This window comes from Mytilus californianus, unplaced genomic scaffold, assembly GCF_021869535.1.
Source record: "Mytilus californianus isolate M0D057914Y unplaced genomic scaffold, xbMytCali1.0.p SCAF_4, whole genome shotgun sequence".
Classification (NCBI taxonomy): Eukaryota; Metazoa; Mollusca; class Bivalvia; order Mytilida; family Mytilidae; genus Mytilus; species Mytilus californianus.
In genome coordinates this window covers 42,726,901-42,871,079 of record NW_026262690.1, presented here as the reverse complement: position 1 = coordinate 42,871,079, position 144,179 = coordinate 42,726,901, and the positions used below count along the sequence as shown (strand labels likewise).

General features: G+C 33.7%; 4 protein-coding genes across 6 annotated transcripts; 1 reads left to right on the top strand and 3 right to left on the bottom strand.

Annotated features, from left to right (window-relative positions):
* Positions 1 to 7,886: 7,886 nt before the first annotated feature.
* Positions 7,887 to 34,639, bottom strand: LOC127736930 (lysosomal cobalamin transporter ABCD4-like). The gene is given in 13 exon segments (XM_052247494.1): positions 7,887 to 9,748; positions 10,469 to 10,545; positions 10,800 to 10,899; positions 11,556 to 11,592; positions 21,313 to 21,394; positions 22,011 to 22,106; positions 23,075 to 23,192; positions 23,681 to 23,826; positions 24,832 to 24,957; positions 29,821 to 29,937; positions 30,665 to 30,801; positions 33,424 to 33,551; positions 34,519 to 34,639. Coding segments are annotated over 13 exon segments (1,491 nt in total). The 3' UTR covers positions 7,887 to 9,542.
* Positions 34,640 to 44,282: 9,643 nt separating this feature from the next.
* LOC127698337 (lysosomal cobalamin transporter ABCD4-like) lies at positions 44,283 to 75,033 on the bottom strand. Of its 2 annotated transcripts, none has more exons than XM_052201744.1 (17): positions 74,926 to 75,033; positions 70,188 to 70,306; positions 68,102 to 68,229; positions 67,341 to 67,477; positions 66,878 to 66,994; positions 65,960 to 66,085; positions 64,662 to 64,807; positions 63,709 to 63,830; positions 63,205 to 63,296; positions 58,164 to 58,253; positions 55,141 to 55,295; positions 52,345 to 52,455; positions 50,908 to 50,999; positions 50,362 to 50,398; positions 50,039 to 50,138; positions 49,710 to 49,786; positions 44,283 to 48,281 (listed from the first exon to the last, which is right to left on the bottom strand). In XM_052201744.1, the coding sequence occupies exons 1-17, from the start codon at positions 74,967 to 74,969 to the stop codon at positions 48,076 to 48,078; spliced, it is 1,899 nt and encodes a 632-aa protein (XP_052057704.1). In that variant the 5' UTR covers positions 74,970 to 75,033; the 3' UTR covers positions 44,283 to 48,075. The 2 variants fall into 2 exon arrangements, with proteins under 2 accessions (XP_052057704.1, XP_052057705.1); XM_052201745.1 differs by having other exon boundaries at positions 55,141 to 55,256.
* LOC127698348 (adipocyte plasma membrane-associated protein-like) lies at positions 74,863 to 95,516 on the top strand. 2 transcript variants are annotated; one of them, XM_052201759.1, is made up of 10 exons: positions 74,863 to 74,904; positions 76,974 to 77,066; positions 78,748 to 78,846; positions 79,701 to 79,816; positions 80,548 to 80,640; positions 83,969 to 84,085; positions 84,684 to 84,855; positions 87,881 to 88,015; positions 88,810 to 88,990; positions 90,445 to 95,516. In XM_052201759.1, exons 2-10 carry the CDS (start codon positions 76,975 to 76,977, stop codon positions 90,658 to 90,660), a joined length of 1,221 nt encoding a protein of 406 aa, XP_052057719.1. In that variant the 5' UTR covers positions 74,863 to 74,904; position 76,974; the 3' UTR covers positions 90,661 to 95,516. The 2 variants fall into 2 exon arrangements, with proteins under 2 accessions (XP_052057719.1, XP_052057720.1); XM_052201760.1 differs by lacking the exon at positions 74,863 to 74,904 and adding an exon at positions 75,026 to 75,125.
* Positions 95,517 to 99,654: 4,138 nt separating this feature from the next.
* LOC127698344 (2-oxoisovalerate dehydrogenase subunit alpha, mitochondrial-like) lies at positions 99,655 to 113,989 on the bottom strand. Its single transcript, XM_052201756.1, has 9 exons — positions 113,821 to 113,989; positions 112,086 to 112,226; positions 111,430 to 111,625; positions 108,158 to 108,319; positions 105,985 to 106,129; positions 105,207 to 105,268; positions 103,552 to 103,693; positions 101,065 to 101,233; positions 99,655 to 100,518 (listed from the first exon to the last, which is right to left on the bottom strand). The coding sequence occupies exons 1-9, from the start codon at positions 113,914 to 113,916 to the stop codon at positions 100,342 to 100,344; spliced, it is 1,290 nt and encodes a 429-aa protein (XP_052057716.1). The 5' UTR covers positions 113,917 to 113,989; the 3' UTR covers positions 99,655 to 100,341.
* Between the last annotated feature and the right edge of the window lie 30,190 nt (positions 113,990 to 144,179).

Below are 144,179 nucleotides of genomic sequence, written 5' to 3'. Positions count from 1 at the left end.
CAAATGCATGGAGAGATATACCAAGTTATGGACTATATTCTCTCTCTTATGAGTCTTTACGTCAGACCATGATACAGTATGGATGGACAGATTCTAAAGGAATTATAGCAGAGTTAATTGCTGGTGGGTGTGCTGGAACAGTGACTTGGTTTTCTATCATGCCTTTTGATGTTATTAAAAGCAGATACCAGGCGGACTTAAAAAGGGAATACAAAGGGATATTGGACTGTGTATACAAGAGTTACAAACAGGAGGGAATAACAGTATTTTATAGAGGATGTTTAGTTACATGCCTAAGGGCTTTTCCTGTAAATGCTGTAATTTTTCTTGTCTATTCTAAAACTTTAAACTATTTGGAAACAAATTTTTAGAATTAAATTGATGAGTATATTCATATACAGTATCTGAGAAACGAATAATATCACGAAATGGACCATGAAATTGAGGTCAATTTGGGATAAACCTTGCAAGACGGACATGTGAACACATTTCAAGAATTTTATTCACCAAATATAGTTATCCTATTGCTTATAATCTCTGAGAAACGAACTTGACCCAAAAAATTACAAATAATTTCGTGAGAAATTTACGTATTTAAGCAGTCACTTAACCATGACAATGAGGTCAAAGACAACGGACATATGACAGACAAAATATCAGAACATTAGCCAGCTGTTAACAAGATATGAAGTATTCTCACTAAAATCCTTATATAAACGATATATAGCCAGGTCGTCAAGATGTCAACTAAACATCTTTCAAAAGTTGTAACAACCATTCTTTTAACAGTAAAAGACAGGCTTCATAAATATTTGGATGATGTATTAGTTCAGTGGTTGTCGTTGGTTCATGTCTGTCATATTTGTTTTTCGTAAATTGTTTTGTTATAAATTAGGCCGTTAGTTTTCTCTATTGCATTGTTTCATATTTTTCATTTCGTGGCATTTTATAGCCGACTATACGGTATGGGTTTTTCTCATTGTTGAAGGCCGTACGGTTGCCTAAAATTGCTAACATCCACTTCATTTGAACTTTGGTGGTTAGTTGTCTCATTGGCAATCATAGCACATCTCCTTTTTTTTTTTAGATATTCAACCAACAATTTCAATCAGATGTGGATTCTAAAAAAACAAAAATTTAAAGGTCTCTAAAACCTTCTATCACAATCTTTACAATTTTGATTTTTGTTCTACCCTTTCCACTACTATTCCCCATGCTCACTTGAACGATGGATTACATCGTCTCATTAAACAGAGCTTTTTCTTAAAAAAAAGGGGATTTTATATGCAAATTCCTTTATTTAAGTCATGAATGATCTTACTTTGCGAAGAACCAACAAATACACCGAAGGTGATATCATTAAAATGAATTTTATTTATCGACAAGATTTTGTTGAGTTTGGTGGATTTTTGTCGAGCCTTCGACTTTAGTCGAAAAAGCGAGACATAGCGATCCTACATTCCTTCGGCGTCGTCGTCGTCGGCGGCGTCCACAAATATTCACTCTGTGGTTAAAGTTTTTGAAATTTTAATAACTTTCTTAAACTATCCTGGATTTCTACCAAACTTGGACAGAAGCTTGTTTATGATCATAAGATAGTACCCAGAAGTTAATATTGTAAAAATAAAATTCCATTTTTTCCGTATTTTACTTATAAATGGACTTAGTTTTTCTGCCGGGAAATATTACATTCACTCTGTGGTTAAAGTTTTTAAAATTTTAATAACTTTCTTAAACTATCCTGGGTTTGTACCAAACTTGGACAGAAGCTTGTTTATGATCATAAGATATTATTCAGAAGTAAATTTTGTAAAAAATAAATCCATTTTTTCCTTATTTTACTTTTAAATGGACTTAGATTTTCTGCCAGGAAACAACACATTCACTCTGTGGTTAAAGTTTTTAAAATTTTAATAACTTTCTTATACTATTTTGGATTTGTATCAAACTTGGACAAAAGCTTGTTCATGATCAAATGCTAGTATCTAGAAGGAAATTTTGTTTTCTTCCAGATAAAATTACATTCAGTCTGCAGTTAAAGTTTTTAAACATTTATTAGATTCATAAACTATCCTGGATTTTTACCAAACTTGGACTGAAGCTTCTTACAATCAAAAGATAGTATTAAGTGGAATATTTTTATTGATTTACTTCCTCATTTTTGTAGAGCCTACGATTAACAGAAAAAGTAGGCGAGACACTGGGTTCCGCGGAACCCTTACGAATTTTTATTTCAACAGACCGTCGGTATTTCAATGTGTACTAAGTGTGCATCCCTACTGGGCAAATTAATTTTTGTACTCATATAAAGTAGAACTTAAACAGAACTTACTTAAAGACAAAAAGAAAACAGCATCTTGCAAAATTCTTTAATTTCACTTTCAGATATATTGATGATGTCCAGTCACTTAATAACCCAAATTTCAGAGAATGCTGGAATCTCATATATCCCAGTGATCTTGAGATTAATGATACTAACGAAACTATGCCTGCTCCATATCTACCTAGATGGATTACTGCAAACTACAACTTATGGCAAACGTGATGATTTCAACTTTCCAATTGTCAACCAAGATTTTTTAGCAGTAAAATGAAAATAATGATTTGCTTCCGACGCCCTTTTCTGAATTGACCTTCACCAGGAGCGCTCATAATAAAAAAAAATCAAAGCCATAATGAATTACTACCTAGAAACGTGAAGAACTATATGAAAAAATTCGTAAGGGTTCCGCGGAACCCAGTGTCTCGCCTACTTTTCTGTTAATCGCAGGCTCAACAAAAATGAGGTCGCAAATCAATAAAAATATTCCTCTTGATACTATCTTCTGATTGTAAGAAGCTTCTGTCCAAGTTTGGTGAAAATCCAGGAGAGTTTATGAATCTAATAATGTTTAAAAACTTTAACTGCAGACTGAATGTAATGTTAACTGGAAGAAAACAAAATTTCCTTCTAGATACTAGCATTTGATCATTAACAAGCTTCTGTAAAAGTTAGGTTCAAATCCAAAATAGTATAAGAAAGTTATTAAAATTTTAAAAACTTTAACCACAGAGTGAATATGTTGTTTCCTGGCAGAAAATCTAAGTCCATTTAAAAGTAAAATATGGAAAAAATGGATTTATTTTTTTACAAAATTTCCTTCTAGATACTAGCTTTTGATCATAAGCAAGCTTCTGTCCAAGTTTGGTACAAATCCAAAATAGTATAAGAAAGTTATTAAAATTTTAAAAACTTTAACCACAGAGTAAATATGTTGTTTCCTGGCAGAAAATCTAAGTCCATTTAAAAGTAAAATAAGGAAAAAATGGATTTATTTTTTTACAAAATTTACTTCTAGATACTATCTTATGATCATAAACAAGCTTCTGTCCAAGTTTGGTACAAACCCAGGATAGTTTAAGAAAGCTATTAAAATTTTAAAAACTTTAACCACAGAGTGAATGTAAATTCCCAGCAGAAAAACTAAGTCCATTTATAAGTAAAATATGGAAAAAATGGAATTTTATTTTTACAAAATTTACTTCTGGATACTATCTTATGATCATAAACAAGCTTCTGTCCAAGTTTGGTAAAAATCCAGGATAGTTTAAGAAAGTTATTAAAATTTCAAAAACTTTAACCACAGAGTGAATATTTGTGGACGCCGCCGACGACAACGACGACGACGACGACGACGACGCCGACGGAATGTAGGATCGCTATGTCTCGCTTTTTCGACTAAAGTCGAAGGCTCGACAAAAATGAGCATAAAAGAATAACCAAATCCATATAAGGTCAACATTGCCTGAGGGAGTTCATCTTCGCTAGCCAAGGGTTACGATCCACTTCCCTCCTCTCCGCCCTTGGCGGATTGAGATAGAATTTCTGAGACACAAGGTAATGATTTTCATTGGTTGCAGTCGAAACTCGCTGCATCCAATCAAAAAACGCCTATAACATGATCACGTGTAAATGTAGAAAGTGTATGTAAACAATGGCCACGTGCTTATTGTGCAACAAGTCTTTACATTCCTAAACATACGACTATATTTAGTGACAATTTGAATGTTATTAATCAATTAATAGAAGTTCCTGTGTATGTTTCTTGCACAAATGCGTGAATGTCGACGTATATTTTCGTCATGTTTTACCAAGTGTGTAGAATCTAGACGCTACCGTGTTTTTACCTCCAAATCGAAGAGTTCAAGTGCTACCATTGGTCAAGAATAATGTATTCGGAATGGGCGTGACTTTAATCTACCGATAGATGGCGCAACATTGTTATCACAAATGTTGGCTTAATCTGCCAAGGGTGGAGAGGAGGGAAGTGGATCGTAACCCTTGGCTAGCGAAGATGGAGGGAGTTGAAACCTTAGTTTTTTTGATAATTTCTCAACTTATCAATGGAGAATTTAATTGCAAAAATATGGTATTTATATGTCAGCACCAACCACTAAGCTGGTGATACCATCGGGAACTAACAGTCCATTCTCAGTGATATCGACCTAGTGCTAGAAAAAATGATAATATTTGGTTTTTTTTTATATAAACGCGTGGCGTCTGGACCGCTTTTCTTATTTTTCTTCCATTAGGAACGCTCATAATCAGTAATACAAGCTCGTGCATGTTCATACTATACAAACTTCATTAACAGGGTTGTGCTGTTTACACAAACACTGCTCCAACAAAATTATTAGGAAGAACGACTGAAATGGAAACTACTCAAGTTTTACAGTCACCATCACACATTGGTTGACCAATACAATGTGTATGTGTCTCAAATCACTAGCGACACATTTTTCGATTGTCTCCTATTCCAAATTGTAACATTTTGACTGAGTGTGGATTTTTTATTGCGGGTGATCGATGCATAGCAGGAGACGCTTACCCTGTCGACACATCTGGTCATGCTCCTTTTCGAGTTCATTCATCTCCTCAGTTTTTGTTTACCTTGATTTGTATCTTCTAAATCGATTTATGAGATTTGAACAGCGGAAAAGTACTGTTGCCTAAATATTCTTCCTTCTGAAACATTTTAGTCTCCGGCGAGACAAAAATCAAAGATGTCTAAAACATATGACGAGCTACATAACAGACACATGTTCAATGTCATACATCAAAAACTGAAATGCTATGTACCCAAAAGTTGAGAAGATAATAATATAAGAAAATTTCGAAAAGGTTTATGCCCAGAGAATTACAGACACAAATACTTCCAGATGAAATGATATACAAATTCTGCACTTTGATAGCCATACCAAAACACAGACATTTATCAGATTTTATCATAATAAGCCAATTTAACCCTATATTCCCAGTATCATTATCATTCATACACAGCAAATATTATGTAAGTAATTATTGTACACTGGCATGACATTCTGGTCAAACAAAAACTGAAATCACAACATAACACTTCTGTTGATTAAACAAGTACTAGTACTGCCACTTACAAGCATGTGCAGGTATACATAAAGTAAGAAAACTATGGTTTTTTTCAACCAATAGGCTCGTGTATCTATTCATACTAACATAATATGACAAAATCTGCTAGGGAATTTCCAGAACTTGTAAAAAAAATGATATCTTGGTAGACTGAAAGAATATGAGAGGCTTATAAAATAAACTAAATGCAAGAAGTGCTACATATTTAAACCTATTATCTAGATTACGTTAAAGCCATTCTACAAGTAAAAGTAGAATAAGGGTCAATACCTTATATTTAAAAGGGCATTAACTGTCAAGTTCATGTTCACCGAACTGACCCAATTTTCGTAATTGATTTAATGCATACTAAAACGTATATCCAAATTACAAAAAGTCCATAAGAAACAAATAACGAAGCATGGACTCACTATAATATATCAGCATTTAGTGCGTATTTTAGATTAGAAACCATCTTATCATCCATCTAGATGACCTCCGGAGACTGCCGACGGTATAACCTGGTATAAACATAAATGTAAATATAAATAGACAGACAGGCACGTTAACTCCTACAATAATGATTTTTCTAGGTCTGTTTGATTTCTTGCTAAAGATTAAAAATATATGTAAATCATCCTTTTACCTGTATAAGAATGATTTTTGTGGACCGGATCAAACAACGAAAGTGTCATTCCTTGTTGCTTCTTTGTTTCACTTTGTATGTTGACTTTCTTTTCTTTATTATGAATGAACATGCTGACCACATGATGTCCGAACACATGCGCAACCCATCTCTACAAAAGGTCAAATAAAGGTTGCATGCATACGAATTCAAATGAGTTGAATTATTGACTTGCAAGCGATGTTTTTTTTTAATCTTATTTTGACGAAATTGAACCAAACTAATTGTTAATATCAGAATACTATTTCTTTATTCCGCTTATACAAATGTTGTAAACAAAACAACATCATATTTTAATTTTTTGTCTAATTCGTTAATAATGCCCCTTTAAAGGCTCAAATGCATTTGTACAAGAGATATATATTTACGGCCCTGTAATTGATCATAGGTGTTGCATGATAGAACTATGATCCCATGCATTCTTTCATATGGTAAAAATCTCAATTTGTGAACAATTATTAGGCACAGGTCATCTTTGATTTCTAAGTTTGCATCATTCTGCACAACGGAGTTAAATGCTTTAATGTCAGAAAGCATTGACTTGAGGTAATAGTGACCTTAATGCTGCGCTACACCCCAAGATACATCTCTGCATCAGTTTAGATGCTTATCTCACATAATAGTACTAAAATATGACTTAAACAAGGTCAATAAAGCATGAAATTGAAGCCACAGTGACACAATTATGCCCTAATTCTAACCTAAAATACATCTCTGTACAGGTTTAGATGATACTATTACATTAAAGTTAAAGAGATTAACCTAGACATAAAACTCAAATTAAGTCAATGAAGCAATGAAGCATGATTTGTAGGTCACAAGAATAGAGCACATTACTTATCTGTTTCCAAGATAGGATTTTGAAATAAACTAAAACATCATCTAGGATGTAAAACTTATTCAAAGTCATTGAACCAAGAAAAATCGCAACATAAAAGACAATTAGATGTACCTACAAAGAAAGTCATAACATTTTTAGCCTCCTAGTTACAGGTTGTTGACAAAGAGGCAGACTCGGAAGTGCACACACACAAACACCCCCCCCCCCACACACACACATACATACGATTTAAATATATGATGCGTACTGATTGATATTTTAGGCTTAGATGCATGATGTTTTTATTAGTTGTTATTGGCTTTGAACTAGCTGTCAGTAACTGCGAGTACTCTAAGATCTGTACTTAGTGTATTTTTGTTGTGGGGATGTATAAGTACCCCTCCACGTCCGGTCTGTGTTTTAATTAGATGTATGTCTGCTTTGTATCTATCTGATGAGTTAAGCCCTTTTCAACTGATTTTTATAGTTTGTTCTTATATTGTACCGTTACACCATGTCCCAGTTGGGGTAGGGTTGGTGCCTTCAAACTAATTTAACTCCGCCACATTCTGTAAGTACCCATCCCAAGTCAGGAGCCTGTAAATCAGTGGTTGTCGTTTATTGATGTATATCATATTTGTATTTCGTTCATCATTTTGTACATATATCAGACCGTTAGTTTTCTCGTTTGAATTGTTTTACATTTGTTATTTCGGGGCCTTTTATAGCGTGACTATGCGGTATGGGTTTTACTCATTGTTGAATGCCATACGGTGACCTATAGTTGTTAATTTCGGTGTCATTTGGTCTTTTGTGGAGAGTTGTCTCATTGAAATTATACCACATCTTATTATTTTTATATTAATTAATCTATAAAATCAATACCAAAATGTCTATTCAGAGTATTTAATTCTATGGACTTCCAATATTTTTATTGTAATTCTTATTATTATTGTCACAAATTACATTGTTATTTAACAAATTTGTATATTGTTTATATTTTCAATACATTGTTTACCTAAATAGTCGATTTGTCTTTAAATATAATGTCAGTATAATGCACAACTTTGTTTAGGACAATTCTTGGCAGGACAGTGCGTTTTAGTAAACTGATATGAAATATACCTTCGATGTAAAGTCTGAATGAATAATTTTTGGCACCTACATTATATATATCAAAATGCATAACACAGTAGAACATCATTTAGAAACAATGACATACAATATAAGGGTTCAGAAACCTTAGGAATGCTCATAATGTTAAAAAACCTCTTGTTCATATTGTAGGCTCATGAACTGTTGATTTAAATAAGTATCTTGCATGCACATAACACCATAGAAATATAAATACTACCATTGCATTGAGTAAGATACTTTATTTTCTTATACAGTTAAAAATCCATGTAGTTGGTACCGCAAGAATAAAAGTATTTCCTCATTATAGTAACAAAATAGCATCTGTTAGAATTTCCTGCAGCTTTCAAAAAGTGCAGGAAAGTGTTTACTCAGAGAGGACTCAGCGTGATTGACAACATTTTTACGGCTCCCTTAGTTTGGAGGACTACACTTTAAGGGCACTCTTACTTCCTTACTTAATAAAGATATATGTTTTGAATAGGCATTTAAACAAAACATACCATTATTGACTCATATTTAATATTTGAAAATATATTAGATTACTAATGTCATATCTTTTTGTAATAGAATGAGTTGGCCCAAGGGCCTCCGCTCCATTATATCCCAGGAATTGACAGTTATTTGGACTTTATCTATAACAGAACATAGGCTTGTTTTTAAGTTGCACAATTGTATCAGTGTCAAAAACTTTTTGGGTCTTTAATGTTTACCAATCAAAGCTACTTGTACATTGGCTTATAACTTTGCAAAATTTATTAGGTCAGTAATTTTGTTCCAGTTAATTTTGTGTTTTTGATTGAAACTGTGTGTGTTGTTGATACAAGTAAACTAATGAGTTAACCTATAAATAGCTAAATATCTTTCCGACGATCTGACAGCTGATTAAGCGTTGCAATTAAACTATCTGTCAGCGGTTCAATACCTTTAATCAAAACTTATATAAGAACAGAAAGAAAGCCGTCGTCAGATCTCACCCAATCCCTCGATCAACCAAATAGAAAAATAGTTAAATGTAAATAAAAGGAAACAGCAGGGAACCAAACATTTCTACAAAGAAACATTGTGTCATGAAAATTGGTCAGGACGCTGTGCCCTCCCATTTCCTCCAGAATGAAACGCTAATCTGTAGACGATCCAATCATATCACACGTTTTCGTGTTTCTCTTACAGAGATTGGGTTGTTATAAGAAGAAAAATTAGTTTATGCAGAGCATAAGGAAATATAAACTTTTAACAAAAAACAAAATTTCAAGTGTGGAGACACCTAAGTGAGGGGACACTTCTAACAACAGTTTTTTATGATCATGGTTTGTTTCAGTGACTGCATGGCTTTGCCAAATCTACATAATGTAATTGAGAGATTAAAGATATCGAAAATTAGAAAAAAATAGTTGACTAAAAAATTGTTGCACGGAATCAAAAACAGTTAAAGAATATCTGCAATTGACTGATCTATTACATAAAATAGCATACAATAATCATTAAATGTCATGATCTTACACATTACTTTGTGTAAATATATTATCTGTGATGGGTTGTAATGTCCAACCACCTTTGCCATCTAAGTGTAATTCTATATGATGGAATTGTCTTAGACTTTCTCTGTGGCCCACACTAATAAGCGTTATTCCTAATTCTTTACATTTTAGATACATCTTCTTTTCAGCTTCTAAACCTATTTGACTGGTTGATTCATCTAAAGCTGAAAAATAAAATCATCTTGTTAGATAACCCTTTACAGTTTTGGTTTGTATAATACCATTGGCAGCAGTTTCATTATGCAAAGAAAACCTGTTTTAATATTGTATTAAATAACACTAATACCAAAACATTCTGGTTTTCATTTCCAAAGTTCCTGATTGATTAAAACGTGCAAATTAAATTGCGTATATTATATTATTGTAATTACTTATTATCTCTATAACTATGACACGAGTTTATCAAATTATGAGCTTAAGATAATTTTTTCACAAGTTTTTATCATTTATTGATGGTAATACTTGTCAAAAACTATGATTTTCAATTTATACTAAAAAAGTTTGACAACTCACAGTATTTTTACATAAACCCAATCAAGCTAACATTTAATCTAGCTCTGCATGCTATCTTGACTAAGATGCTACAATAAGCCTTTTCCCCTTTCATACCTTTATCCGATTTCTCGGTTTAAATATAGTTAAACATATTTAACATTCGTAATTGATTATACAAATTACAACTGACAGAACAAGGTTATTCATATATACCCCAAATTTCAAGCTAATATTTGTGTTTTTTTTTGGGGGGGATTGAGTTATGATAAAACTAATAATTTGACTTGCTAAATTTCTCTATAGCTATTTGGCTTTAGTTTTTTGATTAAAGTCAATTCAATGTTCAAGGTATCAAGGTAAGTTTAATGCAGTATATTTAACATTGTTACCTGCTACTTTTGGTTGGTGATAGAATAATCGAACAAAAGATAACCTCTTCATTTCTCCTGGAGACAATTCATCATACCTACACACAAAAAATATTGAAAAAAGTTAAATAATAACATATTTATTTTCATACTGTTTAATCAATTTTTTGGGGGGGATGTTAAATATTCTTGGCTGTCTACTTTTTTGAACGAATAAATATGAGGTTATGAAGATGTAGGGTATTTGTCAATAAGTAACCAAATGTAACAATTTAAGACATTAACGATGACAAAAGTAGACCCTAAGATGATGCGTTTTGACCAAAAGTTTGTTTTGTTTTTTCATCCTCACCAATTCCAGTCTGTTTCTATATCCATGCCAACCCTATCCAAAATGTTAGTTAGTCCTACAAACTCTAGATATTGGTGAATCCTATCATCATATATAGAAACTAAAAAACAAAGATAATACAATTCAAAGAAATCTAGATTAATTCTTATCGTTGCTGGGCTTCCAAAATGTCGTATATGACTTTTTTTGCTAAATCTACTATTTCACACAGACCGGCTTGGCGAGAGTAAATCTCTGATATTCCAAAATGTCACACATTTAGGCCAATCAAATCATTTGAAATGATACATGTGACAAAATTGACAATCTCAATTTGTTTTTAAAGTTTGCTTTCCATAATGTTGTATGCAAACTTGAAAATTGTTGTATAATGGCTTTGGGAATCAAACACTTTTACATTTCTTTATTTCTGTGAAAATAAGGTAGATTTTGTGTTATCCAGAGATGTCCAAGTTTTTTTCACAGCTATTCACATATGACGTTTGGACGCAAACATTTCAACCAAATTTTCGAAGCCTGTTTGTGAGAATTTTTTGTTGTTGAAAAATTAGTAATTTCTTCACTTTGGCAGCCCAGCGACGTTATCTTATGTAAACATTTTAACTAGACGTATAAATCGGGCAAATAAATGTTTTGTAAATATTCAAATCCATAAGAAAAATGTTTTCTCAACAAAGCTTTTTTGCCATAATGATAAGAAATTTATAGTTCAAATGGACCACAAATAAATAACATCCAGTAATAGTATATAGCTACCAACAGAAGGTTCTTTATCTTCTACTGGAAACATTATCTGAAAAGTACACATGAATTATTTTTAGCATTCTATAGGTTGCAATTCTGTAAATATAGACAATGCAATTTCCCATAGGAACTCCCTTTGCAGCTAAAACTGTGACACTTTTACTATGAGGTTTCGTGAAAAATAATATCCTAGAACGGAAAGTTTATATGCACTACTATTTTATTCAAAGGTCAAAATATAGGGCTGTGCGGCATATTTTCAACATTTATATGCCCTGAACTTCTAAGAGTTTAAACTTATACTAAAATTCTATACTACCCTTACCTACATTATTGGACCTCCTAAGAATTAAAATTTAGGCGCTACCATGTTTTTCTATACTGGTTACATTCCCAAGTGATGTCTCTATGAAATGAAACACAGAGATCATAAATGGGAACCAGTACGTTAACAAATTAACATATCTATGAATATTATATATCTCCCCAAAAGAGGCGTGGTTTGAAAAACAGCTGTATTTACAAAGTGCAACCTATACAAACATTTATTCAAATAGAAAACACTCTAAAAACACTTTTTCTCGCAACAATACTTATTTATCAGAATTATAGCCTTAAAGAAATCACTGCATATACTCTAAGTTTCCCTTTACAGTACATTTTATACCCCTACCCCTGTTTCAATTTTTTAAAGAATTTGAAAACAAGACTTTAATTATTGCCAGCTTACCCTATGTGCATGTTTTCTGACATAAACTGTCTAAAACCTGTTTGAAAATATTCTGATAACAAATTGAAAGCATTTCAAAATACTATAAATGTAATGTTTACTAGTTAATCATTCCAACATTCAAGATTATACAAAGTATCCAATCCTGCCTGTGTCTCCAGTCCACATCTTACTGTATGCCTATTTGTCAATGAAAGTTCACAATTTCTGCCTCAAATGGTCAGTTTAGAATTCATGTTACAACAGTATCATCCCTAACCATATATCTAACATAAGTTAGTTAATATATGAACTAGAAGTGTTTAAACAAAGACATATTTGCAAAAGGTGTATTTATGAAGATATCAGTCTGGTGCATAAATTCACTAAAAGTTTGATAGAAATGACTGCTTACATCTGATTTTTGCATAACTTCCTAGCACAGTTATTGTTTTCTTTACAAAAGACCTTTAAAATAATAAAATCATAGCATTTAGAAGTTAAATTATCTGTTTTATGACCCAGGGGGAGGCATTTTTCTCTGTTTTTTGCCCCTGGGGCCTCACATTTGCTTAATTTTTTCCCTGTTTCTAGCAATGTGGAATATTTGGTACATATTTAGGATAGAACACACTATTTAAGTTTTATTGAGGTCTTTTTGTAATTCTAGCTTGTACTTTTTATGCCGCAGTCACAAAAAAGTACATTTAGGTGTTACGGCTTACTTTTGGTTTATCGACAGGACAAAAGTACCCCACCAAAAATATTTAAGAAGGATCAATGAGTTGCAATGACTGCGAAGAGTAAATATAAGCACTTCTAAACAATTTAAATTACAAATAGGCATATATTATGAATTTATTTTTAATTCAGGGCTTTAAGTAAACAATGCATACTGTAAACTGTGAATTTATGCTGACTCATCATAGTTTAGACCCAGGATTTTCTCAATCTTCATGAAATATTTATAAAACTTCATATTTGAGTTAAATTCTTCAAAATCTCTGAGATAAACAAGATTTTGTGAAATTCTGTATGTTCTAATTTTTAACCCTATATAGGTTGCAATTCTGTAAATATAGACAATGCAATTTCCCATAGGAACTCCCTTTGCGGCTAAAACTGTGACACTTTTACTATGAAGTTTCGTGAAAAATAATATCCTAGAACGGAAAGTTTATATGCACTACTATTTTATTCAAAGGTCAAAATATAGGGCTGTGCGGCATATTTTCAACATTTATATGCCCTGAACTTCTAAGAGTTTAAACTTATACTAAAATTCTATACTACCCTTACCTCCATTTTTGGACCTCCTAAGAATTAAAATTTAGGCGCTACCATGTTTTTCTATACTGGTTACATTCCCAAGTGATGTCTCTATGAAATGAAACACAGAGATCATAAATGGGAACCAGTACGTTAACAAATTAACATATCTATGAATATTATATATCTCCCCAAAAGAGGCGTGGTTTGAAAAACAGCTGTATTTACAAAGTGCAACCTATAGTAAGATTTATAAGAGTTTTCATGTATGGTTGATTTTGTTATATTAACTTCGTTTTTTTAGGAGGGGGGGAGTTATGTTTTTCTTGACGACAGCAAAAAGTTGCATGCAAGTACACCCCAAAGAATCATCACCATTGATAAAAATAATCCTTGCTCAGTTACATAATGAAACACAAAATATCATAAAACAGATCTGAATTGCACTTACACGATACAAACATCAATATTAAAGTTCAATTAAATAATTTTTTAGTAGTCAGTACTTCGGTACTGACATGATTAATAACAAACCTTTCTAAATTTGCCTGTTTATAAATTTTGAAATTATAAAGAAACTAAGGTTTCAATACCCCCAGCCAAAGTTGGCCTTAGAAGGATTTGGCTATTATTTAAGGTCATTTTTTATTATATAGCTCTTAAACTGTTTCGGTTTTCTACATCCTTGGCTTTCAAATATTCGGCTTTGAACGATCCTGATGAAGGTAAATCCATTAAATTTATAACGTGTTGTCTTCATTTTTTAGTACAAACGAATAGTAATATATAATGAAAATAATAGACGGAGGGATTAAAGAATGAACAGACAGATAAGGTCAACGTCATTGCAGAATACTATCCATTCCTTAGTTTGGGATATAATAATATCATTAAAGAATCATGAATTGTCTGAATGAAAAGGTTGTTTAGAGAAACTTATAATCAAGATCCAATTGAAGTCTAGTTTTCACTGGCTTGACATGAAATGTTAATGTTATTAAGGGGCAGGTGTTTGAGGTTTGCAGACTAAAAAGCATGATCATATAATGAAAGCTCTATTTTTTTTTTAAATATGAAGCTATTTCTTCAATTATTCAGACTTCAGTAAGAATGATAGGGAAAATACAAGATATTTAAGAAATATATGGGGTTCAGTTTGTTTGTATAACATATATTTGTTAGATCCAGATCACTGGAAATGCTTCTTTGACTAAACATGATGTACAAACACACATGCTCATTAGCATAGGTAATTAAACTATATGTATAAAATATGCAATAACATCATAAGAGGGCAATGTCAAAAAACAGTAGTATCTAAAACGAGCAAAATAAAATACATTTCAAAAGTAAAGATAATTATTATTTCACTTCGACTATAAAACTGCAATATGAATTACCCAAACTGTAGAAATGAATTGAAATCATTACAAAGGGCTCTAGCAAACATTCTGTTTTTTTGCAATTGAAAATAGTATTCAATAGACAATTTTAAGGCAATCGTTATGTAACAACTTTTTCACTGGCTAAAATTTACCGTCAAATCCACAATTGACATGTCTTGGGACGCCATTTTGAATTACTGGAACTCACAACTGTTTGATTAATACCATAATTATATAATCGAAAGTAAAAAATAACCTACCTCAAAAAAATTCAATAAGATTTTTATCCAAGTCTAAATTGTACAAGTTATGAAATAAGCTTCGGGTTGAAAGTTTTCATTTTGTATGACCTCATATTTTGCCATGATGTTTATGCATTAAAATCATTCATGAAGTTACATGGAATTTTACACTATCATAAATTTATTCGTTTTTACAAGTTTAAATGTACAATATCTTTTTGTCATGCATTAAAATGTGAATAAAAGTAGTCGCCACCGTCAATTGAAATTCAAATCACCAATTGACGGCGGCAACTCTTTCACTACAATACTATTATTCCTTAATTAACATTTTCATATGAAGTAAACAATGAAGTAAAGGGAAATGAATCAATAAGACAACAGAAATAAAAAAAAGACATCTGGAGATCACATGCAGAAGCACTCGACGCTCCCCCTGAATCAGCTATTGCAAAAGTTAATGGCCTGGATCAACTTGTGCATCTTAACATACAATATTTAGTCTTCAAATAAATATGATATTTCGACCTAAATAAATACATATACATATTAATTGAAAAACACTGATTGATAGTAATAATAAACTGTTGACACAAGAGATTATGTCTCCACTATATCTAATTTTGATAATACAATACAGATGTTGAAATTTAAATGGAAGTACTTTGACATGTAAACTATGCAAAAAATTGAAAATCAATGAACCATAACTGAATGTGCAGGGCCAAATAATATCAGTTCAGTGGAAATGAGCACTGTCATGCTTATACAACTACTGCCACATACCATTGACTTATCATAAGTGTTTCCCTTTAAAATGGCCTTAACACAAACAGGTAAACTATGCAAAGGTTTCAAAGTCAATGAATCATGCCAGAGGGATGGGCCATATATTCTAAATTTAAAAGACACGTGTAAATGCATACCAAATATTATTGACTTACCAATCGTGAATCATCTTAAACTGACATAAGCAAAACCTTTAACATGTAAAACTAACAAATGCTTCACGACAATTGACCATGACCAATTACATTCTATGGAAATGAAATGTTCCATTAAAAATACAACTACATAGCAAATATCATTGCCTTAACATTAATAGATTAATAATAAACTAACATAATTACAAACATTAACAAGCTTCTGGACACAGCAGGTCTAAGAAGAAGTCTTCGCAACTTCGTCGAGTCTAGACGACAAATGATACAAGTGTCCACTTAAAATTCCATTTAGTTATAAGACAGAGATGAGTGAGGAGGTATTTTGTCAGAAATGCATTTATAGATATGAAAATATAAATTGGCTAATAATTAGATAGTAATTTAAATTGTATTGCTCATTGTTCATATAACTACTGAAAACATATTTTCATATCTTTCAAGCTAATATTACCTGTTGCCTAAGTGATCCATCAGTAAAATATGGTTTTTGAGGCAAGAATAAAATATGACGTGGTATCTCTGGTGTATGGTACTTCACTTTACCTGCAATCATAACATCAAATCTCTAATTTAATAATAAACCTGACTATATTTAATTTAATATATTATAATTTTTTGTGCTAACAATTCAAGGAGAAAAAGAACACATGTTTGTCGAAAATATCCAGATGACTCAATCTTTTCAACAGTTGACGAACGATTTTTTATTTATAAACAATGAAAAAAAAATCTGCCTAAAACTGACACGAAAAATTATTGTTTTGGGTATTAGCCTAATTTTTACTTCACGTACAACGTCACAGCAAGGCAAAATATCTCTATGCAGTAAAATATGAACAAATAGACTAAACGGGCCCCCTACAAAAAGAGAAATTTCCTGAAAATCATGAAAAATCTAAAACAAAACATACATACCGACAGAAAATATGAAGATTAACACAAATGGGAAGTTATACAAACATGAATATTTAATAAATGTAAAATATGACAGCAAACATCTCAAATACAGGGAAACTTTCCACCGTTTCCACAAAGCACACGAGATGATGTTGATGGATGGCTGATTTACATACAGTGGCACATTAAATACAAATTAAGGAAAATAATATGTTATTGAGATGTGAATAGGAACCCTGCTTTGTACTGCATCGACACATTGCGCTGGACTTGTAACATGCTAGTTCACATAATAACTGTCTGCAGGAAAACATGGCATGCTAACCGAACACATTACTCTGACTTTTGGCAAACCAGTCTTTGCTTAACTCTTGAATGCAGCATGCTTAGAGGAGAAGCAGCAAATCCAAATTTTCAAGTCTTTGGTTTGACTCGGACATGGATTTAACCCACTACCTCTCCCACTCGAGACATGAACACTACCATATGACCACTGAGGCTGTCAACACAAGACAGGCTGTTTTCTATCTTAATATAATTAAGGTAGTCCAGATTAGTTTTGTTCTATCTATGCAGTATCATCCGTGTTAAAATACATTATCTGAAATTACAAAAGAGCTCTATACTAGATTCCAAAATATAATTTCCAATAACAAACAACACTAATATCGGTCTTGACCTGCGACGCTGTGTATTTGATTGAAATTTCAATCTATCGGTGAACATGTAAAAAGTGTACACCATATCTAAAAATAACTCACGCGCTTCAATTAAAAAAATATCAAGATCTTTCGAAAGGTGGATAACGGATGGAATCGAGCGGTTACTAGTCCTGCTTTCCCCGTTTGTGACTTACATAAAAAAAACCTTTTAAATAACTTCAACAAACCTGTAACTGATGGCTATAAGTTTGCAAGAACTCTTAAAAGAGAACTTTTACCACAACCACTGTTTCCAGTTATAAGTATGTTGGTATTCAATTCTACATTAAACTTCAAATCTGAAAAAAACCCATCAAGGATTCTATTTTACTTTGAATTTAAACATACAAGACATTTGGAGCTTTATTCCATAAAGCCATAGGATTTAAGTGTTTTTTCTGAACTGTTTTAACTGTAAAGTTCTTCCATTTACCTTTAGTTACTAGTATTCCATTCATCAAAATTTACAGAAAAGAGTTGAGTGCTGAAAAATCTTGTTTAACCCCATGGTGTGTTAGAAACCTCATCAGTTTTTGTCTTGCATCTTATTTTTTGTTGTTATTTTAAATACTTGGTGTTGGAAGTCAGATATTTGACACTTTCTGCTTAATTAAAACAACTTTTAAGACTTGGAAAATGCATGGAAGACTTCTTTGCTGTACTAAAAATTAGCTTAAAAATCATGATCATTTATATGGCTTTCCAGTAAGTACATAAACTGGACCATTTGAGTCTTGAACCCTTTTTTATGTTAGGGGAAATATATTCTGCTAATGGCCTACCATTAATATACTTACTCCAGAGAATATCTCTACATTGTTAGGTTATTTAGTATCTACCTTACTATTAAATTGACAGATACTCACTCTTACAAAGATATCTCTACATTGTTGGGATCCATAAGTTATGTTACCTGCTTACTACCTTACAATTATGTTGACAAATACTTACTCCTACATTGAATATCTTTACACTGTGGGGGTCCATAAGTTAGGTTATCTACAGTGACAGCTATCTTCCCTCTTGTCTCATTGACAGCATTCTGATGATCACTGTAATTGTCTTCGCTATAACAAGAAGAAATGTATTGTCCCAGTTTGAGTGAAAAACAGATTATACTAGGGAGTGAAAAAAACATGCAACGACGCCTGATTAACTGATTTTTATAAAAAGGTAAAAAAGATGCAAAGCTCTGGCATACAGTATGGTATATAAGAATGAAGTGCCAGGTACTAAAAAGATATTCATGATGTGTCCTAACTATTCTTTTACAGAGAGGATTTTTTTTTAAATATATCCTTTTTATAGAAAAGTTGTTGCCAAACAACGGGCTTTCTGACTTTAAGTTTGAATCACCCTATGTAGCAAAATTTCAAATAATTGCTAAAAATTATCATTTGACCAGAGCATTAATGGTACATTTTGCTATTGCTATTGCTATTGCTTCTCAAATTAACTATAGTATACATCGTAATTTTGTCAAAAACTCTAATATGGCGCTCTTCTTTCGCTTTGTAAACAAATCTGTCTTGTAATTTCAATAAAACATGGGGTGCACGTGCTTGACATCACAATTAAAATTACGTCAGTTGTATTTGAATGACGCCTTAGATCAAAATGGACATCATCATTCTAAAATTGTGTCTACATGTATCTGTACATTTTAAAATCGAAAATCTGTTGGTTGTCTTGAACATTTTGCTTCAGTTAATAAAAATCTGCCTTATGTGCATATAGTAAGACCTGAAAAAGTTATTTCAGTTCTAGAAGGAAAATTCACCAATTATTCGTTTCTGAATCTGAATTTGTAACAGAATGCATGCCACATTGAAGTCTACAAAATTGCACTGTGTTTTTTTTTAAAAGGAGAATACAGTTTTATTCCGAAATTTATATACGTAATGCAATACTTTCATCTATAAATCAATATTCTTTAGCAAGATTGAGATTTGTATTATAGAGAAAGTTTGTCCTTTAAGGTATCAGTGTCAAGGGCATATCTTTTAAATTGCTTCACAAAATATCTCGACTTTGGATAAATTAGAGCTTGAAATATAGTATACGTCTGTCGAGTATCATCAATTAAATTGGCCTCTAGAAGTCTTCTCTAGTTTTGTTTTAAGGTTTTTGTATTTGTACAAGCCACATCTATTCATATTAATACAACATAAGGCTTTGGATGAGGACGTTTAGTTTCGTCAATGAATACAGGGAGGATGTTCAGTTGTTGCATGCTTATCTTCCAACAACGTTTAAAAAAAGAAAGCTAGACATTTTCCCTGAATAAATTCAAACAAAACTGTCCTTATAAATCACAAAAAACATTTATCTGCGGGTTACATCAATATGTCCTTTTTAGTTGGTGTTTACTTCATTTAAATTGATCTGCTAAGCAACTTCAAAAATATGACACATTTTTGTTAGAGTTCATTAAATCCTCAGACTAAAATTTTATTTCATTACAGGACATGATGATGCATTTAATAAACTGAAAGATCTAAAGAAATCTGGTTTATAATTTGCTTGTAATATCAATATAAAACACAAACATTCATGTTATTTTTTATCTTTTATACACATGTAGTAGTAAACAGTTGGGGCAGATTAAAATATACAACCTTAATTTCCGATGACTTTATTTGAACGCCCTACCTTATAGTGGAAATGAATAATGCGCTGTAAAACCTGGTAAAAACCACCAATTAGCCATTTATTCCATTATTTGATACAAGTAAGTAATGGTGATACACCCATTTTTGATAGTATTTTGGCTTTGAAATTGGATAACACCCCGCAGTTAACTACGTGTTTATATTCTATTTTTTTTCTAATAAATCTGGAAATTGTCTGATATGAATTATAGCATCTGGCTTTCCCTTTAAGAAAGAATATATTTGTTTGAATATTATTAAACGTTTGTTCTGATAACAATTATACTGAAGTTTTTGCATGAAATTGAAAACTCATTTGACCAACATGGATGTGTTTTTATAATTTACATGTCATATGTTCATATGTTTCATAAGGTTACTTTTGCATAAAATACCTGTATGAAAAATGTCTGTAAATTTAAAACAGGTCAAAAAATAATGTGCTGGGAAGGAAATGTTGAGGTTAGTATTGTACCTGTTGGTGACCTTCTGCTGTTGTCTGTTCTATGGTCGGGTTGTTGTCTCTTTGACACATTCCCCATTTCCATTCTCAATTTTATTATTAGGTACTGTACCAAAAAATTATGCCATCAAATAGGAAATATCCTAAAATATAGTATAGATATAATTAATACATTTTTCATATAATATAAAAAAAAAAGATAACAACTACAGGCTTCATATATATGTCCTAATATATAACACTGACATAATAAATAGCATCACATAGCATAACAAGCAAAACGTGTTATGATGTTATTTATAATGAAGCTATGAAATATTGTACTCAGCGAGCTTAAAGCATAATTCAGTATGTAGGATAAGTAGATTTAAGTTAATTTGATTTACTTGTTAAATTTTATAAATCTGAACTGTTCATTTCAGGATTATTTCATTGTTTTCTTTCTTTTATATAAAAAGAAATGCTAGAATTATTTAAATATGTAAAGCGTTAAAACTTATTTTATAACTATAGATTCGTTCTCTATGAAATGATGAGTTGCTTCTTTTTCTTTTTGAATTTTTCCAAGTTCTTCCATAACTTCACCTATTCTAAAATCAAATTAATAATTATGCTGAAACTATACATCTCTATTAGGGTAAATAATCAAATATTTTTTAAATTAATTGAGTGTTAAAACCACCAGAATCACGTAATTTCAAAAATATCTTTGATCAGTCATAAATTTATAGAAATCTTGTTGGATATCATGTTGGAAATTATACAAAACTGCTTTTAACAGAATTTTCATTTTGAATGATACACAAAGAAAAGAAGAAGTTTTACATATCGTCAATAACAGCAATACAATCTTGACAACTAGAACTTGAATGTATAACTATAAGTAAATATTTTATAGATAAAAAAAACAAATTTAGTTTTTAATGATTAATCTTATGATGTCATATCTATTGCTGATATAATTAGTAGCTTACTTTAATCTAGTTCGTTGATTTGATTTAACTCAGTTTTTGACTTTTTAAGACTGACTGCATATTCTGACATAACTTTTCAATTGAACCAGATGATTTAGTAACAGGACTGTTGAACTGGTAAATGACAGGATAAAAGTCTGCAGTACTGAAGAATATTCCAGGTGACCAATATAATATGATATTTCTCAATAATAAATTACTTTTGATTGAAGAATGGATATTCTGTATTTACCTGTGTGCATTTCCAGCCATTCTAGCTACTTTCACAGCTAAAAGTATCAGATTGGTAAAACATGTGCTTAAGTACACGATTACAAAGGATGTCTGAAAGTAAACATTAATAAGATAATAGAAAAATGATATGTAAATACTATTCAGGTGGAGTTTTTGCCATATTACATCACCTATGAAAGAGAGGCGAAAGATACCAAAGGGATGTTCAAATTAATAAGTCGCAAATAAACTGACAATGCCAAGTAAAAAACAAAAAAACGAAGAAACGACAAACAGCAATACACAAAACACAACATAGAAAACTATAGACTGAACAAAACGAACCCCACCTATGGCACTTAAAACATGGGGTGATCTCAGGCGAGAAGGTAAAAATAGTAGCCTAATTGTACCATATGATTTAACACTGTAAGTAGATACTCGATGTATCAAACAAGCAGAAAAAAATTGATAAATCTAAAATTGGTATGTCCACAATGCTATTGAATGTCCCTACACACACATACACATATATATTGTTTATATTATAACATATATATATATAAACAATTTTTTTTTTTTGTTATATTTGAGAGCAATAATAAAAGCTACATCCAACACCAAACCATATATAATTATAAATCACGCAAGAAGTAATTTTGTTTTGTTCAATGATAAGGAGTTTCCAAGAAAACCACTTTATTTTTTTGCCTAAGTGGATCACATTGTAGGCCATTTCAGGTATGCACTTGCATTCTTTTCACAGAAAATTGATAATAAATTTATTTGAAATAACATATGTAAAAAAAAACAACATGTAGTCTTCACGCTTGGCCACAGCTCCACAAGCTCAGGCATGTAAAATTTTATGGGCCCTGTTAAAATTTCTACTACAGGCCAATAGTATCTATTTAAAAATTTTCTGCAAAAAAGAGCACCAGGCCTGCACTGAAAAAGTTTATTGTAAATACTTCAACATAAAGTTGTAACAGGATTTAACAAGTTTGTTAACTATTTAAATATTTAAAGAAAACAAACCAACTGAAATCTAAGATAAGAAAGAAGAACCTTCTACTCCCCCTTCTGATCTTAGCTGACAAATCAACTGATGACATGCTATCATATAATCCACCAAATATTGGAATGGCAAAGAGGAGGTAACTCAGTATTCTTCCAAAGTAATCAGACAAGTTAATAAAGACTGAAAACAAGACAATTTGGCAGATGAATATGCAATAAAATGTATAAATCAAACACTATGGTAGTAAACATAAAAAATGCTATCTAGTTATATAAAATGTTTTACAGATTTTGCCAAAAGCTGTATCTTTTGTTTAACAAGGGAACCATTCAAAACATTTAACTGTCAATCGTGGCATTATCATATCACATGAGATACAATTGTGGAATCAGTTTCTCTAATGACCATAAGTTGATATGTATGTAAATTTAAATGTTCTTTTTAATGATATGCCAAAAAAAACTGCGTTCTAATAGTGAGACGTCATCATGCACGGTTCCTTTTGATATCGTAATACCAAAATCGTATGCATCATAATCTAATTCTAACAAATGAAGAAATAAGAACAAGCACACCATACTTAGAATATGAAAACAAATAACAACATGTAGGAGTGAGTTACAATTGGATAATAATTAAAGGTTATTGGATCAAATAAATAAACTAACAATTAAGAGGATATTCCCTGAGAACAAGTTTCTGTGTAATCTTGAGTAAACTGAGTAGTTGATTATTAGTTTTATTCTTTTCTATATCTCCTGATTTATAAAATGCTGCCGATTCTGAATACATCCTGATTTGCATATGTTTAAATCTGAAATGAAGTATGTGCAGTAAATTAGGATACAATCATTTGAGAATGTAGGAACATGCCAATCACTTTCATAAATAATTCAAAGAAGCTGAAATCAAATGAAAAGATGAACCACGCAAATCAAATAAAATTTCTAAGTAAAAGAACTTTTAAAACATGCACCGTGGTCTATAAACAATATTTGTAAAACATATGTACAACTCTCTACTTTCTATTTATCAAATAGAGAATTAAGAGAATGAAAAATAATGAATGAATTGGTTTGTGTATTGTGTGCTTAATTTCCAGTGGCAGTTATTTCATGAATATTCAGGATAAGAAATATCAAAATATTTGCTGTAATTTCTTTTATTTGAAAAAAACAGGACCAGAAATAACATCCACGAGGAAGTTCTTAATAAGACAATATCATTATAGAATTTGTTATAGAATATTGTTATAATTCTCTGTTTACAAAGGAATGAAGTAACTTATCATGTTGTTGCTGGTCCTTTATTTTAACTTAAAGTAAAAAAACTGTTCAAAATTGTACAAAACCACTGAAATCACAACAGATATTTCAATTTCAGTAGTTTAGACCATTTTCTTTATTTGAATTTGGCTTTATCTACAAAACATAATGTAACTTTGCATTTCAGAAGAAATATCAAGAAGAAAATTATGTGCAAAAGATCCTTTATTTTTTTCATATGACTAATGAATGAAAAGTACATTTATATACATTTATCAAAAGTCATAGGATTTAGTAAAGATATTTTCAGAAAAACTAATAGTTCTGCAACTAATCAAAATTTTGGGTCATCTCTTTGGTTCAATGATCAATACCCTTTGCCTATATGAATGTTGAACATGCCTAAATGAATGATGAACATGTTTTTTTTCAATTCTGAGATAACTCATACAAAATAAAAGATAAAAAAATAAAACACAACATTTTACACATTTAACTTAATAGTTCTGACTCACGGAAACATGACTTGTTTAACTGATAAGTTCCTACTTTACCTAAAGTTTCCTTCCATTTGTTTATTCTTGAAGACAAGGTTTACAACTGGAGACATGAGTATTTTATTAATTATAGTGGATACGATGAAGAAAGAAATTACTCCTCCTGGTCCTAAATAAGTTGTACTGAAAATGAAAATAAAACAAACGAGAAAACTAAATAGTAATGATAACATGAAATGGGATATACAAACTAAAATGTTGGAATATTAGGCTATTGACTTTCTCTATTAAATTGTTTGACATGTTATTACCTTGGGGACATTTATAGCTCACTATACGGTTTGGGTTTAAGTGAAACTGTAATTGTTTACATGCCTATTCTTTGATATTTGAATAACAGTTGTTATATTATCAATCATACCACATCACTTGTAAAATATGTTTATGTTCTATGTTCCTTCATCATTTGAGCTAATTTAAATTAATCAATTTGAAGGTAAATGATTTATTGTATATTATAAAATGGACTAATTCAGAAATGTGTTGCTCTATAGGAACGTTGCTATTTTTATGCTCTGATTGGTCCAAATACGAAAAAAGTAAAATTGCAAAAAATACCGATCTCCAAGGAAAATTCAAAACGGAAAGTCCTTTATCAAATGGCAAAATCAAAAGTTCAAACACCTCAAACAAATGGAAAACAATTGTCATATTCCTGGATTGGTATAGGCATTTCCTCATGTAAAAAATGGTGGATTAAACCTGGTTTTATAGCTAGCTAAACCTCTCAGTTGTATGACAGTCGCTTAAAATTCCATTATATTGACAAAAAAGTGTGAGCAAAACAAACAGACATAATAAGTTAAATTGTAAAAAAAAATGGATACAGCAGTCAACATTGTGTTATAATCTTAATCGCTTTGAAAACAAATAACTATTTCAACAAAGAAAAACAAAATGGCATATAGACACTTTATATACAAAGTACATACGCAAATTTTAAAGACAACAATACAAAAAAAAACCAACCATAGCACAATAACACAATGGCGGGATGTATAAATACCGAGTCACTCCAAAGTAGATTACCAAAAATGGACTAAACAGTAAAAATAAACAAAGACAAGTAAAACACTATTTATACAAAGTACATACGCAAATTTTAAAGACAACAATACAAAAAAAACCATAGCACAATAACACAATGGCGGGATGTATAAATACCGAGTCACTCCAAAGTAGATTACCAAAAAAGACTAAACAGTAAAAATAAACAAAAAAAAATATAACACTATAACACGTACTCAAGATGATAAACAACGTCAGTACCTAGAATCTATACGTCAAGACCGTCATGTATTATTTGTGAAGTTGACACGGAATATTTATCAAAAAGGTCTTGTTATCTTCCAATGAAATTTTTTTTAGAAAAAAGACGAGACGTTCTTTGACATAACGTTGATTCATCAACTTTCTGCTCAGACACTGATGACGTTTTATAAAGTCTGAGTAGCAGCTGCAAGCACTTGCATACCGAATGAGTGGGAAATGTATATCCTATATGCAAGTTAAGTTTGTATATTGCTGCTAAGGGAGGGGAAATTTATAATTTCAAAACTAAAATCGTCTTGTTTGTCATAGATTCTGGAACTAAGATGACCACTTATGTAAAATTCGAGGTATAAGTCTAAAGATGAGGCGGGGGAAGCCGTATCTGTTGTTTCTTTAATTTCTAGTTCTGAATGATATATTAACGGAACCCAATCAGAAAAGTTTGCATTGTTAAAGGAAACAACATCATCAATATATCTGAATTTGAAATTAAATGATCTGGCTTCTTTGATCTCCTTGTTTTTGACAAGTGTCTGAAGGAACTCCTACTCATATGAAAATGAGAAGTGGTCGCCAAGGAGAGGCGCACAGTTGCTCTATTGGAACGTTGCTATTTTTTATGCTCTGATTGTCCAAATACGAATTTAGAGGACATAGAGACTGTTCAATGTAATATACAAGGATAATATTTCAACTATTAAATTAGTTCTTTAAGTTGTTTATGCAATTTCAATCGGCAAGTTTGGTTTTTGAAATGAATACCTAAATGCAAAACAATTTTCAACACCACTCTACTCTTACATACATGATATATAATTTATATACCTTAATTGCAATAAATTGAATACCCTGAAAGCTGCTTCTTTTTTTAATCAATTATTAAGAATGCACCAAGGTCTAATGTTTACATGTTGATATGGTCATAATCATAAATTAACGAAACTTAGAATTCTTCGAAATACTAAGAATTTTCTATCCCAGGAAAACACTACCTATGATTTATTTGGCAAAACCGTACGGAATTTTGGGTCTTCTATGCTCTAGAACTTGGTACTTTATTTGGGGTTTGAACTTTTTTGATTGGAGCGTCACACATGAGTCTTTTGTAGACGAAACGTGCGTCTGGCGTATAAAATTTTAACCCTGGTATCTATGATGTGTTTATTTACAACCATTGGGTCGATGCCTCTGATGGTGGGGGTTTCCTTTCCGAGGGTATCACCAGCCCAGTATTCAGCACTTATGTGTTAACAGGAAATATATTTGATATGGTCATAATTATACACTTTCTGTTTACACCACTTTGAATTTTTCTGATGGTGGGGATTTCCTTTCCGAGGGTATCACAAGCCCAGTATTCAGCACTTATGTGTTAACAGGAAATATATTTGATATGGTCCTAATTATACACTTTCTGTTTACAACACTTTGAAGGACTTTCAACCCCAGGAAAAGACTACCTTAAATTTATTTGGCAAAACATCTCGGAATTTTTGGACTTTTATGCACTTCAACTTTGTACTTCATTTGGCCTTTTTAAACTTCTTTGATTCTAGCGTCACTGATAAGTCTTTTGACAAAATTTTAATCCGGATACTATGATTTCTCATATGATTTGCATATCGACAAATACTTGAATTGGATTGGTCCATTAGATCTTTTTCCCTTGGTTTACACTTCGATAAACCATGTTGCCGAAACTACTTTTACTTTGATCTATTCATGCGCTATAAACATGCATGTGATCCAGGGCCCGGGTACTAGGCAAAAGTTGAGATCGAAAAACAAATTACATAGTTTGTTTATGCATAGAAAAAAGAAATAATGCATTCAAGCTTGATAAATGTCTGAAATTTGAATAAAATAAAATTCCGCGAAATATCATGAATGATCTTATTGCGTTAACGTAATATCAAATATGACGTCATACGAATGAAAACTCTCAATCTGAAGATTATTCCGTAACTTGTACGCTACAAATTCGGATAATATCTCAATAAAAGAACGTATTTGAGGTATTTGACATTTTATTTTAGATCCTGTACCATAAATCGCATATTTGTGGATTTCAGAAAGTCAATATGGCGGCTAACTTCTTAGTTACGACATGTTTATTGTGCATTTCTATACTACTAAAGGAAGAAACCGATTTCATTGAGCCGCAACTCCTCTGAAACCATACAAAGTCGGAAATATTTGTGATATGACGTATAAATGTAGTGTTTTGTACTTCCTAAATTTTTCTTTGAAACAATCTTTTTTCCTCAGAAAACGCCAATTTTTGAGAAAATATCCAAATTCGGAGACCGTTATCGATCCGTGTCTTTTACGCTTTCGTGCATGCTCAGTCGACGTACTCGATTTTTTTTATCGATCATGCATGCCGATGAGAGCGGACGTGTAAACTTTTGCAAAGAGAATCCTTCAACATCATTGAAATTGTTTTGTCAAATTGGTTTCATGGATAAAATATTATTATCCTTACATCGTATATTTTGTATTTTGGATTATATTTTTTTTTGAGGAAAATTTCTGAAGATATTTTCAGGTTTGTTTGAGACATGTGGTCAGATGAGATCCATTAGTAGTTTCCATGTGGGAAACTATCAGACCAATCTATTTTAGCTGTTTCCCTAATGGGTCGGCAGTTTCTTTCCGAGATCCTTTATCGTAGGATTTTCGGCTTTCCTCTACCAGGAAAACAGCTGGGCATTTAGCGGTATAGGTTTGGAATCCAAGTATGTCCTTACCGGTTTCCCGTTCGTTGCCTTGGCATTTGTGCGGCATCCGGGGTGACCTTATCCTTTATTTTGTATATAATTGTTTTTATATTTTGCATTTTTTATATTTTTGAGAATGAGCGAATCAGGTGAGTGGGTGTCTTCGTATGTTTTATTGCATTGTACTTATTGTTTTTGGGGAAGGTTAACTTTCTGGTAGTATGACTCGTCACGGCCTGGCTGGGAAACTGGGTAGGCAAATGCTCCCATTAAATCTGTACCGATACAGTGTGTTAAATGTCCTCCTTCACACCATAACCCATGGTGGTGCTCCTACTAAAGGAGGAAGATACAGAACATACATACTGCCCGCGAAATCCAAGTGAAAATAAGAAGGAAGGATAGAAAATAGGACAGTTAGGCCTATAAGGATCCTGTATTGTATTGTAAGTGCATCATTTTGCTGAATTAAACATCCACCCTTTTTACTCAGGTGCAGAACTTTCCAAAAATGAAATGGGCGTTGAACGTGTCGAAGTGATCCTCCCCCTTTTATGTGTAAACACAGGCACCCTTGACACTCTTTGTTTCAACACTTGCCCAATTGCACCGCGATTTCGCGGGCATCTCAAGTGATGGTAAATTGAAGCTAATGAATAAAAAAAAAAGTTAATTAATAATTGCGAATGTTCTGCTAAGAATTATAAGGATTAAACACATTTTTTCTAGAGGTTATTGATGTGTAAACTGGGGCGATTAACTCACAAACTGAACAAGAGTCCGAAGGACTTTCATGTAAAGTTTGTGAGTAAGCGACCCAGTTTACTGGGTAATAGTACGTATCATTAGTCTCTTCGGAAGGTAATTAATTTTGTGTTCGTAAAACAGCCAGTATCGTTTCCCTCTGATGAATAATATTCCAATCAGATGGCAAAATGATATACATATTCTTTATGTGATTGATATAGAGAAATTAAATAATGAGCATTATTACCTTTGAACACTTTTATAAAGATAGTATCCTATAGTAAATGGTGCTATGATCATTGGAGCAAATACGGTACTTAGGATATTACAAACTCTCTCTACATCTTGTGTGATTCTTTGATTTCTATAAAAATTAAAAATACATTGATTTATCACCTTGACAATGACTGCAACAAATTCTTTCTTAAACCAAAGTCTGTTTATCACACTAATGTTTCCATAAACAAATATTTTCTAAAAAGAAGCACTACTATTCATTTACCCAAGTTTAACGTTACTTTTGGATGTAAATATGAAATAACAAATGGTTCATTTACATTTTAGTCAGTTGAAATATCTCCTGGTCAGTACCTGAACCATTTCTTTAGTATTTTAGTGCAGTCACAATCAAATCAATAAATTCAGATCGTTTCAACAAATATCTTAAAAATTTATACATAGATATAAGAAGATGTGGTATGAGTGCCAATGAGACAACTCTCCATCCGAGGCACAGTTTGTAAAAGTAATCCATTATAGGTCAAAGTAAGGCCTTCAACACGGAGCCTTGGCTCACACCGAACAGCAAGCTATAAAGGGCCCCAAAAACGCCTAGTGTAAAACCCTTCAAACAGGAAAACCAACGGTCTAATCTATATAAAAAACGAGAAACGAGAAACACTTATGAACCACATCAACAAACGACAACCACTGAACAACAGGTTCCTGACTTAGGACAGGTGCAAACAAATGCAGCGGGTTTAAACGTTTAAACAGGCGCCAACCTTCACCCTAACATGAAACAGTGGTATAATATTACAACATAAAAAGACACACAATAAAATATGTTAAAAATTTCAATTCATATTGACGGATTGTCTACCTCTCCAAATCAGTTGATGTTGTAATACACTGCATCTTTAAAATACAACCGATGCAGAGAATATGTGATATTTGCTCTTTATATAATCTGTAATAATGATGTTATATATAAAGCAGTACTTTTTATCTGAAATAAAGTAAAACCAAAGTTATTTTTGATAAAACATAATATGAAATTTAAGACTGTATCAAATGACAGATGATCTCAAATGAAAAAAAAGAAAAGAAAATATATACTAACTTGATGATTTAAAAAAGTGATAATAACATGAATAATGTTACAACAAATTCATTAATAATTGCTCTGACAAAACTTTCTAACTGCCTTTGAAATAAAATTTGAAAAAGTATTAAAATTCACCAAAAATGTATACATTCAAAATGTTACACACAATGTTGCGACAGTCATACCTTTTTCATATTTCAAAGTAATGGAAAACCAAAAAGTAAAGACTGAATGATCTGAAAAACGCTCATACACCACTATCAAGCTGCACACTTCACTTTAAAGGTGTGCACATCACTATAAAGATGCACATCTCACTATAAAGCTGCATACATCACTATCAAGCTGCACTCTTCACTATAAAGGTGTATTCATCACTATCAAGCTGCACACTTCACTATATACACCACTATCAAGCTGCACACCCCACTATAAAGCTGCATACATCACTATCAAGCTGCACCCATCTATCAAGCAGCACACATCACTATCAAGCTGTACACATCACTATCAAGCTGTACACATCACTATCAAGATGTCACATTACTATCAAGCTCACATATCACTATCAAGCTGCACACATCACTATCAATCTGTACACATCACTATCAAGCGCTGGACACATCACTATCAAAATCACACGTCACTATAAAGCTGCACACATTACCAACAAGTTGCAGACCAGATATGCATTCATTCTGCCCAGTAGTACTTGATTAATGTGCGATGAAAATATTAATTTCATTGAACATATTGAAGAGGTCAAAATATCTGCAAACAAAAAGTATGTGTCTGACAGATGAAAAAAGCTCACAAATAACAATTCATTACTGTCAATCTGCTGACCAAATATAAAGTCATTATGTACAATAATATCAGCGAAGAGTGTGATGGAAGTATTTGTTGGACAAACGGTTGGATGAACATACAGAAATTGTGATTGCAATAAAGCCACCTATCGGAGTCCAAGTTAGTGGTATGATTACAAGTATTTAGAAGTTTTACCTATGTAAGTTAATGAACATCTATATCCCATGTATTCGATCTGTCTCCAATGACACTGCTTCTAAAAATGTCCAATAAATGATATAATTTCAATTTGTATGCTTGTTCTTATTTGTTTTGGGAGCTTCATGGAAGCCAAAAACGTATATGCATGTATAAACCCATTGGATGATGTCACAAGTATTAATCCCTACACAGGCAAAATAGTTATTCAAGTGTTGATAAAAAATCTATGTGGACATAATTCATTATTCGGACTACCAAGATTAATTAATGTTTGCTCTAATAGTTTCTTATCAATGCTGCATTCTTAGTGTACATAATGTAGAAGCCGCAAAAACCAATTTTCACGTCTTAGGGGCATACTGTACATCTACAGGGAGGTTTTGACGTTGCTAAAGTAACATTTTATTTTTCGAGACGTCAGACTGTGACATATCCGGAAAAGATGCATTTTACGACTGATTTTAAGCATTAGCTAGAAGACTAGTACATTCACGCCTCTTTTTAAAAATGACATTTGTCTTTATTATGTATGAAGACTATGTATACAAATTTATATGAACAATTTTTTTTTTAAATTAGATAAATATACCGCAAAAAATGCCGGTTAGTTTTCTAAAATCATGACAATTTAATGAAAATGAATTATACCTGAATGATTGTTACAGAAATTTAGAGCATTCTTATGTAAAGAAAATAATCCCATTTTTTTTTAACAAAAATCCGCTTGTGTTTCTCTTTTCAAACAAAAAAGTTATGTCTGTCCAAAGGATAGAAGTTTCCAAGAAACCGAATGCCTTAAATTTTGATCCCATTTTAAAAGTAATATATGGAGGTATATTTTTTGTTAGATATATGAACTGACTTGGTGAAAAATAGCTTGTATTCAAATTTTCGTCAAACATTTACCGTGGGATAAAATCTGTATCGTTTGCCCTTAAGTGTGTCCAGGCTCAGTAAAGAACTTAACCTTATGCACTCTAAAGTAGCTTGTGAGAGCTAATTGCCACCACATGACCACTTGAGCTGAAGATATTTTATAAAGAGAGCACACATGTATAACCTGTTCATAACGAATCCTATAAGTATATTTGAAAATATTGCAAAGACTAAAGGTGCAATGTTTAAAAAAAAATATATTACAGTTAATATATATATAGTTTGGAGCCTGTTAAAACGTTTAAACCCGCTGCATTTGTTTGTACCTGTCCTAAGTCAGGAACCTGTTGTTCAGTGGTTGTCGTTTGTTGATGTGGTTTATAAGTGTTTCTCGTTTCTCGTTTTTTATATAGATTAGAGCGTTGGTTTTCCTTTTTGAATTGTTTTACACTAGTCATTTTGGGGTCCTTTATAGCTTGCTATTCGGTGTGAGCCAAGGATCCGTGTTGAAGGCCGTACTTTGACCTATAATTGTTTGCTTTTTACAAATTGTGACTTGGATGGAGAGTTGTCTTATTGGCACTCATACCACATCTTCTTATTTCTATTTATTAAATATTGTGAGATACCACTTACAAATGATATAGACAGAATGATTATTGCTGCCATAAATGTCACTTCTTTAAAACCATTACTATCTTTTGTTCCAAATACTTTGTAATACTTGGATGGAATATATCCTATATTGAATATCACAACTTCTTCTAAAAAATAGTCATAATAATCAGTGCATAGATTTAATTTCAACTTCACAATTTACAGAACAGATACTTTCTTTTGAGAATATCGCACTGCCAAATTACTTCAAAGAATTGAAATAATTGCTTGAAATACTGCCAGTCATCACACTTATTATAGATATTTATCTGTTCCCTGTTACAATGAAAGAAAGTGGAAAATGATACACACAGATTATAGACATGTTATGACAAGATAAGCTGTACTTGATATGGATATCCAGATCAATTTACTGTAACGAAATAAGCAGACATTTTATTGATACCAGCCAAACTTTCCACTAACAGAACTCGAAACATTTGTATAAAGGACCAGGCATGATGAAGTATGTTTATTTCAGGTAATTTCACATTGGACATGTGTTTTTCAAAAATAAATATATGCTTTAACTAACATCAAAAATGATGATTTAAAATGAGAATATGACAAAAAACACATTAGACAATATCAGAAGAGTTGCAATAAAAATCTGAAATAAGTTTACAAAAAACAGAAGAAATTATCTGGAGATTTGTGAGGAAAACATAAGTCATGACTTTGGCCTATTGTTACCATTAGCTAAATATAAATAACAGTAGCTCCTTTACAATAAAAATCAGACTATTTATTAACATTAACTTTAATATTAAAAAGATTTATAATCTGCTAAATTTGTCATTTAATCTGTAGTCGATACATGCCATTAACATAAAAAATAATAATTAACCAAAACATATACCTATGTATTTAACATAAGAATAGGTTAGAAATCTTTCTTGGACAATGTTTCCTCAAATCAATCTTTGATAGAATCTCCTAAAACAAAGAGATGTAGAATTAAATGGCCTTTCTTGTGCAGAATGCATGAAAACAATTTTCTGTACACAATAAATCTTATTATGAAAAGTTGATGAAAAATTGTAAATTGTCAGCTGAAAGCTCCTGTCATCTTACCTAGGAGTCCAAGACAAAGTAGAGAAATACAAAGTTAAACATTTCCACTGTACAATTTGGGGAACATAACTGTTGCTAACTTCAAAAATCTTTTGAAGAACACGAAGTCAAATTCTAACATACAATATACAAACAAGGTGTCTAAGAGGAATTTATTCACAACTTATTATAACTCAGGTTTGTAGATGTTGATGTTTTACTACTTTAATGTTACGAAATTGTCTCATAGTAAAACAGTTCACTTTTTGAGGTTGAACTAATTGTATACAATTCAAGCTGAAGAATGTTGTCTGTTTATTTCGTTTGTGGTTTGAATTCTGTATTTTCGGTACATTTCACATATGTCTTATTTAATTGTCAGTATAGTCGAGTTACTCGTGGTTCGTCTTCAGGGTTTTTGTTTTATGTTGTTTGTTTTTATGTGTGTTTACTGTTTGGTCTTACATGATCTTGCCTCATATTACAATTATTTTATTTTTATTTTCTATGTGTATGTAAAAGTTAAGATAAAAAATCAGCTACTTCATTTTTATTAATTATAGTTTAAAGCAACTATATTCACAGAATTTTTCTTCTATGGTTAGAAAATACAAATAATAACACCATTACAAACCAATTCCATTTTAATATTCTTGTCATGATTAGAAAATACATAAAATAACACCATTACAAACTCAATCCCAATTTAATATTCTTGTACGTGTCGATAGATAACACAAATCTATTTTATCTAAAGGAATTTACCGGTGATAATATAAACGTCACAAAAAAAACGTCACTTTTTTGTGACGTTGATCCATTCATGTGACGCGCAGTTTATATTTCGTTTGTGGTGTCCTGGTGTGCTGTCGTAAATTCATGGGAGGTGACCGTTGTTATTTCGCGGTTTACATGTTGTAATGTACTATTTTATTATTTATTTATGTTTTTCTCTGTGCTGAGTATTCTTGCGTTTGTTTGCACTGTATTCCTGTCACGTAGTGTTGTCATTTTAGCGGTATGTTTAACATTGCCATATAAGCGGGAGGTTTGGCTAGCCATAAAGCCAGGTTCAACCCACCATTTTTCTTAAAATGTCTTGTACCAAGTCAGGAATATGGCAGTGGTTATCAGACAGTCCGTTTCTATGTATGTTGGCGTTTGCTTTTGTTGCAGTTCAGTGTTTCTGTTGTTCCATTGTTTTCCTCTTGTAGTTGATGTGTTTCCCTCGGTTTTAGTTTGTTACCCGGATTTGTTTTTGCTTAATCCAATTATGGCTATTAAAAAATATCTGGACAATCATTGAGCATATTGAAATAAGGACTAACACATGTATGTTAGCAGAAAATGCATTAATAAATCATAAAAATAATGTCAAAGTATTGTAACTCATGTGTAGATCCTATCAACCAATTAAATTTAGTTGACCAATGGTTAGCAACTGAGAGACTGGCCTCTACACGAAAACCTAACCTTCATTTTTGAAACATGAACACAATGTTATGATCAGGTGATCCTTGCTCTTCAACTTCGTACTTTAAACGCGCGATGGTATCTATGATGAGTTTATTCATATGGGCAACAAAGTGATTATATAAACTAAATATAATTAAGTATATTATGGTAAGCCATAAAGCTACAAGATTATAACATGTTAAAACAAGAGTGCACACGCTGAAATGTCTCGCCTTTTTAACTAACCTTTGATTTTATGTTGATAGTCCTAAATATAAAGCTTTACTACAAGTAACACATAAACTTAACACGATCCAAGAAAACGAGGTCAAGGTCAGATAAACCAAACAAGAAATACATGTACACCTTACAATCATTCAATAAACCAAACATAGTTGACCTATTGCTTATAGTTTCTAAGAAACAGTCTTAACCAAGAAAACTTAACATTGACCAATGAACCATGAAAATGAGGTCAAGGTCAGATGAACCATGCCAGACAGACATGTACATCTTACATCAATGTATGCATTAAATATAGTTGACCTATTGCTTATAGTTTCTAAGAAACAAACTTAACCATGAAAACTTAACATTGACCAATGAACCATGAAAATGAGGTCAAGGTCAGATGATACCTGCCAGACAGACATATACCCCTTACAGTTCTTCCATACAACAAATATAGTTGATCTATTGCTTATAGTTGAAGAAAAACAGACCAGAATACAAAAACTTAACACTGAGAAAAGAACCGTGAAAATGAGGTCAAGGTCAAATAAAACCTGCGCGACTGACATGTACATCATAAAATATTTCCATACACCAAATATAGTTGACCTATTGCATATAATATTAGAAAAAAATACCAAAACTCAAAAACTTAACTTTGACCACTGAACCATGAAAATGAGGACATATGTACACCTTACAATCATTCCATATACCAACTATAGTAGCCCTATTGCTTATAGTATCTGATATATGGACTTGACCACGAAAACTTAACCTTGTTCACTTATCCATGAAATGAGGTCGAGGTCAAATGAAAATTGTCAGACGGGCATGAGGACCTTGCAAGGTACGCACATACTAAATATAGTTATCCTATTACTCATAATAAGAAAGAAATTAACATTACAAAAAATGTTGACTTTTTTTTTCAAGTTGTCACTGAACCATGAAACGAGGTCAAGGACAATGGACATATGACGGACGGAAACTTCGTAACATAAGGCATCTATATACAAAGTATGAAGCATCCAGGTCTTCTAGCTTCTAGAATATAAAGCTTTGAAGTTAGCTAACGCCGCCGCCGCCGCCGCCGCCGGATCACTATCCCTATGTCGAGCTTTCTGCGACAAAAGTCGCAGGCTCGACAAAAAACCGAATCATCCCTTAATTAATATAGCCCTTGACGTTGGTTTCTGGCAAATACCAATTGAAATCATAGGATAACATTAGGGTCAATAGAAAAACTAACATGTTAAAATTATTTTCCAGGTTTATCCCTTGATTTCTGAGCCTTATATTTGAATCCTTAAATAAGATTAGGGTCGACAGGAAATATAACATGTTAAAATCATTATTTTCCAGGTTCTACACAAAACGTCAATGGGGGCTATAGAAATTGTAGAGAACACAGCTTGAGAATATTTGAGTATAGTTTTGGCTTAATTAAATTCTTTATTTAATTATGTTTAGAGGCAAAAATTTAGTTCTCTTTTAAAAAATCGTTATTTGGATACATCAGTTCTTGTCATCTGATCAGAAGACTGTACTAATATAATAAGTTTTCGAAGCTTTTATTTGGTTTTGTTCTTGTGTCTAAATGTGCTCATTTCTGGTGATATATATGTTATATCAAATGTTTGACTCGTTCACAAGGTCATGCCTGTTTGTTCTACAACAAAATACCGGAAAGGGATAAATAACTTTGAATTATCTACCCTTGGGTAAAGTAGTAAGCTATGTTGTGCATGATTTCCTGAACTACTAAGGGTGCATTTGTTACCTCTAAACTGGTTCTGGGTTTTGATAGGTTTATAAATCTACTTTTTATTTTAAACTGATAGAACATAGTTTTACATTTATTTTTGAAAACCAAACCGGTTTCTTAAACTTATCAAGATCAATTCCCTCGTTTACTTTGAACAGTTTTAATAACAAACCATTATGATTCCAAACTTATAGACCAAAACCGGTTCTAAACAAACCCATAAAAAAAACGAAACCGTAAACTAAAACTATTTTGACTGCAACAAAAACGCCCAAAGTAATGCAAGTGAATATCTGTCATACATAAAATTAGTAAGATGTGTTTATTAAGCAAAGACATGCTTATAGGTCATTAGCTGTGAAATTCATGTTCACCGATTTGACCTAAATTCTCAAATTTGATTTATGACATACTAAACGTATATACAAATTACAAAAAGTCCAAAAGAAACAATGAACTATGCATGGACACGTTATTATGTGTATTTTACTGAAGAGACATTAATTGTCGAAATACGCATCTGGTGCATAAAAATTGGTACCGTTTATGTTTTTAGACCGGACGCCATCTTCTTATACATCGAGATGACCTCTGAAGACTGTCGATGGTCATATAATCCGATTAAAGAGTACACATGATTTTTTTTATATGTAATAATATTTGATGCATATTCGTTAATTTACTTATTACTATTATTTTTATTTATTATTTTCATTAAAAAAAAACCAACTTTCTGGCGAATGATTTAATCAACCTTCAAATGTACTGACATTGGAAATTGTTCAATTCGTTGGAAAAGGTATATCATGTTAGTTTCCTATAATATCTCTGTTTATTGTAACACATATACAACTATTTTACCTGCAAAATCTATTAGTTTTATTTAACAAATTCTGTAGATTTACAGATGACAGTAAATTTCGAAGCTGAGTTTCGAACTAGCAACGGCAATTTTAAAGTTCGATGGAAAAGGTACATTATGTGAATTATCAATATTGTCTCGGTATATTGTAGCAAATATGCAACTATTTTACCTGTAATAAAATGCTTCTCTGAGCGCAGCCTGATACGACCGCAGAGATCGAACCCTGAACAGTTGGGGCAAATTTGGACAAAATATTCAAGCTTGATACTGTCTGAATTTGGATTGTGATCAAATTTTTGATACAATATAGGTTTCTGACACAAAATAAATGTGGTCAAAGATCTTACAAATCTGTTGCACAATACTGTGCAATTTAAGGTTTCTTCTTCCTTCTTGAAACTTTTCAAAAATTTGAAATTTGTAAAAATTTTGAAAACAAAATATGAAGCCCTTAAAAAAATTGGAACCCCCCCACCATTTTTGAATCCCTCCTTGGAGCAATTACTTCCAAACTCAATCTCAGCCTTTCATTTGTAGTATGGAACCTTGTAGTACAATTTCAGAGAGATCCATTCACTTAAACACAAGTTATTGTCTGGAAACTAGAAAAATGCTTGTTTTTGGCCCCTTATTCCTGCATGAATGGGGCAATTACCCCCAAACTCAATCCCAGACTTTCCTTTGTGATATGGAATCTTGTGGTACAATGTCAGAGAGATCCATACACTCACACACAAGTTATTGTCTTGAAACTACAAAAATGCTTGTTTTTGGCCCCTTTTTGGCCCTTAATTCCTAAACTGTTGGCACCATAACCCCCAAAATGAATCCCAACCTTCTACTTGTGGTATTAAACATTGTGGTACAATTTCAGAGCAATCAAAATACTTATACACAAGTTATTATCCTGAAACTAGAAAAATGCTTGTTTTGGGCCCTTTTGGGCCCCTAATTCCTAAACGGTTGGGACCATCATCCCCAAAATCAATCCCAACCTCCCTATTATGGTATTGAACCTTCTTAAAAAATTTCATAGAGATCCATTCACTTAAACAAAAATTATTATTCGTAAACCAAATGTGTCTTTGGACAACGACGCAGACGACGCAAAAGACGCAGACGACGACGACGACACCATACCATTATACGATCCCAAAACAATTTTTGCGGTCGTATAGAAACAGATTCTTTTATCTTACAAACACATATGGGACTTATTGATAACAGTTATTTTCGCAGCTCGGTGGCCAGCTGACAGGTACATCAAGGTTCCATTTGTATATTTTTTTATTAACATATATCCAAACAAGAGGCTGTCAGAGTGACAGCAAACCGGATTTTCCGGCAGAGGTCAAACCTTGAACAGTTGAGCAAGTATGGACACTTCATTTAAGCTTAAAACTGCTCTGAATTTGGATTGTGGTTGAATATTTGACACAGCATAGGTTTGTGACACAAAATGAATGTGGTCAAAGAACTGAAATATTTGAAATTGGACATTTATTTAATTACCTACTATGGTCTAATATCCAAAATCTAAGTACATTGTCAGAATCAGCATATCAAAGAACTCCAAAAATTCATTTTTCAATGAAATCAAACAAAAGTTTAATTTAGGACCCTTTGGACCACAGTGTAGACCAATTTGATAAAGGAGCTCACAATCCAAAATCTCTCAATACATGGTAAGATTCAGCATTTCAAGGAACCACATAAATTTAATTTTTGTGAATCAAACAAAGTTTAATTTTGGACCCTGATTTGGACCAACTTGAAAACTGGGCCCAAAAATCTAATTTTTGAATACAGGTTTAGATTCAGCATTTGAAAGAACCCTATATATATTTAATTTAAGTTGAAATGAAACACAATTTAATTTTATCCATATATTTTCTGTGCAAAGGGAAATAACTCAAACTTGATAAATAGATATGATTATAATGAATAAAGTGATGACTAAGTTCTATAAAATTTGATATGATGTAATTTTTCAAATTATAATCAATAGTATAATAAAAACAACCAGTGATGACTAAGTTCTCTTAAATTAGATATGATTTAACACTCAAACATTGTTAAAATCAGCATATCAAAGAACCCAAGAATTCAATTGTTGATTAAACAAAAGTTTAATTTAGGACCCTTAGTACCTCGATGTGGTATTATCTAACTAATAATGAAAATAAATACAGGTTTTTTTAGATTCAGCATTTCAAAGAACCCTTTATATATTCAATTTGTGTTGAAATCAAACACAGTTTAATTTTGGACCCTAATTTGGACCAACTTGAAAACTGGGCCCAAAATCAGAAATCTAAATATATGTTTATTAATAGGCAATCTAAGCTAAGTTTGAAAAGGAGTTCACCTTATCCAAAAAATATATATAGCATTCAGAAAATTAGTTTTTACAGAATTCAAACAATTTACAATTTACCAAAGTAAAGAAAAATAATCAAAAATTTTATTTATCATTAATACAATGTCTTTTAAAAATCTATAAAACTTATCTGTAATTATCTTCAAAATGTCTAATAATGAACAGTAAATTTCTAACTATATTTACTACTATATAGCTTTTAATCATCAACACTTAGAAAACAGAAAATTTTCAAATAAATCTGTCACTCAAGATAAGACATTAACCATATGTTTAGTAAACTGATTACAGGACTTATAAACAGGTGAAAATTTTCTATAAAGGCTTAGTGTTATCAAACTTAATGCATATAATTAACAATTTCTGTTCAAAGGAAAATAACTCAATCACGAAAAAGACCCCAGGGGACTCGACTTTTATTTCATTTGATTTGTTTTATTGTAATATACAAGAAGAAAAATGGTTTCAGGGAGGAGATCTTGACTGTTTAAGTTTTCAAAAAAAGGGGTGGGGGTTACCCCAGGGGACTCACCTTTTATTTCATTTGATTTGTTTTATTGTCCAATAAAAGATTATATATGGTTTAGGGGTGGGGATCTCAACCGTTAACAAGTTTTCAAAAAGAAGGGGGTGGGGTTTACCCTCGTGGACTTCCCCTAAATTCAATTGATTTGTTTAATTGTCCCATACAAGAATATACATGGTTTAGGGGTGGGGATCTCAACCGTTTACAATTTCTCAAGCAGAAGGGGGTGGGGGTTACCCCAATGGACTTCCCCTATATTTCATTTGATTTGTTTTATTGTCCCATTCAAGAATATATATGGTTTAGGGGTGGGGATCTAGACCGTTTACAAGTTATCATAAAGAAGGGGGTGGGGGTGATCCCCATGGACTTCCCCTATATTTCATTTGATTTGTTTTATTGCATACAAGAATATATATGGTTTAGGGGTGGGGATCTCAACCGTTTACAAGTTCTCAAACAGGAGGGGGTGGGGGTGACCCAAGGGGGCTCACCTTTTATTTTTTATTTGATTTGTTTTATTGTCCCATACAAGAATATATATAGTTTCAGGGTGTGGATCTTGACCGTTTACAAGTTTTCAAAAAGAAAGGGGGTGGGGGTGAACCCCATGGACTTCCCCTATATTTCATTTGATTTGTGTTATTGTCCCATACAAGAATAAATATGGTTTAGGGTTGAGGATCTCGACCGTTTACAAGTTCTTAAACAGGAGGGGGTGGGGGTGACCCCAGGGGACTCACCTTGTATTTCATTTGATTTGTTTTATTGTCCCATACAAGAATATATATGGTTTCAGGGTGGAGATTTTGACCGTTGACAAGTTTTCAAAAAAAAGGGGGACGGGGGTGACCCTAGGGGACTTCCCCTATATTTCATTTGATTTGTGTTATTGTCCCATTCAAGAATATATATGGTTTAGGGGTAGGGATCTCAACTGTTTACAAGTTATCAAAAAGAAGGGGGGTTGGGGGTGACCCCAATAGACTTCCCCTATATATCATTTGATTTGTTTTATTGTCCCATTCAAGAATATATATGGTTTAGGGGTGGGGATCTCAATGGTTTACAAGTTCTTAAACAGGATGGGGTGGGGTGACCCCAGGGGACTCGCCTTTTATTTCATTAGATTTGTTTTATTGTCCCATACAACAATATATATGGTTTAGGGGTGGGGATCTTGACCGTTTACAAGTTTTCAAAAAGAAGGGGGGTGGGGATGACCCCCATGGACTTCCCCTATATTTCATTTGATTTGTTTTATTGTCCCATAGAGAACGAAAACCAATTTTGGGACCTACAGCATACATACTTACAGACAGACAAGTGTAAAACTTAATGCCCCCTCAACTACAGCGCAGGCATAAAAGTGTGGCAAACTGATTTACCAAACTGAAGGACAAACAGACAGAGAAACAGACAGACAGACAGACACACACACAGCCTATCATTTATACAGTAATACTAGTAAGTTTCAAACTGTATATATACAGTCCTACAGATCTTATCAGAAAACAGAAAATTTTAAAATAAATCTGTCACTCCAATGATTATCATATGCTAAAATATTTCAAAGATCTAATTAATAATGAAAATAAATCATTATCATATGCTGAAATATTTATAATATCTAATTGAACAGAACTATGGTTGTTTAACATAGTACTCTAACATAATTAATAATGTAATAATCTTCAAAATGTCTAGTGATATAGCTTATAATCATTACCACTTAGGAAATAGATAATTTTCAAATAAATCTGTCACTCCAATTTTTATTCTGAGATAAGACAAATCATAAAAAGATAACAACAGTAAAATATTTAAAAATTCTACTTTTGGATATTAAAAATGATAACTCACAAAGGAGATATACTAAAATCTTGAAAATTAATAGAGACCTTCATCAAGTCCAAGGAAACAACATATTTAAATTTGAAAAAAAATTGTTAAAGCGTTTTCATGTTATTGTGCGGACGCTGTTTGGCAGCCGCCAGAGCCGCCCAGCTGCCCGCCGTATATAACCATTTTAATAACCGATATTTCCTTCGAAAATCCGGTTAGATATTGTTTAAATGATACTATGCGTCTCTGTCTCTGTCTCAACTCGGTAGCGAAATTGTGACATATTGTGACATTTTGACTGAGTGTGGATTCGCATGGCGGGTGATGCTTGCATAGCAGGAGACGCTTACTTTGTCGACCCACCCAGTCATGCCCCTTTTGGAGTTCATGCAATTCCCTTCCTTTGTTTGTTACCTTGATTAGTATCTTCTTCATTGATTTATTAGATTTGAAAAATCAGTAAACTACGGTTGCCTACATCTTTTACCTTCTTACACATTCTGGTATCATGCAAGACAAAAACCAAAGGTGTCTACATGTTTAAGGTCATACCTCAAAAACTGAAAGGCATGTACTCAATATGTCAAGGGACAATAATATAGGAGGCAAAGCAAACTTCGAAATGTTTTATGCCCAGAGAAATACAAACAAACAATGCTTCTAGATGGAAGGATATACAAATTCTGATTTATGATAGCAATAACAAACACAGACAATTTTTTAAATTTTATTATAATTAACCAATTCACACTATAATCCAGAACAATTAATACAGTTAATCTATTTCAGCATTTATTGTATACAGACTAGACATCTTGGTCAAACAAAACCTGACATCACAACATGAATATTTTTATTAATTAAACAATAAAAAAAACATGGATGTAAGTATTTATAAATAAAGAAAAACTATGCTTTTTCAAAAAATATGCTTATTTACCTGTTCGTTCAAATACTAAAATAATATATCCCAATCTATTTGAGAATTTCCAGAACTTGTTAAAATGGATATCTTAAAAAATAAGCGAGGCTTATAAAATTTAAAGCAAGAAGGTTTACATATTCATCCCTACTTTTAGTAAAATTTGTTGGTTAAAATCTCAACTTGTAAACAATCATTAAGCATGTCATTTTTGATTTCAAAAATTGCTTCATTCTGCACAATACATTTGAATGATATTATGTCAGAAAGGATGGAATATAGGTCATAGTTACCTAAATGCTGAGATTTTCCACAAGATACAACTCTTCATCAGTTTAGATGATTATCTTACTTAAAGGTACTAAAGTATGACTTAACAAAGGTCAATGAAGCATGAAATTGAGACCACAGTTATTGTACCAAGAAACATTAGTTACATGACCTTATTCTTGCAACATAAAGGAGCATCAGATATACCTACAAAGAAAGTCATAGGATTATTAGCCTACTACTTACTTAGGCCAGGTTGTTGACACAGAGACAGACTCAGAAGTGCACACACACACACGCACGCACGCACACACACACGCAAGCACACATAGACGCAATTGTTCTTCACTAGTTTTTCCTCAACTTTGTTGAGGTCAATCAAATACAAACCAAAAAATAAATATGTGTTTAATTACCCTATAAAAATCAATATCAAAATGCCCATTAAGAGTATTTAATACTATGGACTTTCATAATTTAGAGTACAACTATAATTGTTATCAACAATTGCATCGTTATTTAACAAACTGCCATATTGTGTATATTTTCAATACATTGTTTACCTTCACAGTCTGTTTGTCTTTAAATGGAATGTCAGTACAATGCAAATTTTTTTTTATAGGCAATCATTGACAGTACAGTGCTTTTTAGAAAATTGAAAAAAAAATAATATTTAAAAAATTCAAACTTGATTTGAGTTTTGTGGTAATAAGCATTGTGTATAAGATTCATAACATTTGGTTGAGGCAAACTTAAGTTAGAGAACGGAAACAAATAATTTAGCAATTTTTCCTTTAGTAAAGGGGCATAACTCTAGAACGGTAAAAGTGACACCACCAAAATTTATATTTGATCTGAGTTTTGTGGTAATAAGCATTGTGTATAAGTTTCATAACATTTGGTTGAGGCAAACTAAAGTTAAAGAAGGGAAACAAACAATTTAGCAATTTTTCCATTTGTAAAGGGGCATAACTCTAGAACGGTAAAAGTGACGCCACCAAAATTCAAACTTGATCTGTGTTTTTTTGGTAATAAGCATTGTGTATAAGTTTCATTACATTTGGTTAAGGCAAACTAAAGTTAGAGAACGGAAACCAATTTTGGGACGTACATATGTACGTACAAGGGTAAAACTTAATGCCCCCTCCGCTACGGCGGGGGCATAAAAAAAAGTTGTATCTACATACTTTTTGCAAGGACCCAGGCAAAAATGAAATCTCTTTTGGTACCTGTATATCACAAAGCATAATAATACTGGGCACATTTACAATAATAACATACAATACAAGGGTATAGAAACCTGAGGAATGCTCATAATGTCATACAACCACTTGTTCATATTGTAAGCTCATAAACTCATTAAAATTAGTATCTTACATGTATATAACACTAAAGTAATATAACTTTTATCATAACTTGAGTGGAATTCCATTTTCTTAAACACTTGTAAATCCATGAAAATGGCAACACAAGAATAAATGAATTTTCATAGTATGGTCCGAGGACACAGTTGTCTTATTTTGATTTTCGTTGTCTACAAATATAGTCCTTGTTGTCGACATGGTCTAACAAGCAAATTTTTGTCATACACTTTCCAATTTTATTTCTTTATATTTTATGCATAAAATGTTAGTAGGGGGATGAAATTACATGTTAAAAAAATTTGGGTGATGAATTTTTTTTATGCTAAGTAGTGATTTGGTCCAGATAAAAAAAGGGTCAAAAATTAGTATGTCTGAAGCAGTCAAACTGAATTAAAGACCCCTTAACATAGAATCGTCCATATTTTGAGTTACAGCTGGTAGACTTTTCTATGATTTGATATTATATGTCCCAAAAGTAGTACACTACACTGTAAAAATCTTTTTAACATAGAGCAGGTGCAATTTTTTTTAATTCAAATTTATTGTCTTATAGAAATGCACAAGGAAATGACTGTGTTCTCATGCCATATAGTGAAAAAAATAACATCCACAACTCTTAGTGTTTCCTGCAGCTTTCATAAAGGGAAGATAAATTTTTACTCAGAGGGGACTCATCTCAAATGACGACACTTTTAAGGCAACTTTAGCATGGTGGACTACTCGATTTACTAAATGAAAATATGAGCAATCAGCTGAGTGATTACCAAACATCCCATTCATTGTAAAATAATATATGGCACGATCTCCAGGTTCCTCTTTAAATTGTATACATTTTAAAATTCAGGAAGGTACAAAGGCACTGTTGTCTTAATTTCATTCAATAATTAACAGTATTTGTAATCTGCTGCTTCAAAAATTGTGACAATTCAATTATTAAATTCGATAAAAAGGCGGTCATTAAAATTTTGTGTTCAAAGGGAAATGGTCTTACTAGAAGATGAAACACAGCACTGATCATCAACTATGACAGGTGGTTATAAAATACCAAAGAAGATGGTAGGGCGCCAAAATGTCTACAAAAAAGGGCAGGAAGTAATAAAAATAGGACAGGGTGTCATGCTCTCCCATTTCCTCCAGCAGGAAACCATAATCTGTAGACTATCCAATCATATTGCTTCATGTTTCTCTTACAAAGATGTAATTTTCATTATAAAAAAAATCAGTATATGCAGAGTATAAAGAAATAGAAACTTTAAAAAAAAAAACTTAAAGTGAGATGACACATCTAGTGACAGTTTTATATGATCATGGATTGCTTCAGTGACTGACTTTCCTAAATCTACAAAAAGTAATTGAGAGATAAAAGACACAGAAAACTAAAAAAAAAAATAGTTGGCTAAAAAGATTGTCATAGCAAACAAAAACAAACAAAGAATATCTGCAATAAACTTATCTATAAGGTCAAAATAAAATATATGTCTGTTTACCATTACCAGACCGACCCTACTTTTGAGTGCCGACCATAAGTCATTTTATTTCCATCTTAAAGTGAAAAATAAACTGAACTCATGTCAAAAGCGAAGTTAGTGTTGCAAATAATATAAATCAATTGCCTGATACATCCCAATGTTCACAATCATGAATATGACAGCTGTTTTTAGGAAATTCGCAACTGGTGTGATGAAATAAACACTTTGCCGCCATTTTTTTACAACCAATTACCAAGGGAAATAATCCAATCATTAAAAATACGGGTAAACTCGGTCCATGATCAACTCTGACCACGACAAGACGAAACGGCATGACTCAAAATCATGTCACAAAAAATAAAATAAAATGGAAATACCCACCTACCTTCCCTATTTTTTTTAAAGTATGTAACCTTAAACAGACATATATTTTTTTTTGGCCTATCATAAAATAGCATACAATAATCACTAAATATCATAATTTTACACATCACTTTGAGTAAATATATTATCTGTGATGGGTTGTAATGTCCAACCACCCTTGCCATCTAAGTGTAATTCTATATGATGGAATTGTCTTAGACTTTCTCTGTGGCCCACACTAACAAGAGTTATCCCTAATTCTTTACATTTTAGATACATCTTCTGTTCCGCTTCTAGACCTATTTGACTAGTGGCTTCATCTAAAGCTGAAAAATACCAAAATTATCTTGTTAGATACCCCTGAATAGCCTTGGTTTGTAGATAACCACTGACAGCTGTTTTGTTATGTAAAGAAACCATTTTTGTGGTACTATATAACACAAATACCAAGAGACTAACATATTGATAAAAACATGCTTATCAAGCTATGTACATGATATTTTTGTAAAAAAGAGGAAATAGATACAACAGGGACATTAATACTCATAAGTCAAAAATAAACTGACAACGCCTTGGCTAATAAAAGAACAGAGTTCCAATGTCCCCCGCATTGCACATATTTTATCTATCCAAGATACAAGGGCAATAACTAAAAAAAAACACTATTTTTATTTATAAAAAGTTGTAAAGAACAAAAAATAGTGTTTTATAATGATATAAGTTTGATAAAATTCTGGCAAGAATCGTACACATGAGAGTGCTAACAATTTTCCATATAATCAATATGTCCATGGGGTATAACTCATTTAAAAATAATTCATCTGCACTGATTTTCAAATTTGCCCAAGACATTGATAAAAACCTATAATATAAATTTCATAAAAATCTGGCAAGAGTTGTACACATGAGAGCGCTAACAATGCAGTTTTCCATATTAACAATATTTCCAAGAGGCATAACTCTTTTAAAAATAATTGATCAGCACTGATTTTCCAACTTGTCCGAGACATTGATGATGTAAACCTATAATATAAATTTCCTTAAAAATCTGGCAAGAATTGTACACATGAGAGTGCTCACAAGGCAATTTTTCATATAACTTATATTTCCAAGGGGCATAACTCTTTTAAAAATAATTGATCGGCACTGATTTTCCAACTTGTCCAAGATATTGCTGATATAAAGCTATGATATAAGTTTCAAAAAAATCTGCCAGAATTGTACAAATGAGAGCGCTTATGATGCAATTGTAATAATTGTCAAAACCTATGATTATCACTTCATACTAAAAAAGTATGACATCTAACAGTCTTTCTACATAACCCCAATCAAGCTAAAATTTCATCTAGCTCTGCATGCTATCTTGACACAGATGCTGCAATAAGCACTTTTCCCCTTTCAAACCTGTATACAAGGTTCTAGTTTTAATAATAATAAAAGTGAATATTTGCAATTACTGATAATTATTCATACTACAAATGGAAGAACAAGGTTATTCATGTATTAGACAGTTGGTTTTCCTGTTTGAATTGTTTTACACTAGTCATTTTGGGGCCCTTTATAGCTTGCTGTTTGGTGTGAGCCAAGGCTCCGTGTTGTAGGCCGCACTTTTTTGGATAACGTGATCATGAGGTATGATAAAACTAATAATTTGACTTGTAAAATTTCCTTGTAACTATATAATTAAAAAGCTTTTGATTTAAGTCAATAAAATGTGCAAGGTAAGTTTAATGCATTATATTTAACATAATTACCTGCTACTTTTGGTTGGTGATAGAACAATCTAACAAAAGATAACCTCTGCATTTCTCCTGGTGACAATTCATCATACCTAAACACAAAAAAAATATGGAGAATAGTTTGATAAATCTTTTATTTTCATACTATTAAATCTATTCTTTCAGGAGAAATGTTAAAAGTTCTGGGCTGTCTATTTTTTGGAAAAAATATGAATTAAATGAGTTGTAGGGTACATGTCTATAAGTAACCCAATGAAACAATTAAAGACATTTGCTATGATAAAAGCAGACCCATTGATAATGCATTCTGGTAAAAACTACTTATTTTGCCATTTTTTCCTCACCAATTCCAGTCTGTTTCTGTATCCATGCCAACCCTATCCAAAATGTTAGTTAGTCCTACAAACTCAAGATATTGGTGAATCCTATCTTCATCTATCGAAACTGAAAAGAAACACAAAATTCTAAGAAATCTTAATACTAATCTTATATAAACTTTTTAACCAGAATTAGTGTCTTAATTGGGCAAATAAATGTTTATAAAGCGATTTGTAAATTATCAAAGCGGTAGGAAAAATGTTTTCTCAATAAATTTTTTAGTCATAATAATTAGAAATTTATATTTCAAATGGACTACAAATAAATCTCATCACATCCATATACCTACCAATGGGAGGTTCTACATCTTCTACTGGAAATATTATCTAAAAAATACACACATAATTTTTATGCATTTTTTTGTTGAAAGATCATATGATTTTTCTTGTATGCTTAATTTTGTAATATCAACAGCATTTACCTGGGAGTTTTTAAAAACAAAAAGAAATTTCATGCAAGTATACCCCCAAAAAATCCATCCATGCTCAGTGGTATAATGATAAAACAAAGTGCCAATGCTTATAGCAATATAATAATGCAACTGCATAGCAAATATCAATGGCTTACAATTAGTGGTACCCATTAAACTGACCAAATCCAAACTTTAACAAGCCACCAGAAACAGCACGACTAAGAATTTTCTTCTCAAATTGACCAAAGTGAATGTTACTCATATATTATAAGACAGAGATAATTGAGGCTGACATCTTGTCAGAAATGCACTTACATGTAAAAATTAAAATTGACTAAGAATTAGATAAAGTAATAAATTGTATTGCTTATTTTTCCCTTACTATTGAAAAATATCTCTTAGTATTTCCAATGCAAATACTACCTGTTGTCTAAGTGATCCATCAGTAAAATAAGGTTTTTGAGGCAAGAATAACATATGATGTGGTCTCTCTGGTATATGGTACTGCACTTTACCTGCAATCATAAAATAAATCGTAATTCAATCATCAATCTGATTAAAATACAGATCTTGTGTCCAAGCTTTGTTTACAAGGACATGACAACACTTGTTCTACTCTCTGTTCTGGTAATTATAACATCAACCAATGAAAGGTCAGCTTTCAAATTTTTGAAGGTGTTTAACATTACAACAAAACTAGAGGATCCTAAATGGTCTATAAAACAGAAAGTAGAATGGAGCATTGTCAGATCCTTGTAAGCAAAGCGTAGACACGGGATCTGTATTTTAATCAGATTGATCCAATGATGAACCTGACTATTTTAAAATATTCTGATTTTTTTTGTCCAAATGATTTTGGTAAAAACTTTTCAACATATATCTATAGCTTTTTTTATAAGTCTAGATATGACATTAAACATTCTTGTTTTGGGCATCAGCCATTTTTTTTACTTCTTTACATTACTTATCTATATAACCATAAGAAATAGGATGCTGACAACAAAATCTAAGATTACTTTGTCTTGTCTTCACAAATTTATTTCAGGTGAGAAAAAAATTCAGCTATGACCACCCTAAGTACAAATTGTCTTCATACAGGCCATAGTATGATTACAACAGATATTAACCATAATTTGACTGCATTTTTTACAATCTTACTGAAAATTCAAAATTGGAAAACATCGATCATGAATACATTTGTTGTTTGAAAGTTTTAAACAAAATTGACAGAAATGCTAATTTTTCTTTGTCACAAAGTTTATTTACTTTTTTTTCAAACTTGGAGAAGATTAATACATCTAACTCTGAAAATCAACATTATCTTCCATATAAACTTTAGGATGGAAATGAAAAAATATGGTGTACTTATTCATGAAACAAGATTCCTTCACACACTTGAAAAATCTAAAATAAAGTAACAGTGGTCTTATTGGTGTTTTCATCTCAAAGTCACAGTGAGACAAATCTCTCACCAAGTTCAATAAGACACCGGAAAATTACTTAATCTGGCTTGATGGTAATAAGTTATGCGTTCAACATGTTCAATGTGCCAAATATCACACATGGCATACAATACAAACATGGATTTGAATGTCAACACCTCTATTTTCCCTATGACATCAGTATAAGAAAGCATCTTTCTCATATCATGTTATTTTTGATGGATGATTTTGAGCTTAGATGGCTGTGATCACATTATTTTTTCTCACCAATTTCATCCTCTTACTTTAAGTTTAAATATGAAAATAATAGGCTTTTCTGACAAAAAGTTCAAATACCCTCGTGCCACATTAATGCTCTATAATAGACCCCAAAATATGAAATGTAATAATAAACAACTTTTTGATAACTCCAACAAACCTGTAACTGGTGGCCATAAATTAGCTAAAACTCTTAAAAGAGAACTTTTACCACAACCACTGTCTCCAGTTATGAGTATATTGGTATTTAGTTCTACATTAAACTTCAAATCTGAAAAAAAGAATATCCAGGATTATATTTTAGGTTTTAAGATAAACATTACAGAAATTTGTAGCTTAATCTCACAAAAGCACAATAGAATTAAACTGCTATTCTGGACTGTTTTTAAGTGTATGTTCTTCTATTATCCTTTTGTTATTCCATTAATAAAAAAAACAACAGAAGTGTTGGGGGCTAAAAAAATCTATAACACCACAAATTCGTTCATGTATCTGTCCAAATTTTGGAAACTAATGAGGCTGTCTTGTATTATATTTTAATGTGTTTGTGTTATTTGGAAAATTTGGTTTTGATGTCATATATCTGATAGTTTCTGTTTAATGTGTATAATTTTTTTAAACTTAGAACATGCAAAGCAGAATTTTTGTAGAATAAAAATTAGTGTTAAACATCATTATCATTTGTATAGCCTTTCAAATAACAAACCATAATTACTGCAACTGGGCCATTTGAGTCTCGAGGTTGCACTTTGTAAATACAGCTGTGTCACAAACCACGCCTCTTTTGGGGATATATATAATATTCATAGATATTTTGTTTTGTTTACGTACTGGTTCCCAGATATGATCTCTACGTTTCATTTCATAGAGACATAACTTGGGAATGTTACCAGTATAAATACACATAGGTAGCGGCGAAATTAAATTCAAAGTAGGACCAAAAGTGAAGGCAGGGGGAATACAAAACTTTAGTATAAGTTTAAACTCTTAGAAGTTCGGGCATATAAATGTTGAAAATATGCCGCACAGCCCTATATTTTGACCTTTGAAAAAAATTGTAGCACATATGAACTTTCCATTCTAGGATATAATTTTTTACGAAACTTCATAGTAAAAGTGGCACAGTTTTAGCCATAAAAGGAGTTCCTATGGGAAATTGCATTGTCTATATTTACAGAAGTGCATCCTATATTGGGTAAATAAAGAGAACATGAAGAATTTCACCAAATCTGGTTTATCTTCAGAGATTTTAATGAAATTAACTTAAATATAAAGTTTTATAAATATTTCATGAAGATTGAGAAAATCCTGGGCCTTAACTATGATGACTCAGCATAAATTAACAGTTTACAGCACATATAGTTTACCTAAAGACCTGTATGCAAAGTAAATTCATAATATTTGCATATTTGTAATTTAAATTGTTAAGAAGTGCTTATGTTAACTCTTCGCAGTCATTGAAACTCATAGATCCTTGATGAATATTGTTGTTGGGGTGTTTTTGTCCTGTCGAAAACCCATAAGTAAGCCGTAACACCTGAATATGCTTTCTTGTGAAAGCGGCATAAAAAAATACAAGCTAGAGATACAAAAATTCCTCAATAAAAGTAACAATAGTGTGTTCTATCCTAAAAATGTACTAAATATTCCATATTCACAGAAACAGCAGAATTATTTAGCAAATTTGAGGTCCCAGAGGCAAAAAAAATAGAAAAATCCCTGACCCCTGGGTCATAAAATATATAATTTAACCTATAAAGGCTATGATTTTATTATTATAAAGGTCTTGTGTATAGAAAACAATAACTGTGCTTTGAAGTTATGCAAAAAAACAGATTTTAGCAGTCAGTTCTACAAACTTTTAGTGAATTCATATATCAGACTGGTAACTTCATATATACAAATTTTGCAAATATGACTTTGTTTAAACACTTCTAGTTCATATATTAGCCAAACTATGTTAGATATATGGTTAGAGATGTTATTATTGTGACAATATTTCTAAACTGACCATTTGAGGCAGAAATTGTAAACTTTTATAAATAAATAGGCATAAAGTAAGATGTGGACTGGAGACAGAGGCAGGATTGGATACTTTATATAATCTTGAATGTTAAAATGATTAACTACGAAACTTAACATTTATAGCATTCTGAATTTTATTTCAATTTGTTATCAGAATAGTTTCATACAGTTTATAAGCAATTCTTGTCAGAAAACATGAACATAGGGTAAGCTGACAATAATTAAAGTCTTGTTTTCAAATTCTTCAAAAATTGAAACAGGGGTGGGGGTATAAAATATACTGTAAAAGAAAAGTTAGAGTATATGCAGTGATTTCTTTTAGGCTATGATTCTGACAAATAAGTATTGTTGTGAGAAAAGATGTTTTTCAAATTTTTCTATTAGAATAAATGTTAGTATAGGTTGCACTTTGTAAATACAGCTGTGTCACAAACCACGCCTCTTTTGGGGAGATATATAATATTCATAGATACTTTGTTTTGTTTACATACTGGTTCCCAGATATGATCTCTATGTTTCATCTCATAGAGACATAACTTGGGAATGTTACCAGTATAAATACACATGGATAGCGGCGAAATTGAATTCTGAGGAGGACCAAAAGTGAAGGCAGGGGCAGTACAGAATTTTAGTATAAGTTTAAGCTCTTAGAAGTTTGGGGCATATAAATGTTGAAAATATGCCGCACAGCCCTATATTTTGACCTTTGAAAAAAATTGTAGCACCTATGAACTTTCCATTCTAGGATATAATTTTTCACGAAACTTCATAGTAAAAGTGGCACAGTTTTAGCCGTAAAAGGAGTTCCTCTGGGAAATTTTATTGTCTATATTTACAGAAGTGCAACCTGGAGCCTTGTTTTCAGGTTAGGAAAATGTAAGGGGAAAATAGATAATGATTATGCCTTACCATGAGGTTGACATATACTTACTCCTACAGAGAATATCTCTACACTGTGGCGGTCCATAAGTAAGGTTATCTACGGTAACTGCTTTCTGTCTTCTTGTCTCATTGATAGCAATCTGACAATCAGGGTCATTGTCCCCGCTATTAACAAGAAGTGTGTTCAGATGAAATGTATTGTCCCTGTGTGGGTGAAAAGTAGACTATACTACGCAGTGAAGAACATGCACTAACACCTGATCAAATCCTTTTTTTTTATTTTCTGGCATGCATAATAAAAAAGGAAACTGAAACAAAGCTCTGGATAGTTTTGGATATAAAAATACTAGTCAAGTGTAAGTTACTTAAAAGTATGCAAAATGTTCCCTTATATTTGTTTACAATATTTTTCAGGAAATATTACTTTTACAGAAAGAGTTTACCAAAAAATAGGGATCCCCCTATGTAGCAAAGTATCATTACAGCTTAACATCACGTATGAATTCATCAACTTAATACAGAAAATTATCACTTTATTAGAGTATTAACAGCACATTTAGCTATTGTGTTGAAAGAAAAGAACACAACTTTTCAAAGAAACTCAAAATATCCAGATTCTGTTCAAAAATATTGTTGACATCATGTCTTCTCTGAATCTGAATGCATAAGAATGCATGCCACTTAGAGTCAACAAAATGAACTCTGCTTAAAAGGAGCATAAAGTTTAAATTTGAAATATATATACTTAATTCAATTCTTTCTAAAGAAATTTATTTTCTAATATTGGTACTTAATCCAATTTTATCTAAAGAAGTTTATATTCTAAACCAAGTTTGAGATTTATATTGTAAAGCAAGATTGTCCTAAAATGATTTAGTGTTGATGGCATATATATGTGGTAGTTTCTATTAAATTCTTGCACTACTAGTCTTGACTTTGGACAACTTAAATTTGAAATATAATATAGACGCCTCATTATGGGCTCGCTTGACCAAAATATATGTTTTTTTATAATTAATATTTCATACTTGTTACTAAAAAAATACTGGATCCGCCCCTGCTAAGGCATGAAATACATGTATGATCAATATATGTAGATTTAAAACAAATCATTACATTATGTGCTGGGAAGGAAATGTTGAGGTTAGTATTGTAGGGTGCTGTGAACAAAAATTATGTCAACAAATTAGAGATATCCTAAAAAGTATCATTCATACATTTTTTCATATTTTATCAATCATGAAACAAGAGTGCACACACTGAAATTTCTCACCTGCTTTACTTATCATTGATTTTATGTTGATATAAATATGAAGTTTTATTACAAGTTTCATATAAACTTAACATGATCCAAGAAAAGGAGGTCAGGTCAGATAAACCAAGTCAGAAATACATTATTATACACCTTCCAATCATTCCATACACTGAATATAGTTGACCTATTGCTTATAGTATACAAGAAACAGACAAAACCATGAAAATGAGGTCAAGGTCAGATGAACCCTGCCAGACAGACATGTACACCTTACAATCATCCATGCATCAAATATAGTTGACCTATTGCATATAGTATCTAAGAAACAAACTTAACCAGGAAAACTTATCATTTACCGATTAACCATGAAAATGAGGTCAAGGTCAGATGATACCTGCCAGACAGACATGTACACCTTACAATCATTCCATACACCAAATATAGTTTACCTATTGCTTACAGTTTAAGAAAAACAAACCAAAACACAACAAGAGGCTGTCAGAGTGACAGCAAACCGGATTTTCCTGCAGAGGTCGAACCCTGAACAGTTGAGCAAGCATGGACACAACATTTAAGCTTAAAACAGCTCTGAATTTGGATTGTGATTAAATATTTAAAATAGATTATTATCTAATTAATAATGAAAATGATATTTGCAAATCTGAATCGTGAAAATTGAACTTGACCTTCATTTAGTCACAGGAAACAACATATCTAAATTTGAAAAAATTTTGTCAAAGGGTTTTCATGTTAATGAACGGACACTGTTTGGTAGCCGCCCGCCTGCCTGCCTGCCCGCCGTACATCCCCAAATCAATAACCGATTTTTACTTCGAAAATCCGGTTAAAAACTTAACATTGAGCAATGAACCGTGAAAATGAGGTCAAGGTCAAATAAAACCTGTCAGACTGATATGTACATCCTAAAATTTTTTCATACACCAAATATAGTTGACCTGTTGCAGACAATATAAGAAAAACAACAAAACACAAAAACTAAACATTGACAAATGGACCATGAAAACGAGGTCAAGGTCAGATGACACCTGCCAGTTGGACATGTACACCGTGCAATCATTCCATACAAATATAGTAGACCTATTGCCTATTGTATCTGAGATATGGACTTGACCACAAAAACTTAACCTTGTTCACTGATCCATGAAATGAGGTTGAGGTCAAGTGAAAACTGTCTGACAGGCATGAGGACCTTGCAAGGTACGCACATACCAAATATAGTTATCCTAAGAGAGAAATTAACATTACAAAAAATCTGAACTTGTTTTTCAAGTAGTCACTGACCCATGAAAATGAGGTCAAGGACAATGGACATATGACAGATAGAAACTTCATAACATAAGGCATCTATATACAAAGTATGAAGCATCCAGGTCTTTTACATTCTGAAATATAAAGCTTTTAAGTATTGTTATTTAACGCCGCCGCCGGCCATCCCTATGTCTCACTTTCTGCAGCAGAAGTTGCAAGCTTGACAAAAAACCATTGGACAAAGAAAAAGATAACAACTACTAGCACCATATATATGTCCTAATATATATTACCGACAGAATGAATAACATCAAATATATTTTCACAAGCAAGACATATTATGGTATTACATATTACTTCTTATAAAATGTCCAAAGAAACAAACATTTAGCTGAACATAAGCATTTACATTTGTATCCATTGAGCTTAAAGCATAATTCAGTATATAGGATTAGTTTATTTGCACTTCTCATGATTAAAGCAGCACTTCATTTTTTTAAAGATAAGTTAAAATTAGCCATGCAAATATTTATACCATTATAACTTACTCTCTTGTTATAGATTCATTCTCTATGAAATGATAAGTTGTTTCTTTTTCTGCTTTGATTTTCCCTAGCTCTTCCATAATTTCACCTATTCTAAAATCAGATAAATAATTATACATTTAGACCTATACATCTTTATGAGAGTTAATAATTAAAGATTGCTGAAAATCTTCCAAGTTTTATTGGCATACTGCCTCAATACTAGTCTCCTTAAGCACCATCTTTAGGTAATGATAATGTGAAAAAAATAAAAATTATAAAGACGGATACATGTTCTTCTGATTTAACTTTTGATAGGACTTGACTTGGTAGTTTAATGCAACTGAAACAAGAATGAAAAATGATTTTAAAAGAAACCACAGAAATCAAATAAATAAGTAAAAACAATTATAGTGCAAGAACATAAGTATTTGCCAACTGCAACTATTTTCTAATTCATTTTTTTTTTATATTTACAAACCAACTGATGAAACTTGCAGAATTGTCTGAATTCTATTTACTTAAGAATATTTCCATACAAAAAATAAGTCTAGTATCTTAAAAACTCATAAAAAAATGAAAACCCTCCATAATAAAATTTTAACTTTCTAGTGGTACCAAGATGATTCAAATCTAACCAGAAATGACCCCACGGTAATTTGTTGAAAAAATATGATTTTATATGAAAAATGTTGCAAAAAAATATAAAATGGGAATAGTTATATCTATGTTCTGCTTCAATGCTGATAAATCTATAGAAATGTTGAAGGAAATAATGCAAAATAACTGTTAACAGATATATTGTTTTATGATAAACAAAGAAAAGCAGTCTACTTAATCTAGACAAATAGAACTTTCCGTTATCTGCCTTATATAATACATGACCCCTTTTCAGCCCCCCAAAATCGTGAAAAAAAGTCTAGTTCACTGTAAAAAGCCTTTGATAGGGAACTAATAAACCATGTTTTTTATCTTCATTTAAGTCTGTTGAAAGATAAAAATGATATATAAGATTGTTTGTTCATTCAAATCTTTTTTGTAATAATTTTTGTTTAATCAATTAATTGAAAGTCATAAACAAAGAAATGGTACAGCTTTTATGATTTAATTAACATTTACTCATTTTATAAAAGTAAAGTTATTGATCAAAGATCCCTTTTAAAATCAACATTTGTCTAAGCTTGTCCAAGCTGATGCACTGTACAGATCACTACCTGTACATATTTAACAGAACAAAACAAAATTACATGTTTAATGATGTTGCTTATGGTTTCATATTTATGCCAAAAAGCATATTAAATAGCTTACTTTAAACTATTTTATTAAATACAGTTTTTTTATACTGGCTGCATGTTCCGACCAATATATAACTAATACAACCAGATAAGTTTGAATAATCCAGTCATTCAAATAGGTCAGTAATAAGATAAGCTAGATAGTATAGTAGATACAGATTGTGCCATCTATTCAGCTTATGAATCAATGGATTCTTAATTGAAACTAAAGATTTAGTTACTGGACCATTAAACTGGTTATTGCGTAAACCCCTGAGGGTTTACGCAGTATATATTGGACGATGTCCGTAGTCTTTCGGAACACCGGATGTTATTCGGAATACATCTGTTCTTTCTATGACCACCTTTCATATACATGCGCAATAGCTTTTTAATTGACCTGTTGAATAAGCATTAGCATCTTAAAGTTGCTATAGAGATATGTTACATATGATGCAAAATTTATTATGGTGCAAGCTACTTTAATAAGCATTTGAATACTTCCTTGCACGCAATTACAAGCTGCTAATATTTACCTACATATATGCGTACTTATTTTAATTAGAGTCGAACGCTGAAACCAGCTGTGTTTAGATATGAGATAAGATTTCATGTAAACAATGCGATTTATATTCGGAACGAGAATCGTTAAAACTAAAATCTATAAAAGAAGTATATTACTAGCATTTCATTTAAGATTTTGAGTCTAGGGAAGATGTACTTGATGTACAAAGCAGGCTAATTCATTTTTTTATACTGAAATTAAAAAGAAGTCTTTCTTGCACTTTATTAAAATTTTACGTCTAGAATAGACCAAGGACGTATATAATCTATTATACGTCCTTGAATGGATGTAAAAAACGAGAATTTTCGAAAAAAATATCGCGTTTATTAAAAATAACGTTTAAATTAATTATGAAAGTACATTGCAAATTGAAATACAGTTATTTTCTTTGTTTAAATATTGCAACATTATTTCCTTTTTAAAAAACAAGGAGGTCATATAACCTCCTTGATTAAAATAACAAATCAGATTGTTATAGGTATATCTGGATCCTTTTTCGTTATTAGAATGTGAATAAATAGATATGGGGGGGGGGGGGTAGGACCTTTATCGGGACTCCGGGATCGGGTGTTTTTAAGCTCGGGATTTCTGGATTGATCCTTTCGGGATCCGGGAATTCTTTTTTCGAATTTTGGGTTGTCGGGATTAAAATTTTTTTAAATTCGGGACCTCGGGATTCCATGTTTTTAAGCCCGGGATTTCGGGATCAGGACTCCTCCTACCCCCCCTCAGATATTGAATATGAAAAAAAACTAAAACTGAAATCTAAATCTAAAATTATATTAAAAACAAAATACATTTGACCATGCAGATGAAAGAAATAATACTTCAAGCAATGAAATAATGAATTAAATGTGCCGCTTTAATTACGATCAATAACCTTAAAATTAATCATGCATGCAATTTCAGCAGACTTAACAGTGTCAGCGATAAGATATCAAATGTCTATTTATAGACACCGAGTGATGACAGATGCAGGCAGAGATAAGAAAAAATAATTTCTATTTATAGTTATCTGGGCCAGGGAACAGATTATCTAACCTGTAGTAATTAATTTATAAGGCTCTTCAAAATGTTCGTCAGAATAAAAAAAAATAATTATTATTTCTTGAAAACGATCAGATGATGAATTTTCAGTTTTAATATATTAAATACGAAAATGTAAAATAGTGCAAGGAGATTTTGAAAGACGACAGGATAATTGATACTTAGGTTTTATGCATGTAAAATAGTTTTTAGGAAATTTTGAAGTTTGTTTTATTTATGTTACATTTTTATAATTTTGACCACAAGTAGCAGAGCTTTGTGTGACCATTGTGATAATGTACCAATGTAAACGCGTTATCTAATTAATTAAAAGCTCCTGGTCAATTGTTCTCATAACTGTGTAAACTAAACTTTCTCTGATGTCTTATATAACAGCTACGGTGTATGGGTTGTAAGTGTTTCTTTGTGATGTTAAAGTTGCGTTACAAAATCAAATCGGTTGTTGTACTAATTAATTAGATTACAAGACAGTAAGTGAGTATAAAATTATTTATAATTGATACTGAGAGAATCTTAATTATATAGAGCGACGCCTGTTGTTACCATATGTTGACATAATGGATACATTGAAAGTCCATTCAGGTGGAGAGTGAGATGTAGACTTTACGAATGAGACATTGGTATTAAATTGCTTTGTTGTTTGCATATACGATTTCTTTCACTTAAACATAGAAGCAGCAAGAAACATGACATTGTATGACATATATAATTGAGGAATTAGTTTCTTTAGTATCGACTAATTTGAGTTACATTTTTTCTTTCAATACAAGCCATCTCAGTGATCAGCAGGCTATACAGTGCCCCCAAATGACTAGTATAAAACTATCCAGCACGAGAGAAAAAGGATAGGTCAATATAAGAAACCTACAAGGCAACTTCAGTTCCATTTCAATATTTAGATTATTCTAATGGATTTGTCAAATGTCAGAGGGAATATCTGTTTTAAATGTGGTAGGAATACCAATGAGACAACTCTCCATTAAGACACAGTGTAGTCAAAGTAAGCAATTATAGGTTATAGTACAGCCTTCAACACAAAGGCTTGGCTCACATTGAACTGCATCCTACTAGGGGCCCCAAGACACTGTTATAAAACAATTCAAACAGGAAAAATCAAATCTAATTTAACTTCAAACCAGAAACAAAAAGCAAATATGAACTGCACCAAAAAAAAAAAAAAACCCACTAAACAACATGCTTCTGACTTGGGACATGTGCTTATGAATACACCTGTTTTAAAAGAATTTACATACATACCATAAGACAGTAGTGTAACTTTACCATGTAAAAGACACCCTTTAAAAGTTAATGAAAAAACGTGTTCAAATAAAAAAGGAACACCTTACAACAGTTCATAAATGTGGCCTTTAAACAAACTAATGTTTAGAAATGGGTATTCAGTGATAATTTCAGGTTTGCTTATGTTAGTTGTTTTGTTGTTTTCAATTTAGTTTGTTTATTTATAAGCACAAGGTGTAAGCTGTTTTGTCTAGGCTGTAAATAGCTTTCTTAATGAATTGGTTTTGGTCATCAAGGTGAAGAGAATACAGTGCAATTCAAATTATATATATTTACAATTAAACTTGCAGGCCTTTTTTCATGACCCACAATTTAAAATATAAGAAAACATCAAAATAAAAAGGGACATTCAAAAAATATCTTAAAATCGAGTTAAAGGTTTTAAAAAGTTTTTGTTTTTAACAAAAGAGGTTTGTCATCTAAAACATTTAATAGCACAAAGCACACAACTTAAAATTGCCAATGCTTACTACCCTAAGCATCACAAAAACCTTGCAGAGCAGGTGTAATGATCCTAATAATGAACAATATCAAGCTATTGTTCAAATAACCATGAACATATCTCAAATTCCAATAAAAACGGCTATTAAGTTTCACGTATTGCATTTCTTTTTTTAAGCACAAATAATCATTAATTGATTAAATTTCTTCACATTTGTATTTGAACATAAGCCTAGAAACTAACTCTAATCTAAAAAAACAATTATCTAATATTTAATGCCAAACAAGCATTTGGGTTTACGACTGCATTTCTTTTTTTTAAAGAAAGCAACTTGTAATATGATTTAGGCATGCAGTACAGAAGAATTTTCAAGGCAACCAACATGAGATTTCTTAATTATAAATTATTATGGCTGAAGAATAGTTGTTCTGTATTTACCTGTGTGCATTTCCAGCCATTCTTGCTACATTTGCAGCTAAATCTATCAGTTTGGTAAAATTGTTGATTAAGTACATTATCACAAATGATGTCTGAAAATAAACATTAATAAATTAATAGATATATGATAATACTGTTCAACTAATATCAAGGCAGTATACAAAGTTTTTGCCATAATAAAACACCTATGAAAAGGTAAAAATATTAGCCTGACTTATCATATGATTTAACACTCAAAATGGATACAGCAATAGTAATAGCTCCATCATTTAACAAGGCTTATAACTATAATCATAAAGCATGATGACTACTTTTGTTTTGTCCAATGATAATGTTGTTTTTTTTACAGGAAATTGGAAATAATTTGATGCCAAATAATAAGTCATATTAGATCCAAAATTGAAAAAGCACGAAGTTGTTATCGTCAGTGAAATATTTAAATATTTATTACAACATTCCAATTAAAATTTAAAATAATAATTTTTTGCAGAACCATCTACTCACACTACTGATCTTAGCTGACAAATCAACTGATGACATGTTATCATATAATCCACCAAATATTGGAATGGCCAAGAGGAGGTAACTCAGTATACTTCCAAAGTAATTAGACAAGTTGATAAAGACTAAAAAAAAGATGACTTGGTTCAATGTTAGAAAAGAAAAAAAGACACTCTTTGGCAGATAAATATGCAATAAAATGTATAAATCAAACACTATGCTAGTCAACAAAATAATTGCCATGTAGTAGTATTTCATAGAATTTGTTTGCTAAATGCTGTATCTTTTGTTTCACAAGGTAACTAATTAAAAATTTTAGGAGTGGCAAATTATCCTATCACATGAGATACACATGTGGAATCTGTTTCTCTAATTACTTTAACATGTTTAAGACTAATATGTTCTTTTATAATGATCTGCAAAAGACTGTGTTCTTTTTGTGATAGGTCATCAGACATGGCTCTCTTTGATAAAACAAAAATAAAATCTTATACATCATAGTCTAATTCTGACCAATGTAGAACTGAGAACAAGCAAACCATACTTATAATATAAAAACAAAAATATTAACCTGTGCGGGTAAGTTTCAACTGGCTAAGAATTAGGATTTTTTTTAAATTCCAATTGCGGTTATTTGGTCAAAATATATCAACTGGAACAAACTCATAAGCAATCTTTTACTACTTATTCTATAACTCACTATTTATAAATTATCAGCTAAATATAAGCAGTTGAGAAAAATGTAATTTTCATAAAATCTTTCAAGGGCTGTAATAAAATCAAAAGTCAATCAACATGCAGACAATTTTGATGAAGTCTGATGACCCTTTGGGTCTGGTGAGCTAAAAATACATTTACAGATGAAAGGATGTTTAATTGTCTCATCACAAGATATAAATATCTTTCCTGCAAAGTCCTATTCTTAATTTTTTCAAGACATTACTATAAATACTAACAATCAAGTGGATATTCCCTGAGGACAAGTTTCTGTGAAATCTTGAGTAAACTGAGTAGTTGATTATTAGTTTTATTCTTTTCTATATGTCCTGATTTATAAAATGCTGCCGATTCTGAATACATCCTGATTTGCATATGTTTAAACCTGAAATGAAGTACACACAGTTAACATGGATATATACATATGAGAAAGTAGGAATATACTGTTCAATTTCATAAGTAATTCAAAGAAGCTGAAATCAAATGCAAAGATAAAGACTATCAAATTAATTTCAATGTTTAAGAACTTTTAAAATACGCATCAAGGTGTTAACAATATTTCTAAAACATATCTAACGCTTTCTGCTTTCTATTTATGAAATAGAAAATTAAGAGAATGAAATAATGATTTTTTAAAAATATATCCTGTGATTTCTATCATTTGAGAAAAAAGACCAGAAATAACATCTCTGAGGAAATTTTTATTAAGACAATTCTATTTGAGAATGTGTCATAAATTAATTTTTATAATTCTCTGTTTTCAGAGGACTGAAGTCACTATGTTGTTTTCTGGTCCTGTATTTTGACTTAAGATCAAATTAAAACTGTTCAAAACCATTGAAATTACATCAGATATTTATATAAAGAAAAGGGAAACCCCCCCCCCCCCCCCCCCCCTAAAAAAAAAGGGCAAATTCATCTATGGTCAACTTTCCCTGTCAGAGGATGTTGAAAATTAGTTTATTAATATTTTCTGAATCTATCTATTTTTTTAGAAACATGTAATAAATCATATCAGTATTGAAGCACTGACTATTGAGATGATAACCAAAACCTTTGATTTTAATGGAAACATTTTAATTTTGCTTAGATCTTTATTCATACTTATCTAAATCACAAAATTCTGTATAGTGTATTAAAATAAATTATAAAATCTGTCTCATCTAAAGGAACTGGCTGCTGTAAAAACAATTTCAGAAATACTATCAGTTCTGTAACAAATTTTAACTTTTGGGTAATCCCTGGGGTTCAATGATCAAAATCTTTTTCCCGTATGATATATCAAAGAAACAGGTTCATTTTCAATTCAGAGATACCTCAAAGGATAAAAATAAAACACAAAATTGTATGGCCTTTAAATTTTGTAGTTCTGCAACTCTTTTCACAAAACATCTTAAGAGTAAAAATACTCGTAAGTCATACACATTTCAGTATAGTTTACGATCAATTTTACTCGTAAGATATTTTGTGAAAAGAGTTAATGACTCTTTTTTGCAATGCAGAAACATGGACTATTTATCTGATGTTACAACTTTACCTGAAATTTCCTTCCCTTTCTTTCTTCTTGAAGACAAGGTTAACAACTGGAGACATGAGTATTTTATTAATTATAGTGGCTACGATGAAAAAAGAAATTACTCCTACTGGTCCTAAATAAGTTGTACTGAAAATAAAAAAGGAAACTAAATAATAATGCTTACATGTAATTGGATATACAAATAAAATGTAAGAATCAAAATACAGATAGCTGATTCTTTCTTTTAAAATTGTTTCACGTTTCAATATCATCCTAGGGATTTTTCTAACTTACTATATGGTATGGGTTTTGCTCATTGTTGAAAGCTGTATGGTGAACTGTAGTTGGTAATGATTGTTCTTTGGTCTTTGATGAATAGTTGTCTAAAAGGCAATCATACCACATCTCTTGTAAAGGATGTTGATGTTCTGTGTTCCCTTATGAACTAACTAAAACAGTGTAAATTACACAAGTTGCATGTAAATGATTTATTGTACATTATACAATGAACGTATTCAGAAATAACATTGCATTATGAGAAAATTGATGTTTTGGATGCTCTGATTGGTCTTAATGCCATTTGAGAGGATACTGAGACTGTTCAATGTTCAATGCAAGTTCAACAATCAAGTTTGGTGATCAATTCTTATTTGCTGAAATCATGTTTCTAAAATTATATTTAAACACATCACAATTTGCTACATCACACTACACCTACATTCATGATATATACTATTGTTTCTCTTTTTATCAATAATGAAGTATGCACCAATCTTCAATGATTACATGTTTGATAAAACTATTGCCTTCTAAGGTAGGAAATTAATTTTGTGTTCTTAGGTAGCCTCTCTGATGAATAATATTCCAATCAGATGACAAAATAACCTACATATTCTTTATGTGATTGATATAGAGAAGTAAAATAATGTGTATCATTACCTTTGAACACTTTTATATAGATAGTATCCTATAGTAAATGGTGCTATGATCAATGGAGCAAATATGGTACTTAAGTAATAACAAAATCTCTCCACATCTTGTGTGATTCGTTGATCTCTGTAAAAATTATATACATAGATTTATCAATTTCATCTTGACACTAAATGCAACAAAATCTTTCTTTTATTAAAAGTCTTTTTTTTCACTTATCTTTCAATAAAATAAAATATTTTCATTAGAAGCAATACTTTTCATTAACCTGTGTTTAACGTCACTTTTAAATGTAATTATGAAATTACTAATGGTTCACAATACATCAGTCCGTTGAAATATCTCCTGAGCAGTACCAGTAACATTTCTTTAGTATTTCAATGCAGTCATAAGCAAATCAATAAATTCTGTTTATTTCAAATCTAAATTCATACATATCAATATGTTTTTAAAATTCCAATTTCATACTCACGGATTGTCTACTTTCCCAAAACAGTTGATGTTGTAATATACTGCATCTTTAAAATACAACCTATGCAGAGAATATGTTATATTGGCTCTCCATATAATTTCTAATAATGATGTGATATATGATACAGTACTTTTTATCTGAAACAAGATATAAGTCAAAATATTTTTTAATAAAACATAATACTAGCTGATCTAAAGTGTAAAACAAAATGAAATATATGCTAAATTGCTAACCCTTGTTTATTTAAAAAAAAATAACTACAATAAATTCATTTATAATTGCTCTTACATTGACTGCTAAATGCTGCATGTTTAGGGTTTTTGTGTTGAAGCAGCAAATATTCATTGTCACACCTTAAGTTTGTCCTGGCTTGGTATAGAACTTATAACATTTTGCACTCTAGCAAGCATCCCACCAGATAACTACTTTACCTGCTAACTTTTCAAATTCTCCATGGGGGATTTTTAGAGCAATGACCTAATGCTCCTGTTATATTATCATAAATGTTTTTAATCTACTACTATATTGTTTGAATGAGTATGTATGAGCTTAAATACCCTTTTAACTCATTTGAATGCCTGTTTTGATGGGTTTAGTTTATAGTAAAGGAATTTAAAAATTCAGGTCAACACCTCTCATGAGGGAAATCCTATAATTATATTTGAATAAATATTGTTAAAACTAAATGTGCATTGTGGTAAACAAAACTTAAAATCGTAATACAGCTAATATATTTTAAAATATTCTAAGAAACTACTTACAAATGATATAGATAAAATGAGTATTGCTGCCAAAATTGTTACTTCTTTAAAACCATTACTATCTTTGGTTCCAAATACTTTGTAATACTTGGATGGAATATATCCTATATTGAATACCACAACTTGTTCTAAAAAAAAGCCATAAAAATCAGTACATATAGCATTATATGTTTCAAAATGATGTCATGAATTATAATAAAGGACTAAACAATAGGCATATGAACAGGAGAATCAAAAATAAAATTAATAAACTGTTATCACAGAGATATGTCTTGCCTTTTTGTAATTTTGATAATGCAAATGTTGAAATTAAAATAGCAATACTTTAACATGTAAGTTATGCAAATATTCAAAGTCGATGAACCATGACTGAAGGTACATGGCTAAACAATCTCCATGGAATGAGATTTGCCAATGCTAATACAACTGCATACCAAATACCATTGGCTTATTATAAGTCGTTCCCTTTAAACAAACCTAAACACAAACATTAACTTGTAAACTATGTAAAAGTTTCAAAGTCAACGAACCATGATCAGGGGTGGGGCTATATAATATCCATGGAAACGATACATGCAAATGCCAATAAATTTGCATACCAAATATCATTGACTTAACATTAACAGTTCATCTAAAACTGATCTAATCACAAACTAATACATGTAAACTAAGCAAAAGTTTCAAAGTAAATAGACCATGACTGAGGGGGCGGGGCCAAATATTCTCCATGGAAATGAGATGTGCTAATGCTTATACAACTGAACACCAATTAACATTGGCCTACCACTAATGGCTCCCCTTGAACTGACCTAATCACAAACTAATACATGTTAACTTAGCAAAATTTTCAAAGTCTATAGACCATGACTAAGGGGGCGGCGCCAAATAATCTTCATGGAAATGAGATATGCCAATGCTTATACAACTGCATACCAAATATCATTGACCTACCACTAGTGGTTCCCTATAAATTGACCTAATCACAAACTAATACATATAAACTATGAAAAGTTTCAAAGTCAATAGACCTTGACTGAGTGGGTGGGGCTGAATAATCTCCATGGTAATGAGATGTGCCAATGCTAATACAACTGCATACCAAATATCATTGACCTACCACTAGTGGTTCACCATGAACTAGACCTAATCACAAACTAATACATTGTTGACGCCGCCGCCGCCGCCGCCGCCAGAAACAGCATACCTATGTCTCGCTTTTTTACTCCGTCAAGGCGAGACAAAAACCAGTTGTTCAGAGTATGAAAATGTATGTAGAAAGTTTTAACATCCAGTGTCATAATAATGTTTACTAATCACTGATTCCAGAAATGTATGGTTTCCATATATACTTTCACAAAATTTGTATTCATCATAATAAATACTGTACAATTTCATACATTTAATTTAAACTTCACATTTTACCGAACGGAAACTTTCTTTTCAGAATGTTGCGTTGCCAAATTACTTCAAAGACTTGAAGCTATGTAATTCATCACACTTATGTTTGCTATAAATCTGTTCCGTATTCCAATGAAACTAAAAAATGTGTTTATCAACAATAAATATGTGGTAAAAAGCTTTAACTGACTACAATAATGCTGAATAAAAAATGAAAATATGATTAAACAAACACATTAGAGTCCTTCATTAGGAAAACTGACAATCCTAGTCAATCAAGATTGTAGACGTAGAGTGCACCTGCGGGATTCCAACTCACAACCTCAGTGTTGACAGGCTACTGATTGTAGTTCAACTACTTAAACCATTCAGCCAACAAGGCTATATCAAAAAAATTTATAATATACTAAATTCATTATTTCATCTGTACTCCATACATGCCATAAACATAAAAAATAGTAACTAAAAATAAAGCTATGTATTTGACATATAACAAGCCTAGAAATATTTTTTTTGAGAAATATTTCCTTACACCAAACTTAAATAGAATCTCCTAACACAAAGTGATGTAGAATTAAATGGCCTTTCTGATGCGAAGTGCATGTGAAAACCCATTATGATTCACCATTTTTCTGAAGACAGAAGTGTGAAGTTGTATATTTTCAGCTAAAAGTTACTGTTGTCTTACCTAAGAGCCCAAGACAAAGTAGTAAAATACAAAGTAAAACATTTCCACTGTTCCATTTGGGAAACACAACTGTTGCTAATTTCAAAAATCTTTTGAAGAACACTAAGTCAAATTCTAACCTACAATATACAAGCAAGGTGTATGATGAATTTATCAAAACTCAGATTTATAGATGTTGATTTGTGACAGTGTATAAAATGTCTCTCAAGTTACAAAATAAATTAATATAAATTGTCATGCACACAGAAATCAGTATCATAATTTTTTGTTTGTGTTTTCCCTATTTATTATTTTAATGAATGTCAACATTAAATATGTTGCAAGGTCTTAAATCAAGATTATTAAACAAATTGTATTCATTCAGATTTTGATGGAATATTCAGCTTAACATTTTATGACATATTTGCCAGTAAAACATAGGACTTTAAAATATGCTGAATAGTCTGTTATAACCACATAATTGCTGTAGCATACTAGCCATATAAGCCAGACTTACCATATTAGCTCTGGAAATATAACAATTTATACTGAAATTTACCATATCTCTTATATTTTCAAGGTGCATAACTCCCATACAAATAATCAATTAGCGCTGATTTTCAAATTCTGAGATGCCTGACAGTATTGTTAAGTAAAACATAGGACTTTAAAATATGCTGAATAGTCTGTTATAACCACATAATTGCTGTATCATACTAGCCATATAAGCCAGACTTACCATATTAGCTCTGGACATATAACAATTTATAATGAAATTTACCATATCTCTTATATTTTCAAGGTGCATAACTCTCATAAAAATAATCAATTAGCACTGATTTTCAAATTCTGAGATGCCTGACAGTATTGTTAAGGACATTATTTTCATTAAACCCAATGAGAAATGTAAGAAGGTAAGGGATGGGCTTACAGTAATGATTTTCCATATACTTTGCATTTCCTAATTAACTCCCCCCCTCAAAAAATTTGAACCATGTTGACTTTCAAACTTGTCCAAGATATTGCTGATCAAAGTAAAACTTTGATATAAATCTAAATAATAAGAAATATTAGCTTCAGAGCACTTAAAGTGTTTTAATGATTTCAATATCAATTACACAGATTGATAGACAATAGATTGTCCATATTTTTGTTGTTGTTGAAAGGTTGAAATACTCAACAGATTTTAACACTGATAAACTTGAGGCTCTAAAGAGCCTGTGTCGCTCAGCTGTATCTTCAACAATGGCTACATTTTAGTAGATGACATCATTAAAGGGAATCAACTTTATTAAGACTTAACTGACAATTTCAGTCTTGTTGACATATTTGTAGATATTACAGGGTCCGACACTAACGGTTGTCTGATTGCCCGGGGCAAGTTGATGCCGTATTCGGACAAGTAAAAACATCATCTTGGATGTCCGATCAGGCAAGTGAAAAAAAAGTGTTATATGATTAAAATTTCACTAAATCAATAGTGTCTGTTGTTTTGTCCATAGATTACTCAGTGATAACACCGCACGGTTGAGTTAAGTGGTCTTAACCCCCCCCCCCCCCCCCCTTTTTCAATGCATATATTTCGTCATTTGTTCGCACTGAATTCCCCATTTTACCAAAAATATATCAAGTTTAAAAATATTGGCCAATCAGGTGGCCGCGACGTTGCTTCGTCATTATCGTTATCAATTGGGACACCACTCGAGCCTTTTCAACGCGCGTGTTGTTCCCACCGACCAATGGAAAGCGGAGGTCTATTTTCGTTGTTCTAACTTTAGAATTTTACATCGGATGTGTATTTCCCTAAGATGGAAAAATGTAAAAGCTTGAAAGAGAAAATGAAATTAAACTTTAACAAATTTGTCAGTTGTTGTCAGTTTATCAAGAAGGGTTTTTTGAAATGGCATTTCTTAGATAAATTATTATGAAATAAGTATCTCTATGTAAATGATCCAATTCCCGTATATTTGTCGATCTTAGCATGTAAAAGTTTGGGCATGTAGATTTCACTTTTGGACAAGTAAAAGTAATAGGGCACTTGCCAAACTGGACAAGTTGGTATAAAAGTTAATGTCGAACCCTGTATTATCCTGCTGATAAATTTTTCCTTTGTAAAGTTTTTATTTGTTTTTTATTGTTTTCAAGATGACAAGCAAAAAATATGTTAAAAATTACCATTAAAGGGCAACAACTCCAATAATGAGTCGATTGAAGATTTTAGCCATTACAGCATATTTGTGATTTTGTCTTGCTGATTATTGTACAAAAAAATGGTAAAAATCATCATTAAAGGGCAATAATTCTAATAAGGAGTCTACTGAAGATTTGAGTTATTTTGATTTATTTGTAGATCCTGTCCTGCTGATCATTTTTTGCTTTTCCAAGATTCTATATTTAAATAAGAAGATGTGGTATGAGTGCCAATGAGACAACTCTCCATCCAAGTCGCTCACACCGAACAGTTTTCTATCTATCTATTATAGATTTAAAATATTAGGCAATAATGCAAAAAATTGGTAAAAATTGCCATTGAAGGGCAATAACTCTAATAAGGAGTCGTGTGACGATTTTGGTCATGATAATTCATTTGTAGATCTTGTCTTGCTGATCATTTTTGCTTATCATATTGTTGTCTATCTATTATAATTTTCGAGATAATAGGCAAAATTTACAACAAAATGGTAGATTTTGTTATTTAAGGGCAATAACTTTTATTAAAAGTCATCTGAAAGTTTTGAGGTAAATGGATAATAGGTAGACTGCTCAATATTTTGAACATTTTTGCCCGTCTGTCAGATTTTATCTATTTATAGCAGATAGTTTTCAAAATGATTGGAAAAACTTGCATTTTATCCCTATGTTCTATTTTTAGCCATGTCAGCCATCTTGGTTGGCAGGCGGGTTCATCAGACAAATTTTTTAAACTAGATACCCCTATGATGATTGTGGCCAAGTTTGGATAAAATTTGCCAAGAATTTTCAGAGAAGATTTTTGTAAAAGTTCACAGATGATGACAGACGAGGGATGAAAGACGCCAAGTGATGAGAAAAGCTCACTTGGCCCTTAGGGCCAGGTGACCTAAAAAGGAGATGTGGTATGATTTCCAATTAGACAACTATCCATAATAAACTGCTTCGCTGAGCGCAGCTGGATACGCCTGCAGAGGTCTAACCCTGAACAGTTGGGGCAAAAATGGACAATATTCAAGCTTGATACAGGTCTGAATTTGGATTGTAATTAAATATTTGACATACATCTATTATAGGTTTCTGAATAAATGTAGTCAAAGAACTTGAAGTTGGTTATATGAATTGAATTTATATTCAATTAAAGATTTCTTGCTGTTGTGCAATACAATGTGCTGTTGCGCAATACTTATTAAATCTGTTGTCAGACTTAAACAAATAAAATTTATAAAATTCTGAAGGGAGCTTACATCAATAGATATAAACAGTTCACTAAAGTTTCATACGAATTGCTGAAAGCATTTTTGAGTTTTGGTCTGAAAACTGGAAAATCACCCCTTTTTTAATGAATAAACCCCATAATTCGGAAATGTAAAATCTAAAATTTATAAAATTCTAAAGGGAGCTTACATCAATAGATATCAACAATTCATCAAAGTTTCATGAGAACTGCTGAAAGCATTTTTGAGTTATTGTCCGAAAACTGGAAAATCCCGCTTTTTTTTATGAATAAAACCCCATAACTCGGGAACGTAGAATCTAAAATTTATAAAAATCCAAAGGGAGCTCATGTCAATAGATATAAACAATTAACCAAAATTTCTTGCAAGTTGGTGAAAGCATTCTTGAGTTATTGTCCGAAAACTGGAAAATCCCCCTTTTTTTAATGAATAAAACCCCATAACTCGGAAACGTAAAATCTAAAATTTATAAAAAACGAAAGGGAGCTCACATCAATAGATATAAACAATTCACCAAAGTTTTAAGCAAATTGGTTAAAGCGTTTTTGAGTTAATGTCCGACATGTTGACGACGGACGGACGGACAGACGGACGTACAACGGTATACCATAATACGTCCTGTAAACGGGCGTATAAAAACCAAAGAACAAAGATTTCAGAACAGGTCAACATACGATATGTAACAATAAGCAAATCCATTACCGTTACAGTCACTGGGGGTCTTTTCCTATATGTAGGTATACAAAGACATGCCACTGGTATTGGGTCACTTTTCAGAATATCAAAAGTATCAATAGGATATTATTTTATTAAACACTCATCTACTGCATAGATTTGTGTAAAAACTGTGTACTGATCTTCTTATGTAATTAATATGTATGATCCAGTGAAGTTAACATCTAATTAAGAAGTCACATACAGATTGTACAGAGTAGGCTACCAAGGGGGTCCATTAGCTCTGGGGCCTGGCAACTGATAGTAAGGGAATCATTAGAAAAGATTATTAATATCATTATTTTCCAGCTAGGTTCTACATCTAACTTTACTTTGATTAGGAGACTGTAGAAAGTGGGACCAAACTTATCCATGCTTGGGCTGACATTGTGTTTAAGAACAGCTGGCACTATTTGAGGCTAGTTTTGGCTTAATTCTAATTCATTGTGTACATATTTTTCGAAGCAACAGTTTAGTTCGAGCGTCCGTTCTTGTCATTTACATGTAAATTATAGAATATTGGTAAATAGATATATCACAAACACCGGATAAAAATAAACACTTTTTGTATTGATCAGAAGACTGTACGAATGAATGTAGGTTTTCGGAGCTTTTACTTTGTTTTGTTCTTATGTCTAAATGCACTCCTTTCTGGTGACATGTCTTATAACAAATGTTTGACTCTTTCACAAGATCATGCCCGTTTGTCCTGCAATACCGGAAAGGGATAAATAAACAAGAATTATCTCCCCTTGGATAAAATAGTAATCCTCAGCTTTGTTTTTACATAGATAGTTTCCTGAACAACTAATTACAAGTGAATATCTATCACAAATAAGATTAATAAGACATACTTGCTTAATGTAAACATCTAGATAATATACAACACCAAATCCTTATTTTGACATGATAATAAATCATTAAATGACCACTCTTAATATATACTCAGACAATATAGTCAAATTGTAGACATCCAACAAGAGGTGATATTAGATTATTTATATAAACAAATGCAGCACACATAAAAAACTGATGGTAATGCCATCATGACTCTGTAATACTGAAAAGAATAAAAAAAAGCACATAGAAAAATCCAGCAATTAACATATTAAAAGCTAACTGTGAAAACATAAAAAAACATGAAAAAGACATCCAACTTCTAGCTAGAATAATCAAAACAATTTATGCAGTTCTGCCAACTTTTAATAATGCAAATGCGTGAGATTTGGCCAAAATCGTAAAGATCAAAGAGAAAAAACAATAGATCAAAGGAAATTGCCGCCAAATAAGCATGAAAATGTGTGAGACTTGGCAGCCCTGTTTATGGCAAAAGTATCACAAAGGAACTATATATGGCTGATAATATACTACAATAACAAATAACATGCCCATGGATCACAGACCACATATGAAATTTTATACAAATTAACAAAACAAAACAATTCTGCATAAATAATCAAAGAAAAATTAACGACTTAAAACCAGACACAAACCTATGAAAAAACACTGCAGACAGACATTGGGCTCCATTAGGGTACCCCCATAAGTCACAATGTCACATTTAGAAATAACCTCAGGTCACCTTAAAGCAAATTTGAAAGCAACTGCATTTTACAGTGCAAATTTAAAGCATTTAAAGGTCACTGGTGCTTTTTAAAAAGATGTCGGGTCACTAGGCTCCTATACGAAATGTGATGGCTGCAAATCACACGGAAACCAGATGTAGCATTCATTCGTTAACCTAGCGTCATTGTTATATTTAGGGAAAGCATATAATTATCCAAACATCACACAGGCATTATTTGTTGTAATACTTAAATGTGTATGCCTGGTCAACAGAAAAACTATGCATATTATGCAAATGAGTATGACTGGTCAACAGAAATATAGGTCAAAATATATAATACTACACCTAATTATTAAATCAGTGTATGACCCTGTGCACATAAATTTAGGCATGTGTATTTGATACAATATATGAAAAGGCCATTAATGATAATTAATTCTATAAATTACAGTCCAATCTCACTAACATGTGTACTTTGAAAAATAATGGAACATATCATAGCTAGTCAAATATTATAACATCTAAAAAAAACAAATATATTATACAATTTACAACATGTCTTTCAATCAAAATGCTGATGTACGACAAAGCTATAATATCTTTTATACAGGACATGGCAAAAAAAAAATAATAACAACATACAAACTGAATTTTTTGTCATTATGATGGACTTTGCCAAAGCTTTTAACAAAGTCAGATCCCTCACAACAGACTACTGTACAAATTAAAATACACAATGGCATAGATAAGAATACCTTGGAATGGATTGGTGATTTCTTACATAAGTACACAGGCAGTCATTCTATATGGAGAACGATCAGAGAAAAATTAGTGTAAACTTGTCGACCTCAATCTTTGGAGTTAGACAATGTTTTATGGGTTAAATTCATGGTTCATATGATTTGGGCCGAAACACTCATATACTTTAAAAAGAAAATCTGCAAGGAACTAAATATCTGTATACTCCAGTTCTACATGTATGTACTAGTATTGCAAATATCTTATTCATGATAGCTTTACAAGCTTATTCAAATAATTTTAGGCTTTAGTGTTATAAAACATATAAACACATGTTTTAATTTTTTTTTTTTTTCATAGAATGAGCAATGTTAGACAAAGAAGACCTATACATACCCCACAAGATGATCAAATGGAAGATGAAGATGAAAGGAGGAGCCGTGACTCTGGATTGTATGTCACTCATTATAATTTTTATGCTCCACCACTAAGTGAATTTGCCCTGAACTGTAATTTTTGTGAGAGATTTATTTATGCTTCTTTTATAGCAAGGAGAAAAATACATGAATGTCAGTTATCAAAACAAATATGTCAAACTTCAGTCTTCTCTGATATTGTCTGTCTGTTTACACCACAGTATCAGTGGTAAGTAAGTAAGTAATCTTTATTTAAAGTCGGATTGCATATATACATAATAACAAGGAACATGAACTCTTAAGAGCTCTTTAACCGACTTTTACACCATAGTATCAGTGGGATAACTCTTTTTCTAGTTGAATCATCATCATGTTTTAATACAATGATCTTTGTTACTTATAAAAGGTTTGAATCACAAGTACAAATGGATATTATGAGCCAGCCTGTTTCAACACTAGTTACCTACAGATCCCACAATAAAGACTTCTTTTTTTATGATGCGGAAAATTTTGTCTTCAACAATTATAATGTTGTTTTTTTGCATTTCTTATTCAATTATTTCATGTTATATATCAACACTTTTTAAATGGCTCTTGCTAGTTTGGACAATTAATATAAGAGCCAAAAAACTTCAAATCCTATATTTTTAATTTGTTTCACCTTTGTCACTAATGACATTAAAAATCTATTTAACAATTGAATATAGTCCTTTTATTTATTTGTTATTGACTCAATACTGCATTGTGAACATATTCAGCAGAAATAATATTGTCAAATAAAGATCTTGAGATAATTATAAGCCAGTCTGCTTCAATTACCCAAATATGGATGGTCTTTAAATGGAAAATGATATATTTTATTGTGAAAGAAATGAAGCTTTCCCACAGAATCATTTGCACTTGACCTGTCGATTTAAACTTTTGTCAGTTCTTTCGTCCCATTCAAACATTACAAGTTGTTTTCTGACAAAATTCTCAGCATTGTTCCTATTGAAATCTGCATTTTTTGGGGTGTTTGTTTAGTTATAGAATACTTGTGAGAAGGCCTTAATTTAAACATTGTCATTTTCCAGTTTTTATTTGTTAAACACACAAAAAAACAAATTTCAGTAGGAACAATGTTGAAAATTTTGTCAGAAATCAACTTTTAATGTTTGAATCAGTGTTTATCATGTTTATATAGAACAGATTGAAAATATATTATTGATATTGAATAAATATAACATCACATGCAGTTTTGTGAGATGTTACATATATTTTCATCTACTATAAGATAATTTTTTTCTTTAGGTAAATTAATCAATGAGTGATGGATTTCTCTTAGAAGAAATTTAAAGGTCCCTTTGAATAAATTACACAGAGAACAATATCTATTGTATTTATTCAAAGGGACAAAATAACTGAAACAAGTGTAAATGCAAATGATTCTGTGGAAAGTTTCATTTCTTTCGCAATAAGTTTTCCAGATATATTAAAGTTCTGTACAAATCTTTATGAACATAAAATGTAGGTATCATTGAAGAGTAGTACATGCACTAATTCATACAAAGAACATAATTAAAAAAAAATTACAATATTATGTAGCTTGTATTGTCTCGCCTGCAAACAAAGAAGCAGTTGCAAGACATATGTATGGACATTTTCTAGACCTACACCACCATGCATTATGTAACTATAGTAAAGTATATGTAACTTATGTTTAACTTTTTTGCTTATAGCTGGACACATGCAGCCTTTGTTGGACTGTTAACAGCCCTGATTCTTACTCCAGTAATATTGATAATCATACCATCACCAATTGACCCTGTGAGTTACAGGTACGTCATATGTAGTTTTCTGCATACTAGTTTTATTACACAAACTATATTATGTTATTTCTATGTTTTGGCTTTATAAAATTTTATATCTTTGGAAGAAGATCTATCCGTAAAATTATTCAATTGTAACCAAATAGTTTCATCTTGGAAAACATTTCATTATCTTCACTGAAATTGGGAATTGATAGTTAATGATTTATTATACTGATCACTTGGTAAAATGTATGTGAGGGTAGCACACTCTTCCTACGATCTTTGTTATGATAAAGATATAATGCCAAGAGACTGTGGCAATAGGCATAGCACAGATAGAAGGATATCATGCTGACAAATTTCTTACTTTTTTGTAGGATGAGAGCATCCTGTATATTACCATTTTATACTTTTTACAGGGGGTTTATGGGCCATATATTGTCAAGTAAAACATCGATGACATCATCTAATTATGATGTCACTGAATTTATTTTTTGATGAATGAAAATCAATATGTTAATGTCATTTAATATTGTCAAGTGGAAGGTAATCACTTCTCTATTCTGTAATCTTTTAGACCATTGTTGTCCATTTGTTATTTTTAAGCACCCCATTTTTTTCTAGCTGAAACCCAATCCAGACCCTCATGTATGTGAAGAAGTGAATTGTAATTATCCTAGCTTTTCTCATATTAGCTTGAATTTTTCAAATTTCCATATTACATAAGTACCACTTCAGGAAAGATAACTCTGTATTATGATGTTTTGGTGGACCCCATATAATCTGTCATTATGTAACTAATGATATATATTAATAATCATGATAATACACAGTTCTTGTCTTTTGATCATTTTTATTGTTTTTAAATATTGTTTGCCTAGTTTTAAGCCAAGACCAGAATTAGTAGGGCCACTTGAACCTAACAGCCACTTACAGAAATCAGAACACATCTATGAGGGTCAAGTTTTAGGACCAGAATCTATAGTTGTTGAAGGAGGTAATTCAAGGTCTTACAAATTTATTTTTTCGAAGGAAAAGAATTAGTGTTTAATTCCTGCATATTAAATGTTCTTGTCAACTGATTTATGGGATGAAAATGTTTGTTTTCAGAAATTTTGCTATCTGCTAATATAATTATTATACAGGATAACTAACATCTATATATATATTTCTGTCATATGCAAGGATATTGTGAGGCCAAGTTTCTATTGTAACTCTTGAAGTAATTACTTTGTTCAGTATTTAGTGATTAGGTTAATTTGAGATGTAGTCTCATGTAATGAAAGAAAATGATATGGGGGATCAATTAATGAAACAATATCACTACACACATGATAACAATGAAAAAATCTAAAGCAATGGAAAAGCGGTTTTATTGCTGTTTTATACATACATCGATATTGTGGTTTAGCAAAGTTACTGTTTTTGAATTTGATATGAAGAAGGGCTAGACAAATATCTCTGTGTTTAGAGTTTTAAGATATAAAAGAGAATATAACCACTACATGAACAAAAAGGAGATGGGGGGTATGAGACTGACACAAAAAAACCAAGAGACATTTTAGAGTTCAATACATTGTCTTCAACAGTAGGCAACAGTCTATACAATATGCCAAACACTTAATTACCTTAAGGCTGAGACAAGTAGTGAAAAAATTTACCAGAGACAATCAATGGTCTATCATAACACCAAATTCTCCAAAATGTTTTGATATAACTATTTTCCAGAACATATTTATACTGGCACTATGGACGGTAAAATTCTTCATATCTACAAAGGACAAGTTCAGGTTCTAGCAAAGTTGGGAAAAGAACCATGTGGTAAATAGACTTAACATTACTTCTTGCTATTTGATTTAAGCCTATAACATTTTTATTGAAGAAACTCAGCTTAAAAAATTTATTGAATGGAATGGAATATATGTAAGAGATATAATGTTTGTATGTGCAGGCATGAATGCAAGTAGATTTCAGTAACACAAGTTTGTAAATACTAAGAAAAAGTTTTGTCTGCTTTCATCAAAATTAGTACAAAAGTCACTAAAGGGAGACCACATTTTAGTTTTACAGTCAAGGTCAAATGTAAGCTGAGATCAAGAGTCTAGATCAAATGCTTTCTTCGAAATGTGGGCCAAACAGTAGAGTAAAGAAGTAAGTTCACGAAGGGTTTTTTTTTTAATCCGGCCAAAATACTACAAATTTCACTGATATTACTATTAATACAAAATAACTTCATTTTGACATATCACATTAAAAATGAAGAAGTATTGACTCCTTAAGTATGCATTATTTGTGTTGTAACGTCAGATTTGGTCAAATTTTCATTAATAATTTACTTTGACCACCACTCGTGATCCAGGAAGATTTTGTGTCTAGGGATTCAATATCATCAGGTCAACTTTTGGTTACAGAACATTTTGGACCCTAGGTTGCAGCCACAGGTTTCCTCAAGCTTTTAGGTCCGAAAAATGCACAAAATCATCGTATTTTGACAATATCCAAAATGTAGTGATTTTGAAGCCAAGAATGTACTCTTATGAAGAGATTTATTTTAACAAAGAAGTAAAGCTTTTGAAATAGATCCATTTAAGAACCAAATTATGACCACTTTGAAATTTTATGATAAAGTTGAAATTCAGGGACGTATTCGGCTAAAGTGAACCTTGTCCTTTGGAAAAGATGATTAACTATTTGATTTAAAAGTTGATCGTTCAAATGCCAAATGTTTATTGTTAGTTTGTTCTAATCCTGAACATGCATGAAATATTTGCCACTGGACATTTAGCAACCAATAACCATACAATCAAATGCCAAGCAGATATCAAATTTTATTTGAAAACCTTGTTATCAATGTGCTAGCCAAAGATTTATTGGTCATTATGATTCTTGGTATACTTGATCATTATGAGGGTATAATGAAACCATTGCTTTTATAATGCTATGATGTAGAAAGGAAATAGTGTTGCATGGTGCTAAGTGTAGCAAGTCAGTCCTTTTAAGCTTTGTTCTTTTACTTGCCACAATCTTGTCAACAATATACAGACTAAAAACCTTAGTCAATATTCATCAAGCTTGGTAAGCGTTATAAGAATGAAGACAGGATGATGCCTATTTTCAAGGTGGAAGGTTTGGCAGAGGTCATTGATGAAGGTCAAAACCTTGTCAATTTGGCATTAAAGAAATATCTTGGTTACTCTCAATTACTCTTTGAAATGGTCATCCCTTGAGAAGAGGATTTTCCATATTTTTTTTTAGGTTGTTAGGTCAAAGATCAAGTTTAAGTTGATGTGAAAATACTTATTTTTGTCAATTTGATTTAGACAACCAGTACCAGTAATGGCTTGGTCTGTTTGTCATGCCCTTTTTCATATGATGAATATCTTAATGGGTATAAGGGTGAAGGTTTGGTACCATTGAAATGTTTAAACCCGCTGCAATTGTTTACACCTGTCCTAAGTCAGGAATCTGATGTTCAGTAGTTGTCGTTTGTTGATGTGGTTCATAAGTGTTTCTCGTTTCTCGTTTTTAGCTGACCGGGGCCCAAAGGGCCCCATGTGAGCTTATGCCATCACTTGGCGTCCGTCATCGTCCGTCGTCTGTCGTCGTCGTCTGTCGTCGTCGTCTTCTGTCGTCGTAAACTATTTCAAAAATCTTCTCCTCTGAAACTACTGGGCCAAATACCTTCAAAATTTAAATAAATGTTCCTTAGGGTATCTAGTTTATAAATTGTATCCGAAGTTTTGATCCATCGACAAACATGGCCGCCATGGCTAAAAATAGAACATAGGTGTCAAATGCAGTTTTTGGCTTATATCTCAAAAACTAAAGCTTTTAGAGCAAATCTGACATGGGGTAAAATTGTTCAGTTGGTCAAGATCTATCAGCTCTGAAATTTTCAGACGAATCAAACAACCCATTGTTGGGTTGCTGCCACCGAATTGGAATTTTTAACAAAATTTTGCAGTTTTTTGTTATTATTTTGAATATTATTATAGATATGTATAAACTGTAAGCAGCAATAATGTTCAGCAAAGTAAGATCTACAAAAAAGTCAATATATCCATAATTGTCAATTGACCCATTAAGGAGTTATTGCCCTTTAAAGACAATTTTACACAATTTGTTCATCAAGTTTGCTAACATTTAAAAATCTTCTCCTCTGAAACTACTGGGCCAAATACCTTCAAACTTTAACTAAATGTTCCTTTGGGTATCTTGTTTATAAATTGTATCCGAAGTTTGTATCCATCGACAAACATGGCCACCATGGCTAAAAATAGAACATAAGGGTCAAATGCAGTTTTTGGCTTATATCTCAAAAACTAAATCTTTTAGAGCAAATGTGACATGGGGTAAAATTGTTCAGTTGGTCAAGATCTATCAGCTCTGAAATTTTCAGACGAATCGATTAACCCATTGTTGGGTTGCTGCCACCGAATTGGTAGTTTTGACAAAATTTTGCAGTTTTTTGTTATTATTTTGAATATTATTATAGATATGTATAAACTGTAAGCAGCAATAATGTTCAGCAAAGTAAGATCTACAAAAAAGTTAATATGACCATAATTGTCAATTGACCCCTTAAGGAGTTATTGCCCTTTAAAGACAATTTTACACAATTTGTTCATCAAGTTTGCTAACATTTAAAAATCTTCTCCTCTGAAATGCAGGTGAGCGATTCAAGCTCTTGAGAGCCTCTTGTTTATATAGATTAGACCGTTGGTTTTCCCGTTTGAATGGTTTTACACTAGTAATTATTGGGGCCCTTTATAGCTTGCTGTTTGTTGTGAGCCAAGGCCCCTTGTTGAAGACCGTAATTTGACCTACGGTATAATGGTTTACTTTTATAAATTTTGACTTGGATGGAGAGTTGTCTCATTGGCACTCATACCACATCTTCTTATATCTATAAAATATCAGTACTGACATATAATTGTTATAGTATTGTAGTTACATTTTCAAAGCAGAAACTCTGTTGCACAGTATACCTGATGAAGGTTATTCCAGAAGCATGCATTGTGCACATGAAAATTATATCAATTTTGTGTGGATAACCAAGTAGGTACGTTGGTGGACACATGTCATACTGTGAAAGATTTACGAAAGAATGTTTCTCATTATTCTAATTACTTATAATTTTTTTTTCCAGGAGGTTTTGATAATGAGCCAACTTGTGGTAGACCACTTGGAATGAGATTAGATAAGAATGGCTACCTGTATGTTATAGACACATATCTGGGATTGTATCAGGTCAATGTTGCTACTGGTTTGTATCTTATATTATTATACTTCATGTCAAAATGCCAGATTTTGATTGGTTTATATGAGGGAGACAATTTACTCTATCCTATGGTAAATACTCTATTACCCTTCACGGAGACGCTTGATCAAGTGTGCGCTTTATTAAATACAGATAGTTGTTATGTATAAGACGTCATAGTTTATTACTTTGAATTTGAATTTTGATAGACAGTAATAACAGAACATTCAGTATAATAAATTAAATAACACATATCTGAGAGGGTGATAGAGCAGATTGTTTCCCCTCGAAAAGACATTGTCAACCTTGGCTTCTCCTCAGTTGACAATGTTTTCTTGGGGTAACAATCTGCTCTATCACCCTATCAGCTATGTGTTATTTATATAATGTACAAAATTGTAACCTTTGCTTAAAAAGTTAAGACACATTGAGAACACTATATAAATCTGGGGTTTGATAGTTTAAGAGGGTTAAGCTTGTAGTTTGAAAATTAAACAGATTGATAAATTTGTTTAACAAATGAATATTTAATAAATTTTGAAAAATATTTACCATGGTTATAAATGTCAATTTGGGATTGTTAAGTTTAAACTTTTTTTTACAGGAGACTTTGTTTTGTTATGGCCTACCACTGCTGAGATAAATGGTAGACCATCAAAATTCTTGAATGATTTAACAATAGCTAGCGATGGCATGATATATATGACAGATTCAAGTGCTAAATGGGACAGACGTCATAACAGATACTGCATCTTCGAAGGAGAAGCCACAGGAAGGTCATAAATATAGAACTTTAGGGTTGACATGGTACAATATGAATCTTTTCAATATAAATTAATTGAGGTGTGTAACCCATTAACACCAAAAATAAATATCTAGATGTTTATATATGATATTTAAATAACACCATATGATAGCCTTATAGTATACTCCTTCAAAATTTCAAACTGTAGGAAAGAAGTAGCTTACAGCTTATTTATGTTTTAAGATTTTATAAGCAAAGTCAATATTTTATCTAAAGAAATAAAAGATGTAAAAATGAAACAAATACAGGCTTACTACATGTACAACCTTTGTTAGTAAGTTATTATAGCATATACAGAGATCCAAAGGATAGGTCATCTATTGTCATGACAGTCATGATATTGCTAGCAGTCCTTTTAATGCACAAATCTGTTTTAGTTGATTCTTGTTGCTCAACTTAAGACTAAAGTTTTCTGTGTAGTGTTTTGTGGGCTCTTGTTCGTCTTTTTGACTTATTAGTTTTTGCCATGGTGTTGGAAGGAAACAGATGATGGGCTTTAAGTGATGGCAATAGCTAACATTAGCCCTTTTGGGACAGGAGAGCTCAAAAAGGAATATTTTGCCCTTTTTATACGACCGCAAAAATTTTTGCGTCGTATATTGGTATGACGTTGGCGTCGTCGTCGTTGTTGTCGTCCTCGTCCGGCGTCGTCCGAAGACACATTGGTTTTCGCACTCTAACTTTAGTTTAAGTGAATGGATCTCTATGAAATTTTACCATAAGGTGCAATACCACAAAAGGAAGGTTGGGATTGATTTTGGGTGTTATGGTACCAACAGTTAAGGAATTAGGGGCCAAAAATAAGCATTTTTGTAACTTCCAGACATAACTTGTGTGTTAGTGTATGGATCTCTCTGACATTGTACCACAAGGTTCCATATCACAAAGGGAATGCTGGGATTGATTTTGGGGGTAATTGCCTCAAAATATTAGGAATTAGGGGCCAAAAAAGGGGCAAAAAACAAGCATTTTTCTAGTTTCATGACAATAACTTGTGTGTAAGTGTATGGATCTTTCAGAAATTGTACTTCAAGGTTCCATATCACAAAGGGAAAGCTGGAATTGAGTTTGGGGGTAATTGCCCGAAACGTTTAGGAATAAGGGGCCAAAAAGGGGCCAAAAATAAGCATTTTTCTAGTTTCCAGACAATAACTTGTGTTTAAGTGTATGGATCTCTCTGAAATTGTACCACAAGGTTCCATATCACACAGGGAATGCTGGGATTGATTTTGGGGGTAATTGCCTCAAAATTTTAGGAATTAGGGGCCAAAAAAGGGGCAAAAAACAAGCATTTTTCTAGTTTCATGACAATAACTTTTGTGTAAGTGTTTGGGTATTTCTGAAATTGTACTACAAGGTTCCATGTCACAAAGGGAAAGCTGGAATTGAGTTTGGGGGTGATTTGCCCGAAACGTTTAGGAATTGGGGGCCAAAAAGGGGTCAAAAAACACATTTTTCTAGTTTCCAGACAATAACTTGTGTTCAAGTGTATGGATCTCTCTGAAATTGTACTGCAAGGTACCATACCACAAAGGGAAGGCTGGGATTGATTTTAGGGGTGATGAATCATAAGGGGGTTCAAAAAATTGGGGGGGGTTTTTTTTTTTTTCCTTTTTTTTTTTTTTTTCTTTTTTTTTTTTCTTTTAAAAATTTCCATTTCAAGTTGGTTATTTCTGATTTATATTTAAAAGCAAATAATAATGATATGGTAGGAGATACACACCAAACAGGATGTGTAAATTATTATATAATAAGTATTGTGCAATAGCAAGAAATTTTCAATTGCACAGTATTGCACAATAGCAAGAAATCTTCAATTGCACAGTATTGCGCAATAGCAAGAAATCTTCAATTGCACAGTATTGCGCAATAGCAAGAAATATCCAATAGCACAATATTGCGCAATAGCAAAAAATTGTCAATTGTGCAGTATTGCGCAATAGCAAGAAATATTCAATTGCACAGTATTGTGCAAAAGAAGATACTTCGTATAAATTGCTTATTTCTTGACCAATTTCAATGGGGTTTTATTCTGAAATTCTTGGGGTTCTTTAATATGCTGAATCTAACCGTGTATTAAGTTTTTTGATTTTGGGCCCCGTTTTTAAATTGGTCCACATTGAGGTCCAAAGGGTCCAAAATTAAACTTTGTTTGATTTCATCAAAAATTGAATTATTGGGGTTCTTTGATATGCCGAATCTAACCGTGTATTTAGATTCTTAATTTTTTGTTCTGTTTTCAAATTGGTCTACATTAAGGTCCAAAGGGTCCAAAATTAAACTAAGTTTGATTTTAACAAAAATTGAATTCTTAGGGTTCTTTGATATGCTGAATCTAAACATGTATTTAGATTTTTGATTATGGGCCTAGTTTTCAAGTTGGTCCAAATCGGGGTCCAAAATTAAACTTTGTTTGATTTCAACAAAAATTGAATATATGGGGTTCTTTGATATGCTGATTCTAACCATGTATTTAGATTTTTGATTTTTGGGCCCCGTTATCAACTTTGTCCACATTGAGGCCAAAAGGGTCCAAAATTAAACTTTGTTTGATTTCATCAAAAATTGAATTCTTGGGGTTCTTTGATATGCTGAATCTAACCATGTATTTAGATTTTGGATATTGGACCATAATAGGTGAATGTCCAATTTAAAATTTTTAAGTTCTTAGACCACATTCATTCTGTGTCAGAAACCTATGCTGTGTCAAATATTTAATCACAATCCAAATTCAGAGCTGTATCAAGCTTGAATGTTGTGTCCATACTTGCCCCAACTGTTCAGGGTTCAACCTCTGCGGTCGTATCAAGCTGCACCCTGCGAAGCATTTTATTATCATGTACGTTCATATATTTGTTTTTAAAACTGACTATCAACATTTCTATAGGTCTATCACTGAGTAAGACTCATTTATTTAAATATACATAACCATCTGCATAAAATCCTAGGGTTGTTTTGTTCCTGTTTGACAGTCCTTCATTTTTTTTTATTTACAGACTAATTTCATATGATCCGATTACTAATATCACCAAAGAGCTAGCATCAGGATTAGCATTTGCAAATGGTGTACAGATTTCCAGAAATGAGGAATATTTACTGATTTGTGAAACAACATGGGCAAGAATATTTAAGTGAGAAGATATATATATATCACTCATAGTTATTCAAATCAAAAGTTACTGTAAATAGCTCAAATATCTAAGATTAATTAAAGCTATTCTTAACTTTCAATGATAATGATGATGTCTTACCAAGTAATGTGAATTTCACATTTGAAATAAATACTACTTTGTTAAAACGCGATAACAGATTAGTTTCATCTTCCTTGAATCCAAATGGAACCTAGGGAAAACCACATAAGTAACTTAGACTTCCCATTAGTGTTCTGTATAATCTGTGTATTGTCACTGGTATCGGGGTCCTGCTGCAGCTTTGTATAAGAGAAGTAACTTGCTCTTATGATATTGTACAATTTAGAATCAGTATTTAGATAAAAATCAGTGAAAATATTGTTAACACAGGGGTTTCTGCTTTATTAATGCCCTATCACCTGCCAAAACACAATGCTCTATTAAGAATATGACCGAAATTGTAGTCAGTGTTTTGCATAGATACCAATTAAATGGTATAAGCTTATTGAAGTATCTAGTGTTACATTACAATTTGTTTTGAATATTGAATAAATAAAGACCATTATCATCATAGATTGAAGACAAAAACGGCACAAAAGATTGGTTATTGATTATTTTCAAAACTTAAGCTGTGGCAATTTTAAACACTGCTTACCTTAACATTCCAGACAACATTATCATATTGTACTTATAGAAAAAAAAATTCAGAATAAGTTAAAATTTCATTTTCTTACATTATATCTGTATTTTGAAATTGCTTTAGCCTATAACATTATGATTGCAATTTATTAAAGGTATCATCTGAAGGGACCTAAGAAAGGGACAATGGAAGTATTTATGGACAATCTTCCAGGACTCCCAGACAATATCAGACTCAGTAGTGGTGGTGGCTATTGGATTGGGATAGCTACATTGAGGAGTAAAGTCTATGAATTCATGGCTAACAAACCTTGGTTAAGAAAACTGGTTGCAAAGGTATTTATTTGGTTCACTGAATCACTGTTACTTTGCCCTATTTTTAAGTCCCCCTTAAGCTTTGGCCCCTAAAACACAGTTTTATTGATGAATGAGTATTTCCTTCATACTTTTTTGTCTTATTTTCTGATTGACTGATACTTTTTAAAAAAATATTCTCTTTGCTAGATTTATTTGTAGGATCATTGTCAAATCTAAAAATGGTCATATTTGCATGTTAAAGCCCAACATTATATTAAATATTTTACAATTTTGTTACATAGGTAAGGTTTAGCGACATATACTCAAACATCAAATCCTTTTTCTCTTTTATAAAAAAGTTGGTCAATAGTAGGTAGTTTTTGAAGCAATAATTTATGGATACACCAGGATTAGTTACTATCTTTTATTTATCTGTCCACCAAATGATAGAAGTTTTCATTTAAAGGTCAAGTTACAGGAAATGGACTATGTCACAGATGAAATGCTATGTCACAGATTTTGCTTAAATTTTGCAACGTTGGCTCATTGAACTTTAACTGAAAATCGAAAAAAATAATGCATTTATCTCTTTTATCATCCGAAATATTACTGATTGAATTTTTTCACAATAGGGAAACATTTGTATGGAAAGCACATAAAAGCGTTGAAAAACCTTAAATTTGTCTTATAATCATCTAATCTCTAATTTCTAATACATACATTTTTCTTTAAAAACTATATGTGGTTGATACAAATTATCTGTTTTAATGATCTAAAATAATGATATGGTCACCGACTTCGTTTTTACGGTATACATCATTGAAAGTGGTGTTTGATATGAAAAATGCCACAAAACGTCGAAATAATCGTAATGTCATCGTGTTGCAGGCCGTAAATAGTTAGTTTTTGACGTTTTTCACTTCCAACTAGGTAACAGATTGATTATTAGACAAAAAATGAAGTCGGTGACCATATGATTATTTTATATCATTAAAACCGAAATTTATGTATCAACAACATATGTTTTTTTAAAGAAAAATCTATGTATTAGAAATAAAGAGATTTGATGATTTGAAGACAAAATTAAGAAGGTTTTTCGCTGATATTATGTGCTTTCTATACAAATTTAAACCTATTTTGAAAGAATTCAATAAATAATATTTTAGATAAAAAGAGAGATAAATGCATTATTTTTTCGATTTTCAGTTATAGTTCAATGAGTCAAGGTTGTATGCAAAATTTAAGCAAATTCTGTGACATAGCCTAATTTCTGTTCCTTGACCTTAATCTAAATATTCACAAGTGTTTTACTTAAAATTATAAAAAAATATTTGTTTGATTTTTGGGGGGTTCATCTGTACTTAATAGTAAATATTTAATTGTTTTTTTTAACTATTCAAATATTCATTATCTAATAGATTTCAATTAAGTGAATGCCAAGATAGATTTATCTTATTCAATTATTATGATTTAAATTTCAATATATTTTTCAGATTATTTCACAAGAAACCATAATTAAACTTGTACCAAAATATGGATTGATATTAGAAATCAGTTCAGAAGGGGAGATAATTAGAAGCTTACATGACCCTACAGCAACAAAAGTTCCAAGTGTCAGTGAAGTGGAAGATAAAGATGGTGTATTGTATTTGGGGAGTTATTTCTTACCACACATGTCAAGGTTATATCTAGGGAGGCTGAAAACCTGAACTCGGCAAGATAATGTTCAGAATATCTAGAGGGACTTCAGCAATTGAAAGATAACAAGTCAATTGTTGCTAAAGATTTGCATTCCTTGATTCTGCATTTTGAATTTATGAAATGTAAATCTATATGATTATAAGAATTAGTATGGTCAATATGCTGTGCTGAGAAAAGAGACATATCACATGTAAATTTGTATCCATAAGAAAAACAAAACATTGCATTATTATTTTTATCATATTTTTTTGAACCCTGTATTACAATTCCACTTTTGTCAAATGAATATAAATGTATGTAGTAGGTGCTTATTTTATTTACTTATTCACTTTTTAGCTCATCGGGGCCCGAAGGGCCCTATGTGAGCTTATGCCATCACTTGGCGTCCGTCGTCGTCGTCTGTCGTCGTAAACTATTTCAAAAATCTTCTCCTCTGAAACTACTGGGCCAAATACCTTCAAACTTTAACTAAATGTTCCTTAGGGTATCTAGTTTATAAATTGTATCCGAAGTTTTGATCCATCGACAAACATGGCCGCCATGGCTAAAAATAGAACATAGGGGTCAAATGCAGTTTTTTGCTTATATCTCAAAAACTAAAGCTTTTAGAGCAAATCTGACATGGGGTCAAATTGTTCAATTGGTCAAGATCTATCAGCCCTGAAATTTTCAGATGAATCGAACAACTCATTGTTGGGTTGCTGCCACTAAATTGGTAGTTTTAAGGAAATTTTGCAGTTTTTTGTTATTATCTTGAATATTATTATAGATAGATATAAACTGTAAACAGCAATAATGTTCAGCAAAGTAAGATCTACAAAAAAGTTTTATATGACCAAAATTGTCAATTGATCCCTTAAGGAGTTACTGCCCTTTAAAGACAATTTTACACAATTTGTTCATCAAGTTTGCTAACATTTAAAAATCTTCTCCTCTGAAACTACTGGGCCAAATACCTTCAAACTTCATCTAAATGTTCCTTTGGATATCTAGTTTATAAATTGTATCCGAAGTTTTAATCCATTGACAAACATGGCCGCCATGGCTAAAAATAGAACATAGGGGTCAAATGCAGTTTTTGGCTTATATCTCCAAAACTAAAACTTTTAGAGCAAATCTGACACGGATGAAATTGTTCTAAAGGTCAAGATCTATCAGCCCTGAAATTTTCAGACAAATCGAACAACCCATTGTTGGGTTGCTGCCACTAAATTGGTAGTTTTGAGGAAATTTTGCAGTTTTTTGTTATTATCTTGAATATTATTATAGATAGATATAAACTGTAAACAGCAATAATGTTCAGCAAAGTAAGATCTACAGAAAAATTAAATGACCAAATTTGTCAATTGACCCCTTAAGGAGTTATTGCCCTTTAAATACAATTTTAAGCAATGTGTTCATCAAGTTTGCTAACATTTAAAAATCTTCTTTCTGAAACTATTGTGCCTAATACTTCTTAACTTTGAATGAATGTTCCTTTAGGAATCTAGTTTATGAATTGTATCCGAAATTTTGATCCATCAACAAACATGGCCGCCATGGCTAGAAATAGAACATAGGGGTGAAATGCAGTTTTTGGCTTATATCTCAGAAACTAAAGCATTTAGAGCAAATCTGACATGGGGTTAAAATGTTCCAAAGGTCAAGATCTATCAGCCCTGAAATTTTCAGACACACCGAACAACCCATTGTTGGGTTGCTGCCACTAAATTGGTTGTTTTAAGGAAATTTTGCAGTTTTTGGTTATTATCTTGAATATTATTGAAGATAAAGATAAACTGTAAACAGCAAAAATGTTCAGCAAAGTAAGATCTACAAAAAAGTTGAAATGATATGAGAAAGGTGAGCATGCCTAAAAATCAACAAAAACTGTCATCGTTTAAAAGTAATTAGAGAAAGAGATTCACCACTGCACCTCATGCAATGTAATGTTTTTCCTCTCTTACAAGTAACTTGAATATGAAATTTCACTAGATGCAATGATAAAATCTATATTACACTAATTTTTTGTGCATTTAATTGGTTCTGACCAATGTGATGTATTTAAACAAAGTGCTTGAAAGCACTGAAGGGTAAAGATTGCTTTAATTTATAAGTGGGAAGTAAAATTAAACATTGCATTGTATAAAGCATTGGTTGTAGTTGATTCAACTACAATTATGGACAAAGGAGGATAACTCTAATTTTAAAGATTACTTTAACAATGACATCATTGATATTTTTAGAACCGATATTAGATTCCTGCACCTTGCACAATTTATGTAATTTTCTTGACAAGTATAACATCATTTTGTAACTTGAATATCTGAGCATATATTTCATTGATAAATTTCTGGAAATGTTCATGGATTCGATGTATAGAATGTTATGATCAATGCACTATATTTTGTTTATCTCAAAAGCAGTGATAAACCTTGGAAGATTTAGATATCAAGTCAGTACCATAGGATTTTTATTGCATTTCATGTAGTCTTTACCCAAAAACCACACATTACTGGTAAACAAATTGTCACTCATATAAAATTATTCTATCAAAGGAGTAAGTTCGGTAAGGCCCCGATTATAAAGTTCAATGTTGTAAGATGAAAAATGTTTTAAGTTGACTTAAAGACATGTGAGAAAGTTAAATATAACTTGTTGTTTCAAAGTTTTATTCTAAAGCGTTGATTTTTACATCCCAAATAGGTCAAGATTCAAGATTTTGGCGAAATTTGACAAAATCGGCCGGTTTTCAACCAAAATTAGGAACAGGAAACATAGAGCGCAGGCGCAGACAAACTAAATATTCAAGTTAGAAATGTAAAATGTCTTTACAAACATTATTTCAAAAGATCTATTTTGTCGACGTATGCACTCTACATGTTTCCTGTCCAATAATCAATGTAAATTTGCCAATTTTCTTTTATTTTTTCGTGGAAAATCAAAATGAGTACTATTTGTGATTTAAGAATAAAACATAGGTACGTAAATTTTTATCAAAAGGCTTATTTCCTATCTAGTCACTGTATTAGCTATGATTCATTGTGATATTGGTCAATAAATCCTAATTTGAAATTTAAGCTAAAAAACGGGGCCATTTTAGGGCCTTATCGAACCTACTCCTTTAATTGAATATTTTACTCAAGTCTTTTTATATTAAGTCATTACAGAAACAGATTCCACCTTTCGACATCTTAAATTCTGATATTTGTCAAATCTTGATAATTAAATCTCATGTTTTACTACAAATGTATCTCAAGCGAACAAATATTTAATCCAACTGGGTATTCGGTAGAATCTAAAAATATATTTTAAGTTATAAGTACTGTAAACCAACTTATTTTCGTGGGTACTTTTTTCATGCTTAGCCCTTTCTAGCTGACTTTGCAGTGATTTATTTTTCGCTATTTTCTAATTTTCTTGATGTATTTATATAAGGAATATCCAAGTTGTACATGTTCAGGATTGATATTTGCTTTTTTTTTTTACGTGAAAGTCACCAAAATAAATTGACTGCAAATTATTTCTTTTACATTATCTTGTTTAAGATGTGTGGATGAGTTCAGTGAAAATTTTTTGAAAAACTGCTGCATTTGGGACAGTTAGGCTAGACAATTTTAATGAACTAATTTGACTTTTACTCACATTTGGATGAAATAACCCAAATTGTCATATAAACTTGTAAATTGATGAGCAATTTAAAGCTGATTTATTTAACAAAATGATATCTGTTAGATTTTAATGTGATTATGAGTATTATTAATGTTCTTTATAAAGCATTTAGTAATGAATTGGGCATTTAATTTTACTTTGTTTTTTTTTAATTTAATTTGTTTACTGGATCATATTCAGAATGTCTATTAAATGTATTATCATGAACTGAACGTCAATTATTAACAAATTTCCTCTTAAAATGTGAAGGAAGCAAGAAGAAAATTATGAATATTGTAAGTAGAGGTCACGAGTTATACCCCTGTACACCTAAACGTAAAAATTTGCACAGCCCATTTTGAAGCAGAGAAGTGATTTATGTGTGGTACTTTTTATTTTTAAATGGAGAAATTCATTTGATTCTATCTTATGGTAATACCATTGTTTCCAAGTGCAGACGTTGATTCAAAAGTTTAAAAATTTTATAAGGGGAGAGAACTCAAGAACGTTCTGTTGTATCATATAATGTACTGTATTTATATATTTTCTTAAGAAAACAAGTATAATGACTTCATATTTACTTTTTGTTAACTGAAAGCTTGTTTTAGAGATATCTTTGAATATTTTATTCAAAGATTCTAGCTTTTAGTGTACTCCTAGTAACAAGATAGTGTTTTTTCCATGTATAATCCACACATAATATGAAAATTTTGCAGTCTGTAACTTAAAAATAAGCATGGTTATCTAAATCTTTTTTCATATTTTTTTTTTAAATAACAAAATATAAACTTTATTTTGGCACAGCATATAAAACTCCATCATTTTTTGTTTACACTTCACTTCAATAGTATTTCAATGTTTTCCCTGGATCACATTACTTCAAAATTCAAAAATTCTTAAAGTGTACTTTGACCCAATTTATTTCTATTTCATGCAAAACACATGCTGAAATAAATTTGGAAGGTATAGGGAAAAAATCAGGACAAAATACACAATAAATACAGACTAAGTTGTAGACCAGGAAAAAATAAAAAGGACAATTATTGTATCATTTCACTTATTTTGTGGCACCTATATGTTCGTCAATAGAAAGACATTGATTATATATTTAACATTTGTATTAGGATTTTTTTTTGCTTCAAAGGTGATAAAATTTGGAAAAAGGAGTTTTTATGGTTGTTGTTATATTAATTTGTTTATGATTTAATAAATAAAATATTCCAAATTGTAAAAATTCATTACATTTGTAGTGCTCCTTTTAAAATATCATGAGTTATTGTGGTGAGATCTTCTCAATAAAAATCCACAAAGCTTACACATATGTAGACAGACATCCATTGGGAAGTCTGAAATATTAACCAGTTGTCTATAATATACCAAATATGATTCTCTATTTATATAGATTAAAGAAGATATTGGGATAATGTCGAAAAGAAAGCTACCCAAAAATATAAGTTTACCAAAAATAGAATTTTAAAAGTCACCATATGGCCTTTAACGATAAAAAGGACTTACACCAAATGGCATTCAGGCATTTACGCTCTAAATTGTGACAAGTCTTGACAAGCTTTGAATAAATTCACTGGGGAATGCCAACATTCTGACATCAATAACAAATTCTAAATAGACAGAAAAATTGAGACAGCAATATTCATTGACAAATTTTGCTTACTTGCAACAGGCACCTAAACATGTGACAGGGTTAAAATAGTTTTGTTATTGTGTCAACGCTACCCCTTATATCTTGATCATTGGACAAAATATGTTATCATATCAAAGCTAGTGACCCATGAAATACAGATCAATTCAGCAACATCTTTAGGCTTATGGTCACCATTTATGCACACCACATAGTGTTACTGTATGACAATCAATTTCTAACCATCTGTGATTGGACAAGTGCACAGACTTTGATGCAATGGCAAGGTTATTCAAATTATTATGGCAAACTAGAGTATATGGTCATTTTACCATGAAAACAGATAAAGAAACTTCATAAAACAGCAGGAATGCAAACAAGGTAAGGATTTTGTATCAGTAGCATTAACACAGCATTATAAATGAATTAGCCAATATGAACCAAGATTGCTCTAAAAAGTTATTTAATGAAAGCAGAGAAACACTTATTTTTTCAACAGGAGTTCCATAAATCTGAATGACACAGGAACATCTCAAAATCAAATGTGAGCTTACACTAACCCTTGTATGGTATAAATTACTTGAGATTTGGTCAAATGACGGACAAGAAGAATAATGTCTAAAATCCACAAGACAATCAAGGATAAATTGTTTTTTAACACATAGAAATGTCTCGCCTCATTGTTCACACCTTGTTCTTTGGCTTATGTATAGTTATTTCATTGGCAATTATACTGTAAATTGGGATATTTTTGTGGTTTTTAACTAAATTGTAGAGGTTTTGGGGTGTCAAATTGTGTTTTACTTATATATAGTAGATTTGTACACAGGTCAAACTTGTTTAACATCAACACATTATGTGCCTGTAGTAAGTTAGGCTATCTGGTCAATATTTAGTTTATGAGTTGTTACTTGTCTTCTGTTTGTATGTCTATTTTTTCCAGGAGTCGATTTTGAGTGTGTTCTGTTTTACTGGCCAATATTTTGGTAATATTGTTATTCTTTTTATGTATTATGTACACCTTACAATCCTTCTTTATTCAAATATAGTTGATCTATGGTTTACAAAAAACTAACCATATAAAAAAAAAGCTTAATCAATGAACCATGAAAATAAAAGACAGAAACTTCAGAGCATAAGACATCTGGATACAGTTTCATGGCAAGAAATGAAAATGGGACAAATCAGATGGATACTTGAGCCAATAACGCATTGCTATAAACTGTTATATTTAAACTTACTAAAAAAATAGTCATAGAATAAAACTACGATAAAAACTTATGTAATGCAGCCGTTTATACTTAAAACATGAAACCCAAATATACAAAACAGTGTATAATCCTTATTTTAAATGCTAATAAAATGCTCCGCAGGGCGCAGCTTGATACGACCGCAGAGGTCGAACCCTGAACAGTTGGGGCAAGTATGGACACAACATTCAAGCTTGATACAGCTCTGAATTTGGATTGTGATTAAATATTTGACAAAGCATAGGTTTCTGACACAGAATGAATGTGGTCTAAGAACTTAAAAATTTTAAATTGGACATTCACCTATTATGGTCCAATATCTAAAATCTAAATACATGGTTAGATTCAGCATATCAAAGAACCCAAAGAATTCAATTTATACATGTTTAGATTCAGCATATCAAAGAACCCTAAGAATTCAATTTTTGTTAAAATCAAACTAAGTTTAATTTTGGAATTTGTCCAAAGGGTCCAAAATTAAACTTAGTTTGATTTTAACAAAAATTGAATTCTTAGGGTTCTTTGATATGCTGAATCTAAACATGTATTTAGATTTTTGTGTAATCTAAATACACGATTAGATTCAGCATATCAAAGAACCCCAATAATTCAATTTTTGATGAAATCAAACAAATTTTAATTTTGGACCCTTTGGACCTCAATGTGGACCAATTTAAAAACGGGGTTCAAAATCCAAAAACTTAATACACGGTTAGAATCAGCATATTAAAGAACCCCAAGAATTCAAGAATAAAATCCCATTGAAATTGATCAAGAAATAAGCAATTTATACGAAGTATCTTCTTTTGCACAATACTGTGCAATTGAATATTTCTTGCTATTGCGCAATACTGTACAATTGACAATTTCTTGCTATTGCGCAATATTGTGCTATTGGATATTTCTTGCTATTGCGCAATACTGTGCAATTGAAGATTTCTTGCTATTGTGCAATACTGTGCAATTGAAAATTTCTTGCTATTGCACAATACTTATTATATAATAATTTACACATCCTGTTTGGTGTGTATCTCCTACCATATCATTATTATTTGCTTTTAAATATAAAACAGAAATAACCAACTTAAAATGGAAAATTTTAAAAGAAAAAAAAAAGGAAAAAAAAAAAATCCCCCCCCCAAAATTTTTTGAACCCCCTTATGACTCATCACCCCCAAACTCAATCCCAGCCTTCCCTTTGTGGTATGGTACCTTGCAGTACAATTTCAGAGAGATCCATACATTTGAACACAAGTTATTGTCTGGAAACTAGAAAAATGCTTATTTTTGGCCCCTTATTCCTATATGTTTTGGGCAATTACCCCCAAACTCAATTCCAGCTTTCCCTTTGTGATATGGAACCTTGTAGTACAATTTCAGAAAGATCCATACACTTACACACAAGTTATTATCATGAAACTAGAAAAATGCTTGTTTTTTGCTCCTTTTTTGGCCCCTAATTCCTAATATTTTTGAGGCAATTACCCCCAAAATCAATCCCAGCATTCCCTGTGTGATATGGAACCTTGTGGTACAATGTCAGAGAGATCCATACACTAACACACAAGTAATGTCTGGAAGTTACAAAAATGCTTATTTTTGGCCCCTTTTTGGCCCCTAATTCCTTAACTGTTGGTACCATAACCCCCAAAACCAATCCCAACCTTCCTTTTGTGGTATTGAACCTTATGGTAAAATTTCATAGAGATCCATTCACTTAAACTAAAGTTAGAGTGCGAAAACCAATGTGTCTTTGGACGACGACGACGAAGACGACGCCAACGTCATACCAATATACGACCGCAAAAAGTTTTTGCGGTCGTATAAAAATATAACTTGATAATTTAAAATGAACAATTTGCAGGGAAAATATTTAAGAACTTGCAAACTCATGTGGAATTATAAAAATGTATGATAGAGTTAGTATTAACAGTCTGGACAGTATTGCAAAGATGGTATATACAGTAAAATTCCAAACTAGGTGACAGGTCCAAGTGATTCGAATATAAATGTTGACCTGCTACCGAGACCAGTTGAAAAGTCTCAGCTTAATTCTCTAGTTCTCTCTTTATAAATGGCTTATAAATAAAAATTTTGATGTAATACTTGTTTGTTTACTTAGTGGAATATGATTCCTTAATATCTCTGGGGGCACCTTGATATAATATACTGGAAACCGACCCATTTATGCGACATTCGTGAGTAGAAAAATAATATGAATATGAATCAATATGAATATGTAAAAATTGGATATACCCTTATATAAAAACATCAAGAAAATTAGAAAATAAAGAAAATAAATTGCTGCAAAGTCAGCTAGAAAGGTCCAAATGTGAAATAAAGTATCTATGAAATTATATACTGTCTTTTGGAAAGGGAAATATGGTTTGATTGACTTTTGAAAACTAACATTCACTGAGGCCAACGGTACAATACTTCCAGCCAAAAAAAAAGAAAATAACAAACATAAAATGAATCCACAGTATATATATACATATTTATTGTCGTTTATTATCAATAATAGAACTCTATATAAATCTTCACAATGGCACACATTCCTCAACAATAAAATAAAATATTCAATATCACTCAATAAGAACATATCTCAAAAGTCTTGGTATATTTCCATTTTTGTTTGGTCAAAATGATTCATTTGGAGTATTATAAAATGACTATTTTACCTCATAAACGCAATAGAAAAAGAGAAGTATTTTGAGATCACATAAAACCTGACAAGTACAATCTATACTCTTGCTTAAACTATTGGTAGAATTGACTAATTAAAAAGGAGATTATGAATAAATAAAGGTTTATTACTATGTAACCCGTATCAACCAATTCAAACTTTTAAAATGCTTACTCACAAAATATAACTTTACAAAAAAATATTTGAAATTCTGATTGTCATTTTTATCCTCATCATATCAAATGAGCTTCCATAAGTTAAAACTGAAAATGCAAACTTAAAACTGTTATTTTATAAACACTGTTGCAAACATCAGTTAAACCATGGGGTATATTCTTCACTATTTCAATATATTTTATTATGTAGATAAGAGAATAATCCAAAAAACAAAATATCTTTGCAGACAATAGTACACAATTATGGAAACCTGCCATTTTTCTAAACCGCTTAAAATGAGATTCTTAAAAGATTTAGAAACTGAACATCAAGTCATTGGTACATGATCATCAAAAGGATAATGTTCTTTAAATTGTGTACAATGTGATTTCATGAATTCCATTTGTTTTTGTATTCTAGGTGGCATTTCATCATACACATCAGTAAATAACATCTCTGGATTGGGCTTCTTTCTTTTCTCTGCTCGAGCAAAGGCTTCCATCACCTGTTAGAAAATAAAATGTGTGTACTGTAAGGCTTTGATTCATATTACACTCACCAGTGTCCTTCCAGGGAAACACAGAGAAAGTTTGAAATACAATAACAGAATGTTGATGACAATCATAGTATCAGGTGGAACCAAATGTTATTAATAAACCTTAGAGAAAGTCATGACTATAAGAATCATGGTAAAAAATTATTGCATCAATATACCCCAAGGCTTATGTCCTTTGGTGGACACTGGTTTTTACCATCAATTGAAGGTTAAGATATTTACTGGCGTATATATGATTCAGAGATTGATTAAGGTTCACCATGTTGGGTTACTGTACTTCACAACCCATAATATAAAATTTATGCAAACTAAAGTTAAGAGAACGGAAACCAATTTTGGGACGTACGGACGTGCAAGGGTAAAACTTAATGCCAGATGCGCTACGACAGGGGCATCCAAATAAAACAACTCAAACATAATCAAATGAGAAAACTTGTCTATTGCTAAAAACAGTCTAGTTTAAATATATATTAAGGTTTAGACTAAGCAACATACTTTTTTCTTTGACTTTTCTTTCCATGCAGATTCTTGTTCATCACTCCACCAGCCTTGGTTTTCCATATAGTTTCTTAACCTATGAATGGGAGATTGGTCGTCCCATGACATTATCTCCCCCTTTTTCCTGTAGGTAGAGCTGTCATCTGATGTACTGTGATGTCCAATTCTAAAAAAATAAAAGAACAGTATCAAAATGTCCCCAGCTGATGCACATTCTTTACCCATCAAAGGGCAATAACTCCAATATATTTGTTATTGTTCTTTTAGTATTTTTCAGGCATTGCCAATATAAACCTTTGCTATAAATTTCACAAAAATCTGGCAAGAATTGTATTAAGGAGGATGTAAAGACCTTATGGACAGATGGATGGGTGCCTTGTATTTGATGTCTATTTCTATGTCCCCCACACAATGTTGCAGCAGAGGTAAGCATGTACTTGAGATCCAGAACAGCAGTGTGGTACAAAATTTAACCAAGAGTGCACAGGCTTAAATGTCTTGCCTGCTTTACTGACCATGATTGAAATAATGTTGAAGATCTTAAAGATAAAGGTTTTACTATGAGTATCAAATAAAAATTAACATTGTCAATGATCCGTGACAATAAGGTCAAGGTCAGATGATACATGCCAGACAGACATGTACACCCTACAATCATTCCATACACCAAATATAGTTGACCTTTTGCCTATAGAATCAAAGAAACAGACCAAACCATGAAAACTTAATATGGACCAATGAACCATGAAAATGAAGTCAAGTTCAGATGAACCCTGCCAGACAGACATGTACAGCTTACAATTACTCCATACCGGGTACACCAAATATCAGAATTCTTGAAAACCGTCAGTTTTATCGGTTTGGCCTATAAAAAATTAAAAGGTCCAACAAAAATTATCCATAGGTCTGTCCAGATGTCCAATTGTAAAATTCCAGCAATCTTACTATAGTTGGGATATTCGTGTCAGTTCTTGTTACAGATTGTGGTATAAGTATGTCCCAGAAATTTTGGAACACTCTGATTTCTTCTCTATAATATATGATAAAACACAAGAGTTCGACATAAAGACAACAACCACATGGCCTCGTGGCCTGTATCATTCCTCAACCAAATTAAAAGTGGCATTAAGAAGGACATGACAGAGTTAATGAGAGAGGTTGAATTAAGGAGTCGGATTGAGGGAGATGGAAATATAAGGGGAGAGCTAGTGACAGAATAGAGGAAGAATGTGTTATTTACTGATAAATAGTTGATCGTAAGAGCTTTCTTAGCTCATGCTTATCGTGGATTTTACATTTTGCCTACTCTAAATAAAATTTACATGCTAATAGTGAGGCAGGGAGTGATTGATAGTAAACAGAGTGAGAATAAGACTATAAGACATGTTCAGAGATACCAATAATATAAAATCAACAGATGTTTAAATAAAAACATTAACTTAAGTTTATTCAGCAAATATACAACAACAAAAGCTTTAATAATTTCACCATAATATATAAAGAAGTCTTGACAATAGTTCCCAGTCCACTGAAAAATTTTGGACTGACAAAATTTTGTTCAGGATGACAAAAACTAAATTAATGTCAGCTCAAATGACTGACATGTGAATTTTTTTCTCAAGAACTCTGACATATAGTTGACCAATTGCTTCAAGTTTTTGAAAAAGAGACAAAAACTTATCATTGAAAAATGAACCATGAAAATCAGGTCAAAGACAGATTATACCTGCAAGACAGACATGTACACCTTACAATCATTCCTGACACCAAATATAGTTGACCTATTGCTTATAGTATTTCAAAAACAGACCAAAACACAAAACCTTAACATTGACAATGGACCATGAAAATGAGGTCAAAGACAGATGATACATGCCATACTGACATTCACACCATACAATCATTCCATACAACACATATAGTTGATATACTTCTTATAGTATCTGAGAATCAGACCTAATCATGTAACTTTAAACCTTATTCACCGATCCATGAAAAGAGGTCAAGGTTAAATGAACCCTGTCTGACAGACATATAGAAGTTGCAAAGAACTCATATACCAAATAAAGTTATCCTACATAGTTATAATAAGTGAGAAATGCACATGACAAAAAAACTATCCTTTTTATCAAGCAATCGCTAAACCATGAATATGAGATCAAGGACAATGAACATTTGACAAACATACAATATTTGTATACAAAGTATGAAGCATCCATGTCTCCTCAACTCTAAAATATAAAACTTTATACAAATAGCTAATGCTGTTGCCGCCTGATTGTAATCCCTATGTCTCGCATTCTGCAACTAGGGGAGACAAAAATCCAAATCCTAGTAAGATATTTTTGGGCAATTCTTTTTTAATTTACAAATGTTTAATAATGCAAGAAAACTTTATGAACTGTCATGCCAAGTTAAATGTAAGTCATGGCTTAAGTAAAATTCCTTCTTGCATAGCAATACAGGATGAGTCATTTTTCATACCTGTAAGTCATAGCCTCAATTAGTACAGGTCTCATTTCTTTGACACACATTTCTCTTGCTGCCTTGGTTGCATTATATACTCCAAATACATCATTACCATCTACTCTTATTGTATCCATACCATATCCTGCTCCACGAGATGCTGAAAAATTAAAATATAATTTACACAACATGTCTTATATTAACATATTTTTTCAGAACAAAGACCAAATTTAAATTTTGCCAAACTTTGGGAAAATTGCATTTAATAATGTACTTTTAAACATATGACACAGTCATTAAACTTCTGGCTACACTGTTTTAATGAGAAAAACTCTAAATTATCCAAATAATTCATGCAAAAAATAAATTCTTAAAAATAGTAAGGACAGGACAAAGACAATCAAAATTGCTTTGCAGCAGCAAAATATCCCACTTGACACTTAAAGGGGCATTAGGTACGAGATATAAAAAAAATATCAATCATTAATGAAAATGAAATAATAATTCGCTTTTAGCAGCCAGTTAGGTTCAATTTTGTCAAAATAAGCTAAGAAGCATCGCTGATGAATGATTCACTTGCAAGTGAATAATTCAACCTCACTGAATCTGTATTCATGTGACCTTCAATTTAACCCCTTATCTAGAGATAGGTTATGCATGAACTAGGCGTGTTCAGCTATTAAAAGGAAAAGAATGTCAACATTGGAAGTGAAACAAGGGTAAACCAATTGGGTGACTGATTCGATCCACAAAAACTTATTCTTATACAGGTATAAATGATGATTAACATATCTATTTAACCTAAAATATGAAACCAACAGACCTAGAAAAATCCAATTGCACGAGTTCGCTTTCTATTTATATCTCTATTTATGTTTACATCGGGTTATATGACCGTCTGCAGTCTTTGGAGGTCACCACGATGGTTAATTAGATGGTGTCTAGACTAAAATACATACTAAATGCTGATACATATTATCGTGTTCATGCATCGTAAATTGTTTATTTTAGACTTTTTATAATTTGGATATACGTTTTAGTATGTTATTATTCTAATATGAGAATTTGAGTCAAATCAGTAAACATGAACTTGACATTTATACCTCTTTAATAACTTTACAATATTAAATTCTTGAGAGTAGACTTCAAAAGAACAGGTTCACATACATGTATTACATGACTGTCAATATTTTCCCTAAATTGTTGTCATTTGCTTGGAAATGTGGTCATTTTTGAAAATAAGGATCTGTTGTGTAAATTTTACCATATAATATTTATATGCGAAGTGACAATAAGTAGTGATCAAACTGTCAAACAAAATGTGTAGTATTTTTATGCTACAAAAGGCCAACAATCAAAGTCCAACTACTCTTCCAAAAATTGTCAATTAAAAACAGTGGTATTAAATGGCCAACTAAACATAAAGACAAACAACCCTACCATATATAAAGTATAAGACAATTGGTCTGAATGAAGGAGCTTTCACTAGGTTTACTAATGCTACGAATGGCTTAAAATGGTTAAAGTCCAATAATAAGCATGTAAATTTAGTATTGTAAACTGAATTTATGGTAATAAGATGTTTAATATGTGAGGACAAAAACAACACGTCCCTCAGAATTTCACAGACTTAAAACTATTTGTGATAGATTAATAAGTAAACAAGTAGTTACCTATACCATCTCCTCTATACTGGTCACTTGTAGGTGTTGATATGGCATAACCATTGTTTCTACTGAAAATTAAAATATACAAAATTAAATGAATTATTTGGGCTTTTACCTTCAGTGTCACTAGAGGTTCTGTTAGCTAACATCATACAATGATATCCCCTCTAATATTCTTCTAAATCTATAAACTATTCATCTTAATCTATAAAGTATTCATCTTGACCTTGCAGACTATCATCTCAACCTTATTCATAGCACTGCCTCTGGTGGTGGGTAACGATAATACATGTATCAAACGTCATTGTCGGCTCTATGGTCGGGTTGTTGTCTCTTTGACACATTCCCCATTTCCATTCTCAATTTTATAAGGCATTAAAAAATTCTAAGACAGAAGTAACTTTGTATATTCTAATATGGGAATACAAAGTTAAACTATAATTGTAACCTTGAACTTGCAGATTGACATTCTAACCTTATTTGTGACAAATGCTCTGGTATTGAAAGCAAAATTATATTACCAAGTATCATTAAAAATTCAAGGCATACAACAGTTTTGAGATGGCACACTACTTGCACAGACAGAATGATTCCTATATCCCCTCCCAAACTTCATTCAAAACTAATTTAATTTTGAAATCTTCGATAAACTTTTTTGCCCTACACCTTAAATCTAACTGAGTACTTCTCAGCTTAGATATTTATCTCCATTATAAATTATACATATGTATACTTATTGCAGCAATCACATCTCATAAACACAGATAATTACAGATTTACTTACCAAAAAAATATAATAGGACACTCTAGTGTAGCAGCAAAATTAAATGCAGCATGTGCATCACCTTCTGATGCTGCACCTTCTCCAAAGTAACATATCACACATAACTTCTTACCTGCCCTCTTTAAGGCATAGGCAGAGCCAGCAGCTGAAATAAAGTAAACTTATTCAATAACTATACAATGGTTATCTCAAAACAACTATAAATCATATATTAAAATAAAACTCTGAAAAGTCACATCATAAAAATGGAAAAGATGCTTGTCTTATGGACCTATCATAGCATTAAAGGAGTCAAGCTAGGAACCCTAATAAACGGCCCTGTAAAGGTTTAAATTTTAAATTTTTATTGTTTAAGTAAATATAATGTGTATGTTTTGTTAAATGTGATATATTTGAAAGTATAAGAAGAAAAATTATAAATCTGCTTCATATTAATAAATATATTAGCCTGAAAGAGGAATAGATTTCATTTTCGTTCAATTTTCTTGAAATTTGTCAACCCCTCACCCATTGAAATTTTGGTTGAAAACTAAAGAATATGGTAAATCAAGAATATTTTGGTAAAGAGTGGCAACACTGTTAATTTTTCAGAAAACTGTCATAAAATTTGCAGTATTCAGCAAAAAATCAGGTTTTAACGAAATTCATCTACATTTATGACGTCACAAATTCATCACTAATGAGGCAATTGGTGAAAAAATCATTTTTAACTGAATCACTTGGACATTCTAACATTTGTTTTCAAAAATTTTCACAACATTATCATTATTAAAATAAGTCTCATAACATTTGGTTGAGGCTAACTTAAGTAGAGAACAGAAACTAAAAATTCAGCAATTTTTCTATTTGTAAACACGCATAACTCTAGAACGGTTGTGTATAAGTTTTATAACAATCGGTTGAGACAAACTAAAATATTCAGCAATTTCTATGTTTATAAAGGGACATAACTCAAGAATGGTAAAAGTGTCGCTACCAAATTTCGTATTTAATCTGTATTATGTAGTAATAAGCATTGTGTATAAGTTTCATAACATTTGGTTGAGGCAAACTAAAGTTAGAAAACAGAAACAAAAAAATTTGTACTTGATCTTAGTTTTGTGGTAATGAATTTTGTGTATAGGTTTCATAATGTTTGGTTGGGGCAAACTTAAGTTACAGAATGGAAACTAAAAATTTTGCAATCATTCGATTTATAAAGGGGCATAACTCAATAATGGTTAAAGTGACATTACCCAAATTCAACTTGATCTGTGTTTTATCAGTGTAAGTCAAAATTAAACATTGCATTGTATAAAGCATTGATTGTAGTTGATTCAACTATAATCATGGACAAAGGAAGATAACTCCAATTTTAAAAATTACTTGATATTTAGAAGAAAATAAAAATTTTGCAATTTTTCCATTTATAAAGGGGCATAACTCTAGAACGGTTAAAGTGACACCACCAAAATTCAAACTTGATCTGTGTTTTGTGGTAATAAGCATTGTGTATAAGTTTCATAACATTTGGTTGAGGCAAACTCAAGTTAGAGAACGGAAACCAATTTTGGGACTTACGAACATAAGGACGGATGTACATACAGACGGACAAGGGTAAAACTTAATGCCCCCTCCGCAACGGCGGGGGCATAAAAAACCTGATTTTTAGGGCCAAAATTATGAGTTAGTGGACCAACTCCTTTGTGTATACATTGTATAACAAACTGTATTACTATTAGATATGTTAAAAAAGTGAAGCGTTTCAACAAACAAATTTCAATAAAACTACAATGGGGAAAAGTCAAAATAAATGTAAATGTGTGGACATGATAACTGTTTCCAAAATAAGATTCATCAGTTTCTCTTCTGAACAAAATTTTGGAAGCAAAATACATCAAGCATTTAAGAGCATGTTCACACTCACTAAGGGCTTTGACAGACCAGCCAAAACAAAGGCCAGGAAGCTTTAAGAATCTTATAAACTATCCATATACTCTGTATTCTCCATATTTTCATGGGTTCAAATTAAGAAATCAATTCTATGTTGGTCCTATATCTATTAATGCTCTAGCCATATGAGGATCTAACTGTTAAGGGTACTACTAAAATTTGTCTGCTTCAAAATACAAATGTTAATGCTAATTTTAAATTAGTTATGTTCTATAATAAAAAGATATAAAAAACATGTTACCTTGAGGCATTTGCGTTGCTAGTGTTGATGATATTGTAACAAAATTTAAATCTTTAGAACCGTAATGAACTGGCATCTGTCTACCTTTACCAATGTCTTCACAGTTACCGTAACACTGATTCATAAACTGGTCTAGTGTAAAACCTCGCCACATCATCACTCCTACAAATTAAAGAACCTTAGTGAGCGCGCTCACATACCCCACGTCCCCACATTGTCATTGGAGAAATAAAATATGTGTAAGAAAAAAAAATTGTATGAGAAAAAAAAATTGAATCATAATTTCCTGTCAATATGCACATCTACATAGTATGTCCTTATTATCTACAAAGTTTCATGAAATTATGTTGTGTGGTTTCAGAGGAGTTGCTATGCCAAACTGTTGTAGAAGTACATTGAAGCAAATAAGTTCAAAGGGGCGTAACTTCTAGAAAAAAAATTGAATCATAATTTCCTGTCGATATGCACATCTACATAGTATGTCCTTATTATCTAAAAAGGTTTCATGAAATTCTGTTGTGTGGTATCAGAGGAGTTGCGATGACAAACTGTTGCAGTAGTACATTGAAGCAAATAAGTTCAAAGGGGCGTAACTCCTAGAAAAAAAATTGAACCGTAATTTCCTGTCGATATGCACATCTACATAGTATGTCCTTATTATCTAAAAAGGTTTCATGAAATTCTGTTGTGTGGTATCAGAGGAGTTGGGATGACAAACTGTTGCAGTAGTACATTGAAGCAAATAAGTTCAAAGGGGCGTAACTCCTAGAAAAAAAAATTGAACCGTAATTTCCTGTCGATATGCACATCTACATAGTATGTCCTTATTATCTAAAAAGGTTTCGTGAAATTCTGTTTGTGGTTTGAGAGGAGTTGCGATGACAAGAAACAGGACTGACGGACTGACGGACGGACAGACAGACAGACGGACGGGTCAAAAACATTATACCCTCCGCAACTCGTTGCGTGGGGTATAAAAATGTAAATTGATTCCTACACTGGTTTAACCTGAACCCTCGCCACTTCATTACACCTGCAACAATTGTAAACTTGATTCATTAACTGGTCTAGTGTAAAACTTGCCACATCATCACTCCTACAAAAAATTCGTAAGGGTTCCGCAGAACACAGTGTCTCACCTACTTTTGCTGTTAATCGCAGGCTCAACAAAAATGAGGAAAAAAAATAATAACAATATTCCTTTCAATACAATCTTTTGATTGTAAGAAGCTTCTGCCCAAGTTTGGTTAAAATCCAGGATAGTTTATAAATCTAATAAATGTTTTAAATCTTTAACTGCAGACTGCAGGTAATGTTAACTGGAAGAAAAACTAAGTCCATTTATAAGTAAAATACGGATAAACAGGTACAAAATTTTAACAAAATTTCCTTCTAGATACTAGCTTTTGATCATAAACAAGCTTCTGACCAAGTTTGGTACAAATCCAGGATAGTTTAAGAAAGTTATTAAAATTTTAAAAACTTTAACCACAGAGTGAATGTTATGTTTCTTGGCAGAAAAAATATGTCCATTTATAAGTTAAATACAGAAAAAATGGAATTTTGTTTTTTACAAATTTACTTCTGGATACTATCTTATGATCATAAACAAGCTTCTGTCCAAGTTTGGTAGAAATCCAGGATAGTTTAAGAAAGTTATTAAAATTTTAAAAACTTTAACCACAGAGTGAATGTAATGTTTCCTGGCAGAAAAACTAAGTCCATTTATAAGTAAAATACGGAAAAACAGGATATTTTTTTTACAAAATTTACTTCTGGATACTATCTTATGATCATAAACAAGCTTCTGTCCAAGTTTGGTAGATATCCAGGATAGTTTAAGAAAGTTATTAAAATTTCAAAAACTTTAACCACAGAGTGAATATTTGTAGACGCCGCCGACGACGCCGACGGAATGTAGGATCGCTATGTCTTGCTTTTTCGACAAAAGTCGAAGGCTCGACAAAAATGTAAATTGTTTCCTTAACTGGTTTAACCTAAACCTTCACCACTTCACAACTCCTGCAACAATTGTAAACTTGATTCATTAACTGGTCTAATGAAAAACCTGCCACATCATCACTTTTGCTTATGATTGTCGAGCCTTCGACTTTTGTTGAAAAAGCGAGACATAGCGATCCTACATTACTTCGGCGTCGTCGTCAGCGGCATCCACAAATATTCACCCTGTGGTTAAAGTTTTTGAAATTTTAATAACTTTCTTAAACTATCCTGGATTTCTACCAAACTTGGAAAGAAGCTTGTTTATGATCATAAGATAATATCCAAAAGTAAATTTTGTAAAAAATAATTCCATTTTTTCCGTATTTTACTTATAAATGGACTTAGTTTTTCTGCCAGGAAACATTACATTCACTCTGTGGTTAAAGTTTTTGAAATTTTAATAACTTTCTTAAACTATCCTGGATTTCTACCAAACTTGGAAAGAAGCTTGTTTATGATCATAAGATAGTATCCAGAATTAAATTTTGTAAAAAAAAATTCATTTTTTCCGTATTTTACTTATAAATGGACTTAGTTTTTCTGCCAGTTAACATTACATTCACTCTGTGGTTAAAGTTTTTAAAATTTTAACAACTTTCTTAAACTATCTTGGATTTGTACCAAAATTGGACAGAAGCTTGTTTATGATTAAAAGCTAGTATCTAGAACTTAGAAGGAAATTTTGTTAAAATTTTGTTCCTTTTTTTCCGTATTTTACTTATAAATGGACTTAGTTTTTCTTCCAGTTAACATTACATACAGTCTGCAGTTTAAGTTTTTAAAACATTTATTAGATTCATAAACTATCATGGATTTTTACCAAACTTGGACAGAAGCTACTTACAATCCAAAGATAGTATAGAGAGGAATATTTTTATTAATTTTTTTCCTCATTTTTGTTGAGACTGCGATTAACAGCAAAAGTAGGCGAGACACTGGGTTCCGCGGCACCCTTACAAATTTTTTTTTCTAAGGACTCAAATTGTAATTTAACAAAGTAACTGTACAACTACATCAGATACACTCTTGCATTCTGTCACGATACTCAAACAGACACACCAAGTTCATCTTAAAAGCAAAGCTCATTAAAGTAATACACTGAACATAATTTAAGTGACATTTTTAATTAGTTCTTATATTATCCTAACAATTATTGATCTTCTGGTAATTAGGGAAATATGTCATAAAATTAAGATCTCTCAAAAACTTTTCAAAGAAGTTCTGAAAGCTTTTTACTTTAAATTAAAACAGACTATCTATTGTGTTACCTGCTTCCCTGTACTGTCCAAACACTACATCCTGGGGATCACAAGCAGCTGCTGATCCTATATGTGTACCCTCCTCTCCATAGTTTGTCATGTAAAATGATATTCTTCCTTGACGTTGTGATTCGTACAGAATACGATCCATGGTGTTCAGCAGAGTCATACTGTGATACATCTTCTGGACTGTTTCTTTGTCTAACTACAAAAACATAAACCAGTAACACTACAATTTCACATTTTACCAACACCAAGACTAAAACTTACAATGTAATTTGCTATAATTCTTTAATGTATCTCAAGTGGTTCAGTTTTTTGCAAAAGATAAAGTAAAATGGTCAACAAAGAATATATACATTGTGCAGGTTTGTATTTCCTGTATGCAAAATAATTGTATGGACTGTATTACTGTGGATTCATTTATTTTCAAATTCATGTATTAAATATATCATGATATATACAAATCTTCATGCAATTGGTTTATTCTATTTCAATTTTATGATGAGCAATTTAAAAAAATTACTGTCCACGAGAACTTAGTTTAATTTTAGTATTATTATATAGGTCCAATTTCCTTTGAAATCTTGGAATTGTGAATAAAAAACCAAGCTCTGAAGGGAAAGATTCCATTTCCCCCAAAAATAACCTTGTTTAAAACTAACCTTAGGATCTAAACCTCCTGGTATTATTTCTCCTTTAGCATTCATTACTCGGTAGACAGGTATTCCTTTGAAGTCATCTGGTTTAATAAATTCTAACTTGGTAGAATACTCTGATCGGGATCCTGGAAACTGTGGTCGATCCTTATAAAACAAAAGAGAAAAATAAAATTAATACCATTTTTGGGATTAGATTTCCAATACATGCCAAAATAGCAAAAAATATGTTCTATTTCTATATCGTTTAATATCATCAAAAGATATAATATTCATGAATATAAAAAGAACGAGATGTGGTATGATTGCCAGTTTCACAACTATCCATCAATATGTATCTTTTAAGCATAAAGTAGTAATATGTATTTTTTGGGGTGTCAAAATGTGTATCTTTTTGAGCATAAAGAATTATTATTTATTTATTCTATTTTTTAACACAGACACGGGATACATAAAAGTTACAATCACAAGTGTGAGACAAGATTTTTTTAGTACATATATGCAGTAAAACAATTAACGGTAAGCCATTCATCTGTGATAACAATTGAAAATAATGAAGAATGTGTCCATGAGATACAAGTGCCCCCAGTTGTAAGTATAAGGTAGATTCTGCAATGTTTCCATTTAAAAAGGGACATAACTCAAGGATGGTGAAAGTGACGCCACCCAAATTCAACCTTGATCTCAGTTGCGTTGTAATAGATAAGTATTGTGTATAAGTTTCATAACATTTGACTGAGGCAAAATAATAAAGAGAAATAACTCAAGAACTATGAAAGTGAAGCCACTTTACTTCAAACTTGATCTGTGTTTGGTGGTAATAAGCATTGTGTATAATTTTAATAAAATTTGGTTGAGGCAAACTAAAGTCAGTCAGGGGTACTACTTGTACAAGTAATCTTTATTTACTTGAAGAAGTAAATAGTAATATACTTATGTAAGTAAATTATAATGTTTGAATAATCTCTCCTTAATTTTCTCAAAAATTTACTTGTATAAGTAATTTTTTTTTACAATCCCGAAAAATTCTCAAGTTTTGAGATGTAAAAACATGCCTTTAACAAATTTTCTCAGGTTGGCTCATAATTTTTTTTATAAGAGTTCAATGTTTCATCTCATTAATTCAACAAAGAAACTAATTGCGCAAAGATCTTAAGTATTTGCGCAAGGCCTTCAAAAATTGCCCCTAATGGGGTTTTGTAAATGAGCAGTGTTCTAAAGATAACAGACAAATGAGATTTTCATTGTCCATGAAATTACACTTAAATGATAAGAAACGACATCTGCAAAGGACAGACAATTAAAAATTCTATTAGAGCAAAAAGTCTGAAGAAATTCAAGAAAAGAAGATGGGATGACTTTTTTACTTGTATCTAAGTAAAAAAAATCTGAATGTCTAAGGGACATATCTAAGCCAAAAAATAATTTACCTGTACAAGTAAATAAAATACATTCGTATAAGTATCCTACAAATTTACTTATATAAGTATATTAATATTTACTTCTTCAAGTAAATAAAAATTACTTGTACGAGTAGTACCACTGACTGACTAAATTAGGGATCCGGATGTACGGAAAGATGTACAGACATACAAGGGTAATTTCCTTTCCGCCGCGGTAAGGGCATAAAAAACATATTATATCTGTTAGTTTCTAAATATCTGTTAGTTTCTAATTTTTAATGATTAAAAAATATAACCGGAGTCCATGTGTAAAATGCGACTAATGTAACAACACCAACCACATTTTGACGACTGGAAGACGATGACAGTTGTCTAGCTTGGGAACCTATTATCTTTGTTATTCTTGGTGAGAGAAAACGTCCTAGCAATGCCATTTCGTTTTCTTCGACAGATATGTTGTCCTTCAAAAGAAATACATAGTAAACAACTGTTTAATGGAAAACTCTAGAGAACGTTCACAAGGGAGTACTAGTTTCAGACCAATCACGTAATCTGTTATGATAATTACTCTGTCGGCGTAATCCATATCAAAATTACCATTTTTCACAAACACATAGAAAACTGAAAAGCTACACCAAGGATTTATAGTATTTTTTACTATACAAATCCTTGGCTACACGTATAGAAATAAATATAAAAACAACACGAACCCATAGAAAAACCAGGGGATTGGGGTGGATCTCATGTTATCCGGGAGTTAAACCGTTTTCAAGACGTATTTCGGTAGCCTGCCATCCTGACTCAATCTAATACTTCGTGGAGCAGTGAGCCAGGATCCCAGGCTAGTGTTTCGGTTGTAATGATTCCAGCAAATCTCTAATGACAGTGTTGTTTATGCAATTCCCTGGTTTTATTTAGTGATTTGCCTGCAAGAGAAAATGATAAAACGGAGTAGTACTTAAAAGCAACGTGCTCAAGAAGTCTAACTTAACTTTTTAAGGTATAAAGGTTAAAACTTCGGTAATAAGAGTTTGTTTCCCCCCTGTTTGTTCGTAATTTTTAAACACAGTTTGACCAGGCTGAGTGTTTATTGTCAATACAGTTCATAAGAGTAAATTTTTAGGCAACTTGGAGGCGATTTTAGAGAAGAACTTGCATGTAGTCAACATGGGAACCAATTTAAACGACACTGTGTGACAACTCAGTGCAATTTTGTCAAACCAATCTTAAAAAATACCAAGAAAAAGGGAACTAATAAGGTTTTACACGTTCTTATTTTATTCTGAACATGTTTATCTTTGAAGATGTTATAACTTTATATTGAAAGGGTTTTTGACAAAATTTAGGCTATTGTATGTCCCTTTGAATAAATATATTTGCGGATGTCAATCAAATGATATTATATGGTCTCATATAAAATTTTGGAATATAGCTGACATTTCACAACATTCAATTTTTTGGTAACCGGCAGTAGACATTGAATGTTCATATCAACACTTTACACGACAAATTGCATATCTTGTATACAATTAGTCTGTTTCGAAAATTTACTTCTCAATACTAGCAGAGAATATAATACATCATATATTCTCTGATACCTGGGACTATTATGTCATGTCCCAGCTGATACCAGGTAAAGTTTTCGTTTGATTTTTAATACCAGCTGTTGTTTCCTTGACATTTAGCCCAAAACTTTACTTTGCAATGACAAGGGGAAAAGTAGTACATATTTGATGGAAAGCAGATACTAGTTGCCTTCATTTTCCTTTCAAAATTTTGAGGTTAAGTTAGTCATCATTTTTCAGTATTTTTTTTTATATTTTAACGCTGTGTTTCGTTCTCTCACTTCGTGAAATTGTACACCAGAATATTTAAAGCATCTTGCTGCAAAAATCTATATAAACATTTTGTTTTTAACTTGTTAATTTGCATTTCCTAGTTACAAAGTTTTAAAAAAAACTAATCCTGTACTACTACTTTTTTATTGTTTCGAGTCATTCTCAATTATCATTATTAGTTGTGGTGGAAAGTTACTAATCTGAATGAATAAAGTCGAGGAAAATAGCTTTTCTGGTGTAATCTCCATACTTTTGTTTAGTTTTTTTTTGTATAGTAAATGTAACTACTCACTTTCTCTGAACAAACTTAATCATAAGAATATATGGGATAGTGATTGACCAGATAGTAGTAGTATGAAAAGGCCGATTCTGCCGCAATCACATTTTCAAGGGGAAATCCTAATTAGGACCCCCAGCCCAGACGGCCAAATGCAAACGGACGGCATCCCTATTGAGCATAGGGTAAATACAAGAATGGCATATGTATTCGATGGTAGAAAAGTCGCTCCAGAGGATAGTGGGGATAAGGATACCTTAAAGGGAAGGATGTCACAGATTAAAATAAATAAAGATATGACATCCGAAAGAAATATGATGGATTTCTTTCTGGAGAATGAAGAAGATTTGAAGGATAACACCCCAACCCCCCAAAGGCAGCAGCAGTGCTGCAATGCTCCAAACATAGTGCAGATGGATGAGCATACCGAGCAGTGTCAAAAATGCGGTTCACAATCCACCAAGTCGCGATTTGAGCATCATCAACTAGGGGAGCAGAAGACCACTTGCAATGTTCCGCTCAAGAGGAAGAAGGGTCAGTTCTGCAAGAGCAAGCCCGGGAAGGATGGTCTCTGCTGGAGACATAGCAAGCAACCACGCCAGCAGGAGGAGGAGGAGACCATCCCAGTCGAGGGTAAGATGGTGGTAAAAGAGACCATGAAGACCCTCCGTCAAATAGCTAAGGATGAGGGTCTGAGGGGGGTCAGTAGGAAGAACAAGGAGGCCTTGGTGAAGCTCATCGAGGAGAAAACCACCCATAAATTTGCCCGCCAGGAAGTCTTCAGCAAGAAGCAGCTCAAAGCGCTAGCAAAGAATCGTGGCCTCACCAAGTACTCTCAGCTCAAGAGAGACGATCTGATCCAGCTGGTGGAAGAGGACATCAAAAACGCTCCAGTCGAGGATGAGATCAAGGTCATCGATAGGCGGGAAGCTCTGAATGGCGTATTTGGCACGGTCGTCATCGAACCCGCGAAGCCGCACGATATGACCACTTTTCTGAAGGTAAGTCGGAGCACCATCACCAGCGCCATCTCGAATGCACTCGTTCAAAAGAAGGGATTGAAGGTGCACTTAGTGCTTCTAGCAGAGCTGGTGAAGACCAACCTCGCGACCGGAGAAAATACCTACATCACCCCTACCTTCAGATCACGCACGACAATGATCACGGAATCTGACGACCTCGAATTGGAGATTGCCTTCATGATGGAGAAGGTCAAGGAAAATATGGCAAAGTACATGCGGGAAGGGAGCGGGTGGACTTTCAGCAGCGTCGAGAAGCTAGAAATCCACCTCAACCAATTCAAGCCACTCAAGGGGGGCTCCTTCATACCAACCCCATCGGCTCTCGTGAAAAAGAAGGCGATCGTCAATGTGAAAAATGAGGATGATCGCTGCCTCCAGTGGGCAGTGCTGGCAGCCCTTCACCATGAGGAAGTCGACCAGAAATCCACCAACCGCGTATCGCAGTACAAGAAATGGGAAGAAGAGCTAAAATTCGAAGGCATCGACTTCCCAGTCTCGCTCAGGGCGATCGATAAATTTGAGAGGCAGAATCCCACAATCAACGTCAACGTCTATGGCTTCAACGGCGTAAAGAAGGGTGAGGATGAGGAAGAGGATCTTCAGATTTACCCCCTCAGAATATCTAAGAATACGGGCCCCACCCACGTAGATCTCCTCTTCTTGACTCGCGAAGGTAAGCAGCATTACTGCTGGATCAAGAGCCTCTCACGACTCTTGAGCTCTCAAATCTCTGAGCACGGTCATGAGCTTTTCTTCTGTCGCAGATGCCTTTCCCACTTCTCCAGGCAGAATATCTTGGACGAGCATATGGAATATTGCAGCAAGAAAGATGCAGTCAGGATCGAGATGCCGGAAGAGGGGACCACCATAGCCTTCCATAGTATCAAAAAGATGATGAGAGTCCCCTTCGCGATCTACGCGGATTTCGAGTGCTTTACAGAGAAGCTCGACACCTGCCAGCCGGATCCATCCCACTCCTACACGAATGCCTACCAGCTTCAGCGACCTTCAGGCTTCTGCTATCACGTGAAATATGCTCACGGAGACTACAAGGATCCGGTCGTCTACTGCGGGGAGGATGCGGCAAAGAAATTCGTGCAGTGCGTGGAGGAAGAAGTGCAGGCCATCGCCAAGCTATACAAGGAGAATAAGCCCATGGAGCTGACTGACGACGATAAGGTGAGCTTCGCAGAAAGCACGCACTGCTACATTTGCGGAGACGAATTGGGAGAGGATAAGGTCCGGGACCACGACCATCTCACCGGGAAATATCGCGGCGCAGCGCACAACCAGTGCAATCTGGATTTCCAGCTTCCGAAGCACGTCCCCATCCTCTTCCATAATTTGAGCGGGTACGACGCCCACATCTTTGTCAAGGAGCTTGGCCACACCGAGGGTAAGATCAACTGCATCCCCAATACCGACGAGAAGTACTGTAACAAAATTGGCGTCCATCTATTAAAGTTGTATAGGATTTTACGGATTTTCGCGTATGTCTCATCAAGGGGATATAAGTAGCGCCTTTCATGAATTTATAAGTCAACTGCGATTGTCGGTTCCCTTTAAGGAAACTTGTCCCCCCCCAAATTTGTGTATTGATATTGCTTTAATGGTATCGATACATTACTTTTGTTGTTATGTAGTTATTGTGTAAAGTATGGATAATTATGCTTTCAGTTGTTGCTGAATTTACCTTTATTTTGCATGCTCATGTGTGAAAATCCCAGTTCAAACATGGTTAACTGTTAAACTTTTATAATTCTTGCCTTTGTTTTTATATTCGGAACACCTCTCTTTTGTTCATTTCAATTGAAGTACACAAACGTTTTACCAAACACCCCGAACATAATTTTGGTAATCACCAGTTCCGGTTTTGGTAATTTAGGTATTTTCCTAAATGGTAAATGGTAAACCAAAATGGTAAATGGTAAACCAATTCGGTAATTGGTTTACCTAAGTATAAATACAGCGGAACATTCACTAAGTCTTCAGCTCATATTTTACCCTGGGCAAGTAACTTTCGCTAATTCCAAGCGTTATAATAAAATTAAGTACCAGTTACCAGACCAAGTCGGTAGAACCAGTTACCAAGCAGACGACAGATAACCATGTCTGAGGAGAATAGGTCCGTACATATTTTGGTTTGTTAATTCCTTTACGAGTTACACACGGAAATAACTTATTAAGTTAAACTTTATCTTTTGGCATTGAATTTGATTTACCATTTGCCGATTACCCAACTATAATAGTAAACTTTCTGGGTATATTTTTCCGCTATCCATTTTCTTTCATTTCACGATAGAAGGTTAATAATATATTTATCTATAAGATTATGATATAGTTAAGTTATTTAATATTTATCTGTATTGTTGATAATTAATGCATCTTAAAGTTAATATAAGTTGATTTTTATTTAACGAGTCTGTTATTCCTACAAACACAAATACGGAGAGTTACATACAAAACACACAAACACTTCCACAGGCCAAAAACATATTTCCAGATACACCCCTTTTTTTATCCAAGTCTTCACCTTACCAGAGTAACCAACCTAACCAGGGTGTGGAAAGAAACCAGAGTACCACGAAACCAGGGTACCACGCTACCAAAGAAGGGTCTCCCGTCATAACTTTTATTTCATATATATAATTATGCATTCTTACAAGAACATTCTTATAGCAACACACTAAGGGATAAACATTTATAGTTTAACACTAAGGCCCGACCGCTCGGTTTTCGTTACAGTGGTGGCAGCGGAGGCACGTACCTACATTTTTATATTCTTACAATAAGTGTAATTATATTCAAGATAGGCATAAATAAACATAAATAAAATGGATAGCACGGAAAATCAATTTGAAACACCTAGGTTAACTGCCCAGGGTAGACCAGTGCTCCCCCGATCTCGGTCCTGTGAAATTTTCCATGATCTGACGCCGACCGGAGAGATAGGCATAAGAGTGAACCAAGATCAATGGCCCTCACAAGAGAATACGAATAGATACGAAAAGGATGGTATACATCATGCTGACAATAGGCCATTGTCAGGGGATCTATCACCATCAAGGAAAGTGGCCATTGACCAAGCGAAAAACCCGGAAGTTTCAAATAGGGCAACGGTTGTGCATTTGGAAAAAAATGCAGCGCATACGGTAAAACAGAATTTTGGTGAAGAGTCAAGGACTCTTTTGGACCATGCTGCCAGAGGGTCTAGGTATGGGTTTTGGAGTCAGAAAGCAGGGGGTTCTGCTGAGGGAGACTCCGGGAATACAAGACGAGTCGCGACGTCTTGTGAATCCGATGCCCGACGGGGTAGATGGGATTCGGGAGATTTACCTAGGACTTTGGACCGGGGCGTACCCCATAATCAGGGGGCAACGTACCAAGCATTACCTTTGACGTCCCGCGGACGATTCAGAGTGGGGGTTAACGGGACCGACCATGAACACCGAACTGATGAAATGACCAGTAATATAAATTATGCTGGCATTAGCAATGAACCAAATTATGAGCGTGATTATGATATAAACTTACAAAATACAAAATACCACAAAAAGAAACCAGCACTTTATGATGGGGAGGGTAATTGGGAAGACTATTTAGTTCAGTTTGAATTAATTGCAGCAATTAACAAATGGTCTGACATAGAGAAAGCTTTAGAACTAGCTATTAGCTTAAGAGGTACCGCCCAAAGTATTTTAACTGATTTAAGACCAGAGATGCGGACCAATTTTATCCAACTGACAGCCGCCTTAGCTTCTCGTTTTCAACCAGAAAACCAAGCAGAAATGTACAGGGCGCAAATGAAAAGTAAAATACGCGGACGCACAGAACAAATACCTGTGTTAGGCCAAGACATAAAACGTCTAGTAAGATTGGCGTATCCATCAGCTCCAATGGAGGTTAGGGAACATTTAGCACGAGATTGTTTTATTGATTCCTTAAATGATGCTGACATGGAATGGGCTATCTTCCAGGCCAAAGCAAAAAATATTGATAACGCCATTCAAGTAGCTCTTGAATATGAAGCATTCCAAAATGGCAGACGTAAACACGGCACTAAGCCAGTACGTGCTGTAAATGATAATTTTGATTTAAATAGGGAAATTTATTTGTCTGAACAAGTTGATGACATTTCAGGTCGTCTTGCAAAAATAGAAAATGATGAAAAAAATAAGAAAACTTTTTCTTGTTACCATTGTGGGGTTTCCGGTCATTTTAAAAGGGAATGTCCCCTATTGAATAACCGATCCCAACGGTTTGAAGGTAACAGACCTAACAACTCATTTCCAAGAAAAGTGGCAGACCAAATGACTGGTCGGGGAAACTATTAGTGGCTGAAACTGAGGACCAAGTTTTAGCTGAGACTAATTATGATTTTGAAGAGTCCAAAAATTTTGAGAAATTGAGTCAGATAAAATCAACCAGTTCTGATAGCTTATATGTAATTGCTAGTGTTTTTGACATGAAATTAAATTGTTTGATTGATACCGGGTCCACTGTAAGTGTCCTTAACTCATCCATGTATAATACCATGTCCAAGAGTGTAAAGCCAGAGCTATCCAATGCATGTACTGGTTTACGCATGGCTAATGGAAGTGTAGTTATGCCGATGGGGACTGCTGTATTTCCAGTACAGCTGAATAAAAAAATTGTTTATCACCGTCTCATTGTTGCAGACATAGATATACCAATGATAATTGGATTTGATTTTTTATATAAAAATAGTTGTATATTAGATATGGGAAGGAGAACCGTAGAAATTGACGGACAATTTATTACCTGTCAAAGAGAACATTGTTTAAATTCTATTTTTAAAATTTCGTCTGTTGAAGATGTAGAAATTCCACCCACTTGTGAAATGATTGTCCAGGGAACAATATTACAGGGTACACCACATAAAGTAACTGGGTTAATTGAACCGGCAGGCCCTTTTCTCACCGAAAATGGCTGTCTTATTGCCAAGGCAGTGGTAAATCCTAGTCAGCAGTACTTACCTGTCCGCATTATCAATCTTAGTGAACAACCAGTTCAGTTATATAGGGAAGCAATTATTGGTCGATGTGAATTAATCAACAGTGATACAATAGAAATAAATGTACTGTCTAAACAATTAAATGCTAGGGATACACTGTATCAAATAAGCAACCAAGAAGATGTTCTTCCTGAATATTTACAAAACTTATATGAGAGGTCCATTTCACACTTAGAAAAAGAACAACAAGTCAAGGTTTTTAAACTTTTATCAAAATACAAAACTGCCTTTTCCAGGTGTAAATCAGATTTAGGTAGAACTGATATTGTTAAACACAAGATTGATACTGGGGATACACCACCTTTTAAGATGCAACCCAGGCGTCTACCTATGGCCAAACGAGAAGTTGCATCCAAAGAAATAAAACGCTTACTTGATGACGGAATCATTGAACCATCTAATGGACCATATGCCTCACCTATTGTGTTGGTCACCAAGCCTGACCAGTCCACGAGACTGTGCATTGATTACAGAAAAATTAATCAAGTAACAAAACGGGATTGTTACCCCCTACCGTTAATAAATGACTCCCTTGACGCCCTGGGGGGCTCCTCTTGGTTCAGTAGTATGGACCTAAGCTCTGGATATTATCAAGTCGAGATGGACCCCATTGACAAGGAAAAAACTGCCTTTACCAGCCACGAAGGATTATACCAATTTAAAGTTATGAGTTTTGGCTTATGTAATGCCGTTGCAACTTTCGAAAGGTTAATGGAAACTGTTTTAAGAGGTTTACATTGGAAAACCTGTATCTTGTATATTGATGATATAATCGTGTTTGCTAAAGATTTTGATTCCCATATCCAAAGACTGGATACAGTCTTGGAAAGAATATCCAATGCTGGTCTCAAAATATCACCAAACAAATGTAACCTTTTTCAGAAAAAGGTTAAGTTCTTAGGACACATAGTTTCTGAGGAGGGAGTTTCTACCGACCCACGGAAAATTGAATGTGTTAAAAATTGGCCACCATTAAAAAATGTCCATGATGTCAGAAGTTTTTTAGGAACATGTTCCTACTACCGTAGATTTATTCCTTCTTTTTCCGACATTGCCAGACCTTTGAATAAATTAACTGAAAAAACCGCCAAATTCCTTTGGACAGAGGACTGTGAAACCTCTTTTCAAACGTTAAAAGAAAAGTTAACACAAACTCCTATATTAGTTTACCCCTGTATGAACAGACCTTTTATCTTAGACACCGATGCCAGTGGATATGGTATAGGAGCCGTTCTTTCCCAAGTATATGATGGCATTGAAAAACCTGTTGCATATTATAGTCGTTCTCTCAATAAACAAGAACGCAACTATTGTGTTACTAGACGAGAACTGCTTGCAGTTGTAGAAAGTGTCAAACACTTCCATCATTATTTGTATGGTACTTGTTTCAAAGTCCGTACAGACCATGGAGCCCTTAATTGGCTCTGTAAATTTAAAAATCCAGAGGGTCAAATGGCTAGGTGGATAGAAGTGCTTGAAACTTATAACTACAAAATTGAACATCGCCCAGGGAAACAGCATGGAAACGCTGACGGACTTTCACGCCAATGTTTCCCATGCAATCATTGTTTTCGCCAAGAAACCAAAGATAAGGAATATCAAGAACAATACATCAGAGCTATCCAGTGTAATGAAGTACCAAGTACCAGTTTCCAGGAACCAGTAGATTACTGGTTGTCTCCCAGATCTGAAAAAGAAATCAGAGAGGCACAATTAGCAGACAAAGATTTAAATATTATAATGAAATGGTTGGAAACAAATTCTGGCCAACCTGAGTGGTCCGAAGTTTTAGTTCATAACACAAGTGTAAAAATTTTAAGGACAAAATGGAAACAGTTAATAATAAACAACGGTGTTCTTTACATAAATTACCTTGATGTAGATTCAAATAAGATAATAAAACGGTTACTTATACCTAAAATATGGAGAGATGAAGTGCTCCAAATGTTGCACAATGATCCAGGATCTGGTCACCTCGGAGTCAGTAGGACTCTGGCTCGCACCAAAAGCAGAGTATATTGGCCTGATATTTCTAGAGATGTTAATCTGTGGTGTCAAAAGTGTTTGGTTTGCCAATCCCGCAAACGACCTGCTAGGAACGCTAGAGGTGGCCTTGGTCAATATGCTGTTGGTGCACCTATGGAACGCATAGGTATGGACCTACTTGGTCCCTTACCCCAGTCTCGACAAGGAAATAAATTTATACTTATAGTGTCGGATTATTTTACGCGCTGGATAGAAGCGTACCCCATACCTGATATCCAGGCCCATACCATATGTAGAGTATTCATTGCTGAATTTATTTCTCGGTACGGAATTCCAAGACAAATTCACACTGACCGTGGTGCTCAGTTCACCTCACAACTGTTTAAAGAAATCTGTGATGCTTTTCGCATTGACAAGACTTTCACTACTGCTTTACACCCCCAAAGTGATGGTCTTGTTGAGCGATTTAATCGTACTGTAGAAGATATGCTAAGTAAAGTTGTTTCTCGTGACCAGAAAAACTGGGACGAAGTATTGCCAATGGTGATGCTAGCATACCGCACGTCTGAACATGACAGTACTGGTCAAACTCCGAGCATGATGATGTTCGGTCGTGAAGCAGAATTACCAATTGATCTACTTTTAGGTCTACCACCCCATGTGACACCAAGCACACATTCAGATTATGTAGCAAAGCTGATAAACAGACTCGATCGAATCCATACGGTAGCCTCCAAGAAAATGGAGGGTGCCCGTGACCGACAGAAAAGGAACTATAACATTAAAATAAATAAAACACAATATTCGGTGGGTGCACTGGTTTGGTTACACGATACCACACGGAAAAAGGGACTGTGTCCAAAATTACAAAACCCATGGGTTGGACCCTACCAAATAGTAGAAATCATTTCGGACCTCGTCTATGTAATAAAACAATCACCACAATCCAAACCTAAAGTTATTCACCATGACAGACTCAAACCATATATTTGTTAATGAAGGTTGAATGATATTATATTTTATCCCAAATTAATTATTGCTTTTCGCTTTTCAGTGAGAAAAAGAAAACCTATGACTGCCCCAAGTGTGACCAAAGCTACGACCTTATCAGTCAGCTGAAAAGACACCATTCTGATCGCCATGGGCCCAGATTGAAATGTAATACTGATGGGTGTATTTTCACATGTCCAGAAAGTAGAAGGTACATGCTGAGAAATCACATGTCAGAACAGCATGCCCAATACATCACAGCACCCATGGTAAATTCAGAAAAATATCCGTTGTCACCATTGAGATCACCAACTCCGATTTCCTTATATGAACCAACTGATATAAATGGTAATGAGTTTGATTTCCTTTATAATGCTTGCCAGGAAAGTGGTATTAACCTAGATTTCCCACCTCCCCGTAAGGTTTTAATACAGGAACAGCTGAATGAAAAGGGAGATGCTAATAATAACACCATTCTTACACCTGTCAGTCTCAAACCAAGAGATTTGACCTCTGAATATTTGATGTGTCCGATCTCACCGGAAATACCAACTTATTTTACCTGTTCATCATCAACCCGACCTAGGAATTCCGAGTCCAATCCACCAACCACCACATCGGCTCTACCAGTTACCGCACCTATTTCTCCAACACCTACTTTTTCAGCCAGTTTTCAGTTACCAGATGGAAGTAAGTATACCTGTACTACTTCCCTGGTACCTGATCCCAGCAACCCGAAAGAAACGAAAAAAAGGACGCCGAAACACAGTGTGAGATTATGGATTTGGCAAATTACCAGAAGTATCTAAAATTTGTAGAAATTATGAACTTGTTTAAAAATTAATTTGGTGCCTTTGTCATTAATGGGGGTTGGATTTAGATTATAGTGTTATTGTGTATATATTTAATGGATGTAGGGGGGTGGACTTTAACTTTATATTGATATTGTGTTCATTTCATGATTGTTTAACCTGTTTAAATATGTAACTTGTTTTTAGGAACATTCGTCTTGCGAAGAAGATATGTTGGTGTTATATAAACATTCGTTAAAATACACGGAAAACAATGTATTAAAGAACATTCGTCTTGCGAAGAGGATATGTTGGTGTTATATAAACATTCATTAAAATACACAGAATTAGTTGCGATTAAGGAACATTCGTCTTGCAAAGAAGATATATTGGTGCTCTATGAACTTTTAGCGGTAATAAAAGATCTGAAAAGACTGGGATATCAGGCTTCGCTTGAAGCCCCGTAAATTATGAACAATGAACATTTCAAAGACTGTAATATATATAGATATTGTTATATATTGTTGTATATGTATGTTACAAAAATATTTCATATTATTGATGTTGAACCTTTATTTTTCTAATATTCAATGAATACTTATGTAAACTATGTTTGAGGACAAACATTATTTTTCAAAGGTGGGGAAAGTGTAACAAAATTGGCGTCCATCTATTAAAGTTGTATAGGATTTTACGGATTTTCGCGTATGTCTCATCAAGGGGATATAAGTAGCGCCTTTCATGAATTTATAAGTCAACTGCGATTGTCGGTTCCCTTTAAGGAAACTTGTCCCCCCCCCAAATTTGTGTATTGATATTGCTTTAATGGTATCGATACATTACTTTTGTTGTTATGTAGTTATTGTGTAAAGTATGGATAATTATGCTTTCAGTTGTTGCTGAATTTACCTTTATTTTGCATGCTCATGTGTGAAAATCCCAGTTCAAACATGGTTAACTGTTAAACTTTTATAATTCTTGCCTTTGTTTTTATATTCGGAACACCTCTCTTTTGTTCATTTCAATTGAAGTACACAAACGTTTTACCAAACACCCCGAACATAATTTTGGTAATCACCAGTTCCGGTTTTGGTAATTTAGGTATTTTCCTAAATGGTAAATGGTAAACCAAAATGGTAAATGGTAAACCAATTCGGTAATTGGTTTACCTAAGTATAAATACAGCGGAACATTCACTAAGTCTTCAGCTCATATTTTACCCTGGGCAAGTAACTTTCGCTAATTCCAAGCGTTATAATAAAATTAAGTACCAGTTACCAGACCAAGTCGGTAGAACCAGTTACCAAGCAGACGACAGATAACCATGTCTGAGGAGAATAGGTCCGTACATATTTTGGTTTGTTAATTCCTTTACGAGTTACACACGGAAATAACTTATTAAGTTAAACTTTATCTTTTGGCATTGAATTTGATTTACCATTTGCCGATTACCCAACTATAATAGTAAACTTTCTGGGTATATTTTTCCGCTATCCATTTTCTTTCATTTCACGATAGAAGGTTAATAATATATTTATCTATAAGATTATGATATAGTTAAGTTATTTAATATTTATCTGTATTGTTGATAATTAATGCATCTTAAAGTTAATATAAGTTGATTTTTATTTAACGAGTCTGTTATTCCTACAAACACAAATACGGAGAGTTACATACAAAACACACAAACACTTCCACAGGCCAAAAACATATTTCCAGATACACCCCTTTTTTTATCCAAGTCTTCACCTTACCAGAGTAACCAACCTAACCAGGGTGTGGAAAGAAACCAGAGTACCACGAAACCAGGGTACCACGCTACCAAAGAAGGGTCTCCCGTCATAACTTTTATTTCATATATATAATTATGCATTCTTACAAGAACATTCTTATAGCAACACACTAAGGGATAAACATTTATAGTTTAACACTAAGGCCCGACCGCTCGGTTTTCGTTACAGTACATCAGCTTCTCCAAGCAGGTGGGTGATCTGGAGATGAGGTTCATCGACTCGTGTAGGTTTATGCTCAACAGCCTGGATACCCTAGCTAAGAATCTCACCCCCGACCAATTCGCGACCGTGAAGACGAGATTCAGCGATCGCCACGAGCTGATGATTCGGAAGGGGGTATTTCCCTACGATTATATGGATGGACCAGCCAAGCTGGAAGAGACTCAGCTCCCACCTAAAGAAGCCTTCTTCAGCACGCTCTCCGGAGAGCATATCAGTGATAAGGATTACGCACACGCTCAGAGAGTCTGGGAGACCTTCGAGTGCAAGACCCTACGCGATTATCACGACCTCTATCTCGAGACTGACGTGCTACTGCTAGTCGACATCTTCGAGAATTTTAGGGATATCTGCATGGCCAACTATGGACTCGATCCTGTCCACTACTTCTCCTCCCCCGGGCTATCATTCGATGCCATGGTAAAAACCACCGGGGTTAGATTGGAGCTTCTTTCCGATCCAGATATGCTGATGATGTTCGAGAGCGGGACAAGGGGAGGGGTGGCCATGATCTCTCATCGTCAAGGTAAGGCCAACAACCCCTACATGGAGACCTACGATCGCTCCCAGCCCACCAAGTATCTCACCTACCTCGATGCCAATAATCTTTACGGGTGGGCGATGGCGCAGCCTCTTCCCACGGGGGACTTTGAGTGGGTGGAGCCGGAGGAGATCGACGAGATCCTGAGCTATCCCGACGACCACGAATATGGCGCCATGGTAGAATGCGATCTCGAATATCCGCAGGATCTTCACGACGCCCACAATGACTACCCTCTCGCGCCCGAGAACGTGGAGATCGGTAAGGTGCGTAAGCTTGTGCCCCATCTAGGCAAGCGCGAAAAGTATACCCTCCACTACAGAAATCTCAAGATGTATCTGGAGATGGGGATGAAGCTTACGAAATGCCGTCGTATCATCAGATTCAGACAATCCCCATGGCTCAAGCACTACGTGGATCTGAATACTGCTCTTCGCGCCAAGGCCAAGACCGACTCCGAAAAAGACTTCTTCAAGCTGATGGTCAACTCCGTCTTTGGCAAGACCATTGAGAATATCCGAAAGCGGGTAGACGTTAGGCTGGTCACCACCGAGAAGCAGGCCCTGAAGCTCGTGGCCAAGCCAAACTTCGATCGCCGCGTCGTCTTCACCGAGAATCTAGCAGCCGTCCACATGAAGAAGACCAAGCTGAAGTTTGATAAGCCGATCTACCTTGGAGCCTGCATTTTAGATATCTCGAAGCTCCTGATGTACGACTTCCACTACGGATTCGTGAGGAAGACCTACGGCAGTAAGGCCCGGCTGCTCTTCACTGATACCGACAGCTTGGCCTATGAGATCCAGACCGACGATTTCTACCAGGATATCACCCCGCACGTTGAGGTTAAATTCGACACTTCCAACTATCCTCCTGAGCATCCCTCTGGCATCCCCACCGGCAAGAATAAGAAGGTCCTCGGGATGTTCAAGGACGAGTGCGGCGGTAAGACCATGACCGATTTCGTGGGGCTCCGGGCGAAGCTATACGCCTTCAGGATGGATGACGGTAAGGCCACCAAGAAGGCGAAGGGAGTCACGAAGAGCGTCATCAAGCGCAGCATCGCCTTCGAGGACTACAAGCGATGCCTGGACACCCAGCAAGAGATCCATCGACCGATGAATATCCTCCGGAGCCATCTCCATCAGATCTACGCGCAGGAGATCAACAAAATCGCTCTTTCCGCCAAAGATGATAAGCGTCACATCCTCCCCGACGGCATCAGCACCCTCTCGCACGGCCACTATCGAATCACTCACGGGTGAGGGCACTTAGCAGACTCTGACGGGTGCGGATGCCCATCCCGCACTTGGCCCATACCTAGATAAATGAGCATCATTCGCGTGCACAACATAACCCTTCCCAATAAACCTCTTTCGAATGTAGACCTTGTGAAAGCCACCAAGGACCTAGGAATCCCATGTTTCAGAGGGGTATTCATGCGAGATACCCTACCACCCAGCCCGCGCCGCATCGAATGTGGAATCTTGAATCACGATAGCTGGGAAGGTCCTGGAACGCATTGGACCTGCTGGTATAAACGTGGGCCGGTAAAGTATTACTTTGACTCCTATGGATTGCCACCGCCTGACGAGATGGTGAACTACTTACAGCCTGAAATTCGATATAGCACGGATGAATTACAGCAGCGAGGCTCGGTGGTGTGTGGTCACTTTTGTTTGTACGTGTTGAATATGCTGTCGCCGGGGAAGTCGCTAGAGGACGCGGTCTTCTCACTCTATAAATAAATGGATAAGTTTGGATCTCATGCAAGAAAGCGCGCATCCCTTTGGCGAATGCTGCAGGATTTGGATATGAACGACAATCGTATTACTAGCCTAGGACATCCCCAGGACAGCTCGGATGCTGTGACAAAACGGTGGGTAACCCAACAAATGAAAGATGGTATAAAAGACATCAATGACCTGGAGGCTGCGCTTGAAGCAATTTCAAAAGAGCTCGAGGCGATGAAAAAACACCTGAACGGTCTCGAGAAAGATGTGGTGAAGTGTTTGCCTATGGCCGGCGGTATGATGAGTGGTGTCCTGGATATGCAGGGATACTCGATCGTCAATCTTCCAGAGGGGGTGGCGGCACATGAACCGGTAACCAAAGGATGGTATGCGAAGAACTATGTAGATCTAAGCATGGCGATTCAAAAGAAAATAAACACCATCGAACAGAAGGTGAAATCTTATCACACGACGGACAGGAGCCGGCGCGAATTGGATTCCATATCTGAGGAGGACCAGCGCATCGACAGAATCAAGGCGAAACTTATGAAATTATAAGGTAACACAGCAGAGTTTTCCTGTCCTATGAATTAGGACAAGAAAACTTGACTAGTCTATTGCACATCTGCAGCTTTGACCCAAGAGTTGAATTCCGTGGGATACCCCCTCCACTTGACGTAGAGCTCTTTTATCCCTCCCCGGGTTCTCCGGCGCAAGACCTTCTCGATGCGGTAGATGTTTTGATCAGTCTTTTGAAGTTCGGGCTCATAGAAGGATCCCTGAATTTCCTCGCCGCTGAAATCCTTGAGGCGATAGGTGGGCGGCTGAGTGTTCAACACTAGGGAAATGGTGAATACTTCCTCGGTCCATCGGGGTGTGTATCCCTTTTCGAATGTACCTTTCTTCTTGGTGATTCGGACTTTGTCGCCAGCATGAAATCGCGGTGGTTTTATGGGAGGTATGCTGCCGTAAAGGTTCCAATACACCTTGTTTTCATGCTCCTTGTGACTTGCGGCGACAGGGGTCATTTTGATGGATCGGTGCTTGGTGGTATTGTACTGGCGAACAAGATTATCCAAAACATTGATGTAGGTGCGTGTCGAGTTGGCCGAGAAATATTTGAACATTTTCTCTTTCATGGTGCGATTCCAGCGCTCAACCACACTCGATTTCTCCTCATTTTCGGTGGAGTAAAGCTCAATATCATGCCTTTGAAGCAGCTGATTTACATCCTTGTTGTAAAACTCAGTGCCTTTGTCTGTCCAAAGCTTCTTGGGCATACGCTCCTTGAACACCGCTTGAAAGGCATCCCGCACCGTCACCCCCTTCTTGTTTTTGAGTGGTATCAACCAGCCATATTTGGAGAAGACATCGATGATGCTCAGGATGAACTTATTTCCCTTGTTGTCCCTGGAAAAGGCACTCATATCAACAAGGTCGGCCGCCCAGGTCTCATCCACACCACCCACTACCACACGGCGTTTCTGAAACTTACGTCGAACTGGTTTGTGCAACTCCTCAGCTAAATCATCGGTCCAGCGAACTTTTTTTAATACCCAGACCGAATCGAGCTTTGGTACCGATGATGGGTCCGACGATGCTGCGGTCCATGCGTTCGCGTGTGGTAGGGTTGGGAATGGTGTTAAGCGAGGCTAGCATAGCTTTGTCACAGATGGAGTTGCGTGAAGCGGTATCCTTATGCTGGGCATAACAAAGATCGTGGTGATATGCAGCTTGGTCCACTCGATTAATGGGTTTGGACCAAGCCTTCGGGGTGCCATCGGGGAGTAGTCGCTTGCTAAGTTTAGTCCCTGGCCCGGTGAAGTTGTGTCCGGGGAGATGCATTTCCATGGGTAATCGGTTGATTAGTTTGTTCATGAATCCTGCACCGGTTGTAGCAACAAACTGAGACTTCTTGGCACCGCACACCTTGCAGTTGCCAACCTTCCTCCGTCGCCCGTTGCTGGTAATTGTTTCACCAGGGTTAACTGTGTCCGTCTTCCTACGACATTTTACGCAGAAGATCATCGTTATTTTATTTAAATAAATGAACGTTGAAGACATTTCCTACAGTGCCAACGCCCCCAAGAGGAGCAATCACTACCTCCTACCGCAGCGGTCGATCAGAGGGTTGATCATTGGGAAGTCGGACTGTGGTAAGACAACGCTGTTGAACAACCTACTCCTGCGCGATGGATGGCTCGATTGTACGTCTTCGGAAAATCGCTTCACCAGCCCATCTACCAGCTGTTGCAGCAAGCGCTGGGAAAAGGCTTCCCTAAGGAAGATATCCGAGACCTCTTACAGTGTAGGGGTAAGTCACCCTACTCGTTGATCGATGTGGTCAACGCCTTACCATCACCACGACACCCGAGTGGTATCGACACTGTTTTCTTCGAGCAAGGGAGTGATGTACCAGACCCCCGAGAACTCGACCCCAGTCGCAAGAACCTCATGGTGTTCGACGATTTGATGCTGAGCAAACAGAACACGTGTGAAGACTACTACGTGCGCGGTCGCCACAACAACGTCGATTGTTTCTACCTGTGTCAGAACTACTTCAAACTACCCCGACAATCGATCCGAGAAAATGCAAACTTCCTCTGCCTCTTCCAGCAGGACGCAAAGAATCTCGACCACATCCGACGCGATCACTGCAACGATCTTACCAAGGAACAATTTGACGCTCTGTGTAAGCATTGCTGGTCCCAACCCTATGGATTTGTAACCATCGATCTTACAAGCCCCAAGTCAGCAGGGAAATACCGATGCAAATTAGAAGAGTTCTATGAGGTATAAAATAAAAAAATGGATCACTTGCAGGAATTTTTCCTGGAGAATCAACGGGACTTTGATCGGGAGTTTGAGAATGCTCCCAAGCCCTCACGACCACCCCCTGAATGCAAGCACGAGTGGGACTCGGTCGATATGACAAGTATGTGTTGGAAATGCGGTCGCACGATCATCCGCCCGATCGATAGCAGTAGAGGTGATTTCGACGCATGGAACTCTGACCGTCTGTATGGTAAGGTGCAGCGTCCCCCACAACCCCAATGCCCTGCCAAGACGATTCGAGGCCACCAGTGCACAAACCCATGCCAACCGCGTAAAGACCTCTGCCTAAGACACTTGAATCTTCCGAAGAAAAGGGATCCGTATCAGCTGTGTAATACCTTCATGTGCAATTTATCGCGTATGGACGTTCGAACCAACGCTTCGGGGCGTTCACACCAACGCTTAAGGGCGTTCACACCAACGCTTAGGGGCGTTCACACCAACGCTTAAGGGCGTTCACACCAACGCTTAGGGGCGTTCAACAGCGTTCGCTCCTATAAATAAATGACGTTTATCAAGATTACCGACCCTAAGCAGCGTGAGGCGCTCTCAAAGGAGTTGCATGAAACTAAGCGGAGCATTCAAGCCAGCAACATGCAACATCGTCTCGACAAGATTGGACTCAGCCGAGACCTTTCCAGGGTGTTCAAGCCTGTGGTTGAGGCTCAGCGGGAAGCAGCTTCAAAAATCACCAAAACAATCGAAGATTTACCTGCAGCAGTGCCAGCCCTCCCTCCTCCACAACCCGAGTTTGCTGATCCACTACCCATCGCACCACCTACAGACACCGTCCTGGGACCTCGAGCACAGCAGTATTTGCAGCTCAGTATGACTCCTTCCGCCGACCACACCTTTGGATTGCGATCTGAAAACGATGGTATCTTCATCGGAAGCTCACCAGTTACTTTTGACGATGATGATATTTTCGTAGATGGTGTGAGGTACAAAGGAACCCTTGGCCTCTGGGAACTCATGGTGAAAAAGAAACCAGAATCGTTTGAGCCCGACGACCTTTACGACTATGCAGAGATCCTGAAAAGTTCCGGTGCCATGTATCAAGGCAATTCCACCCTCTCGAGAACCCCGAAGGCGAATAAGAGTTACAAGTGGAAGGAAATCGTATCCCACATCTACAAGAAGGATAAGTTTGGCAGTGGGCTGCAAACCGTGTTTCTTCCTTCCAACTTCAAGCAGCTTCTCGATCGCTTGGAACTGTGTGCTGCAGCATACCGAGCAGGAAACAATGGTGTGCGCAACGAAATTGTGTCGATTATCGATGCTATGAAAAGGGGTAGACATATCAGCATCGAGGAATATAAGGCACTGCATCGTAGCATCCTATAAATAAATGTTGCAAATCAAGAAAGGTTACGCTCGAAAGTACGCCTACGGTGGTAAAGGACTGTTTGACACAATCGCCAGTTTGGCTGCACGCATGTTTACTTCCTCTGCCGCCCAAACCCTAGGAAGTAAGGCCGTGAGTGCTGCCACCAATGCGGCCTTGAAAGGTGTTGAAAAAGGGGCTTCCAAAGCCGTCGACCATGTGGTTGATAAAGTGACCCGCCCCAGAAAACGCAGTAAAACCCCTCAACAGCCTAGTGTTCAACGCAAAAAGCCAGAGCAAGTTCGGTTAAACAATCTAATCTCCGGCTCTGGTATCAAAACCATCCACGACTTCGTCCAACGCTATAAATAAATACATTATGTCTAACATTCTTACAATCACCGAAGGGTTGACCTTCGACGAAAGTCTCCAGGAATATCAGGTTCGAGAATACGAACCACAAGCCGGTGCCCAGCTGAACAATCCCGGTGCTGAAATCCGAATCAACATCGAAACCCAGGATTTGTTCCTACACCCCGCCGAAAGTTATCTCGTGGTAGAAGGTCGACTTCTCAAGAATGATGACACAGCATATGCCGATGGCGATCTTGTGTCGCTCACCCATAATGGTATCATGTATCTCTTCAAGAGCATCAGTTACAGGCTTTCCGGTCAGCAGATCGAACATATTAACGACCCCGGCATTGCCACCACTATGCTGGGAATGTTAACCTACCCCGACGACTTCTCCAAATCGCAGGGTCTCAACCAACTGTGGTATAAGGATTCTTCCATCGATGCTGAGGCTGAGAACACTGGATTTGCAGCCCGCCATGGATACATTATCACCAAGCCCACCAACAAAGGATCGTTTTCGTTTGCCATCCCCCTAAAACATATTTTTGGATTCGCAGATGATTACAACAAAATAGTGTACGGGTTCAGACACGAACTCTCACTCGTTCGCGATTCAAATGCTAATGCCATTTTGAGAGCAGCTGCCGTCAACGATCCGGCAAAGATCGTCCTGAATAAACTATCGTGGTTCGTCCCTCACATCACCCCCTCAGACGAAAATAAGATGCAACTGTACAAAACCATCCAAAGTAAATCCAAGATCCACTGTGGATTTCGCATGAGACAGTGTGATTCCATAGCCGTTCCCCAAGCCTCACAGTTTAACTGGCGCCTAGCTGCCAAGAGTGGTCGCGAAAAGCCTAGATATATCATTGTTGCCTTCCAAACCGACAAAAGTGGTGACCAAACCCATAATGCTGCCGTGTTCGATCACTGTCGATTGCGAAATATCCATGTCACCCTCAACGCTGAACGTTATCCAGCAGTCGACTATAATGCAGCTTTCAACGAAAATAGGATCGCCAGAGTGTTCAAAGAGGCCTCCGACTTCAGAAAGAAATTCCATAACATGGACAGTCTCCTCAGTAATGGTGGGATTAATCCCTCCGATTTCATCGACTTGTACCCCTTATTTGTGATTGATGTGAGTCATCAGTCTGAGCGTCTCAAAGAATCCACGGTGGATATTCAGATCAGAGCCGAATTCGCCCGTAATGTTCCAGCCAACACCGAGGCGTTTGCACTTGTCATTTCCGACAGAATCCTACAGTTTGAATCCGATGGTCAAAAGATGAACGTTGTGTACTAAAAGTAAATGGATAAAATTCACCTACAACTCCTCTTTGCCAGTCACCCCGCCGAAGTCTATGCGATCGTAGTGAAGGCTAGTAAACAACTCAAGGAGCAGTATGACGGTATCGAAGAGTGGAAGCAAAAATATGTGACAATGGTCTACCATAAATAAATGGATAACACATTGTTGCAGCAAATTGCTAATAACACCGACCCAAAGCATGGGTTTTCCTTCATCGTCTCTGGAAACGATAACCAAATCCTTACCCGGTTCAACCCCCCACTACAACTCAAGGAATCTAAGACCTACGAAATGGCATTAGTAAACCTGGAAACCTATAACTCCATCCCCAACATTCATACAGGTAACAATTCCTTCCGCTACTCCCCCGACGATGGTGCCAACTGGTTTCCCATCGCACTAAGCACAGGTTCCTATGACATCGAAGACATCAACAATGAGATCCAGCGGCGGCTGCGGCTCAACAAACACAAAACGAAGATCATCATCGATGCCAACAGGGCAACCCTAAGAGCAACGCTGACCCTCGCCAGACACTATCAAGTAGACTTCAACGTTGTCAATAGCATCAACACCGTCTTGGGATTCGAGCGGCAGATTTACACGTTCGATATGATCACAAACGGCTATACGGAAGGGGAACACATTGTAAATATCATCAGCATCAACAGCATTCTGGTGAATAGTGATATCATCCATGGAAGTTATGTAAATGGTACACAGCAGTCTACCATCTACAGCTTTTTTCCCGCAGACGGTCCTGGTATGAAGATCATTCAAACCCCAAAGAATCTAGTATACTTGCCGGTGACCTTGCGAACCATCAATCGCATGCAAACGTATCTCACCGATCAAGATGGTAGGCCCATCGATTTCAGGGGTGAACATCTCACCATCCGCTTTCATCTTCGTGAGGTATAAATAAATGACTTATCACGAACATGGTTTGAGTTTGACAAAAGGTCAAGCTGATAAACTACAACGGGCTGCCAAAAAAGGTTGTCCGGTCTCCATTCGTTTGTCCCACGCAAACCTGCAAGGTGAACACAAGATGTTGCTCACCACCCGCCAGGTTCAAAAGATCGCCAAGCTCCTACAAAAGGGTACTGGTGGTATGGTCCTAGAGTTGAGTGCGACCCAATTAAAGGAAAACATGCAGAAGGTGGGTGGCTTCCTACCCATGTTGGCGGGGCTGGCAATGAGGGCACTCCCCATGTTAGCAAAAACCATTCTACCCGCCTTGGGTGTTGGAGCCTTGAGTGGTCTTGGTGGTGTAGCCGTCAACAAGGCCTTAGGGTCTGGATTGTACCTGAAACGTGGTGGATGCGTTTGCACCGTGAAACCTAGTGGCAACGGTCTCTACCTCAAACCTTCAAACGCCCGGATCACCTATGGTGATGGACTCTACTTGAAGCGTGGTCAGCAATTCCACGACGGAGCTGGTCTAATCTTAGGTGCTAACAGCCCCTTCAAAAATATTCCCCTCCTCGGTATGCTCCTATAAATAAATGGATGATATAGATTCTGGATACCGACAGACCAGAGTCGAATGTATGGAAGATCAACTCAACGCGGATATACATAAGTATCAACATACCTTGAAGATCTACAAACGTCTGGACAAAGTTGTATCTGTAGCACTGGGTGTTTGTTCTGTGGGCAGTTTGGTGTTAACCAGCTGCACCATGGGTTCAGCTTTGACCGGTATAGGTATTATAGCCTCCCTTCCCCTAGGATCCCTTGCGTGCTTGAGTGCCACTGGCGTGATGGTACTCACACTAATCTCAAGGCGTATCATGAAAAAGAAGAAAAAACATCGCGACACCTTGCAATTGGCACAGTCCACAAAATTTTTGGTTGAACAATATATTAGTACTTCTTTGGCTGACGATGAACAGATCGATAATGCTGAGTTTGGGAAGATCGTTACCTGCCTCAAGAACTACTACAATGAGAAAGATCAGCTGCGACAACCCCTATCCAGTTTCAGTGAGGAGCTTTCGAAGTGTGCTTCCTTATCCCCAAAAAAGCTTTCCAATGGGTAAAAAGTCTCACGCCGTAATACTACTTTCACGCAATAAAAAGTATCACGCCGTAATACTACTTTCCCGCTATAAAAAGTCTCACGCTGTAATACTATTTTCCCGCCGTAAAAGTCTCACGCCGTAATACTACTTTCCCGCTATAAAAAGTCTCACGCTGTAATACTATTTTCCCGCCGTAAAAGTCTCACGCCGTAATACTCTTTTCCCGCTATAAAAAGTTTCACGCCGTTATACTCTTTTCCCGCCGTAAAAGTCTCACGCCGTTATACTCTTTTCCCGCCGTAAAAGTCTCACGCCGTAATACTACTTTCCCGCCATAAAAAGTCTCACACCGTAATACTATTTTCACGCTGTAAAAAAAAAAAAAAACCTGTGATACAAGATTTAGACTCTTTTTTAATAATGTGGGTGGTCCTTAAAAGGACCGAGATATTCATGTATTGATTTAATCAAAAGTCACCATTCAAGTTCAATACATATTTCATGTAACATGTCGAGATGTTTGAAAATGTCTCTTACTGGTAAGTTACATTTCAATATTTTCTGATGTAGATCAGCAATCTGGTAAAATTTGACCAGTTTATAAATATAACTAGCAGAATACACAAGTTCGTGCTTTGCGAAGTAGGGACACAACTCATCCTTATGTAGCTTCAATTTTTGTTTCAAAACAAAAATAGTTTCTCCTTGTCCGAACGTATAGAACAGTACATTTCGTCTTGTGTGATCGATTTTCTTCTGTAGATTTTTAATTCTAGTGATACAGTCCTTTTCATTTCGCAAATCAGGCGGTAATTCTGTTAAATCATCATCTTCTTGTTCTTGGTAACTTTCCATCAATTTTCGTTTGAACATTTCCCTTTCTTCCTGCTTCGTTCGTTTCTGTGCAATTTTTTTCCTCTCTTTTTTACATTTCGATATTTTCGCTGATTGCTCAGCAAAGCGCTCGAGTTTTGTCCAGTACTCGTTCAATTCCTGATCGCTAGGATAAGCGTTGCATAAGTAGTTTCTGAAATCATCCATGATTGTACAAAATACCTTCCAGTCTTCTCCGTTCATTTCTGTATAATCCAAACAAAACAACGTCACAAAGGCAGTTAGCAACACTGCAAAACGATAACGTCTTAAAGCCCGCGTAAAAAGGACTATTGACGTACTGGCTATACAATAAGGGCATTACTAAAATCTTGTGCGTATCAAATGCGCATGCGCCGTAAAAAACGTCACACATCATTCCGTTACACTTCACTCCACACATCGTTTCACGATGTGCTCCATTCCGCTTCACTTCATGATGTGCTCCGTTTCAAGCATAAAAAAAAAACTTTTCCAATCCGGCAGAAATGTCGGATCGGAAAAATTTTTTGTACCCCACCCGGCCCATTATTTTTTTTTTTGGACTTAATTTCTCACAAGGTCGTAAGAGAAGTACTCCTGCTTGGTCTTTTTGCTGACTTTAAAGCCTGTACTTCTCACGAAGGCTCCTACCATGGGTCCTGTCTCTCTGTTCAGTCCACTGCAGGCCCACACCCTATTCGTTTCTCCTTCTCTGTTTTTCAAGGTGAGGATCTTACTCTTTCCAAACTTCCCATCTACTTCTACCACTTCCAGGATTTTATAGATCACACCGGTTGAGAGTTCCTTCCATTTCAGGGTTTCCAGGCTCTGATCCTTTGCCTTTTCCTCGAAAACATTATCGTTCATAAAATCGTTGTCTACGATTTGTGGACTTCTGAGTTCCTCCATCTTTTGTACGAAAGACATATTTGTATTTACCCTAGGATTACATCCTTCTAAGGTGTTTGGGTTTTGTGCTAAACTGAAAGACATTCTTGTATTTACCCTATGCTCAATAGGGATGCCGTCCGTTTGCATTTGGCCGTCTGGGCTGGGGGTCCTATGCAGGATTTCCCCTTGAAAATGCGATTGCGGCAGAATCGGCCTTTTCATACTACTGATAGTCACCGATTTTGTTCTATTGAAGGATTGTGTATATTCAAAATTAATGAAATCTCCCTGGTTAATTCATTGTTTAACAAACCGAATTTGGTTCATGTAAATATCAAGTTTTTACAGCAATACAAGAAATAGTTAAACGAGAAGAAGTTGAACTGGACACTTTGTGAGAATGGGTCAAAACAATCAGGTCTCTGATAAAACGTCGAAATCATAAGTTGAAATGTCTATCATCTCTTCACGATACATATGTTGTGTTCCTGCGGACAAAGCTTCATCTAATATAATAATTGTGTTTTTGTATGTAAATCGTACTACTACGAGTGTCTTGTAAAAGAATTAGGAATAAATGAGCACTCAGGTAATCCCACATACAAAAACATATCATTTGACAAGGATGAGATTTTGGTTAATCATAAGTCCTTCATGGCTTCAATGAATATTACATTGAACAGCAAATCTGAGGACTTACCTTGTTTGTATTGGATACCTAACGTCACAGTACCCAAATTGCATCGAGTACCCAAATTGCATTTATTTAGCAAAAATAGCAGCGGGAATCTTACAAGTTTTCTTAGAGACCATTTGTATTTTTATGATTTGACATTATGCACGTCTTTCAACATAGGTATATATATATTCAAATATACACAAAACGTTCACAGTATATATATCAACAGATGAAATATTCACTTGAAAAAGTGAAATATCCACAAAAAGTCATCCTTTAAAAATGAGCAAATAAGATATTTAACAAGCATCCATTTCTTAAAAAAATGAATAGTAAGCATGGACTAATGTCAAATTGTTTTAAATATTTGAAGAAATAAAACAAAACATCTGTTATTCGATTTTAAAGGATGTGAAATAAGCATGGATGCAATATGGGTACTCTTCATTGCAGAATCGTGGATCGTTTGGAGGTCTGTTCAAACCCATTTTTCTATGATTCAATATAGATTCAAACTTAAATTGGTGGAACCATATAATAAATAAAGATATATCTACAAAATAAACACAAAATGGAAACTTCTGTCATGCAGGATCATAAGTAAACGTAGGTGAAAAAACTGTCAAAATAGGTGCAATTTGGGTACCCTCACGTTAAGCTTCACAACATTCCGTACAAACAACGGTACATTGCCGGCTCATCTTCATGTTCTACAAAGGCTAAATTGTCCATTAGATTGACAAAAATTCTGTCCGCAGTGAAATAGGGTCTTCAGAAATACTGTGAAATTGTTTACTTGCGTAGTGGTATTAGCCATATGTGGATTCTAAAAAAAAAAATTTTAAAGAACTTCTGGATAATTTTAAATCTCGATCTTTCTCTGATATCAATTCTATCAAAACTTCTAATTTTTCAACCCTGTATACCACCATTACTCATGTGAAATTGAAAAATCGTCTAAAAGAAATAATCCACAATGCTTTTCAATATAAAAATGGTAGCATACCGCAATAAATTTATTGCTTTGGGATACCATACGGCATATTTTGTTAATATTGAACAAAAAGACAAAACATGCTACACAGATGAACAAGTGATCAGTATGCTGGAATTTCTTATTGACAACATTGAATTTGGAGGTAGACTTTTTAAACAAATTGTCGACATTCATATGGGAACGAACTGAGCGCCTTTCCTTGTCGACCTCTTCTTAGTATCATACGAGTCGGAGTTCCTTCAGACACTATAGATCAAAGAAGCCAGATCATGTAATTTCACATTCAGATATATTGATGATGTTCTTTCCATTAACAATCCAAACTTTTCTGATTGGGTTCCATAGATATATCCTCCAGAACTAGAAATTAAAGAAACAACAGACACGGCTTCCTCCGTCTCATTTTTAGACTTATACTTCGCATTTGACATAAGTGGTCATCTCAGTACCAGAATCTGTAACAAACGAGACGATTTCAATTTTGAAATTATAACCCCCCCTTTAGCAGCAATATACCAACTTCACCTGCAAATGGGATATACATTTCTCAACTTGTTCGGTATTCAAGAGCTTGCAGCTGCTACTCAGACTTTATAAAACGTCACCAGTGTCTGAGCAGAAAGTTGATGAACCAGGGTTATGTCAAAGAACGTCTCGTGCTTTTTCTAAAAAAAGTTCATCGAAAGATACCAAGACCTTGTTGGTAAATATTCCGTATCAACTTCACAAATAATAAATGGTGGTCTTGAAGTATAGATTCTAGGTACTGACGTTGTTTATCATCTTAATAACGTGTTATAGCGTTCTTTTTATTTGTCTTTGTATATTTTTACCTTTACTGCTTAGTCCATTTTTGGTAATATACTTTTGGATGGCTTGGTATTTATTATACATTCCGCCATTGTGTCATTGTGTTATGGTCATTTTTGTATGCTTGTCTTTCATTTTTGCTTATATACTTTATCTATCTATTTATTTGTTTTAATAGTGATTAAGTTTATAACACAATGTTGACTGCGCATGCTGTACCCCAATTTTTGACATTTTTACCTTTTATGTCTGTTTGTTTTGCTCACACATTGTTGTCAATATAATGGAATTCTATATGACTGTCATACAAGTGAGAGGTTTAGCTAGCTATAAAACCAGGTTTAATCCACCTTTTTCTACATAAGGAAATGCCTGTGTCAATTCAGGAATATTACAGTTGTTTTCCATAATTCTTTTGACGTGTTTGAGCTTCTAATTTTGCCATTTGATAATGGACTTTCCGTTTTGAATTTTCCTTGGAGATCGGTATATTTGCTATTTTACTTTTTGTTTAAACTAATGGCATACGATAGAGAAACAATCTCTCATTGAATTTTTTTCTGAAAAGTTTATAACACTAAGTCAATTTTGATATGCACTTTCGAACTGTGCGAAGACAAACTACCTTCATCACTTTCTTTTTGAGATATTTCAGTTTGAAATTTTTACGTTTCATCTAAAAACACAAAATTTCATTTTTCAATACTTTTCAGAAAAAATTACAATTTTGAAACGGAAAGAGATATATTTTCATCTGTGTTTTTAAAAATGTCCCTAAAATGAAGAATGAATGCGGTAAAAATTAGTTAATTCAAACAAATGTTGGAAATAAAAAACCGTATAGATCTGGACATATTTCTGGCCGATAGAAATGTTAAAGTATATTAAAAATTCTTCGGTTTTGATTTTGTTTTACAATTTCGATAGAACAGTCCTGACTGAAGTAGTACATAGTCGACTGCAAAGAAAATATATAAAAATGGGGGTCTATGTGCTCATTTGTCAACTAGAAATAGAAAACATAGTTTTTTTGCCTGCATCGCCAACGGCAAAAGCAGATCTAGTAACCGCTAGATCCGTCCGTCCGTCCGAAAGACCTTGGGTAGAAACTTTCGTCAAATATTTCTTGGCTTCTGTGGAAGAGAATGATTTTATATTTGGTCTGCAGCTTGATATTGATAATTTATATTGTGTAAACTTATCCGTTTCAAAATCTGACTATGGGAAATTTTATTATTCGTACCCCCAAAATGAAAACAAAATTTCGTCATCGGTTGAATTTCCTGTTTGCCGATAGCTTGAAATTTGACAACACTCACTATGCAAGGACAACTTTCGTCAACCTTTTCTTTTGAATGATTTTTATATCTGGACGTTACGCACAGTCATTGGTCTATTTTTCATTTGACCCCGTTTCTTGATGCATACATAAGATTTTAAAGGGGACATTAATAAGTTACGAATTCAAATGTGATTTTTGTTTTTTGTAGCAAACATTTATAAAAGCGGAATATAAAAACAATATTTCGCTATTAGCAGTCAATTTGGTTCAATTACGTCAAAATAAGTTAAAAACATCGATGATGCTGCGGCTTGCAAGTCAATAATTCAACCTCAGTTGAATCCGTTTTCATGCAACCTCTAATTTGAACCTTAGTGGAGACGGTTGCGTGTTAAGCATGCGATCAGCGTGTTCATTTATTTAAATGAAAAGAATGTCAACATTGAAATGTGAAACAAGGGAGCCACCAGGAATAATCGTCCGTGCGGCCTAAACGTTTGTTGACTTATCCGGCCCACAAAAAAAATCATTCTCGTACAGATAAAACGATAATTTAAATATACCTTGAAATAACATGAAATCAGACAGACCTATAAAAATCAAAGTACTGTAGTACTGAACATCGGATGACCGCAAGTTCTGGTGGATAGTCACAAGCACTTGTATCAGAAAAAATAAAATATCTCTATACCTGAAAGTTAGGTGAAGGTACACAGATATTTTTTTTCTGAGACAAGTTCCTGTGTGGATGATGAATAAATGACAGAGAATTCAACCTCACCGTAATAATTATTATATTCTAGTGATATAATCATGGAACAATCATTTGTTATCAGTATAATCTGGTTTGTTGTTATATATTATATTAATATTTGTACAACAGTTATATATATAGCAGATCATCTTAATAACTCTACCGGCAAATTTTCATCCATTTATACCATCATTCTATTCTACTATTCTAATGATAGTGCAATGCAAGTGCATGGTGGACACTTTTCTGTAATAATTCGTTTTTATACGCCCGTTTACGGGACGTATTATGGTATACCGTTGTCCGTCCGTCCGTCTGTCGTCAACATGTCGGACAATAACTCAAAAAC

Excerpts from the sequence above, each read along its gene's own strand:
- LOC127698337 (XM_052201744.1), bottom strand. The coding sequence starts at position 74,969 with ATGTCACCAGAAAGGAGTGCATTTAGACATAAGAACAAAACAAA. Across the intron at positions 64,808-65,959 it reads GAAAGGGAAGGAAATTTCAG|GTTTAAACATATGCAAATCA; the intron begins GTAAAGTTGTAA and ends ACTTCATTTCAG. Across the intron at positions 50,139-50,361 it reads AGATGTAGAACCTCCCATTG|TTTCGATAGATGAAGATAGG; the intron begins GTAGGTATATGG and ends GTTTCTTTTCAG.
- LOC127698348 (XM_052201759.1), top strand. The coding sequence starts at position 76,975 with ATGAGCAATGTTAGACAAAGAAGACCTATACATACCCCACAAGATGAT. Across the intron at positions 78,847-79,700 it reads ATTGACCCTGTGAGTTACAG|TTTTAAGCCAAGACCAGAAT; the intron begins GTACGTCATATG and ends TTGTTTGCCTAG. Across the intron at positions 88,016-88,809 it reads ACATGGGCAAGAATATTTAA|GTATCATCTGAAGGGACCTA; the intron begins GTGAGAAGATAT and ends AATTTATTAAAG.
- LOC127698344 (XM_052201756.1), bottom strand. The coding sequence starts at position 113,916 with ATGGCATTGCTAGGACGTTTTCTCTCACCAAGAATAACAAAGATAATA. Across the intron at positions 106,130-108,157 it reads AGCAACGCAAATGCCTCAAG|CTGCTGGCTCTGCCTATGCC; the intron begins GTAACATGTTTT and ends ACTTTATTTCAG. Across the intron at positions 103,694-105,206 it reads GTATAGAGGAGATGGTATAG|CATCTCGTGGAGCAGGATAT; the intron begins GTAACTACTTGT and ends TTAATTTTTCAG.